Raw genomic sequence first — 141,520 nt, 5'->3', positions numbered from 1 at the left:
GTAGCAGGAGTTAGTGATCATCCAAGTAGGAATTAGAAATTCTTGGTTCAAGATTTTGAAATCGTATGTATGCATCATATATGGGCTTGGTAATTGGAAAATGACTATATGATTAAAAAAAGTGAGTAAAATGAACACAATTTTGAAGCTACATGACAAATGTTTACTTGGATATGAAGCAAATTCTTTGGTCCTTCAGAATGTGAGTGAATGAATTGTAGTTGTGAATCAGATTGTGATGTGAACTTCCGAACATGAGTTTAACTGGTCACGTTTATTTTTTATTTTTTCTTCTTCCCCAGATTGAGGAAATGTACAAAAAGGCTCATGCTTCCATTCGTGAGAATCCAGTCCATGAAAAGAAGCCTCCCAAAGAAGTCAAGAAGAAGAGGTGGGAAACGTGTTCAAATATTATTTGTTTTTATTCTAAGGTATCAAACAAGTCTGTGAACTCTTGACTGTCCAGAGGGAATACTGCAACTAATGCACACGAGTATAGTACCATTTTTCATGCACGTTAGGCCTATATGTACAAAGACTTGAAACACTTAAAAAAAACATTTGCAATTGTGCTTGTTTTGTCGACCTAGGTGGAACCGTGCCAAGCTTTCTCTGGCCCAGAGGAAAGACCGCGTCGCCCAGAAGAAGGCCAGCTTCCTCCGGGCTCAGGAACAGGAGGAGGCAGATTAAGGTGTTGGGCTGCTCCATTCCACATGTGGCAATTTGTTCTAATAAATCTATCGAAAAAGAGTTGAATCCTCTTGTGTGCTTTTTCATAAAAATGTTGCTTTATTAGCAGTTTAGGGCTTTTTGATCCTTTTTGTTTCATAGAGAAGTCTTAATTAAACCACTTAATGGCAGTGTGGTTTATAGGTTTGTTGCCATGAAAATTATTTCTGCAAACAGACATTGACCTTTTAGACATGTCTGAGTGCACTCAAAGGTGAAGTCCTCACAATCTTGACTGCACCACAAAGGGTAAAAGCAAGCACACACAATGTTACGGTTAAGTCAAATTTATTGATTTGCCATAGTCATGATTTCCAAAAATTGGTGATTTGCTCCAGAATATTAAAGTTTACTCATGATGTAATATGAAAGTGAAATCCCTTTTTAGCCTGCTTCAGGAGAAAACTCTGTTCCACATCTCAAGGTGAATATATTCATATGTGAGGAGTCATTCCACTGTGAAAAGACGGTCCATGTTTAAAAAGTGACGGGACTCGACCATTGTGCCTCTGAACTCGTCTCTGTTAAGAGTCTTTAGTATGAGAGATTTTCTTCCATAGTAAAGTCTTGAGATTGTTAAGAATCAGTGAGTGCTCAATTTCCATCTGTTCAGCAGAACCTTTCAGTGCAATGCAAGCATACAGCTGCTTCTCAAGCTCCTCCCTCACATCAGATGGGGCGCCCCTCAGAATGTAGTCCTTCAGGGCCTCGCAGGCCTTGGCTAAATTTGGCCTGGTGACCTCGGGCGTGCAGCGGTGCTTGGTGAGGTCACAGGAAGTGAGGCAGTCTGCCCCGTAGAGACAATCCTCGTCCACATCGCAGCGTTGCTGTCTGATGTTTTCTTGGAAGATTGCTTCGGGAACAATGTACCGTGCGTCCATCACCTTCAGGTCATGGCGATCATTGTAGCCGAAGCTGCCGGCGCTCACGTCACACATTAGGAAGCTGCCGAAAGTGCCGTGGAAAACGTCCTCGACCAGTTCCAGCAGCCCGATGGAGATCTTGGCCTTGTGTGGCCAGGAGGGGGTGAACCACTGGTTCATGCTGCGGCGCAGTCCGGCGGGAATCCACACCTCGATGATCCATGGTAGGCTGATCCCGTACAGGGGAGAATGTGGCACCTTCTCCATCACATACAGGTCTCCACAGAAGCCCAGCAACTTGGGCGTGTGCTCTCTGTCTTGCAGGACTAATGCCAACAGGAACTCGTTGAGCTGCAGCAGAGCCCACGTGGAGCGAGCCTCTGGCAGCGAGATGTGGCCGTCTTTGTTGGCATCTGTAATAGACAATACTTGGGTTGCCAGGTCGGCAAGGTTGGTCTGATCCCCCACTTTGGCCTGGAAAGCAAAACAGTTTTAAGACAAACTAGATCTTTTAAGTCGGATTCAATGCTAGGTTTGATTTCATCAAGTGTTTAAAGCTGCAGTTGATAACTTAAAAATAACATTTGTCATATTTGCTTTAACTGTTGATGTATCTCAATTGTAGTCTGAGAGACATCATAGAGTAGGTCAGAAAAATCAAGTACCACTTCCTGCTCTTAGTGCTCATAATGGCATTTGCGAGATTCCGCCACGCCCCCAAAAAACGATCACAGCCAGGAGGAGTATCGGACGCAGCCAATCAAACTGGCAGCGCTGATCAAATATGAATCAAGATTCGGTTACTCTATTACCTGTTCCTCTATTGCCGCCATGCTGAAAACAATTGGATCAAAATGTATTTTTCCGGTTTACACTAAAATACATTTCTAAAAAGAGAGGAATTTATGCAGTAACATAAGTTTGATTCATATTTGAACATCATTGCCAGTTTGATCGGAGTTTCCCTTCGCGAGCAGTGATTAACAGCTGCGTGAGAGACTCCTCAGCTTTGATTGGTTGTTTTTCTTTGGCTGTGGGGAAGTATTTCAAATGCCTCACAGATTATGTCTCATGTATCGTTGGAATATAGTGACAGTTTGAGCAACTATGACAAAAAGTTATTTTTACACCAATGACGAGGCTGCCTGACCTTTAGGTGGTTGAGGATCATCTCTCTGAACTTTTCCACCGAGGTCCCCTTGGTGGGCTTGTTGAAGGCAGCAGCCTCCTTCCTGGGCTCCATCTCACTTCCCAAATCATAATGAGGAGGCTCCTCCATCTGGCACTTAATGACTCCCTCCAGGTCTCCCCAGCTCCCAGAGTACACCTAAAATCAAACAGCATAGGCCTAAGATCCAGCTGGATTCACTTCAAGCAAACTGGAGAGGAGAATCGAAAGGACTGACCTGGCTTTTGGGCTTGGCAGTGAAGCATTTCCCCAGGTAAAGAGTGTCCTTCTCACAAAGGCTGCTGCAGGCCGAGCCGTCAATGACTCCTTTCCTGTATTTGTCACACTGAAGAACAAAAATGGAAACATTTGGTAAACTGCACAAAGAGAACTGGAATAAAAACACCAGGAGGCAAGAATGTAGGACATACAGTATGTAGTACGCAATGTCTGGTTGGGTATGCATACTCACTATTGAATTCTTGCATTCATGGCCACGGCACAGCTCTGTGTAGGAGGAGTACTCTACATACACAATCCAGCTCCCCACAAACACTGCCAGCCAGGAAAAGAACAGGTACTTCATATGTAGGTAGGAGAATTTGGCCTGTTGGAAACACATTTTAAAGATTATATTAAAGATTAGACACATAAAAAGCTTGAAAATTAATTCAATGAAGTCATCAGCATTCGAAATGGAATACGACATCCCGTTCTTGCTCATTAAATCATCTGCAGTGTGGCTGTTTCAGTGCATTAAACTGGCGGTGATCTGAGGCCAACCTGATAAAATGGATTTTTCAGATGACATACATGGAGATTAATGACAGGATGAGAGACATGCTTGTTGTTCAAGGGCGGTTCATCAGGCCCATCTTTCATGTGGAGAGCACAGTGTGTCCTTATACCATTAAATTAGTCATTTCTTCCCACTAAGCAGTGGTATTAGCCTGAATATTCTTAGAAGCTATGTTAAGTCTGGACAATACAGGACGGGGACATAACAGCAACACTTTTGAGAATATTGACATATAATATCCTTATAAAGTTGACTTATTATTGAGCACACATGAGCACACGTTGTCTTCGGCCACCAATGTAAGCCCTATATTCACTTGTTTTAGCTCCGTTTTTTACGGAGGCCCTTAAGGCAAATGAGAAAATAAAATCGGTCACATCTTTTGAATGTTTTTCTCTCCCGTGTCTATGACTTAGAAAAAGGTGAAAAAAACTGTTTGTCAAGATCATTTTGGAACTTTCTTCATCACGTCGTAGTGTTTATTGCTGTAATACTCATTCTGGCCACAAGAGGCATTTATCGAACATTAAAATGCTAAAAAGACTCATTATTATTTTCTGATATCACAATGCTCATCTGACATCAAAGGACATCCTGACTTTTTGCAAACTGGCTTGGGGTGTGCACGGCCATCGACCACGCATCAGTGACATCGCTGAGGTCAGGTCAGGCGGCAACCTCTGGTGCTGAAAAGTGAAACCAATTCTGAAATGCCTTAAACTTATATTCTCACTGCTGACCATCAGGGGGCGACTCATCTGCTTACAAAAAGATGTGTAATTGCATGCAAGTACTACTTCTCTCTTGATTTATTATCTCAGTAAACATTGTAAACATGAATTTATGGTCTCATCCACACTGCACACAAAAAACAATATTTTTCATAAAAGGACACCAACTTGCATTTCCTGACAAAGTAGAGCACTTTGACTGGCATAACATCCTTATATATGGAATGGAAATGATGTGCTCAGTACGTGCTCTGTCAACCTAACAAAAAAACAGCAATCTTTTCATTTCTGTTTACAATAAAGCAAATTGGCCTGAAAGTTTGGGAATAGACCGGTGAGTGGAATATAAATGAGCTCCAAACTAAGTTGTATCACAGAGTACATCATTAATGCATTTGCCTCTAAAATAGGTGCTCAGTAATTAACAGTAAATGGTGTTTGTGGTCTGGCTCAGCGACAGTGGAACATTTAGCTCGACTCCAGCCTCATTACCTCGCCTTTTGATTTTCATTCTAATCCCCCAGCTGATAAATACAGTCTGCTTAGATCAATACTGGCAGTCCTCCAATTGGAGAACATGAGTTTTTAGCAGTCCTACAAATGAATGATTAATGATTCTTGCACTTGACAGTGATGGACTCCCTCTGCTTCCACCGTCTGCCCCTTTCAGATCCAATTGTCTTTATTGGGATAGCTCTATCTTTGTCCGCCCCCTTCAGCCGTTTCCTCCTGTAACACAGAAAGCTGTGCTTCTTCTTCCTCTGGGATCTTTCTGACCCAACTTTACAGTTTAACAGAAAATAGCTTGCTCTTTTCCCATACACTCACACATTTGGAAAATGGGCACATTTAGAAGTGCAAGATGTGATGTTCATTTCAGTATTGACAAAGAGATTACATTTGTATCTGTCCTTAATGGATCTCCACATCAATTTTCTGCTTTTTGCCCCATGGATTATACAGAAATCAAGCTTTTAGAAAGCCTCTAGTGTCACTATGATCTAATGTCTCTCCATGCAGTGGTTTTTAATCTCATGTTATCCTCCTGTATCGAGGAGAAAGCATGTCAGTATATTTTTCTGCCGATTGCCCCCACCCAGGGCATGCAGTAGTTCCCAGTGGGGACATCAGTTAGGCATGGGATGATTTGACAATTTCATTTTAGGATTATCCTGGCCAAAATAAACCACAAAAATGCTTAAACCTCTAAACATGTCAGCAAAACGTACTGAAATCACATTACATTTAGTTAAGAAACATCACTTTTTTTGTGTGTGAAAATAATAATCAAATAATCTTAAATACAATTACCATAAATCATAAGGTCTCCCTGTATAAATAAAGCATACATTAAAAAATATATTTTTGAATCCTGTATTTAAAAGAATAATCAGACTCTATTTTTCACTTGTCTGCTACAATAATATTATATTGATAATGGAATTTCACCACGATCAACTTATTGTGAGTGTTTTTTTTATTGCAATCCATGATACAATCCTTTATCCTCCAATACCTAATCAAGGTCACATTTTATTTATTATTTCTTTAATATTTCTGATAATTTTACAATGTGAGGGGTTAACAGCCTGTAGTTACACAGGATTGTATTTTTAGGCTTAATCAGATCATTTTAAGATAAAATAACTTCAAACAAGCATTAATTTATTTATATTTGGCCACTTGGGGGCAGCGCCACATGCTGTAAACACAATGACATGTTCTCGCCATATAAAGTTGGTGTACCAATTTCCACATCTAGCAGATGGAACAACATTTGGAGTCATATCATATCAAAATACTCCACAGGCTATTTTGAGATGCACTGGAGTGATTTTAACTCATTTCTATAATCACGAGTACAGTCATAATTACTGCAGACATCTTTGATTCTGCTCACACCTCCTGTGTGTTTTCTAGTTTTAGGTCTTAATTTAATATTTGCACACTTCAAACATACTGCTTTACAGTCTCCTCAATATGTTTGAATTGAATTGTCAATTTTATTTGTTGTTAATAAAATATGTCCAAATGACAGATGCCGATAATGCGCCTACAAACACAAATCATCTCACAAACACAAATTGTAAATGATCAGATTATCAGTGACAAGCTATTTAACTCATGCTATATAAATGTGATTTCTGCTGCTTTATTTATTGATCAGTTTACATACAAAGCAGACCATGCAGGCGGACAGCAAATGTAACAGCAGTGACCACACAAGTGCTGCCAGTACCTCATATTGATTTTCCGTACGTGAAATGCATCAACAGCAAAAGCATTTTGGAAATAACACTCTATGGGGGGAAACAAATGTATGGTTGGCCTTTTTCTAATCGATAATTTTGTGGCTTTCATTTCAACCTGGCCAATGCATTTCTATCTCCGGGATTATGTATTGACCCTTTGTGAAGGGAGAGAGTTACACAAACATGGCTAATGAGGTGATATTGATTGTGGCTGCTGTGACAGCTATTAATTAGAGACTGACTGGGAACTGTGGCCATGTGCTGAGGTGGGTGGAAAGAAACGGTCTGCCTTGATCTGGTTGAACTCCCTCCTGGTCTACCACCCACCCGCAGACCTGTTAGAGAGTCTGAGTGTTCAAAGCATTTTAACCCTTTCACGTTCTCTCACAAATAAAGAAACAAGTTCCGCACCGGATACTGACGTCGAACTGCTGAGGCAGGGAGGAGATTAAAGCTGATCAGGAGTAGCGCACATTTCTGTTCTGACACTTGGTTTTTGCAGCCTGCACACATTCATCCATTATGTATGATTATAAAGCTATTCCTCAGAGGTTGCCGGTTAATGGGCTGCTGTGCAGAGCTGAGAAAGATGTGGAAACAGAGAAGCAAAAGATGGACGGGGCCGAAGGAGTGAATAACACTGTATATCTGCGCCTGATAACACAGACTATATATACATATTTGTATATATGTATATTTCAAACAAGTCATTCAGTATTTGCATAAAATGTTGAAGACAAGGAACGCCTTAGAGTGTTATGCTCCAGTAGCAGTCCAGCATGCCTCTCCACTTGTCACAGACTCTCTAGAGGAAGAAAAGGATGCCATGCTGTACAGACACTACAGACACTACAGAGATCTGACTCATCACAGTGCAGACAGCAGGCAACACACACACACACACACACACACACACACACACACACACACACACACACACACACACACACACCACCTCCTCCACCCACACCCACGCACGCACACACATTTCTATGCTGACTCAATACTGCGACATTAACACATGTGAACATTACTTTATCAGCAGGTGTTCTGTCCGTCATGATGAATGCGATGACTGCACTCCCTGTCTGGGGAGACGGATGGGGAGACCCCCCCCCCCCCCCTCCCATATGCGTACCAACAAGTGGGATATCTGCTCTTCGGCCATTGTCATCTTGGAATTTACACCCTAAAGCATCATGGTCTATTTGACTCTAAATGGAGCTTAATTTACTAAATGAACATCATGTTGTATTGAATAAGACTGGAAATAGATATTGACGCCATTAAAGCATGTTTACAATGTTTACTGAGATAATAAATTAAGGGAGAAGTTGAGTCATTTTCTCATTGACCTCCATGCAATCAGACTTCTTTTGCAACCAGAAGAGTCGCCCCCTAGTGGTGAGCAGACCGTTTGCTCGCTCATCTGGTCTGGTTCAGCATCATCTCAGCGTATAAAGACCGGGATGTATTTCTAAAGCCTCCAAATCATTGCTGAGATTAGCCCATTTGGATTTTGTCCAAATCTTCTGCTTTCTCTCTCTCGTCTCTGCGATGTGGAATTAAAATGCAGAAGAGGTTCTAACAGGGCCAACAAAATGTCAAAATCATGCAGTTTGTGCAACACTCACTCAAAGAGGAGCTTGGCATCATCATAGCTTTTTAAAACATTCAATGATGAAATGCTCTTCTTTGGGGACATTTTTGGGGGATTTGTATTCATATTTTATATGAAATCATATGATGTTGTTAAATATATGTTACTCTAACCCTAATCCTATAAACATGTAAAACATACAAGGAATACTAATTGGTGTAAACAAGAATAATCTAATGCAGGAAACCATCATCAAATCAAAAATATCTTCACAAACATTACTCTCAAAAGGTTCAAAGATCACTTAAAAACATGAACTCACCACCTTCAAGCTCTGTCCTGTAGTTGCAGATTGATGGATGTCATGATAGTATTGGTTGAAATGGGTTGACACTATCTGATGTAAGCATGGTTTTCCAGGAAGAAAACATGTAAAAATACAAAGAAATAGATTTTTTTGGCAGATATTGTTAAATAGCTGCATAATATGACCAGAGAGGTCATCTAAAAGGGTTGAAGAGACATGTTTAGCTTGAATGTAATCTGGAAAAAAACATCTGTCATTTAAAGGGAAGTTACATTTCATTTGCATATTGTGTGAAGCAAAAATAGAGTACTGGAGGAAATGTGTGCCTGCCTCCTTCACAGTGCTCCTCCCCCCAGATAATGTGAGACTGTAATTTAGGACCCCTGGCAAACATGAACTCAATTAGTAGCTCCATCGATTAAAACGGCATCAGCAGATTTGGCAGCTGTTGACTGGGATCCTCCAGAACCCAAATACATTTTTTAAAAAGCATTCATTAAAACAGAAAACAATGATATGAATGAATTAGGAATACATTGATTCACATCTTCATGAAATATTGGAATGATAGAAAAAAAAGCACCAAGATATTACAAGGACTACATCTGGGGTCTGTGGGTTAAACTATAGAAGATTACAATAATATTCAAATAATATCAGGACATCCATCCATCAATCTATCTGCAACTTTGGTTCTGCACAGAGCTGCAGAAGGTCATGAGCTCAGCTTTTCAACGATCAAATCAAACGTTATGTCCCGCCTGTTTCACTGGAAATATGTCACCATAGAAGATAGATAGAAATATCCTTTCAGCTCCACTTCCACGTTACAAAAATCTGTCTCAATAGGTGTCACTACACAGCATCAGATCACGCATTAAACTAAAGCTTCCATTTGGCACTTTTACACACTTTGCCTTAAAACTGTGCATTTGAACTCTGCAGTATGATATGAAGACATAAGAGACACAAATGATCTATGTATCGCCTGTGAAGCATGGAACCTGTGAGCAGGAAACTTTTGCTGTGTGCTTTTGTAATGTCTGTACTTGTAAAATATAAAAATAAAAAAAACAACAAACTGAATCTGAGGACTAAAAAAGACGATAATTTCCAGCCTGCGGGACTATTGTATTACAGTGGAAATAGCTTCTCTCCAAGGATCACTGAGTGACACTGCTTAAGTTGTCACTGGAAGGCTGAGGTGGCCTAGAAAACGGAGCGATGCTGGTGGCTGTCCCTGGAGACTGGCTGTTTCCTCCTCTGTTCACTGCACTTGGCAGTTTTTGTCTCTAACATGCAAAGGGTCAGGAAGCACACGGCAGCAGCTGAGAGGAGGCTGAGCTCAACCGAAATTAGCACATGATATGCAAACGTCCGGAAAGTCTCGAAGACCAATGCAATTGGCAAACAATTCAGTCAGAATAGTCTGGTGGCACAGCCGCGGGGAGACACTTTGAACACTTCAGTCAGCCAAGTTGACTTTCTGTCTGCCAAGTTGACTCTCTGTCAGAGATCTAACTCTGTGGATCATAAATGTGAGACCTCCACATGCCCTTGAGGGCCTTCCCTGGCAGCAGAGTTTAATTTTAGGAATGCCACTGTGGACTTATCTCAAAACGTGTTGCATATTGTTCAACAGCTTCCTATGTGGGGACAACCAGGGCAGCAGCACTGTGTCTCACCCCGGTCTGGGATTTGAAACAGTGAATCCAATGCTGAAGCATCTCTCCCTCACTAAAGAAACTGATTGCTGATTCAATGCAAGGTGATAATAAAGTTTGCAGCCTCGGGAACAGCCTCGTGACTGTGGACTACCAGCTCGCTGTATCATGGACGTGGTTGCTACAGCAACGAGGAGGATCAGGAGGATGGTTGAGCCGTCGAGCATCAAGTGATTTTATGATTCAGTCTGAGATCCACACAGCAATGTCTGCAAATTACCACCAAAACATAAGCAATGTGAAGGTCGAATGATAACAGGCTGTCATAGTAACGAGTCGCATCGACGCGTGCATCCACCGGCGCCGCCAGACAGGCTACAGCTGACACACACGCACACACACACACAGCGTAGAGGTAGATTCCCTGCTGGACGCCGGAGCGAGAAGGGATTTCCCAGAAGCCTACCTGGATGTGCGGAGGCTTTCTGAAGAACCCCCATGGAAACAGACCTCTTGCCATGGCAGATGAAGAACATCTCACAGAAGACGTTGAAGGGAGAAATTCGGCGCAGACTTCACGCGGCAGCAGGCAACGCCTCTCGGACTAACCCTGGCCATTTCCCCCGAATATAACACATCACTAATTCTGTCGGCAGCGCCGTGAACGTGCGTTTGGATGCGGCGACGCGCGGCAGCAGACTGAGCTGCGCCGTCGACTGCAGCGAAGTGAGGCTCATATTGGCCATGATCACTTCTGGGGCGTTTTGACCAATTACAGCTGGATGGTAACAGTAACCATGTAACAGTCATATTATAATACAGCCGATAGCCATATATTATATGGTATGCTTGGGCTTCTCTGATAACTATCTTGAGCCTTTAAGTGAAGTTTGTTTTCTTTGTTTCTTTGTTTAGGTGGAATACACACTTAATTACTTTTATTTCTATTTCTAATTTTCTAATTCTAAAAAGTGTGGGAGAACCACATGGGCTTATCATTTATGTTTAGATATATTTTATTAATTTATTTTCCTACCTCCCTACCATAGATAACCAGAAACCCACATGTACATTAAAATCACATCCTAACATAATAAACCTCTGCACGTTGCTTCACAGGGCGTCTTCGACGTTGGTATTCTATAAAAATGAAGATAATATTTTTTACATTCCTATTCTGACATCCTGCAGTACAACAGGGCAGTTTGTTTCCTGAAGATGTCGCCTATTTGAATTTGTTTCTGCCAGAGCAAAACTGTTTTGACATACGTGACATCCGCTCCAGATGGGTCAATAGAGGCTAAGTCCCGCCTCTTCCGCTGGACAGCCATGGGACCTTATGGTGGAATTAAGCATTATGATGTTGGTCAATTAAAAAGATAATTTTACACATCAAGAAACTCTCATTTTGTAACTGTATAAGACATAAAAATATATAATTAGAAAGACTCCGCACCCAAAAGTCGCATGAGTTATGTCTCTCTCTGAAGCTACAACAACTGTGTTTTTGGTACCAGGATGTAACGTTATTCACACTAACAACAGGTCTCTCTGTGTGTTTGGTACCAGGATGTAACGTTACTCACACTAACAACAGGTCTCTCTGTGTGTTCGGTACCAGGATGTAACGTTATTCACACTAACAACTGTTATGGGAATTTTGGATGTTTGTAATTTATAATCAGAATCTTAGTCAGGTCAAACATTGATCCGCATCTCCTCTTCTCAACTGTTATGCTATGACTAAAATGAATGCCTGTGTGTAGGTGATAAGAGCATGAGTGCCACAGAACATAAGATAATTTAAGAGGACATTATGACATCTGTGTTCTGTACATCTTGCCTTTGTCTGTACATCTTGTCTTTGTAAGATAGGACATGAACCGTCTTTTGTCTACAGTAAGATTCCTCCTCCTTAAAAAGGGAGATTGCTGTTAGACTCAGGGTCGTTCCTGCTGACTCTGAACCTTTGCATCAGAAGGCAGGAGTGAACATTATTTTCCTCTGCAGACGAAAATACTTTGTTGAATAAACCTCGGAGAAAAAGCTGATCCTGGTTGTTGATCTTTATTGGGCAGATTCATTTTTCCACAACACAACAGGTCTCTCTGTGTGTTCGGTACCAGGATGTAACGTTACTATAACAACAGGTCTCTCTGTGTGTTCGGTACCAGGATGTAACGTTACTTTAACAACAGGTCTCTCTGTGTGTTGGGTACCAGGATGTAACGTTACTATAACAACAGGTCTCTCTGTGTGTTGGGTACCAGGATGTAACGTTACTATAACAACAGGTCTCTCTGTGTGTTGGGTACCAGGATGTAACATTACTCACACTAACAACAGGTCTCGTTCCTTCTTTCTCTTCCCGGCTGATGAAAAGAGTTGCTGGATAAAACACATCAGCTAAGATAACATTACATTAGTGATGGGACGTAGCAAAGTTAGCTAGCTAGCTAGCAAACCAAGCCAATGGCTGTGTTGGTGATGTACAGCAAACTGAGACTTTCCTGATTTGATAACATATATTTTAAATTGATACACATCATATGTGTGATGCATAGCATGATTCCAACAGAATCAAAAACATATTTGTACATATATTTGTTCTACAATAAGGTTCCAGGAACATCAAGGGGCACGACTTGCATGGTCTGGGTAAATACTTGAATGACCACAGGGTGGTCACATTGTCACATAAAGCCATCGTCTCTCAGACCATTAGCTCTTCAACTCGCGTGTTCCGTCACTGCTCTGGTGTGTTTTCAGCGTTATTTCTTCACTCATAGAGACAATAGAGAATTATCAGCACCCTGGCAGACAAAGTTAGCAACTGATGGAGCATTTAGTAGCTAAAGAGACAGATATTTCCTTCAGGAGGTGGAGGAGGCCAAAGAAGAGCTTAAAAGTAGAGTGAATATTGGACTTACTTACTTCATGTAGTGGCCAGAAACACAACTTTTAATGGATGCTGATGTTGCTCTTTATCTGCTAATCAGCATATCATTCAGCACCAACTTTATGGTTAAATGCTGTATGCCATACATAAAGAGTTAAGGGTCTTATTAAGTGTGACCACAGTTAGTCTAAGATAAAAATGTAATAAAGCATTATGTAAAGATGTAAGTCAGAGTAGAAAGACGCTGAATTCTGAAGAGATAGTTGCACCGAAAAGCAAGCTTATAGATCTACAGGGAACTTTAACATTTTGCAAATTGCAGAAAAATTGGCCTCCGGGAAGATTTGCAATGCCTTGATGGTTTTAAGCACAGAAAAACAAAACGGAACGTCAGACTGTCTCAGTCTCATTGGGAGATGAGGCAGATCTCCTGAGGCTGGCTTCGGGGAGAAGTCTCACAGCTCAGAGGGAAAGCTTGTTTCAGGAGAAGGATGCAGAATAAGAAGCTGTCAGCTCCGTTAACTCGATGGGATCATGAATCACATCAGCCATGTTTGATTTATATTGTATTATTCATCACATTTTATAGAGTTTAGACTGTACTAAATGCACATGTTTTCATCTGTCATTGACAATAGTGGGGAAGCGGAGAGAACAGGTGCTCTGTGCTCAGATGGAGATTTTTATATTAATGTCACACATGGAAAAGCGTAAATATCACATCTACCAGAAATGTGTTAGCTAAAATTCTTGCCCAATATATTTGATCTGTTGATTCTGCGGGGGGATGTGAGATCTCTTGCTGGCATGAACAGATAAGAGACTGTTAAGACTTCATCTCCTGGGAATGCACCAGCAAAAATGTAATGGGCACTCAGATATACAGCACATTAGTATTTGAGGCATGTGCATTATCATCCATCAAAACAGACAGAAAGTCTAACTTTCCCTGATTGCATGTCATGAAAAATGTGTTGACAGATGCAATGATGTGTCTTTCCAGTTGGATATGACAGGATGGATTTGCAGAGGACTAAAGAATGCAGACGAGCTGGGATAGCTGCATCGCTAAATTCTTTATAGAGAAGACATTAGAAAAGACAGAAACAAAGCTGGCATCAGTGCCTGCTATATTGGATTTGCTGGAAGAGTTTGGAGGAGAGTTATATGAGCCCAGAGGACAGAAACTGGATGCACATACGGTATTTCCTGTGATTATGTAATGTTGATTACCTTGAGGCACTTTGAGTGGGCAGATAAAAAATCTATTTCCATATAAGAACAAACAAACAACAACCTTGCTGATGCCGAGAGGAAGGCAGCAGTGTCACCGCCGGAGCAGTGCACAGGGAAATACTGAGATAGATGGGCTTCACAAGTACAGATGATTATGTACTCTGACTAATATACTGAAGGCCTTCTCCACCAACATAACCTTTCAGATTAATCAACGCTGGAAAACAAGCACAGAGATTTCCCTGCTTTAATTCTGTTTGCCTTTCATTAACAGCAATATTCCCTGTTTAGTTTGCGGCCCACACCTCCTCGTTCCCTGAACATGCATCACAAGACAGGGAAAAGTCGAGGTAATGAATGGCTTTCAACATTCGGAACCATTTGGAACCATTTAGAACCATTTGGAACCATTTGGAACGGTGCTGCGATTAAAGGTGTATTCACAGAGATCAGAGGAGGATTGTGATGTGTGAAGTTAAAAGTGGATGTTAAAACTGAAAATGAACAAGAATGAAATATTGCTATATTGAACCCGCTTTGTTGAGAGACAGGGGGAGGGAGCAGACGAACTCATGCAAAATGACTGTGATGTTAGCCTTCCCCCTCATGGTGACACTCCAGTATTGCAATTTTACAGGTGTATCCAGCTTTCTTAAGTCAGTCTGGATATAGAAGACATGGATGTTCAGAAAGTGTAAGTTCATGAGCTGGAGGGATGCACGAGGCATCGTGCTGCCAGTTCTCACTGGAAGCGAGGCTAGGAGACGTCCTGCCACGCCTTTTAAAGAGTACATCTGGTGACTTTCTATATTTAGATAAGGAGTGTCTGTTTATACAAAGAATTATATTTCTTATTAAGACTCTTGGCTAGAGCTCGATTGTTGTAACAACACATGAATGAGCTGCATTGTTACACTGGCTGTCAGCAGAAATTATATAACATTCATAACCATTTCTATTAGTGTGTAATCGCCTGAAATGATTAACCGTTACTTGCTGTCTGACTTCCATTGATCACATAAGTTTGTGTGATTATAAGGATGGCCTCTGAGTGAGGCGGAGTTGGTTGAAAACTGCAACCACACCGTTTAATGCCACTAAAACCTCCACACTCTCTCTTTAATCCCACATACACTGTCCTGCTGCTGTGAATGATCACTAGCTCATCAAATGTGTATTAATCCACAGGTGAAAATAGTCCCTAATAAATGTACACTTCCTGCTGTTTGAGTAATGTTGCTAAGAAAAACTACATTTGTGTCAGCTATTTTATGAACTTATTGTATTGTTATACACCCTTATATTGTATATATAAATATAAAACCAATTTCTTGGGAAAGGGCTAAATTGGCAATAGGACTTGTGACAGTAAACTAAACATTGTGTTGACAGACTAATTTGCATACACTGACACTGACAGTAAATATGCTGCTCCCAGTCTAACATAACATTGGTGCTTTGGGAAAGCCTTCCTGACAGATGGTTTCAGGCATTCAGTGTTCTGCAGTCTGGGGAAGATTTAATGATTTATAGAGTTCCCATAAAATATTTTACACACATTGCATTTAGTTATGGGACGGTAATATGCCGTCCTCACTAAATGTACGAAACAGATGGCATGCTTGACTTTGAGCGTGTGTTACATAATTGTGATGACTAATGTTTTCATGGTGTGACATTAAAATGTTAGACTGACCCTTTTATGTCCCACTCTCCTCCCTCTAATGTGATGGATTCTGGAGACCACACTTTGTGACAAGTTGAGCTGTTGAGAGAACATTAAAGGTAAACACTAATAATTAATCCTGTCAGCTCCTGACCTTAATGGGTGTGAATGCTGGAAGTATTTACAACATGTGCTCTTCTACACGCAAATATGACATGTATCATTATTCTTCTGTTTGTTTTTCTTTTCCCACATTTTTCAACATAGAAACTACATTCAATCAGGACACATGTGCCATTACTTTCCTCATTTTTATATGATTTATACTGTCAGAAACAAGCACTGAACTTTTCCTCATTCAAATTGTTGGATAATGTTCACACATTTTCACACTAGCCAACAATTGTGTAGATTCAGCTTTTCAACATGTCATCATCCAGCATTAACACTGCAACTTCTTCCAAAATGGCTTAGTTCTTATTCCTGTTTGACATGTGACTAGCTGACATTGTGGTCCTCGTCTCCGCCTGGTGGCCAGATGGATGTACTGGAGGTGCAGGTGAGAACCAGAGATACCTCAGAGCTCCTGAGGGCCTGAAGACTTCACCACACCACGATGCACCGCATCAGCCAGGCTTCTTGTGGACACCGCTGGATCAATGTCAGATATGTGCTCAACACCGCTGTGTGCACTTGTTGGTCATGTGCAACTACAAGGATTTCTGGGACACAATCGGTTCATTGTGGAGAAGCGTATCAAATGTCTGACACGCAGCTTGTTATTGGTCGCTCCTCAGACTGGATTACCCCCCCCAGGAAATAGATCTTATTATAGAAACTCTTCCTCTTTTGTTTTAAAATGACATGGCCTACTTGTTCTTATAACTAAAAATGTGACTAAGCAAAATGCCATCAGCTTCTTACTGATAATGAAATGTTTCATTGTGAATGCTTTAGGACAAATAATCTAGGCTGACTTTTTGAGGGGGTTTACCCAGTGTAGATACTGACCCTGATCCTTCTCAGCTGCTGACTCTACATTGTGTTACATGTGCACGTTTGTTGTGACCTTATTTCGTGTTTTCTGATTTTGGACATTCTACTGTGTCTGAATGTGAGCGTTTGGGTTCAGTGATTTGAGTCGTTGCACATCCTCACTTTCATATGGTTCAAGTTTTAAATAGAAATGTGATTTTTGTTTGTGCATGTGGGCAGCCTGGAGGAAGGAGAAAGAGGAGTGCTAGTCACGCTGCAGGAACAACAAAGGAATCATCATGCAGGGAAATCTGTAATTAGTATTTACAGCACGGGAAGTTCACATTAAACTAGAATATCACGTATCACGGATCAGCTTATGTGTATGTCTATTCATTGCAATCAGTATAGCTATTCCTGACTCTTGAGATGCGTGCATATAAAACAGAGAAGACAGCAGATAGGATGTTTTCAGCCGTCAAGGTGCAGCATGCAAAGGCTCTCTGTTTGTATTTGTGCAGTAAATCTTGACAGTGATTGCAGTGTGGAACGAGACTCTCAGTCTCTCTGACTGGATTGGCACATAAATGGATCAATTGGTTTCATGTTCAGTCATTTTAATTTAATTCAGGCTTCCAGTCTTAATGCTAAGCTAAGCTAACCGTCTCCTGGCTTTACCTATTGAGCAGACAGATATCTTCCCCTCTAACTCTGCAAAAGCAAATGAGCATATTTCATAAAATGTCAAACTGTTGTTTTAAATATGCTATCAGAAATTCACTGAGTAATAAATAAAGGGCTGTTATAAATGACAGCGAAATAATAATACAGTCATTCAGAGCATGCTTGGTTAGTGTCTGCTGATGTCCTAACATGTGCTGCAACTACAGTTGTTCACATACAGCTTCAGGGTCTGAATGACAAATGGACGAGGGATCCCGTGTCTATATTTCTATTTGCTTTGCCAGTGAATCTATAGCTGGTCTTTTACTAACTGAGTCATGAACAACATGACCGTTCCACTATTTTGCCAGTTAGTGGCATCACAGAAAACTACGCTAAGCTGAATTTAATACGACAAACTGGCAGCAGTGTAGAAAATAAATAATGCGCTCCATACGCTACATTTGGCAAATGTGAAGAAATGAAGCAGAGATACGATGGGAACTCATTGAGAACTGTGAGGAAGTACAAAACACTCTGAACCTCGGCTCAAATTGGGCACAACCGAGTCCCCATGGGCATGACGCGCCCACACAAAGCAGAGATGAGGCGAGGGGTCACGAGCCCCTTAAGAACCTGAGAAAGACTGTGAGGGAGTGTCTCAACTGTACCGCCAGTTATTACCGGAAGTATCGCAATCAAACTTTCCATTTTCTCCAAATAAGGATGAATGTTTTTCATTCAGTGTCTTTCACAGGTTTTTGACGTATCGAGGTCAAGCGCCAGGAGCGCTGGTAAGATGTGTGATCATTTTGTGTTTATTGGAATTAATGTGTATGTTATTATTAAGGCGTTAAATACATTTAGCTTTGAGGTCGAAAACATATGACCTGTGGGAATGAGTTTGGTGAATATCAAGCTGCTTCCACATATAATGAGGTATTTACAATGACAGAGTTGCTGTTGTTGCTATGTTTCTCGGGACATGATCAATAACATTCAGTGTGTTTGTGCCTGTCTAATTTGAAATATCAAGTATTCTTTGTGTTTGATGTTTTTGATCGGATTTTCATGTTGCAGACCTATCCTACAATAACAATAAACCACAGTCGCCATGTTGTTCAGCTCGTGTTTTCAAACTGTCTTGAACCTCAATTCAATTTTAATTTGTTCTCAATCTACCAAAAAGGACATGCTTGTGAACTTCTGCTCCTCTTAGGAAATTCGTCACTGTTGAGTAAGTGTAAACAATGTCCATTTTGCTTGAAGCCAGTCTTATGACTTGTCAATTGTAATGGTGTGTACTGAGGACTGGCTGTATTCAGATGACTTCCAGACATGTGCTGAGGTTACAAAAGACTATAAAAAGCCAAAGCCACCAGCAGTACAGTTCATACAAACTGGCATTTCATCAGCTGCAGCAGTGGGAAGAGAAGTCTCTGCGGGACATTATTGGATGTTGAAAGCAGATTCAGAGGCGTCATCCTTGTGTCATCTGCTCACTGGGGTTGTCGGCTGTTGCATCGCAGGGCGCTCAGTGTCGTGGTGTCAAGTCGTACTGTTTTGATTTTCAACACTCGAAATGAGTAAGTTTCACGGTGAGCTGACCCAAAAGGAGCAGGCCTTACTGAAAATGCGTCGTGACAGCGACACTAAGGCAGCCGAACTTGCAAAAATGGAGAAAATGCTGCAGACGACCAAGAACCTAATGGACAAGAAAACCGAGTCTTGTTCAGATAGCATGGGCTTCCAGGAGAATATGGGTCTGTATCACGAACGGAGCATTCTAACTTCACATTTTCATTTGCTGTATTTCAAACGCCTCTCGCTGTCGGTTGTGTCGGTGACTGTTGCTTTCTGGTTGCTTCTTGCATTAGAGGACCTGGAGGAGAAAGTACGCTCCAGCAGGCGCTACCGGAGGAACTCCCTCCATCACACACAGATGCTGGAGAGCCAGATGAAGACGGTGAAAGGCGAGCTGGTGGGCACGCTGGACCACCTCCAGGAGCTGAGGAACGTCCTGCGCCGCTCGCAGCAGAAAGCAGAAGAGCGCAAAGCTGCGATGGAGAAGCTGGCAGCAGGGCTCAGGTGAAGCGTCTGGTTCTCGATTCCAAGCAAGGCTTTGACCGTTTCAAGCTTCATTACACCCGCTGAATGTCGGACTGGATGCCCGTCACCCATGACCCACATGCTTGAAAGAGTCGAAGAAGGAGACTTGAGCTGCTGTGTTGGTCTTCAATCAATGAGGCCATTGTTTGGCATCCAGAGACAAAATTGAGACTTCATTTGTGGTATTTCACAATCTGCCTCTAAAAAGCATTAAAAGTAGCTTCTCCTTCCTTTTGTCCCGCTCTTATTAATCCCGTATTGTGAAGGCTTTAGACACGCTTTTGCCCAGAACCTGCTTCTCCGTGTCTCGGGAAACAATCTGATGATCATACATCACTGCTGCTTATTCCGTACGTATAATACCTCTTCAAGCCTGAAATATGGAGATTGCACTCATATGAGATTGCTCAATATATCCTGTGCTGTCCTCTTCAATTTTCTGGGTTGTTGTATACTCATCAATTTATGAAAAGAAAACATCTCTGTGATTGATGACAGAGATCCAACTGCGGAGATCACCTCCATGTTATTGCTTCATCAACCCGATTTTAATGAATCCCTCCCTCCAAATAATAATATGTAAGTTATCTTTTATAAATGTAAATCTGTAAGTTCACCACCTTAGCCTTTGTGTGGTTATTCAATTATTACACACAATAACAACTATCTTTGTATGCACATCTACAATTTGTATGCAAATCTGCTGGGGATGTGAACATTAAATGTGTATTATGGACAAATCTGAAGAGATTAGTGTAAGAAAACACAGTAGTATGTCTTTTTTTCCGGCCCAGATGACAGAAAAGTGTTTGGCCTCCCTCCGGGATCAATAGCCTGTTGTCTGTTTCCTGCGGTGAGTCATCTGAAAGCTGTTTTTGCCCTTTCCCTGTGGCTGAGATGTGATCACACACATCTTATTTATCACAGCTTGTTTCACACACCTTCACACCATGTGACCCTTTCATTCATTGGCCCTGACATGGACCTTTAGCTGTTATTATAACACCATTATGGGGAGATGACTATACAGTCAGGGGTAAATAGTAAAAATAGTAAATAGTAATCAACAACATACATACGTGTAGGCTTATTCTACTTAAACCATGAGAACTATAAATAAACTATTGAAATTAATCAATTATTAGTTTATTTGTAATTTGACAAATATGCAGTGATGAATTATAATATGAATGTAGACATTGTCTCATTTCAATTCTCTATTTGTTCATGTAACAATGAGAAGACGGTGTGTGTGTGATTCATAACTTGTAGTTAACTAGCATTAGCTTTATGCTAGTGGTTTGATCATTAAGATTTTGTGAAGATATTGATATGAATTGAGGGACAACAACATGGCTGGATAGCTAGTTACACATACCATCAAATTATGTTTAGCCTACTGTTTGTCAACTGAATTCAATGATTTTGATTTTGAATTTTGCTAGCATAACATTAGCTTTCTGGCTCATAGCTGAGCCAAATGGTTCTATGAGCTAAGCCGACTGGAAATATCTTCCGTTATCAAGTCATATCTAAGTACCCTCCTATTAACTGGAGCTGTAAACAATGTTTCCATTGGCTAAAAACCTTATGGGAGGCTAACGATTTTTTCAGGTGAGCAAACCCTCGGGGTTACCAGGGAAACTGAGTGAATGGCTTATGATGATGGATGGATGGAAGTGACCATAGCATGAATTGGATAATGCTCTTCAAGGTGTCCATTATCAGAAATGACTGGTCGATGTGGGACGCTTATGGAGTCCACATTGTCCATTGATTCCTAATATTTGGCACCTTGTGCGGTATTATCCCTTAAGGACTGTTCGTTATTTATTTTAAGACCCACCTGAGGGATTTTTGGACCTCTGATCATTTTATGCATAATCCCCCTGGCAATATAATTTATTTTAACATGACCCTGCAATTGACATGGCAGAATTAATATGACCTCAATATGTCACATCACAAATATTGAGTGACGAATGGTCAGTTTTTAGTATTTCACATCAATAACATCGTGTGATGAACATCTGCTCCAGTTGCAAAAGCTCGCCGACTTTGTTAATGCGTAAGTTAATAGTTGTATAATATGTCTGCCCCATCAAAAGGGCACTACTAGATCTGATGATTAACTAAATCTGATAAGTGCACTCATAGCTCAGTGGTAGAGTTGGCGCCCCATGTATTGAGGCTTGTAGTAGAGGGCTGCATTGGGATTGGGTCCCGCCGCACGGGACCCGACCCAAATCTTGCGGGAGCGGGCAGTTTGAATTTTACTGTGGGCGGGAACGGGCGGCTTAAACAAATCACTGCGGGAGCGACAGGATGACGGAGTCAACAAGTGAAGTTGAGAAAAAGCTAAAACAAGGTGCGGGGAAATCAATGCATCTCTATTATTGTGCTGGCATACATTCTCAGAGTTTTGCGGGCACAGGCGAGAGTGGACATACACATTGCTGGCGCGGGTGGGAGTGTAACACACGGTAATGGTCAGAAATTCAGCGGAAGCGGGCGGGATGAAGAAAACAGTCCCACACAGGGCTCTAGCTTGTAACACCCAATCATTTCCTGAAAACTTAATAACGCCTGAAAATGTAATAAAATTTGCACTTAAATCGATCGAAAATGTAATAACTTCCCCAATAATGTAATAAAATATCCTGACTGATATTGTAATAACATTTTTGCCAATAATGTAATACCTAATAAGTAGGCTTTTAGTAGGCCTTTTTTTTATATATACATACAGTATATCTGTTTATATATATTTGTAGTTTTGGTTTCCTGTTTTATTTTGTAGTCCTTCTGTCTTGTGTTACGTGCTTTGCTTCCTGTCTAGGTTTCCCTCTTTTTTCTGTCTCCCAGCCGTGTCTCATTGTCTCGTCAGCCTTGCCTCTTGTTCTCCCCAATCACCATAGCCTGCCCTTGTGTCTCCACACCTGTATGTCGTTGAAACTGATCAACCCTGGTGTATAAATCTGTGTCTCCGTTCTGTCTTTGCTTGGTCGTCTGTTTTATCCCGGATGTGTGTCTGCCACCTGGTCTGTCCTGCCTGTGTCCCCTGGTCTGGATTATTGTTGTGAGTTCTGTTCACCGTTTGGATTATCTTGTTCTTTGTTTTTTGTTGGTGTTTTTGCCCTTGTGGCCTCCCTGAGTTTTTGGACTTTGATTTTTGTTAGCTTATTATTTAAATAAACATTTTAACTGCATTTGGGTCCATACCTCCTTCAATAGTACACCCATGACACATGCTGAGCTATTCTTCATTTCACTTTTCAATCTTCAGTTCCTCCTCCATTTAGCCTTAAAGGGGCCATATTACTTTTCAACATACTCCTTTTCAACAAGTTAATATAGCTAATTGATGTCGCCAACCCTGGTCTTTCAATTACGCATCATGACTGGAGAAAACAATTAGAATATTTATTTAGGTGTGGCTCAAACCCCCTCATTCCCCCCCCTTCACCATAAATTTGGATTTTGTGGGTGTAGCTTATGCCAATGAGCTGCTCCCTTTTGTGCATACTTTATGTGGCTTACTTTTGTTTACTTTCCATTAACAGGATTTAAAACCTGAGGGCTATTGCACAAAAGCAGAATTCAGATATCCAGGATAAATGACTAAGCTGGGTTCAACATATCCCAGTGAGAGCAGCCTGGCTTAATCGGTTGCACAAAGACCAAACCAGGATGAACAGCAGCGACTAAGTCAAGCCAGATGCAGAATCAAGTATCACTTCTCGTGAAAAACATTTTTTGATTGTGAGTTAATAATTAAAAATGTTTTTGACGGGTCCAAATTTCACATTTTGTTTACCTCTGTGTAGATGTGTGATGTGTTCTAGCAAGGCTTGTGAGCCAATAGAATAACGACGTTGGTATCATGTGGTTATCTCTGCGTAGTCAGGGGTCAAGAGTTTGATAGTAAGCGGGTGGCATTTTAGTACCAGTCCCAAGTCCTAAGTGACAATGTATAGCTTACATGTTGCAAAAGTTACGCGTGCCATCCGCCTTTGATCTGACGTCAGATGTGACGGGACAATCTATATAGATATAAATTCACGTGTTGATTCAATTAGTTGCATTAAATAGTGTTTGTTGTGATTATTTATTGCATTTAAATGTGCCTGGAACTGTGGAAACCTGCCTGTTAGGTCAGCCAAACTTCCACTCCGCCAGCTGTGATTCGCATTGAATGAATGGAGTTTATTTACGCCTTGCGCCTTGTGCCGAAAGTAGACCAGGTTGGAGCTGGCGAGCTTTCAGCGCAGTCTCGGCGAGGCTTTTTGCCACGAAACTTCCGCTGCACCAAGCTGAATCTGTGACGCCTCCCCCTGCTGCCCCGCCACACCCATCTTGGCGCAGCCGATCCACCAAACTGCCAAACTGACGGTGCGCAAGGCTGCGCGGGTCGAAACTTGCATTACGCCGGCTCCGCCACCCTGCGCTGCGCCACGAAACTAGGGCCCTGAGTGTCACTTCACTCGACCATGAAAACGCAGGTTGTGCAACGAACTGGCAAACCCATTGAGGAGTGTGAGTGCGACATCTAGTGGCTGGATGTTATCAATGTTGTCAATAGCACCTTTAAATACAATGCTCTCAGCACCAGAACAACCTGCATCTGCCACATTTACACCTGAGAATAGATATTAGTGAAAAACTGGGTGCACCCCTGATGGAAAATTGCACTTTATACTTTTATTCCTGTCTAGAGTCACAGGCAAAGAGAGAACCTCAGACGAGTTATTCCAGTCACAATTTTCTCAAGGAACCACTTGAAGCCAAAGAGATCAAAAATAATATCCAGTGATTGCATTTATTTGTATGCATTTTAATAGCTCTGTGAGTTGGCAGTCACACCCACTGATGTTTCTGTTGTGCTCACTCATTACTCCCATAATTAGGCAAGCCATTAGAGGGTTTGTCATTGGATCATTAATTAATCTCAGCCACTCTCAGAGCTTGTACACACTTGAAGGAATATTTTGTATCTTGTGAACTATTCCTATTTGCTTTCTTGCAGAGAGTGAGATGAAAACATCAATACAACTCAAATGTCTTCATACACTATTTAGAATCTAAATACTGTATGAAGCTACAGACTGCAAACAGCTGTCCAAACTAAGGTAATGCAATCCTTGGGTGTTATGTGTTGACTATTGGAGACCTCCTGGTGTCTTATATAAAAGACAGACGTGTCATTATGTAATTGTATCACCATTATAGTTTTGCAAGTAGCCTAGGAAACATTATCAAGAGAGCTGGCTAACGTTAGCCTTCCTAAATAACAAAGAAGTTCTATTACCACTAAATACACGTACATGTCGGCTGACACCAATGAGACTTGAATCAGGTTCCCTGCTGACTTGTCACCACTGTGAGGTTGCCAGGCAACTAGCAACAGAGCAGGAAGCCACTGCTCTCAGCGAAGAAGTAGTCAAGGACATAAATCCCCGTAAAACCGAAATTTCTAGTTTTTATTATTTTGTACCGATTAAACATACATTTAACAAATGAATTTGTGAGCTTTAGAGGTGCTGGTAGAGCCTTTGGACAGAGCTAGGCATGCTATTTCCTTCAAATACAGTCATTATGCTAAGCCAAGCTAACCGCCTGCTAGCTCTCTCTTCATATTTATTGTACAGAAGTGAGAGTGAAAGCAAATAAGAGGATTTCCCAATACGTCAAACCTTTCCTTTCCTTTCTGTCAGCTCTAGAAAGCCATGTTGGTATTTTTCTCAGCTGTACTTTGACCTCGGATTCATGGATCCATGCTTTTATGTTGTTTACAACAATTTCTGACCCTGCCATCTGAACATCGCCGGAGAGATCGAGACTAAGAACATGCAACAGCTTCCAATCTGCTATTGTCCAATTTTGGAGAGCTAGTGCCAATTGTAGCCTCAATTTCCTGTTCTGAACGGACCGGAGTGGCACTCGGTGTGGTCTTCTGCTGCTGCAGCCTCGCTGCTTCATGGTTCGACGAGTTGCTCCTTCAGAGTTGCTCTTCTGCAAACTTGGTTGTAACATATTTGAGTTGCTGTTGCATTTATATCAGCTCAAACCAGTCTGACCATTCTCCTCTGACCTAGAGAACTGCTGGATATTTGCTCTTTTTCCTCTGTAAACACTAACAAATTTGTGCATGAAAATCAGAGTAAATCAGATGTTTCTAAAATAACCAGCCAGTCAGGCACCAACACACATTACACATTAAAAGTAATTTAAATCAACTTTCTTCTCCATTCTAATGCCTGCTTTGAACTTCAGCAGCTCATCTCAACCATGTCTACATGCCTAAATGCACTGCGCTGCTGCCATTTGATTCGCTGATTTGATATTAGCATTAATGAGCCGTCGGGTGCACCAGTAATAGTGCTGATGCTGTAAAAGAGACAAAGAGAGGCCTTTGGCTCTTTCATGTTACAGAACAGGTTTTTGAAGGGTTGCTTTTTGTGGCACCACCTACACGTAAGCCACTCAGCGGCATCCTCATACGACTTTTCAGCTGCTCTATTATTCTATTATGTGTATGCATGTGTTACACAATGAAATTGAAACATGTTTGTGACTTGGTGCCAAGCTTACTGCAGAGAGAAAAACATGGTCTACCATGTTATGGCACATTCACTGAAACCAACAAGCCCATGCAGGCCTCATTGCAATGAATGTGGTGATCAAGGCATATTGTTATCCCTAGATAAAGATTCTACAGTTTAATGAGTGTCATTTTCAGTTGGTGTGAGGAGAAATCACTTGTTGCTTCCACAATGGAGGTGAATTTCATTGGTGGTATTAAATTTACAAAAATCTAAATCGACATGTCTTTGCAGAATTCCCCCCGTGGCTCTGAAGAATCCACATAACACCGGTCAACTGTTTTTATTAGCACAGTTTCATTGGTATTTTTGCTAAAAAACTGTTCACAGTGAGGTCTATACTTAGTAGACCTTGGCAGTCCCTTAGCAGGTACATTTTAATTGTTATTTCACATTATGGGCCAACATCACTTGACACATCTTGCTGACGCATCATGCAAGTGATGGCATATTCAAGGTTAGTAGCTGACTTGCACTGTTTCTGCCAAGTGATAAAATATAGTTGCTTTTCTGGAATTGTGACACGTGTTTTTACAGGGCAATAAGACAGTAGCATGGTCTAACATGTTGATCCCCAGGCTAGTTTAAAAAGTCCTTCATGAGCACTTTCCTGCTCGATGGATTGCGTGTCCTGAGAGAACTTTTGTTGTGATATGACACCATAAATAAAATTGTATTTAATTACACAATACTGGACAGTACATCCAGTACCAACGGAATGTAAGAGTGTGAAAGTTAGCTTAGTGGACGTGTAGCGTGCCAGATTTACATGCAACCTGCAATTAGCATTTACCCTTTTTGTTTAACTTTAACCATATTGTTCGTTAATCATAAGCATACCATAAGCAAACTATAATTTATTAGCCATAATCACAATTTACAAACCAAGATTGCCCTGCACAGATATTGTAGAAACTGATGTTGGCATTAGACGTAAAAACAAATAGCAGTCATGGTTTTGCAAGGTTTTCCAATATTGACATTCTTTTCCGGCAATAAGGTTCATTGACCACAATTGTGTGAATTGATCTTTTGTCCTTATGGGTCAATCTCCAAAAACCCCAATCCATCTTTTGCATGGTAAACCCACAAGCCCCATCCCCTTGGTTTGTAAGCTTGGCTTTTATGTTGTAGTGAGATTTCATCCTTATGACAGCCTCAGGGATAACTTTCTCAGACTTGCTTTTTCTCCAGAGCCGCAGAAAGTACACAGAGTACCCAAATCACACCCCATGACTAGTAAACTGTACTTTTGCATCAAACATTTTAACTCACTTAAACATGCCGTTCTGGACTTTTCAGGTAAATTGCTGAATTAATTATTGCATCATTCGTCCACTCAGTCATCCACTCGGTCAGGAAACAGCTGGTACTCGTGTTATTTTATGGATCATGTATTATTATTGTACTGTTTGAGTATAACTCAATTTCCTTTCATTATGTTTTCTAAATGTCTTTGCCTTTGTCAGTAATCCTTTCACAAATATACTGTGCAACACAAATCCACTCAGGAGCAGCAAATGCAGCAATATTCTGTATAAGTCCATCACACACCTGCACACAAGAGAGACCTGCAGCTGCACTCCAGGGTGAACAGTGTTCCAGTCAAGTTATTGCTCAGCTTATTTGTAAATCCCATATACATTGAAAGTAAACCTGGTTAAATGAAGGGCAGGCTGTTATAAGGAGCTTCATGTGTTAATTCATTGATACATTTTTTCTTTTTCCTTACTTTGTATAATCTCTTTTGTTTTTTAAGTCCTTGTGCTTGCATCCGGCTGTTCTGTAATCATTTTTTCACACAATAAAAAAAAGAAGACATCTTTCTTTAAAGAGAAAGTTCAATATGTTGTGATTAATATTGGGATATTGTGTTATTGTGGTGTCTCAATGTTGTTATTTTATTATTGTTGTGCCCCAGATCTTGTTGTTGCTGATGATGTTGCTGTTGTACAGTGAATATGTACTGCCTTGTAATTGTGTTTTTATACAACAATTTTAATATTCTCAACAAAGATGGTATTCTCTGTTTCCTGCCCAGGGACTACAGATGTCAATGAGCTCATAGCTAACTCTGGTACAGCTAAGAAGCTGTGCACTGTCCCTGTTAAATAAACAAACAAAAAAATAAACAACTTGTGTGTATGCTAACTAAAGCTAAGCTAACAATGTCTATATATATATATATATATATATATATATATATATATATATATATATATATATATATATATATATATATATATATATATATATATATATATATATATATATATATATATATATATATATATATATAGACATACATACAGTAGAGAGAGAGACATTGTTAGCTTAGCTTTACTTAGCATACACACAGGAAGCAGGCAGCTTGGCACAGCACGTCAAAACACTTACACATACATATTGTGTTTTTGACTCAAAATGTCATATTTGTCAAGCAAGCCAGGTTTGCTGTTTCCTACTGCTTCTTGTGTTTATGCTAAGGTAAGCCAAACAGATGCTGGCTGTAGCTCATAGACTGTATATAGGAAGTGGACATAATCACTGTGATGTGGATTACTGGTTTGAAGCCTCAAGTTTGACATTCAGCCATTGTCGCCATGATTTTTTCCATCACCATGTTGTTTTTTAGCAACCAAAAGTGACACGAGAGGGTGGAGCTATAACCAAGATAGAATTAGACATTTTTAGGTGTCTGAAATGTTCCAATTAACTTTCACAAACTGAAAACACATTATGAAAAGGTTACATTTGTAAAACTTAAAAACTTGGACAACATAGTGGTAGCGACCTGCCAATCACAAGATAGCCCCGCCCTAAAGCAACCCCTGCTTTATGGTCTATTTGAATCAAAATGGACCATATTTGACTAACTGAACAACATGCTGGATTGAAGAAGACTTAAAAGTAGAGACTGAGATGATAAACTCAAGTTTAGAATGTTGAGATAATAAATCAAGTGAGAAGTAGGGTAATTTTGTCATGGACTTGCATGCAATCAGACTTCTTTTTGTAACCAGAGGAGTTGCCCCCTGGTGGATTATACTACTTTTAAGGCATTCTGCATTGCTTTCTTGCTGTGGCTTCAAATATGCCTGAGAAGAGCACATTAGTATTTTTCACAAAACGTCTTTCTATTCCTCAAATCTGGAAGATCACAGCCTTTCTCACCCATAATTTAACCGTGAAATCCCTTTGAAGCCTGCAAAAGATCTCTTTCGTGAGCTTTTGAACAAGTGCTGCTGCGCGAAATGAAAACTCATGAGATGCATCTTCAGGCAGTTATGATTCAGTGATGTTTGTGTCTGCATGCACCCTCTGCTGAATCAGGAGGAGGCCCCCCTATCAGGCCTGTGATTGGGCCGCATGCTTCAGTAGTGTTCCAGCAAAATACTGTCTTCATTCTCCTTGGTGGTTATGATAGCAGCCAACAACCTATGCTAGGCTATCTGAAGTGTGCTTTAGTCCCACTCAAGTTAGAACAAGTCACCTGAAGTTGGCAGCCTTTGCTTTGCTTGGCAGCAGTTTGGGTTGTGTGTGTGTGTGTGTGTGTGTGTGCACTTGTGTATGGGTTTAGTCTTGTGGAGGCACGTTGGTATGTCCCAGGCAGAGGCGTGTGAGTTGTGTGTACCCTACACACCAGGGCAGAATGTGCTGATGCAGCTCTGCCGTTAGGAGCGATGGACCCAGCCCTAACTAGAGGCGACTGCCGGTACTCGGAGGAAAAGTTTGCGCCTCCCCTTTCTGTCAAGCTGCCACACGGGAGTCAGAGTGGTCACAAATTCCAGCTCTAGGTCAGTGCCAGACAATAACACTGGCTAAAACAACAACAGTGTCGTAGTGTGCTGCAGGAATTACATGTTTTTGTCAGCCAACCGGGAAGTTAGCATCACACTGGTTCCCTCCACAAAAAGTCATTACTATCTATCTATCTATTGTTTTAAATCAGCCCTCATCTTGATGCTCCTTCGTGCTCGGCTCTCTGGCTGCTGACTGTAGCTATACGTCTACCATCAGTCATGTTATGAGTCTTCTCAGAAAGGTTTCAATCCTGTATGGCTGACACAAAGTTTCTTTAATATTTAGGTTCATATCTCCTGTAAAGGTTACTCCGCTATACTTCCAACATTGCTGTGAAAACCCACGAGTTGTATGGTGAAAAAGGGAACTCTTTCCTGCAAATCATAAATAACACCTACTCCTACATGTCTGTGATATGTAAAAAAAGATGTTTAATTGCATGCACAGATTGTTAATAGACAGAATATTTTATTGGAAATATTAAAAGCTGACCCAGATCCAAAATGTTCTTGCAACTTTGCTCTCTGTTTTTATTTTTAATCAGGCATTGTCACAGGAGGTTACATAATGTTACTCAAAGAGGTTTTTTTGCAGGCTGGGTTGGGTCGGGATACAACTGGACACGCCTCTTAGTCTCAACGCGGATGTGTCTCTGCACTATAAAGGAGACCTGAGTGCAGTCAGCCTGTGTGGAAACCTGGAAGATCAGCATTGCAGCAGTCTTCTCCTTCTCACCCAGCATCTTCCTTCTGTCTCAACCAGGTAATATCAACTTCTAAATGACCTGCACCTTTTGGTTTTTATTTTTTTGTGTGTGCAAAATGTTACAGAATGCTTTAAAACTCTCACATGAACTGTTCATCAAAGGAAGCAGAATAGTTGATGCGTCACAGATGCATTATATGTAACATATAACATTACTTATATATTTAAGTATATGTTCTGGTGCACAATAGATGCATATTCTTAAGTCAACTCTATTTTTCACAAAGTTGCACCTAACAATGGGCAGTAATTACTGGGCAGCACAAAGGCCTTTTGCCTCTGGCTGTGGGGAGTGGCTTTCCTTTCACAGCATAGGACATCAACATGTTGCCTTGCAGGTTAACAGACTAAGAACAGATGACACACCCGCCCTGGTACTCCCGGTGTCTTTTCACCACTTTATACCAACACCTGTCACCAATTACACAGCTGCTACCTGTTTTACAGGCTAAGCAACAAATCCTGTTTGGTTAATACAGGACTGTGTTTTCTGATGAAGAGAACTTCAACTTGGATGCAATAAAGCAACAGTATGCACCGTTGATTAACTTTTGAATGCGTTGAAATGTGCACCAGTCCTTCAGTGATGATTAAAAAAAAGTGGGGATGTTTTTATGAGAACGGCTTCCTGAATTCTCAGTGGTGTAAGCTCATCGGATTTCTAGTTTTGTTGGGCCCACAGTCCGAAACCTGAAGATAATCAGAATTACATCACATCAGAAAAAGAACCCCCCCATTAGATAAACTGGAACTGTTTAATGTTTGACATTCATGCTTGAAAACAAATGTCTATTTCCAGTTCTTGTTAAGCTAATCTGTTCAGCCCTATATGTAACTGTTGCCATCTATCAACTCCTCTGGTTTAAGGCTAGTCACTGTCTTTGTCGATACTTGTTAATGATGAAGTGTGCTCCCTCAGACCCTGAGCACTATGGCGTACCACAAGGAGTTTGAGAATGCCGGAAAGAAGCCCGGCCTGCAGGTGTGGCGGATAGAAAAAATGGATTTGGCACCCGTCCCTCCTGCACTCCATGGGGAGTTCTACACCGGAGACTCCTACATATTGCTCCACACCACCGCTGCTCCGTCTTACCGCATCCACACGTGGTTTGGTATTAGACTCTTTCATCCTAACCCTCAAAACAATATCTGACTTATTATAGAATTAAATCCATCTATGCTCTTTTATTTTACAGCCATTGGTTGTCTCTTTATTTTTGTTTAATTGTTTTTTTTTTTTTTTTTACCACAGGCGCAGAGGCTTCAGTGGATGAGAGAGGGGGTGCTGCCATCTTTATGATCCAGCTGGATGACTACCTGAAGGGAGCCCCAATACAGTTCACTGAGAATCAAAACAATGAATCACTCGCCTTTCTGGGCTACTTCAAGCAAGGCCTGAAATACAAGGTGAAACATGATATATACACGTTGTTTTCATGGTATTTTTAAAAAACGGCCTCTGCCTTTAGGAACCAAGAGATTTATTTGTTCCTTTGTTGCAGACTACCATGAACAAAAGTAAGTGTGCTTAAGGAGTTGTTAAGTATTGCATGTGGAAAATACTGAGTTGAAGTACTACTCTCATAAAAGGCCAGACATCTTGGAGGGATTCGTTTGTGATCTCTACATAAGTAGGCCAGCCTTTTAAAATGCCACACAGGTGTAGATTAATGCAATAGGAGGGCACTAATGATTTATTCTTCCTGACTTTACTCCTGTTAAAGAAAGGTGGAGTGGCCTCAGGGTTCAAGCATGTGGAAATCAACGAAGAAAATGTCAAGCGATTGCTGAAGGTTAAAGGTCGTCATGTGATCAGAGCCACCGAGGTGCCCTTTACCTGGAAGAGCTTCAATAAAGGAGACTGCTTCATCATCGATTTGGGATTGGTAATCTAAAAGATGTGCTCGAAGCCCAAATATGTTCCGCCTGAAAAAGCTCAGGATTCAGGTGTTGCAATGATTTCACCGTAACTTTATTCTTTTCCTCTACTTCTCTGTGTGAAATGTTAGCAAATCTACCACTGGTCTGGCAGTGAAATCAACTTCTTTGAGCGCCTGAAAACCACCGAGCTGGCTGTGGGTATCCGCGACAACGAGCGAAACGGCCGTGCTGAGCTTGAAATGATTGACGAAGGATCTGAGCCAGAAGCTGTCATCAATGTGAGGCTTTTTTCCTACTTTAAATTTGAACTGCTTTATTCAGGACACATCTGGACACATCTGGCCACTAGGAAGCGCGTGCGATGTTAAGATCTGTGTTCGTGTACAGGTGCTCGGACCCAAGCCCGACCTGCCTTCAGGAACCTCTGACAGCGATGTACAGGCTGACAGGCAGAACCAAAACGTGGCATCTCTCTATTTGGTAAATATGCGCAAATGTTAAGCTTTTCAATGAATTACTGTGGATAAACCCAAACTACTCAGATGATAATTGTGGATTTTTTGATCATCTCTCTACTTTCTAGATTTCTGATGCTGCTGGCTCCATGAACGTAACCATGGTGGCGAAGAGGAACCCATTCAAACAAGACATGCTCTCCAACAGTGAATGCTACATCCTGGACAATGGAAATAACAGCAAGATATTTGTCTGGAAAGGTATTACAACACAAGGCTTGTCCATTCATGCAACTGCTTCTTATTTGGATACACTCTGTTTCGTGTGTGTATCATGTTTAGATCCCTCATAGCACTCTGTGGTTCCTCTCTAACGGGGAAGATATGACTCATGATTCATAGATTTGATCAGTTTGTACTCTCACCCCAAACCTGCAGGTTCCCAAGCAAACATAAATGAACGCAAAGCAGCACTGAATGCTGCAAACAAGTTCATCAGCGACAAGAATTACCCCAAAAATTCTCAGGTAGTGTGACCATGTAGTGAAAGTCTGCTACCAGAACCTTCTCTTGTGTCGCCCTGTTTCTGAACACGCTCGCTTCTCCGTCCATTTCTGACACGCACAGATCCAGATAATGCCAGCTGGGGGCGAGACCACCCTGTTTAAGCAGTTCTTCTTCAACTGGTTGGACATGGATGAGACCACTGGCCCGACTAAGGCCTTCGTCATCGGCCGCATCGCCAAGGTGGAGCAGATCCCCTTCGACGCCTCCAAACTCCACGGCAACGACATGATGGCTGCCCAGCACGGCATGCTGGACGATGGCACCGGCACAGTCAAGGTACGGTGTATACGTGCATGCGGTGAGTTTGTTCCTTCACATATCAACGTGTAGATGTGACAATGGTGGGTTTCTGCAGATCTATCGCGTGGAAAGTGGTGACAAAGTATCTGTGGACCCATCCACCTATGGCCAGTTCTTTGGAGGCGACTGTTACCTGGTGCTGTACACCTACAATGCTGGAGGCAGAGAAAGACGTATCATCTACACCTGGTGGGTGCAAGCTTTTCAGCTGAGTAATTGTTGCTGGGCAACCATGTCAAAATGCAGGAACCAACCCTCTTATATTTTATAGATGTTTTACTCTCTCCTTTTGTTGTTGTTTTACACCAGTCACAGAATCACAGAAGCATACATTTCTCTAAGTGGCTGGCATATTAATGCAAGATTATAAGATATTATAATAAAATGAGAATTAAAAAATATTCACGGAAAGCAAGTGAAAGGCAAAAAAATATACGAGACATTTTTAAAAATGCAAATCAGTGAATTCATAGAAAGTTGACACTTAAAGTCTGTCTTCATATCTAGTTCATATCGGATCCAAGTGAAAGGATTGGTAGTCCACTGCCGTGCTTTTCAGACGGAAAAAGTGAATATCACCATTGATTTAGCTTGACGCTTGAGTGAGTTATGAAAACCTTTTGCTCTCTTTAGGCAAGGGCAGAAGTGCTCCAAGGATGAACTTGGTGCTTCAGCCATTCTCACCGTCAAAATGGACGACGACATGGGTGGAGTAGCTACCCAGGTAAGATATAAACTGTGAAAACTGATGACGCTAGCAGCCGATTAGCTTAGCATCACGACTGGAAACATGGGGAGACAGCTAACCTGGTGTTCATGAGTGAGTTTTAGAGGTGCTGGCACCGCTTCCAGTCTTCATGCTAAGCTAATCAGCTGCTGGCTGCAGCTTCGTGAGTGAGCTATTCCTTTAATGACTTACTCCTGCCGTTCAAGTAGGGGGTGAACGACTCTGTCCTCCTCATACATGTCAGCTAAGCCGCTGCTGTGTCTTGGCAGGTTCGTGTCACTCAGGGCCAAGAACCGCCTCATCTCGCGAGCATATTTAGGTCCAAGCCTTTGGTCATCCACCTGGGTGGGACGTCCCGCAGTTCTGGCCAGAGCAAGCCTGCCAGCACGCGACTCTTCCACATCCGCCGGAGCTCCAACAATGCAGCGCGCGCCGTTGAGGTCAGCTCCGTTAATCACTCAGCGTTTCGACATCATGACGCTTCATAGCCAGCGATTCACACCATTCCCCGTCTCCTTGTGTCTTCCTCACGCAGGTGGAGCCCACGGCCTCCTCTCTGAACAGCAGTGATGTTTTTGTGCTGAAGTCGCCTGATTCCCTGTTCGTGTGGAAAGGAAGGGGAGCAACTCCGGAGGAGATGGTTGCAGCTAAGTATGTTGCCGACCTGCTTGGAGGAACTGTCACTGAGGTGGCGGAAACCAAGGAGCCAGGTGAGTTAGTGCTAAAAAAAAGTGCTGCTTTGATCTGTGCTGTGCAAAACTGTTTTCAGTGGAAAACTGTTTTTTCCCTCGTTGCCAGCTGCTTTCTGGGCTTCACTGGGTGGGAAGAAGGACTACCAGTCCTCCATGGGTCTGCTGCAGACAATCAGGCCTTCACGACTGTTTAGCTGCTCAAACAGGACTGGCAGGCTGATTGTGAGTATCTACGTTCTCATCGATTGATTCATTGAGAGGAGTTATTTATTTATTATTTAGTTATTGACTGTTTTTCATATAGCCGCTTTGTAAACATGCACTTCTCAATTTTTAGGCCGAGGAGGTCCCTGGCGAGTTCACACAGCTCGATCTGGCCCAAGATGATGTCATGATTCTGGACACCTGGCATCAGGTATGCTGCCCTCACTTTTAATGAAACAATCCAGTGTCCGTCCTCGCAGATATCCCTCAATCCCTTCGGTTATTTCTCCCACCAGATCTTCCTGTGGATCGGTAAGGATGCCAATGAGACAGAGAGAACCGGTTCACTCAAGATCGGTAAGACAAACAGAGCTATTAAAGATGCGGGGAAATGAACATTAGAGAATTTGTTCAACAAACGTATCCTTGTTTTCCTTTCAGCCGAAGAATACGTGAAGACGGACCCCTCTGGCCGTAGCGGTACCCCCATCTCCACCATCAAACAGGGGAACGAACCACCCTCCTTCACCGGCTGGTTCCACGCCTGGGACCAAGACATGTGGGACAAAGATCTTCTGCAGTGCATGCAAGCAGCTAGCCAACAGCGTAGGTTGTAAACCACAAAGCAGTAGCATGTGAAATAAACCTGCAAAGGTTCAGGACTTAAAGAATAATCAACCCTTAAGATATTGTGATCTTGTAATTTCAAAATTCTGTGTTTAGTGGAGTATAACTTCATGCATTGAAGATTTCACATTTCTGATGTACTTAGCACAGAATCTTGAAATTCTATACTCACAGTATGTCAAATAAATCAAATCAGACCTTTGAATGTTTCTGGAATCTTTTATGGAATTCAGCTTGTTTTCATTCTGTCTAAAATGACAACTTGTTTACAATCCAGTGCAACATGATGCACTTTTGCTCCTGAGCTCAGCGTGGCCTTCATGGAATTCTTTTGTTTAACATACATTTTCTCGTGGATGAGATTCTGTCATTTTAAACATCACAAATGTATTTCTGTTTGCAACAAAACAAATGTATATTTGTTGGTAACATTTCCCTTTTTATTACCTCTCTTGCAAAGAGTTCTGATCTTGAATAAAAAAAATTAAACTTTATTTTGAAGGATGTCTTTTCTGACTGCATTTCTTTAAATAAGAGGGTTTTTTCTGCCAAAGTCTTTGAGTCACTGCAACAATAAACTGTTATCTTGAGCCTAAATCCTCACTAGGCATCAGCACCATGTGTAGGCCGGGCTTTAATCTTCTGCCCATGTGCACAAGGCTTCTGCTGAGTTGCAGACCTGTGGATTAAGGAGCGGGCTTTAAAAGTGCCTCAACGTCGCCCGATACCTCCCGCCTTTTGTTCTCCTTCTTTCTCCGCTGCTGGAGCTGCAGGACGAAAACTAACCCGGCACAATGACCCAGAAGGTGGTACTCATCACAGGCTGCTCCTCTGGGATCGGCCTCGCCTTGGCTGCCCGCATCGCAAAAGATGAGAAGAAAAGGTTCATGGGTAAAAAAAAACATTGTATAAACTTGCCGTAACCGAAGACTGTGTGTCTCAAACTGTTCCTCGCTGGGATTCAAATAGACTGAGGAGTTAAAGAATCAAAAGAAATTAAGGAAATTAGTTGTCTGCGTTGCACGGTCATCAGGTGGTAATTACTGAAGAAAATTGATTGTGAGAATAGTAATTTAACAGCAAAGAGACTGTATGAAAATGACTCGGTGGTTAATGCACCATTTTAAATTCTTTATAGGCCCTAGGGTTTTTATTATTAACCGTAGCAATTCAACACTGTTAACTGTTATATCATTTTGGGCTAGTTTGCATTTTTTTTTTAAATTAAGAGGAGGGTCTTTAAAAAAGCTGTCCTCCCCACCTACCAAGTTTCATATAGTTCCTTATTTTAAATTGATTTAGATAAATAATAAAAATTGGTAAATTTTCAAGTCATGCCTATTCAAGAAATGTACTTTTTCACTTTTACTTGAATCAATAATGTTGAGTGAAGAATGTTTCACATTCATTTTGCTGCAGTCTACGCCACCATGAGGAACCTCAGTAAGGGCGAGCTGCTGGTGGAGGCAGCAGGTCGGACTCTGGGCAGGACGATGGAGATCAGACAGTTGGACGTATGCAACGAGGACTCCATCAAAGCCTGTGTGGACAGCCTGCCTGAGCGCAGGGTGGACATTCTTAGTAAGACCTCACAAAAGAGCAAGTCTGCAATTGTGGCCACCATTGTTTTTGCAGCTATTCTGCCATTACTTGCTTTGATCACATGTCTTGCCTTGTCTGACTTCCTCTCACAGTAAGTAATGCTGGGATGGGTCTGATTGGACCCATCGAGTGTCAGTCCATCGATGAGATGAAGACTGTCATGGACACCAACTTCTTTGGGCTTGTGCGGTTGCTGAAGGAAATCCTACCCGACATGAAGAGGAGGAAAAAAGGCCACATCGTGGTCATCAGCAGCGTCATGGGCATTCAGGGTGAGGACGGCGACATCTATTCATCATGACAGGGTTTTGTTCATGGTGACAAATCCTCGCCTTAACATTGTCTTTTTTTTTCAGGAATTTTATTCAATGACATCTACGCCGCGTCCAAGTTTGCAGTGGAAGGCTTTTGCGAAAGCTTAGCGGTACAAGCCCTGAGATTTAATCTCAAGTAAGATGCTGCATCTGCAGAACACACAGGCTGCACACTGCACACCATTTTATACATGCGTTGCTGTCTCAGTGAGATTCAACTTGTGCTCACAATTATGGACACAACATTCCCCTTCAGAACCAACATGTAAATACCTGCAAACGCTCATCTTGCACAACCAGACACACCATTGCCTTTCCATCGAGAGGATCATTATCAAGTCAAAGTATGTCATAGCAATAAAAACAACAACAGACCAGAGCACACCCTGGTCTGGGGCGGGCAAGTGCTAACACAGCATCATTCAGTAACCCAATGTTGAAGGAAATAGCTCTGCAGGGCGGTTTCAAATAAATGTGGTATATTGAGAGGAACATTATCTCTGTAGCATTCAATTACTTTTTGACTTAGCATACTGCTCTTCGGCTTCCTATTGGGAGCGATCTGATTAAGTTTGTGTACTTCTTTCCTCAGTATCAGCCTGATAGAGCCAGGTCCAGTGATAACAGAGTTTGAGCGTAAAGTCTATGATGAGGGCTTGAAGACTGATCTCAGCAAAGCCGACAAAGTTACTGCTGACATGTTCATCAACATCTACTTGAAGAACTACAATCAAATCTTTGAGACCTTCGGGCAGACTGCCGACGACATAGCAGAGGTAAGGAGTTGTTTGTCAACAAACATGATTCCCCTCATCATTTTTAGCGTGCTGTAACTGAGATGGATTATTTTCTGTTTTTCCTCCTATAGCATACGCTCAAGATCATCACCATGGACGATCCCCCTTTCCGTCATCAGACAAACATGCTCTACACCCCCATGACCACACTTAAATACGCCGACCCCAACGGCGACCTCCCGATCGACACTTTTTACAAAATGGTGTTTGAACACGACAAGGTCTTCAACGCCAGTCTGAACTTCATCAAACTTCTGCGTTGGAGAAGCCGAAAGAGCTTTACCCTGGAAAAGGACAAGAGCAACTAACTAACTCATGTTGTCCTCAGGAAGAGATGTGTAGGTTTCCTGTAATTTTCCTTTGTTTAATTTGAATTACATTTTTAGTTGTACAAAATACTAAAACAATGATAACTGTGAACAAATAAAAGTATGCCAGCCATAACTAATTGTTTCAATGCAATCTCTTTTTTTTTTTACGTGTCTATGAGCTTCTAATGCAGGTTTAAACCACACCTTGGCACATTCAACCGACTACCACAACTCTCTCAACTTCTTAAGCCTCCGAGCCCTTTATTACACAATGTGTAGTAAGCATGACTATGAAGGTCAGTGCATGAAGTCAGTGCATCAGATTACGTTTAGAGATAGTTCAGATTACACTGCCTTGTTGCAGGTGATCCTTATATTTTAGGAGACTTTCTAATCACTAAGGACCCAAATATGTGTATTACTTTGTGAATTAGTCATGTTGTGTTTCTTGATTATGTAAAATGCTTATACCCGGCCTAATCTGCGATTCAGCTGTTTGCTCTGAGCCTCACACCACCTGGACATGTAGACAGACACCTTTTGTGAATATATTAATTAAGTCTACATTTACATTTGGGGCATTTAGCAGACCAAAACGACTTACAATAAGTACATATTCAGTACAATTTCTAAGGCAGATAACACAAATAGCCCAATATAATATCGTGAAATCGAATACAATACAAAATGTGTAGCGGTAATTCTCTAACTGAACAGTAGATGGCGGTAACACTCGCTGCGGGGCTTCAAACGCCCCTTTGTTACACCACATCCGGCTCTCTGACGTCGTATCCGGACAAACACAAGTTAATGTTACCCAGAATACAAAAATTATAAATGGACTCATCGTAACTTTACGGTTTTTTGACATGTTTGCCTCATTTTGTCGATGCAAGAACGTTTGACTTGTATCGTTGTGGCGACGTCTTTCTGCTCGCCGTCTCTACCAAGCCGGCTAGTTGGTCGCTCATGGCAGCGGCTCTTCATTGTTAGCTTAGCTTTAGCCATGCTTGCACACTCCGCTTTCACTTGTCTTCTAGGTTGCGGCTTCCTTACGACAGGGACCACAGCTAACAGCTAGCGCGGTAGCTAGCTCCGCCTATCCCCTTTCCCAGTATTAACGTGTTTATTGCTCTTAACTGTTGTGTTTTGGGACCTTTCATTTTCTGTCACATTCCGTGTAACGACGGCGGTTTGCAGAAACGCCGCCTCGTTTGTTTTAAAACGCAAAAGTCGTTGTTAGCGTAGTTAGCAAGCTAGCCAACCGGCTCACTTTGAGGAAACGTCTTTTTTCTTGATGCCATTTAAATGTATGTGGAGCCGGGCAGTAAACTCCACTAACTCGAGGGGGGCTGTCCGCGTCTGATCCCATCACGTTTTTTCACCGTCCGGTCAAGAGCCTGGGCTTTCGTTTTTGTGTGGGTTGTGGTCATTTCGCCTGCCACGATGGCTTCTTCCTCTGGAAACGACGACGACCTCACCATCCCCAGAGCGGCTATCAACAAGATGATTAAAGAAACGCTCCCTAACGTGCGAGTGGCCAACGACGCCAGGGAGCTCGTGGTCAACTGTTGCACGGAGTTCATACACCTCATATCCTCGGAAGCCAACGAAATATGCAACAAGTCCGACAAGAAGACCATATCTCCGGAGCATGTCATCAACGGTGAGTCCTGGTCTGTCTTTGCGCAACAGCTGTTGAGGGGATACCACGGGAGGGGGTGTGCCCATCTACCCGCCGTGCATGATCGGACACAGAGAGGAACTTAATAATGTCACTCTGGCTCTCTCGTTTCTCACACCGCAGCCCTAGAGAGCCTCGGTTTCGCCTCGTACATCACGGAGGTGAAAGACGTCCTGCAGGAGTGTAAAACTGTAGCTCTGAAGAGGAGGAAGGCCAGCTCTCGACTGGAAAACTTGGGCATCCCAGAGGAAGAGCTCCTCAGGCAACAACAGGAATTGTTTGCCAAGGTATGATGCATCGAATGTAGAGCTTGGAGTTGGACATCTCTGTATGGTTTAAAGCAACATGATTGGGATTTAATTACATAATATACATGACAATTAGGATTGTAGTCCTGGTGTGTTTGCATGGTCACCCCTAGCACAATAGATAGATGTAGAATAGGAGAAATATGGCAACAAGTTACAAGAGATGCTGTCATAAACAGTTAATACGCTGACTCCATTGTTCATACTCGATTTTCTGATCATTATTATTGCACACTCTCTTAAATGTCTCGGACATATGGAGAAAAATAGTATGTGACAAATAAACCCTTGGTTCTTGTTCTGATTTAAATGTAAAGCAACCGTAAAATAACAGAAGAGTGCTGTTTAAACACCCGTGTTATTAAGGATACACTGCTGTGTTATTAAGGAAACACCACTGTTTTATTGTCGTAAGAAATACTCAATGCTTTTTAAGAAATGCTTCTCTGATATGCATGTCAAGTAAATCTATTTCAATACAAACTGTTTCCTTGCTTGGCAGTTGCCCTCTAAGGAAATGGGAGAATATAAACATAAAAGTATCTATAGCTAATGCACAACAATGTGATGTTGGACAACACTTGCATCTAATGAACTTGCAACACTACTATCATAATCAATATATGAATCTCCTTGCCGTGTCTAATGTATTATAATTCAGCCTCAGTAATGTTTTGCTGAAAACCTTTATCGTGGTCATTTTCTCATGGCAAAAGTATTTGAGTTGCTCGGCTCAAATGTCAGTTGTCACCATGGCGATAGACTGGCGTCATGTCCAGGGTGTACCCCGCCTTCGCCCAATGACAGCTGGGAGACGATGGATGGACCATGGCGGTCCTCTGTAGTAATAAGCACTTTCTCCTCCCCTCGTCTAATGTCTGCTTTGGTCTGACCGTGTTCCTGCAGGCGCGGCAGCAGCAGGCAGAACTCGCCCAGCAAGAGTGGTTACAGATGCAGCAGGCCGCCCAACAGGCACAGATGGCAGCAGCGTCTGCCAGCGCCGCCCAGCAGGCCGGTTCATCTCAGGATGAAGATGAAGAGGAAGACATGTGATCCCAGGACGCCACTCCACTTGTCCGATTCCCTTCCTGGGAAACTGCTGGCACACAAATCTCCCAGTGCCGTCGTCGGCAGAGACATGAGGCATGTTTGACTGCCGGTATACGTCAGTGTAACATGGATAATCCACATTGGAATGGACATGGAATAAAAGATGAAGGGGATTTCAAGATATCAACACATTAAGACATGAGTACCTGAAAAATGATTTGGATTGAGAGGCTGTTGAGTTTTTGATCTCATTTCCCCCTCCCCCCAGATGCTTCTGTTTAAATACGTCTTGATATTATGTTGTGAGTTGTGTTGTACATTTCTGGATGTGTTGTGGACACTGAAGGCAGACATTGCCTGGGATATGTCAGTGGATTTTGGTGATATTGCAGCAAGTGTTCGCTCCTTCAGGTACTGCACCAGATAGCTTAGTTCTGTTGTTCCGTTGTACTAGATCACTTTGGGGGCTGAGGAGAGATGCTTTAGAATCATTTCAGAGAAGTCAAGTTCTCCTTCCTTGTGGTTTGATGGTCACTTTTACAGAAAGGGTTTTTCTCTACCCCCCCCCCCCCCCCCCCGGTATATTTGTTTAACAGAGGATCATTTGAGGGGTTGTGAATATAGCTATTTTTTTTTTTTTTTTTTGTCAAGTAGAGAAGTAAATGGACGTTTTGGTTAATTTTAGCTCATTCATCATTCATTATGTTGCATCTCCTTACTGCCTTGAACCACCCACAGTATTGCTAATTAACTACACGTTTCAGAAACTGTATATTTTTGTCTCATAGAACCAAAGATAGAGGACAGACTAACAACCCAAGAGTTAGTGTTTCTTAAAGGTGTAGGTGCTACGGTGATTCATGTTGCTGACTAGAGGTCAGTGTAAATAATGTTAAAGATTATTAATCTATGACTTTGTAAGACGCTTTGATATCAGGCTGAAGTTGTTATTTTCCTTCTCTTCGGGTGCAGTATCAAACATTTGCATTGTGACTGTGGTCAATCCTCAGTGTAAGGACAAGTAACCTAGTTGTGATACACATTCACTCGCCTATGCTACAAAGTTGTATTCTTTAAGCAATAAAGGAATCATGTTTTATAGACGATTGTTTTGTATGTTTTTAATCATACAAAACCACATTTTTGTTTGGGTTTTGTTCTGAATATAAACACATGATGGTGACGCCCCCCCCCCCCTGCACTCGGACATGACTCCTGGGGGAGGTAGATGTGTGTGAGCAGGTCGACGGCAGCAGCAGTGGAGCACTTAGCCTATTGGGACCACACGGTGCTGGTGCTTCACTTTCCCTTGTTCTCTTAAAAATGGCAGGTGCAATCATCGAGAACATGAGCACAAAGAAATTAGTGTTCTTGGGGGGGTTTATTCTTTTTTTCCAGCTTCTTTCCATCATGGTAGGAGCACTAATTGGTAAGTAGTTTTATTATTGATGTATTTAATTGTTGTACTAAGAAATAGTGTTTTCTAAAAATAGAAACCTAGTGCATCAAAAATCTGTGTATTTGATCCGGCTTCCACCAATGTTGCTAAGTACATGAGATACATCTTTGTTCTGTCTTTCATATGTAAGTCAAACCACACGTCTGTGACGGAGTATCCCCCTTTGCCATAGCTCCCAGTCCTACCAGTGCCATTCGCTACTTGGCTACCAAATGCATCAACCGCCACAGGGCCCGCAACTGGCTCGCACCGTGGGGATCAAACCGGTGCCAGCAGATCCACAGTTTCGATGAGCCTCTGGCAAAAACTCTGGATGCCAACGACATTGTTTTTGCTGTGCACGTCCCTCTTCCCAACAAGGAGATGAGTCCCTGGTTTCAGTACATGCTGGCTGTTCTACAGTTTGACATCGCATTCAAAATGATCAATCAGATTGGTGAGAGCTGTGTCCTGAATGTTAACTCCTCTGTCGTTGTGCCGGATCTCTAATGAAGTGTGTCTGGTCCCTGTCTGTGCAGAAGATGATGTGACCATCACGATTGATGCCGGCCTGGCGTACAGGGATGATGTGATGTCTGAATGGATCACCATATTTCACTCAGTGGAGCGAAGGCCACTCCGGTGCATATTTGCAGTCCCAAAGGTAAACCTGCATGAGTGCATTAAATACATGCATATAAGTTATAATACCTCTGCGTGGTTATATGTAACAGACGCTAACAGACTGCTTTTGCAGACGCATGAAAACGAAGGCCGCTTCTATGACTGTGACCCCATACCATTCATGGAACTGGGAAGTGTAGCCCACAAGTATTTTTTGATTAACCTGCGACTGCCGGTGAATGACACCGTTAATGTTGGTGTTGGAGAAATAAAAGACATTCATGTAGTGGTGAGTTATATTATATATATTATATGTTTTGATTTAAATAAAATGGGGAAGCGTGCATTTAATGTCGCTCTTCTCTAAGGGAATTCACCAGAATGGAGGCTTCACTAAAGTGTGGATCAGCATGAAGACTCTGTTCAGTCCCTGGATATTTGTGGCAACAGTGTGGTTCTCACACAGGATCAGCCTCATGGAGAGACCGCCGGTCCTTTTGGAAAAGTATGAGCCAAAAAGGAAGAATGGCTACATGTATTATCAACTAAGTATCAGTAAGGCAGAGCCACATCAACAATATTGCTAAACTTGAGCATTAAAGTTAAAAACAAATGGAATCCTAAATGGTTGAATATTAAGTTAAATAGATGAGTTACTAAATATGATAAATGTATAATAAATATATACATAATCAGAGTGAATATGATTGGTTGAAAGGTGTGGGGGTGGGAGTTAGTGACAGAACTGCTATGAAGAGGGTGGGGAAATTACATTATTAGGTATGATTATTAAATGAAATGTGGAATAAAAATACCATTATTGGATTATTTTGGAAATAAAAATGAATATGAACTAGAATAAAATGTCCTATTGAGTTTTGGTCATTTCTAAAATGTCACGTTTGCCCTTGTGTTGCTTTATTTATAATTCCATAATGAGTGATTTAAGTTGATGTTGAACACCTTGGGCCTCCTTACGTCTATACAGGCTTCAGATACAGAATGAATACAACATCATCTTTTTCAGAAAGACAGAGTGAAGTTACACAACACAGTTCTTAAGTTGAAAGTCTAAAGAGCCTGTGGTTGCACTGAGTGCTTTAGTCACTCTGCCTTCAAACCACAGGTGAACCTGTTCTCCATCAGCAGGTATGAGTGCTTCAGGATGGCATGTCGAGAGCAGGAGGAATGAAAATCCTTCATCTTAAGTGCATGATTGGTTTAGAACCAGGTCAAACTGCCTGCAGCAGACGTTTACTTGTCTTTTTTTAAGAGCAAAAGTGAGCCATTAAAGTGTGTATTTGCTGCACAGGGTGATCTTTGCTCTGGGCATCTCCATGACGTTCCTGAACGTGCCGGTGGAGTGGCTCTGCCTGGGCTTTGAGTGGACCTGGATGCTGCTGTTTGAAGATGCTCAACAGGGCGTCTTCTACTCCACGCTCTTCTGTTTCTGGATCATCTTCTGTGGCGAACACCTCATGGTTAGCACGTTTTACTTCTTCTCTGCTGTACCCTTCTCCACGCTTTCATGGCAGTCTTTTTCAACAACAAATCCCGTAGGACCAAACTCGGAGGAATCGGCTCTCGGCGTACTGGTGGCAGGTTGGGCTGGTGACGTTCGGCTCATCTATTCTCCTCATATTTGACCTGAGTGAAAGGTAACGACGTGGCTGTTTTTGATGCAGTCTATTGTGTTGTGGCTATAACTTTCTTTTAAATACTGATGTGCTTTTTTTTTTTTTTATTAAGGGGGGCTCATCTGACCAACCCTTTCTACAGTGTTTGGTCTTCAGAAATTGGGACGAAGGTGGCAGTATCCTTCAGGTATTTATACTGGATCACAAAGCGTCTGCCTCATGAGAAGCTACTTTGTGTCATCGAGGACTTTTCCTTGACCACCATCACAGATTACCTTCATTATTGTGGCAGGGGTTTCTGTTAGTCTGTATTTCCTGTCCCTGTGTGGCGTGGTGCGTTGTGTGTTCACGAACATTAGCAGGAAAATACAACAACTTCCTGCCCTGCCAAAGGCTAGGAGACTGCGTTATGAGGTTTGATTTGTTCCATTTATTGTAATTTAATATCTGAATCACAACATATACATCATAAGCTGGCTGTTTTTGTTGATGTTGCTGGTTTTTGCAGGGTATAATCTTCAGATTCAAGTTTTTAATGGTGGTAACTCTAGCGTGTGCAGCCATGACGGTCATCTTCTTCATCTTAAATCAAGTAAGTTTGCCCCTCTAATGATGGCACATGGATGTCTATAGCTATGTTATTATTTACTGGTATTCCATGGTTGGACTCTTAACAACATAAAGAGATGTTATTTATGTTTCACCAGGTCAGTGAGGGTCACTGGCACTGGGGCGACCACACGTTCCAAGTCCACAGTGCTTTTCTCACTGGGATCTATGGCATGTGGAACCTGTATGTCTTCACCATTATCTTCCTGTATGCGCCGTCCCACAAGCACAGCAGGAAAAAGTCAGGAGATAGTCAACAAACTGGTCTGTAACATTTCATTTCATTTAGTCATCATTCTACGGAGGCCCTGACAATCAAGTGAGAAAAAAGCATTCTGGTAATCCATTTCAATCTATTTCAAATCTATCTATAAATCCAATCTTAATAGTTTTGAGTCCATAACTGGTGAATATAACTGTTAGCCAGGATAATGTTCCCAGTATTTGTTGTGTTAATACTCATTTTGGTGACCCAAGAGACTGAAGAACACCCTACCCCATGTTCCAAATAGGACTAAGGCCTTTAATGTCTCCCCTAATGGCAGATTATCAGCAGTAAAATATATTTTCAGCCCAAAGAAAGACATGACAGAACTTCAATTCAATAAATGTTATAAACCTAAAACCACATCTTTGCCTCAGAGGGTGTAACAATCTGTACAACATAAGACATCCTCTGTCCGGTGACCTTCTCAGCAGATAAGGAAAAACTCCCTAAAAACTTTCACCAGAGTGAAAAAGTCCTAAATGTTACATAAGATATGAACACAGAATATGTGTGTTCAGTGTTCTTGGAGAAATGAAAACATTAAAAGTCCTGTTTAGAACATGGGGTAGTGGTGCAATCTGCCTCTTGTGGCCAAAATGCGTATTTCAACAACAGACACGAGAGAAAACCACTAAGGTCAGACTGAAAATGGATCTCCAGAATGTATTTTCTCGCGTGCCTCTCTTCTGTAGCATCCAGTTCTAAAAAAAATAAATAAAAAAATTAATAGGAGACATTTACATTTTTTAGCAGATAAAAGGTTTCACTAAGATTATGTTCACTATTGACAGATGTCCTGGAGAAGCCAGGAAGCCAAGAGACGCTGACATGTGGAGGTCAGGGGCCGACAGAGACCTACAGCATCACTGGGAAGGTGGCGGAGGAATAACTGACACCTGATCTGTTTTGTTATTTCATTATAGTATTGTTGTTGTTGAATAATGTAGCTTTCAAATAGCAGTGGATTGTTTATGACTTGAAATGATAGGGAACATGACACATAGGAAGGATATGAGAAAAATAGAAGCTTTAATACACCAGGCTAGATGAAGGATTTCAAGGATCATTTGTTATCACTATGCAACCCAGGGTGGCACATTAACACATAACACTTGACCAAAAAAATATATATAAAAACAGTAGTGCATTTCTGCAGGGCATTTTTTAAATTTGCATCAGGAGAAATGTGAACAGCAGCAACAGAAATCAATTCTCTGGGCAGAATTGTCCATCAGGGAAACATTGTCCATCAACGTTGACTATATTTGAGCACCAAGCATATTTAATGGAAACACACGAGGCCCCAGAAGCCCCATATTCACTAAGTGGAGATGGAGGTGTGGTAATTTGGTTAATTCTAGCTTTGTTTAGGGGGGTTAATAGGGCCCACAAACTAAATCTGTGCCCTGGACCCCCCTAAACCAGACTATGCTAAAGCAACCTTCTACAGTTAATAATGCAGATTTGTTTCATGAAGCATTTAGGTGAAAAGTAATATTGTATGAGTTAGCACTGCTTAATGTCCAAATAAACATTAAGATTCACCCCTTTGTCATTTATGATGTCATCAGTGATGTCCTCAACGATGTGATTGTGAACATTACAACGTGGTTAAATGTTTCAGGGTAATAATAGTAATAATAATAATAATGGTTGATTTTTACAACCAGAAGTGACCACATCTGGACACAAGCGGCTGAGCGACACCCCAAGCAGAAACCTTACTGGATCTGGATCCATCTGGATTCTGGTTGGGAGCTGTTAGCAACGTTACCTTCATAATTCAATGTAAACTTCACAGCGAAGAATTAAAGTCATCTTAGTGGCTAACTAATTGGTAGCGACCTGTCAATCACAAGGCAAAGCATTATGGTCTATTTGACTCTACATGGACCATGATTTACTAAATGAACATCATGCTGGATTGAAGAAGACTTAAAACTAGAAATAGATTTTCTCTTAGACTTCAATGCAATCAGACTTCTTTTTGTAACCAGAGAAGTCGCTCCCTGGTGGCCAGTAGAGAGAATGTAAGTTTAAAGCACTTTAGAGGTTGTCGCCTGGTTAAAAGTAACTCCGATAAGAGCAGTTACTAGAGTAAAGTGCACATACATGCATCGGTATTAGCACTTAAATAATACCACTTAATAATAACATATACTAACAGTGATATCTTAACTACACAGCTGATACTTCCAGTATTTCGATGTTGATGTTTTGCTACTTGTATGACTTGAACCTCATCCACCACTGCAGTGAATTGAAAAAATAATCAGCAGATCAATGGGTAATAGCCGTCAGCTCTGCGTGTAGGCCTGTGATAACTACCGCCGCCAGAGGGCGCTGTTGTCTCTTCCAAACAGGAGAGTCAAACACGTCCCAGTCCGACAGCCCAGCAGCAGATCTTCGTGTCTGCTGTCGCTGCAACGGGGCTCAGTGTTTATTTCCTGCGTCGGGGAACTTTTCAGTCGACACAGCTTGAGGGCATATTTCTAATGAAAGGAGCACCACTCGCTCTATTTTATGGTTCGACTTTGAAAAAAAAAAAACAAGCAAACAAACCCGAAAAACTCGTCGAGACGCCAACAGGTGAGTATGAGCACCGAGACTGTATAATACCAGCTGGTAGACTACGACAAGTTATGAGAACGCAACACATGGATGTAATGTTTCTCAGCACCTTTATATGATTTGCAATATATCCGGATGTGTAAGGTTATATTCTGTTTGGTGTTTCAAGCAGAATAAGTGACAAATTAATGAGGAACAAAAGAGGAGGTTGGGCAGTTTTTACAAATAGGTATGCTGCTAGATAAATGGGGACATTTCTCCATGCGCATCGGTTGTTATGTTGCTTCACAGCTTTCTTTGAACTACAAAGTCCCAATAAGAACTCAAACGTTAGGGTCATACATGGAAACACCAGTCTGTATCTCATGTTGATGTAAATGGAGCATGTGGAGGTTTGGACTCGTGGTTGGTCCCATAGACGACATAAGGATGGACGACATCGCCACCCCACCATGGACTAAAGTAAAAAGTCAAAATAAAAAACATTTTCTGTCATTTTAGGTAGTTTCTTATTACGCTGATGAATGTCCAAATGTTCATTTTTGTCATAAGTTTGTTTTAATTAGTAAATTGATAGCCTACTACAAGACAGCTGCTCTGAATGAAGGGAATTGTTAGAGGGAGAAACTTTGATTTTGTTTAACCGTCACGAGTCTGTAAGACGTGTTCGTTTGAACAAAATTTGGAATTTGGGAGATAGTTTGGTAATGTTTGTGTCTTTCTTGCCAAACAGTTAGCTTGGTGCTAATGTAGCAGTTAGGTGGCTCTCAGCTGACGAGTTGCGGTCCTACTCGGCTCCTATTGGCTCGCGCGGGTTTATGGGCGGGACCTCCGTCTCTTCTGCGCAGACTGGTGTCAAATAAGGCTAAATGCAAAGATGTCAGCTCTCGTGTAGCTGGGATATTTTGGCTTTTATTTTACAATTGGGGGAAATGGAGACGTGTCGTTATACAGTTTATGGTTGGACCTGCAATATCAATACGTTAACCGCCATATGAGTGCAGCGGTCCCCTAGCTAGCCAGTGGGGCTAACATGCGCCAACACTTAAAGGCACCGGCTACAAATACAAAGCAGAGAGAAGCTCGCATTACAACAACACACACAGAGGGAGAGCGACATCATGCTCTACTCAGCAAACATTATCCACTACATCTTTACATAGCAAATAGCTGTTTGCTGCTACATCAATTCTTCGAATGTCATAGAGAACTTATAAGAAAATAAAATATGGGATGTAGCCTCTGAAACACGTTGGTAAACATTCTCTGGTCATTGTGACACAGATAGGACTCGCCTGGGTCCAGACCTTTGGTGGTCACTAAACCAAGTTTGAGTTGACAGTTCTGTCTGATATCAGGCCAATGTAGGCAGTTTGGAGGAGGACAATATCCACTGTATTTTTGTTATCTAGTCCATGAAGCATTTAACTGCCCATTCAGGTTTACATAAAATAATGAAAGGTCAGATTAATCTTGCATGCAGTTAAGTACTTCTCTTTCTGAACAAAGCAACCCGTTATTTGAGTCACTTTGGCTATTAAACATTGGTCTCAACTGTGTGTTCATACCTTGACCTTGTTTTGTTAATTTGACAATAGTGCAGTTAATTTAAAACCTAACCAAAACCGAGGGCTGCTAAAAGACCATATTATACATCTAGACACTATTATATTTTTACACCTGCTGCATTTACAGCCGTTGCTGTTGTTGATGAAACTATTTTTGGAGACGGTTTTTCATAGAGCAGGTGGTAAAAACAGAAATGCATACCAGATTTTTTTCTCTGCCTGATTTGTTCAGCTTTAGGGGGATTTGTTTTTTCAGCGACATTCATTCTGACAGTTGAGTGTTTTTTTTTTGAGCTGACGTGGGGTTTGGCTGTGTTGCCTGGTTACAGGTGCAGACCTGAGAGAGAGAGAGAGAGAGACAGAGAAAGAGAGAGAGAAAGAGAGAGCCCCCCCCCCCTCCCCAAAAGAAACACACGTTCACTTTAATCTCTCGACTCAAATTCCATGCTCGGCCTTTGGGGAGCTGGTCTGTGCGTCACTGATCACAAAGACCTCCAGAGAATCCTGAGAATGGACCGGCCCGTCGTCGTCCAGTTACTCCACAGCAATATGTACAATATGTTGTGCTGCTTTGTTACACCAGAGCTGCCCAGCGTCTCACAGTGATGACGGTGTCATAGTGGACGTGTCACACAGGTGATGCTTCTTAGCACACAAAGCATCCCCTGCTCATCAACAGGTGGTGAAGGCGGGACTTTTCCTCACAGATACCACTTTGCGTTTCAAAATTGAAAGTATTAGGTTAACGTTTAAGTATTTAATCGTATTCAGGATGGAAGGACAAGCTACATCTCGTTTAGCTTGCATCATCGGTGACCAACCATGTTATGTTTGTTTGTTTTTTTATTGAAAAGTTGCTGGATGGAGCAATGCCATATACGTTTTGATGTGTGATAGTAGTGTTTCTTTAAACCGTTAAACCAGTTAAATCCTCCCCCTTTAGTTATTAGTGAATAAACAAAAAAAGAATCAAGAAGAGTTTTGATAGTTTAAGTATCTGTTCACACTCACAATTTGAGGGAGTCCCTGGGGGTCCTTGGAAAAATGTTACATGGTTTTTTTCACAGTTTAATTCACATATTTAATTTATAGACGTGAGCCCAATGTGAGTGAGAGTTATCTCCAATTGACACATTTTCATCTAATAACCAACATCCTTTTTAGCTGGACGTGCCAGAAGTTAAATCTTATCAAATAAAACTTAATGTATATTGATTTAGGGGCTGCTTGGTGTGGGAACCACTGACAGGGGTCTGTCAGGTGGGCTGAGTACAATACGAGGAATAGCTGCTTTAAGAAAAAACCTGTCAGAGGCAAAGAAGGAGTAAAACATTCACCTATGTTAGCAGACTTCCATAGATAGACACACTAGCTGCTATTGATGCTTTACTCCTGCTGTCAGTCCCTTGGGGCGGTCCGTAGAGATGTACCAGGTGTAAAGCACCCCGGGGTTTAGCAGAGAATCGTTGACAGTCGTTGATCTGTCGTTGCTTTCTGAGTTAAGGGCACTTGGTTTGCTCATAAATTCTCAATTTTCTGAATAACTTTCAAAGTGGGGTCGAGCAGAAAGAGCCGTTGCTCCACCTGCATGTCCCGTCTGTACCATCCCACTGACACCATGGGAATTGTCATATTGCTGCAGCAGGATATTTATAGACCCATGCTTTATGCAGTCCCATGATATGGCACTCAACTGACACAATTACACAAAGCAGCTCCAGGTCTCTGTGCATCTGCACAGCATCAGGGGAATGAGTCCCATAAAGCCACTATCATTATATTTAATTATCCTCTCTTTATGTCCTCCCTCAGTCAGCTGGTTCCTGTGGGTGAGCTATGCACTCATGTAGAATTGGCTGGCGGGGTTATGTGTGTGCCTCAGTGGGTGTGTGAAGTTATTTTATTTCTGTGCCGTATATTTGGGTCTGGGCTGCACGGTGGTGTAGGGTGTAGCACTGTCGCCTCACAGCGAGAGGGTCGAGGGTTCAATTCCCAGTTCGGGCTCCTTTTGTGTGGAGTTTGCATGTTCTCTCCATGTAAGTGTGGGTTCTCTCCGGGTTCTACGGCTTCCTCCCACAGTCCAAAGACATGCAGGATGGACCTGTCTGTCTCTACATGTCAGCCCTGTGATAGACTGGATACCTGTCTGTCTCTACATGTCAGCCCTGTGATAGACTGGTTACCTGTCTGTCTCTACATGTCAGCCCTGTGATAGACTGGTTACCTGTCTGTCTCTGTCAGCCCTGTGATAGACTGGTTACCTGTCTGTCTCTACATGTCAGCCCTGTGATAGACTGGTTACCTGTCTGGCTCTACATGTCAGCCCTGTCATAGACTGGTTACCTGTCTGTCTCTACATGTCAGCCCTGTGATAGACTGGTTACCTGTCTGTCTCTACATGTCTCCCTGTGATAGACTGGTTACCTGTCTGTCTCTGCATGTCAGCCCTGTGATAGACTGGTTACCTGTCTGTCTCTACATGTCAGCCCTGTGATAGACTGGTTACCTGTCTGTCTCTACATGTCAGCCCCATTTGACAGAACTTGCTAATTTCAAAAATTGAAATTTTCTTGTTTTTTTATTACTTAAGTCTACTTTCAACACATTAAACAATTATTAATATTTTTATTAACATGTCCTATATTACATTCTGATATCATTGTGACAGAAATGTCTTTTATCACAAGATAATGAAAATAAGATGCTCAATTAATTTAGCTGATTAAATTATTTTGCATTCAAATGTGAAGCAAATGTGTGGGTTCTAATGGGTTAAAACGATGCCATATTCTTTCTTTCTCTCCGCCCCCCTGCACTGACACTGGACGGTAAATCATAAACTAGACGAGGAAGTAAGAGGTTGCTTAGCAACTGGAAACACAGCTGATAATAAAACATCTTTGATTTCAGCACTGTACAATAACAGACCTTGCTTTAACAGATCAACAGTTGCTCTCAGATCATTCTAGTTATATTACAGCCCTAATATACTCTGGGATTAAAATTAATTTAATTTGCAAAGCTCCAGTTCTGTTAACATACACAGCTTTGCTTTAGATTGAAATGGCATAGTTTTTTCTTTAAAAAAAAGGAATTATAATATTAATTCAGCCGGGTTAGTTGCTGACCAGCATGGCTTTCACAGTAACAGCTCTTGTTAAAGACCCATTCAGTATGTTCAGGTATAACCATCCCCTCAATTTGAATGTGTTTCAGCTCCACATATTTATTAATAGGTTAGTCATTTCAGTATTCTTCTTTTTCTTCAGGTTTCTGCTGGCGGTGCAGACTGGGACCCTGATACATGCTCCTTGAGATCTTCTTTCCACACAGGTCAGTGTCTCTGTCAGCAGACCGGCTCCTGTTGGAGTCAACAGTTGTCACCAGCTGCCTTAACTGTAGTTGAGAGAAAGATCAGGTTGCAAACATTGTTTCACCACTCTATCCATTATTAATCAGCCCCACTCCCCACAAGTCTTTCATATCTCCAGTCAGGCTGTATTCACTGTCTGGAAAGTACTGCCCCCTGCTGATGAATACAGAGTTTACACTACTGTTGCAAGTGGCAGCAAGCAGGCTTTTACCTTTTGGCATTGCTAGTCGATTTTTAATTCCTACTGGCAGGTAACTAAACCACCAACAAGTTTCTTCTCTTGTTCTGAAAGATACATCTCTTATATTGGAAAAAATGTTTTCATTACATGTCAAGTTGTATTTATAGACCAACATTAAACATTAAAAAAAATTTGCCTCAAAGGGCTTTACAATCTGTACAGCATATGATGCCATCTCTCTTTAGACACTCACTTTGGATAAGAAAATACAACTTTTAGGACAGGACAAACAGATGACATGTGCAATAGATGCTGTGTTTGCAGAATAGACCAACATCATACAATTACAGTAAAGACCAGGGCTATTCAACTATATTCTTCAGGGGACACATTTTCAGACATTTTCCATGAACCACTTGACCCCCATCTGGCCACATGAATTAACACGCTTTTGTTTTGTATATCAAAACATATATGATAAAAATGTATGCTCCGCATGTTTGTATTGTTCTGATAATTATAACCTGCTTATAACATTGAGCCTTATATACAGATAGTGAACATTATGTTTACTGAGGAAGGAACCTCTTCACCTGAAAGCATTTATTTGATCTTGTTTATGACGTAATTCACATGTGTATATGTTTTCAATAGCATGCATGAAACAAAGTTGTGATTTATCAAATATATATCTTCAAAACTGCTGGTTTACCTATTCAGGATAAAACAAAGGATATGTAGGAATGGCATTAAAAGATGAATTTGGAGTTTGAATTTAAAGGCCTCGACAGAATCAATGTGATGTCCATAAGGAGGTTTTTTCAAGAGGAACGGGACGATATGAAAGGCCCTCCTATAGACAGGTTTCTGAGAATCCTATTGTCCCATGTGTCCGGATTAATTAGCCATGAGAAGAACCACCCACGTGTAGAGATTTAAGATGTGGGCTAGAGGTTGACCGATATTTACATACAGGGTTGCCCATAAAGTTGGTCAAATGTGATTACTGATGCATTTAAACAGGAATAAACAGAGGATTGTGTCTGAAAACAAAATATTCCAACTTTATGGGCAACAGTGTATAATAATATTAGGTTTGAACAGGAAAAAGCCAATATCCATCAGATTAATCAGCCAATATGTGGAGTGATAGAATGCACACGGATAGTTTCAGCAAAAGTGGCCCTTAAATGGTGTGATAGGATACGGCTAGCTGTGCTAAGCTAATGCTTGGCAACTAAGCAGAGACGGCATGCTTTCAGCAGAGCAACAGTCTAATGCATTAATTACGCCATACTATAAACAACAACCGTATCATGCTAATCATGTATGAAGAAAAGTTAACCTTTATTAAACTATGCTAAGATGCACATTAACTTCATGTTTGAAGCCTCCGTTCAAAAATGTGAAGTATAACCCTTTGTGACGGGTGGAGGCTGTCAGAGTCCAGCTCCACCGGTAACAGTTCATCCATCGGCTGCTTTATGAGAAATGTATGTTTTAGCATGGATTTCCATGAACTGGCTTTATTATCGTTTGATGCATTCATGATTGATCTTCTAAACGGAAGTCGACAGGACTGTGTTCATTAGGCATGAAAGGGATGTCAGCTGGGTTGCACTGCAACTGAAGTGACTCACTCTCCTGTTCTCTGTTATAACACACTTCATCCACATGATGGCAGTATCAGGCAGTTTAAATATAACCCTTCATCATAGCGCAGTCTGCCCTTCTGTGCTAAATGGTTGGTCAAATATCTGACTTTGATATATTATCCATTGATCTTCTGTCTTTGTCCCTATGTGGTCACAGCATTGGTGAACAGTGAGTTAAGGAGTAATCTCTTTCTTGATTGTATTGTACTGTACGCTTCTTTTTGCACAGCGGCTCGTCACCACATCGAAGTGTCTTAAACAACTTCACATGTGCTAATTAAGAGCACATGCAGTTGTTCATGCAGGTGATATTAGGCTGCACATACCCGTGTATGTGTGCAACACAATAAAACTTCTTTCCATGGGGGAGATTGGGTGTGGCAGATTTATAAGGGCATCAGGATCGTACCACTATGCGATAGCTGAATAGCATCAAATATAATGTCTTTAGTTGTAGGTCAGTCACAACATGGCAGGAACAGCAGATTATTCATCAAATACATTTTAGTAGCTTCCTGGAGACCGCTTTTAGAGAGAACAAGGTATGATTGATTGCATGAACATTACTCTATGATTATCCAGATCATATGCAGGTGTTAAACAAAGGCTCTTTTTGCCAGCGTGCAGGTGTGTTGCTAATTAGCCGCAGGACATCGACTTTTTCTGCACAGCTGGAAGAGACAGAAACCTGCTCTGTGTACAAAGGTCAGTAACATGTGTTTGGTGGCACACAATTCATTTCCCTGACACCGAATTGTCGAGATCCTCACAGTTTCAGGTTTTCAGGATGTTTACTGAGGTTGAATTAAAGATTGGGCTTGGTGCAACCGGAGCCCTTTGTATGCCAGGGTGTGTGTTGATACGTGTAGGAGGAGGTTTTACACATTTACTGCATCACTGTTGCACCCGAGGGAGATCCCAGGCCTCTTCAGGCATGCACTCCATCCTGTTTCATAAGCATCTGCTCATATATGGGCATCTTCCTCCCTTCTGCTCGGTTGCACTACGTCCGCTTCCTGAGCACCCCCCTTATCACGCTCTATACACACTCCTACTCATATTGGTTAGCTATGGGCAGAAGCAGGACTGGCTCTTCCCTGTGCAGGAAGTAATGTGGTTAATACTCATTTGATCACCCGTTCTGATGACTTGCACCCGTGACCAGCAAGCCAGCTGGTGTACTGTGTACCGGCGGCTGGAAATAGCTCATAAGTCTGCATGTGAAACTGATTGTTTCCCTCATGCCACACATGTCCCGCCTCGATTCTTTGAGGGAAGTGGAAGAAAAAAAAACCTCTTTGATCTGTAAGAAATAGCCCTGAATGTGTTCCAAGACCTTTTGTTCTGATCAGTGATATCCTAGGCAGCTTTATTCTGTTCTCAGGGACTGCAATGTCTTTGTTGCTTTTAAAAATAAATCTTCGACTCCCAGAGAATTACGTTCTTAATGTTATTTATGCACATGCACCTCTAATATGAGGAGATGGAGCCAGGATCAGTGTGCACTGGGTGGCCTCATAGAGCCCTGGATGCATGCAGATTCCACTTGAGATTACATGTCCTATCTGCACAGCTGTAATGTAGACACATGTTGGCTTTGAAGTAGGACCAACAGCCTCATCAACTTTTTGCCACAGGGCACAGAAAGTATCACTCGTGTGCAGCTGTGAATTCTACTTTAATCAGCCAATGAATTCTACTTTCTTGTTCACCTGGGAACATATGTACAATGTAAACCATAAAACATATGCTTTAGATTAATATAAAATATGCAGCTTATTAGCAAAGGAACCGTTTCCGGTGCGAAGAAAACAGAATGTCCAACCCTGCCAACATTGTACCTACGCAAAACCATTAGCGTGGTGAATTATTACTGCAGTTTCGGATCGTTTTTGCCTCCTTGTGACATACTATGGGCCCACTCAACAACTAGGTCACTGTAGATCATGTTTCCACGGCTCGGATTCTCACACAACTGCCACAACCAGGTGCTTATTTCAGCTCTGTCTGTGAAGGGAATTGCAAGGAGGGTTTGCAGGTATTGTTTTTAGCTATGCTAGCATCATGTCTGGCCACTCCACAGCTTCGGTCCTTTGGATGAAGTTCTGACCAAAGACATTCCCATCAGCCTCGGCTGGAGATTATTGCTAATATGCAAACATATTGAACATGGTCTGGTTGTTCTTGTACACTGACCGCAGCTATACCTAGGAAAGAGTAACGCACTATGATTAGTATATAACCCACGTAAATTATTGTTATGTAATCCATGTAATCGTGAGCCACGACAGGAAGAGTCTCCATAGGGAGGTCAGGTTTGATTTCGTGGTCCTAACAACACTGCACTTTCACCCAGGAGACCGCTGTTCATGTCCAGTGTGAAACCATACATTTCATTGACTTATTTGTCACGTCCAAATTTATTTTAACCCTAACAACAATATTGTCCTTAACCTAACCATGTTTGTTGCATAAACATTGCTAGGAAAACAACAAAATATAACCTTTCTTAAGACGTCATGCCAACCGTTTAATGGGGATTTGTTGACAAAGTAAACATTACACCAACTAAAGATCAGCATGTTGGCGTTGTCTTTGTGAGCGTGTTAGCTTGCTGATATTACTAATTGCTATTTTGGCTTCAGACTTTAAATCTGGTTTCAGTTCTGCATTTGTCAGTGTACGTGCTGATGTCTACGGAGGAAAGGGCTTCTGCACAGCAACAGTATGTCTGCCACTGTCTGCTCTCATGGCAGCCGGGTCCCGACAGTAAACACTGCTTGCTTTATCTGCCGCTGTGTCCACTTTGAGACGCTCCTGTGCCGCGGCCCACGTGTCTGCCAGACAAGAATTCCAGCCACCCTGATCTTTGCTGCAGGAGCCGTCCAGGGAATGTCGGCTTCCAGTTAACAAACATACGGGTCTGGCAGTTAGAGAGGAAGACCACGCAGCAGTCCAGGATGTCACCCTGTCTGCCCAGTCTCTGTTTGCATGCCTGGGATTCTTTTCTACAAGCTGCTCTTTCCTGCTTTGATTTTTTTTTCTCTCCCAAAACATTTTCCTCCACCAGACAGTGGCAAAGGAAATATTTTCCAGTCCAGAAATAAGTTGCTTTTAATTGCATTGCCTCGCAAGTATACACTTGGAGGTCTGTGCCGCTGTAAGAATGTGCCTTTGATTGATGTTCATTAGGGGCAAAACAGGGCGGTACGCTGCTCGGCATCGCAGCCGCGTTCCATTGGAGTTACACTGTTCTGAAAACAAACCGCTGCAACCGGCACTCACATACTTTCCCTGTGAGATCCTGGCCGCCGATTTGAATGAATACAGCATTATCATGCTCCAAAATGCACAACTGAAAAAGGCCCAGACATCATTTGAACTGCACCAGACTAGGTTTGAATATCATGTCGCATGGATCATTGCTGACTGAGTTAATTTTAGCAACTTTGGTTTGGGAAGAGGAGGTCCTTATTTTGGCTAATAAGCAGGTTAAAATTACAAATAAACGACACGTGTCCGCACCTTTAAGGAGCGGATTGTCTCGGTCTTTGTGACCTCATGGCGGTATAAATGCTCCCACTCACGTAAAGGCTTTACTGCAACGTGATCGTGTGTATTCAAAAGCATTCTTTCATTATGACACAGCAGATCAGAAAACGTGGCTCTTGCAAAATGTTGACATTACAGTCTTGCAAGAAATCCTGTTACTGTATTTCCCACATTGTGGTAGTTCATATGCATCAGAAATGCATTCATACGCTGCAGAATTCCTTTTTTCATGTAAACAGTATCACATGTTGGCACTCACACTGCAGAGCATTCTGCATACCTGAGGTAAACATGTGCTTTTGTGCAGTGTCTGCTGAAAGGACATCACTTAGCTTTTGTACAACAACGCCACACCCTGGTAATGGTGAATCAGTCTTTGCACACACTGAATACATGCATACACACTAGTCCCTCAAGAAAGGCAGATTCTCCATCTGGTCCTATATTTTGAAGAGCTTCACCATGATGCATTGTGAATGACGCCTTATTCCTAATGATTAAAGTACTCAAATATTTTACATAAAGGAGTTATAATCAGTATTTTTTTAAATAACAACGTATCAAATCACAATGCACAAGATATTGTGGCGACCTTCGGCTACAGAGCTTTACAACGGGGTTCAGCACATTGTGAAGCAACCCAGCAACAACTGTACTGTTTTGGTTTCCCCTCGCCGCTCTCACAGCTGTTTTCAGCAACAGCACAACATAGTTAGCAACTAGCTGGTGAACATAGTGGAGCATCTAGCAGCCAAAGAGAGAGATATTTGCACTAAGAAAATTTTGTAAGCATTGGTAAATAGAGGCAGAGAGGACATATGGGTAGATGTTATCACCCTTCATTGACTATTTCTTACATTTATTGTCAGTAGTTTTTGGGTGCACCAACTTCCACTAAGGTAGGATTACCTACCTGTTGAAACCAAACCAGTTGAATGTGCATTTCCAGCAAAATTCTGAAACTAAATCCACAGTGATGCCCCTAAAAAGAAAGCAATTATGAAATGCATGCACTGTCCAAATATCTGAAATTAATGATTCAATTCAGCAGAAGAACACATGAACCTGTTTCCGTGTGCTCACTCTAAAAACGGGAAGTCTCCCTGCAGTGACCTTTGTTCCGACCTGGGTGAGGTGCATGCTTGGGATTCTTTCTCGGTTAATATGTTTCATTGCCCTGAATCACACTATGTATGCACACTCTCTGGTAATATGGCGTAGGTACGAAAGGGCAGATCACTCATGCGTCATGACTGCAGGCTTTGTAAACAGGTGGCTCCAGAAAGGGAGACGTTGCAGTGACTTGCAGAGCCTCCCTAAAAGGACACTCTGGACTTGGTGTCCACCCCAGCGGCTCTTCCGTCGAAGCCCTCCACTTTGCCTCCCCCCACGGCTGCTCATTATGTGCAGTTTAGTGCTCACTCAGCTCTGGGGTGCTCCAAAGTTCACAGGAAGGAGAAGGGATGGTGGGGGGGGGGAGTCATTCTGTTACTGAGGTCAGGAGGCTGTGTTTTTTTTCCCAGCCCTCCCCTTATTCTCTCTCTCTCTCTCTCTCTCTCTCTCTCTCTCTCTCTCTCTCTCTCTCTCTCTCTCTCTCTCTCTCTCTCTCTCTCTCTGTCTTTTGTTTGTCATGATAAGCAGTCAGGTGGTGCCGTAAAGAAGCCTCACTATCACCTACCACCACCTTCCCTCAGTGCTGATTAGCCACTGTTACTTGGCAAACTGCAAGGCTACTTTCTTTTTCCAACTAGCATTTCTGTTGTTGTAGTCAGTATTTGCATCCTGCAAGTTTACCACCCTAGATACTTTTTAATTTGTTTAATTTATATTTGCTATATCAGTGTCTTGCATGCATCCATCTTATCTAAATATAGAAACTGGAACACATTGCCTCATGTTGCCTTTTGACATTGAAGTGTCAATAAGTTAATTAATTTATCCACCAGCCAAATTTTGGATGTCTCCATTTTCTTCAAGCAATAATGATAAAAAAAGGCAGTGACCACTCATATCTATGCAAAGATGAGATCTTGTAAGGTTTGAACTTTACCTCAAGTGTGTAGTAGTACTAGGATGGGTAGGATGATAAGCATTAAAATGCCTTTAAACCCTAAGTTGTTTATATTGGGAATTTATTCAACCAATCCTTTCATCCCCCAAAATTAGAAAGTTTGAATTAATGTGTGCTTCCTCCATGATAACTGTCCCATGGCTTAATTATGGAAAACCATAAGGAGGCACTGCTTTGGTCAGTGGCTCAGGGAGATGTCTTCAAGAGTAAAAGGGAACCTTTCATTTACTTACTGGAAAATGAAGATATGTCTAAAGCACTATGAGAGGCTGAAGAAAGGGCTAATGTTTGAGTGATGAATGGCTGACTATATGAAGAGTGAGAGGAAGTAACCTTTTATATATATTTATGTAACAGTACTAGTATGTGTAGGAAAACCTTACACCCAGCAGTCGGTATGATGCTGAATAAACCTTCCCATGAGACAGAATCAACAAAAGAGTGAACACAAAGAAGCGTTAGCATGCATGTAAAATGATGCCTGTGTGTTTGTTACTTAGGCATGTTGGAGTGGGGAAAAGGTGAAAGGGCTTGGTGATAGTAACCTATCTTTCTATGTAACTGTAAGGCCTGGGAGGAAGTTTCTGCTGTTTATACTTATGCAATGGTCCGTGTAAAAAAAGAAAAAGAAAAGGCTTCTTGGAATGACATGTCATTCAGTTCTCCCTGCCCTTCACGCAGCACTCTTTGCATCCCATATTACCCGTTTTGAAGCCTGACATGAAGCAGGCAGAACGTGATCAGCTCGTTTTGCAGTTAAAGCCTGTTTCTGCAGCCTGTTTTTATATTTGCATGTAGTTAGAAGTTAAAAAAAGAGAAGAAAAAAGGCTGATTCTCATGCACAAGGGTGCACGTTGTTTAGCAAAATGCACTATTTTCAGTTATTTTCATGAATGACGGGGGTGGTCGGAGTGTAACACTGCTGGATTATGGTAACAATGAGAGCTGTGACTTGGTTGTTTGGTGCCATGTGAGAGCGGCAGGCTAAAGGTGGTGTGAGAATGAGGGACTGTGGGTTTACTGAATTCCTATCCGCTGAGTGGAGCATTGGTTTCTGTCTAGACAAAGCTCAGTTGTCGGGGAGACCTGTGCAGATCCAGGACTGCCCCGGGCTCCAGGAAGTATTGGTGGGAGAGAGTGGGCTCTTTTTTTCTTCCTGCTCACTTTTCCCTCCTTGGGGGATTTCGGCGAATGCAGAAAGCGAGCCTGAGAGCGTGTGTTTTTTTTTTTTTTTTGGTGGTGGGAGTTTTTCTCCCATGATAGGGTGGAGACAGCCCAGTGCATTTGTGCAGATATATCAATGGTATAAAAATCTCTCTCCCACTCAGCAGGAAATAGCAGCCTGGCCCACCTTGCACACAAAGCATTTGCAGCTGTACTCAACACACACACACACACACACCCACACACACACTCACTCACTCAAGAGAGGATACAATGCAGGATTCATCAAATTTGCGACTTTTTACCTGACACCAAAACACAAAGGCGGTTCTTGAGCTCTCTGTTCACGCAGCCGCTCTGTGTGACTCTATTGTCTTTGAGTGACTGTGTACAGCAAGATAAGGCAAAGACAGGCGGCGCGCCGGCTCACACAGCGCCAGATCAGCGGGCAGACAGGGCTGAGTAAGGGTTCATTAACTGCTACACTCGGCTGGGCCCTGAGGGCTCTTTCTCGGAGCCTTGTGCACCATTCCACTGGAGCCGAGGCAGTTTCTTGTCTTCAGAGGATTTGTAGCGATGACAGCAGAGTTATAAGTGAAGATAATACAGTCTGGAAAAAGACAGTAATAACACCACAGCCCCCCTCCCCCCAAGCAAGTTACCATATTTTGAACAAGCGTCAAGAAGGGTAAAATATAGGGTGCATGCCAACATCCATTTGAAATTAGCCAAAGTTGAGTTTGATCCTATTTTCTCATATTTCTTTTTTTAAATAGCAGCCCACAAAACCACACCATGGTGAGTTAACAAGTAGTGCAATCATCTGTTGGGAAAAGGATCCAACGAGACACACTGTTTTTGTGCCGGGGGAAGATGATGTCACGGCATTTCCGTGTGGTGTTGCTATGACGGTCAGTTAAGAATCTCGGGTTCAATGTTTCATCAATCATGGCTGACATAACCACTGTTGCTGCTTGGAACATGTTGTGGAAGTCCCAGATACACCGGGTAATCGAACGCGTGACCCAGAGGTGCTCATCAATTTTACCAAGCTGTATTCACTGTGAATAGCAAGGCACACATCGGCTGGTTTACTACAGCGGTATGAACCCAAAACCAACTATTTTGTTCTGATTTAATTGAAGTAAACAGATAAAAAGGATCATGAAAAGTCATGAAATCCCCAAAGTTACAACAGTTAACCGTGAGGGGCGACCTGGATCTGTGCAATGCGTTTCGTGGCAATGCATCGCAATATTTGTTGAGACATTTAAAGTGAGTGTTGCATGATCACCCCCTACCACATTCATCTGTACGGCAGCACTTCTTCATTAATACAAGCAGCTGAATGGTGGCTATTGCGGTGCATCCATCCTTCCAGATTTAGCTCCAGCAGCAGTGTTTTCTTTGTGCGTCAGCTTTTTTATTTCTCCTCTGTGTGTGAATCAGATCAAATCAAAGCGAAGCAACACCTACAGGTCTTTCTTTATTTGGAAAACAATCAAAGCGGATCAGGGAAGAAACTCATGAACGCACGCATGATGATGTGCCGTCCAAGAGAGAAGCACCTGGTTCGGGGCTTTTTAGCTGCTTGTCTCTATTGACTTCCAGGCACATTAAAGAAAAGTTCAAAGAGAGCCCTAATCCATGGATGTTATTCACTGCACCTCTGCTGGCTGTGTGTGAAGATAGAGGACGTTATTTCTCAGGGAATCACAAGCACATTACTCAAAGCTTTGAACTTTTTAAACGACTGCAACTGTCTGCAGGTTGTGTGACCAGACATGCACACAAACACACACACACACACACACACACACACACACACACACACACACAAACACACACTCAAAGGAACCTGCTTTTCTGCACATGGGGCCCAGGTGGGAAGAAAGGACAGGATGACAGAAACTGGAGTGAGAATCTGTTGTCCCGCGGCTGACCTCACCCTTGGCAAAGGTGTTGCATGCCGCTGCAGAGCTCAGGCGAAGGTGTACAGCAGAGAGAAACTCGCGAGCCGTGACTCAACAGCTTGGAACCTTCGCCTCCTTTTTCATTCTGTGGCACAAACAGCAACGCCTCCTGGGTTTCTTTTAATGTCTGCTGACTTCACACGCGAGATCTTCAAAGCTTTTGTGACGGCACCCACGACGCCTTTCACTACCAATAATCGATGGTGTTTATGCAGATTGGAATGCTACAGCGTTAGTCATACGGTTTGTCTCGACCAAACTCAGAAGATACTGTGTGTTTTGTTTCTCTTTTGGGAGGCCTCTGTCTTTTTCCTCTGCACGCCTGACTGGGCTGTCTGGCTCCCAGATAGCATCAAGCCGTCTGAGATTAGCACTCATGAGGGCGCAGTTAAACTTGTAAAAGCCCTGGACTCTCGTCCCGGTGCCTCTGTTCTACACAATGCCAAGCAGCAATCATGAGCGTGGCACAACGCTGATAGCCCGTCTGCATTGTCACCGTGCCTCTCAAATGGGCTTCAGCCTCAGAGCTTATTGCGGAGGCAGCCACAGATCCCAGCCCCGTGCGGGAACGAGCTCTGGAGCCTGTCGGTGTTGTTGCCAGGCAGTTTAGTAGTGTAACTGCTCAGATAGTAGAGCTGCTTGGTGTCCCATGGGCCAACATTTTTGGAACAGCTGATAACTAATCATTGAGGCCGCAGCGTCCCTCCTGCCTTCTGTTTATCAGACACCGAGTAACACCTCTGTAATCTGTGAGCAAATTACACCATGATGGCTATTGTCTTTTATTACACGGAAAATGAGATAAATGCAGGGGATTAGTTCTCAAAGTTTATGTTTTCATTGATGAGGAGATATATTAGATAATAATAGTGGAACATGGTCATTGCATTTGTTTTCCAACTCTGTTTTATATCTATATCTTTATATCACTTTTACAATGGAGACCTGGCCAAGAGCAGCAGCAACACACAGGTTCAACAATTAGCACAAAATATGTACATAAAACGTTACTCAAATGCCAACGTTTACATCATTTTCTGTATTGGTTGTAAAGGGTTTTCTAAGTTTCAACAACAGCTAAACTGAAGGTTGCTAAAATCACAAGGCTTTGGCCAGAGTTTATTATGCATTTTTGTCCTCCAAAGGATCTCTTCAGGACCAGTATGGACCAGGTGGCACCCTCTGGGTATGAAAAGTGCCTTCAGACTGAATTATTTCCAATGGCCAGCAGGGGGTGAAGTCTACGACATTGTAATTTTAATACATTTTTCCGTCTATCAACTTTATCAGTTAAACATTTCAGTTTCAATCATATTTTGCATGATTTGATATGTTTCTTTACAAATATATGTAATGTTCTCATGTATATCGCAATGAGAAAAATCTTGGCAATATCACCTAGTAAACAATACACTAATACACTTTGCATTAGTTTGAGTCTTGTCCCACAGTGCGGATTTAGCCCTGTTCTGGTGCTGCCCATGTGAGTCACCTATTTGTGTATTTGTTGGGGCAACAGATCAGAGCAGTTGCAACACAATCTGACTCACAGGGCAAAAGCTGCTGTCATAAACTCTGCAGAACCTCTCTGTCGGCTCAGTGGGAGCCCACCTGTGTAAAGCCCCACAGCCACATCAAAGAAGTCACTCTGCTGCAACTTCAAATATCCTTCTGTCGATGCTTTGAGTGTGCCACATCATTACATTTACCACACATAAGTACACATGCTGGATGCAGACGGGCGCACCACAGCTGAAGGCATTGCAGACATTCTTTTGGCTAGAGGGATTTGAAAGGCTCAGCATACAGAGTTGTACACGCCCTGAAGTCGCACATTTCCCTGTTTGTTGATGTTTGTTTTACTGGAATCAAGACTCTTTTCACACATGCATTTGTTTGACTGAGGTCTTGGTTCCAAAATAAAATTAAATGGAAATTAGGCGACAGTTTAAAATGTGCTTTCCTTATGCAGCTTCACATTTTGCATGTGTGTTCTGCTACAAGCTAAAGTGTTCACTGAAGAGTTTGTTTGTGGTTTTTCAGGAATGAAACGAAAGCTTGGGAAATTTGATTTCTTGCTGAGAGTTTGAGGAAAAGATTGACACCACCTTAGCTTAGCTTCGAAACAGCTAGCCTGACTCATCACTTTAAGTTTCATTGTAAGGATGTAAAGACATCTTAAAGATATAACATGTTAATTAGTGAGCGTTAGAGCTGCTGGTAGGCAGATTTATTTATTTCACCTTTGTGAAAAGCCAGGTCAGCTGTTTCCACCTGCTTCCAGTCTTTATGCTAAGCTAAGCTAACTGGACGTTGACTCAAATTTAGGTTACAGACATGAGAGTGGTATAAATCTCCTCATTGTACTGTCAGCAATAAGCCACTAAGCATCTTACTCAAAACATTCCTTTTAATTCGTAACCAATTATTCCACAGCACAGGAAGATATTTTTCAATTAAGGGTGTCACAATTTACTGGTATTAACAACAACTGTGATATTTAACAATTAAATATTGAGATCATGTTAACTATTCACATATGTAAAAAAAAAAAATGGTATCTGATTTTTTTTAATGTAACGGTTTGCTTTACAGAATGAGCAAAGTTACTAATTTATATATATATATATAAATTCAGCAGCTGAAAGTTCACAGGCCCGTTAGATCTAGAAAGTCTGTGTGCACACTCTTAAGATCCCTGTAAACCAGCAGGGTTGCTGTAAAGGCTGCACATTTGAGGTTCACTTGATCAGACCGCTGCTTCAGAAGAGCTGCACAGCAGATCCTGTGTGTGGCTACAGGGGATGAGCCATCCTGATGCAAGTCTTGTGACATGCCACATCTGGTGACTCCGGCCTGAGGAGAAGAGTCTCCTCTAGAACTAGTTCCCAGTTTCTTTGACTCCTGCTGGTGTGGCAACTTTCTATCAATAAACTTTTTTACTTATCTGACAACTAAAGTTGCAACATGAACATATAAACGTGCATATTTATGACAACCTGACACCAGTGTTACAGGGCTATACTTGCACAAAGCCAAATGGGTTGTTTCACTGCAACTTGTATCATCCAGTTACCAAACAGCAGGTGTAGATGAATGCACAAGTCTTCGCTCACATTGCATTGTGATTACATTTTTGGAGAAGACGAGTACACAATTATTTTGAAGAGTTCAAAGGGAGGACACAGAGATCAAAGGCAAAAAATGATTCAAATTGATAACATGAATTTCATCTCTGCACTGTTGAAAACATAAAATTGGAGCGTATGTCAGCCATGATCACGTGCTGCCAGGTTAGTCTACATTAGTGCCACTTTCAAGGCAAAAGTACAACCACACAATAATGGAGCAGTAAAACAGAAAACACTTGTTTATGTCTTTTACAGCAAATTAGGGAAAGTATAGAGCCCTATAATAGACGCTGGCGTCACACAGAGTCCTGCAGACGTTGGGGTGGTTAGGACCAGCCCCCCTGTGACGCAGCTCTGCCTGTTCCTGTGTTCACTCACGTCAAGCTGGTGCAGCTGAGGGCTTAGACACTACAGCTGTGTCGACAAGAAAGCCTCCGCATAGAGTGTGAGGCCTCCTGGAACAATGAGTGCACAGGTCAAGAAAGGTTGTTTAGACTGACAGTAAAAAAAAAAGTACAATTGAGGTTTTGATGTCATGCATTCTATAGGAAAGCTGCAATAGTCACTCAGCAGCTATGGTTTCTGTTTCCTTGGGTACTGGCCCATGTGTGCAGCGTCTATTTTGATAGCCTGCTTCCCATATTTAATCATTTATGCTTTAGAGGGTATCTGGCGATACTGCTTCCTGTGTAGGAAGCGGAAGGCAGTGGGTGGGGGGGATTTGAGGGATGCATGGTCTTGTCTCGCGTCTGTAGTCCATGTTTCATCCGCCTTCAATTTCAGCGTGTCCCCCTCTGCTTTATATCCTGCACAAAAGCACAAAAGCACAGAGCAAACATTTACCACAACACATATCAGATATGATGTTCCCACACACTCACTTTCTGCTGTGCCTTTTTTGTTCCAGGAACAAGTTATCATTGCTGAACAGTCGTTGGGCACACAGAGAAATTGTCATGTAGTGATCGACGGCATTATGTACTGTAAATTCAACACATGGTGATCCTTATTTTTAGAAGAAGACATTTTATTTCTGCAGAAAGCACTTCAGGAAATAATGAGTCGGCTTCCCCTTCGAGCTCTGAGCCACAATGAGGTAGAAAACTGCAACTGCACAGCATTTCCTTCAAGTATTTTAGGGAGTGACGTAATGAGCCAGTAAAAGCAAACTTGTCTCCTGGAAGTGGAAATTGTGAAACAGTAGCCCGTTAGGTTGGGCCACACAGTTTCTACGCACATTGAGCCAATTCCAGATTATGTCAACTGTCTTTCAGTTCTGGGAAGTTGCTCGCAGCTATAGATGTTGTGCAGGAACAAGTTGGTCATTCATTAAAATGAGTGCTGTAACCTAAGAAGCAGCTTCTCAGCTATTTTGATCAAAACTGAAATGTCTAACAAACATTAGATGTTTGCCATGAAATGTTGTAAAGTAATTCAAGGTACCCAGTGGATAGTCCTATTGGGGGGGGAAAGGATCCCCTGACTTTTCCTCTATCATCGCCAGCTGGTCAACGTTTTCACTTACACTGTGAAATTATTAGATTATAGATAATCGGCACTAACTGTCCCCCACAGAATGATTAATTCGGTGATGCTCTAACTTTTGATGTTATACCATCATCTTGTCAGATGTTTGTTTTATCCAATACTCTAATACCCATCAGCTATTCTGTCAGCTGTACTTTACCTATTAATTAGCTAATGATAGAATGCTGACACACATGATGAAGCAGTGACAATAGTAAACATTTCTGCTAAACATCACCATGCTAGAATTGTCACTGTGAACATGTTAGCATGCTGATGCTAACATGAGCATTAAGCTCAAATCACCACTGTGCCAAAATGCTTCAGAGCTGCATTGAGGGCTGTATAGACTCTTAAGGCTTGATTATGCTTCCGCGTAGTGATAACGCAACGGCAACGCAACGGCCACGCAGTTGCTTGGAGACCGTGATGGTTCTGCGTTGGGTTTACGTGTCGAAATGCAATTCAATGCCACACCGGGAAAGGGCGCTATGTTTTTTGTAAAGACTGACCGACCGACCGAGACTCTTGGCGTATATCATCGTAAGCTTCGTTATAGCGTATTTGTTTACTTTCCGGCTTTAAACATCCACAATTTTTCAGAACTTAGTGTTTTATTTCTTTGTGCAAAAGCGAGAAGGTGCAAACAATAAAACGAGGTGAAAACAATAAAAGTAGCCTTTTAAAAGTTTAAATGGCGGTGTTTATGAGTGGAAACCGGATAGCGGTCTCCAGCGGATGTAGTTAGCGGACCAATCACAGCCGATGCCGCTGCGTTGGTGTTGCGTTGCTGTTGCGTCGCCTCGACGCGCGTCGAGGATTTTTGGGAGGTACACGTCAGGCCCTTGCGTTGACGTAAGGGGGGTCCGCAAGGACGCAAGGGGTCCGCAAGCCCCCTTGCGTTGTGTCGACGCGGAAGCATAATCCAGCCTTTAGTCTTGTTGAAGTTACACATGGAAATACACTGCCATGGTTCTACCAATACAGATGTTGATGACTGTTGTGGTTAGTGGTGCCAAATCAAGCCCCATTGGAATTAGTTATGGGATGCCACAGGGGTTTATCCTTGGGCCCACAACTATTTACATTATACTTAAATAACACTATTCTTCCCGATCAGTACTTTAACATCCAGTTTAATGTCAATTTTGTATTCCTAGGCTCTCATTCAAGCAGTTCACAAGGCATTAAGCTTCATTGCCAACAACACATTTACTCATGAATGGACATCTTCAGCGACGAGAAGAAATAATCTTCTCATGACATTCAGGTTCATGTAAAGCTCTACCTTTAAAGCTTCCAAACTAGCTCACATCTCTTCTCTCATAAATATTGAATAACTGCTATATACAGTATGTTTAAATATTTACTTAACATTAGATATCCTGTATGTACCACTAACCTTGGCAGAACTGGTACGATGCATTATTCAAATTGGAGGAATTACAGCTTTCGAACTGGATAAAAACAGGTTGGTTGATATAATAGATACAGTTTCTAGTAACCAATATGACACCAATAAGAACATCAATGCTATGTAAAGTTGCTGATAAGATCAAATTAATCCCACAGGAACATCTTGTTGCCAGGTTTAATTTGAAAAGATGTATTACACTGCTGGTTTTCCTTTGTGCTAATACCAACTGCATCTCCGCACACTAATTAATGTATGTCCACTAAGCATATTCTTTTGTTTTTTTATACTCAGGCTTGAGTACAGCTGTCCAAAGACTGCAATGTCATCAAAAATGCACAGCTCCAGCAGCGTGGCTCAGGCCAGGCGGACGGTGCAGCAGCTGAGGATGGAGGCCAGCATCGAGAGGATAAAGGTGCCTTTATATTCACACCACTCTGAGTGCCCTGCTTTTACTTTCTTTATGTCACGGTAGATGAGTGTGTGGACTGATTCCTTTGCAGGTGTCCAAGGCTTCGTCAGACCTGATGCGATACTGTGGAGAACACGCCAAGCATGACCCGTTGCTCATGGGCATTGCCGCATCAGAAAACCCTTTCAAGGACAAGAAGCCTTGCACTGTTTTGTAGGAGAACACCTGAAGTCTTGCTTTTTGATTCTCATGTGGAAAAGAAGACAAGTTATCTTAAGACCACTGGACCTCCCTTTACCTTTATACATGCCTGCTGCAGTTCAAGGAATGTGTTCCTCTCTGCCGTGCAGTCAGATAGCAGTTATCAACACATTCGACTTGAAACATGTTGGCATTGCACATTTCAGCAAACCATGAGAAACAAAATTAAGTTTTGTTAATGCGTTACATGTCAATCTCATATCACGCTTGTGGAAATGTACAATGCCACATGGTTAACATAGTGAAACGATTGGTTAGATTTAGGGCGCACTCACACTACACCAACAGGTACGCTTGAGCCTAAAGTCCGGATTGTTGGCCAGTGCGATGCTCCGTTCCGTACTTAAGAACGGTACGTTGCCTTGGCCCGGCACGCTTGGAAGAGGTGGATTTGAGTATGGTACGTTCCATCCACGAGCACATGCACAGGGACCAAATATGGACATGACATAGGCTTTAGTCGATAGGCAGTCCCACTCATTATCACTCACTACCGCTATCGAGACGATATATGACTGAACATACTGTTGATGACTGTGTAGGACACCGCGGGATTCTGGGTCGGGCTTGGTGCCTCAGACTCATGGTGTGAGCGGGACCGGAGCGGAACCAGACCAGTACTTTTATAATAAAAATGCCGCTGTGTGTTTCCGTCCAAAATCTGCTCCGCTTGCGCTGTCGCTTGTGCTCACATGCTCTGATGCAGGCCGAGTGTTTACTCCTGTATGTGCAGACGGACGTGTCAGTAAAGTTTCATCTTCTCCGTGTTGTTCTCTCTTGTGATGACTTAAGAGGGCGCTCCTTGAAAACAACATCAAGCCATGCGTGTCGTATGATGACGTATGCACAAAAAGCGATCTGGTCGAGGCCCGTTTGGGCTGGGGCAGTGTGAGTGCAAACCGGTGGGGGGGGCAATCGTGCCGAGGCACGGTACGGATCAAATGGCCCTGGTGTGAGTGCGCCCTTAGGCAATAGAACTACTTGATTATGGCCATGAAAAAAAAGATTGTGATTTGATTTGATTAAAATAATGTAACAACGTAATGTAACTACTGTCAATAAATAACAACCACCCATCGCAGATTTAATACAAGCTTTACAACTTTAAATGAAGTCAATGTTGAGTTTTTGTTTCACACTTGGGCTTAGTTTTTGTGAAAGACCCATGTTTGTTTAACCTTCCCATACTTAGAGATTAGATAACAATGTAACTTTCAATAATCATCTCTCTATACAGTATACTCCTTGCTCTAACCAAAGGCAAAAATATCTACATCCCGTGTTTACAATCATAGCAACTTTTTTTCTTGGCGACGGGGCTGTAGTTACACCAAAGACCAAACAGACGTCTGGGACTGTGGCCTGAGAGGAGCTTGGAGGGCACAGTTCCTGACTCTCTAATTATCATAGTGCACATAAACAAACTCCCCCCAATTATTGGTCCAATCAGATTTAGGGTTTCACCTTTTACTTTCATCAGGCTTGCTTCAGGAAACGGTTGTTGTAGGTTGTGTGCTACTGATAATGAACCCCCGATATAATGATATCCCGTCACCGGACGTGCAAACTGTCCATCACGTGACAACAAAGAGAAGTCATTTAGTCACAATCATAATAGCTTTAAGAGTTGGCCATTCAATTATTCCCAACTCTGTTTTAGCATGGACAGAGCAATCAAATTGTCCTGACACGTATAATTAAACCATCCCAGAGACAAACAATTCCCTCGAATGTTGATTGGATTTTTATTTTTAAGAGATTGAGAAATGCTTTTGCCAATGCTAAGATGAAGTATAGTTCATTCACAGTGCAGATCCACACTTTGGGGATTCATTGTCATTTTTTTTTTTAATGGACACAGATTTTTTTCTGTTCTTGTTCCCTGAGATGGTTATATTCTTGTTACCAGGCCGACTTCTAATTTGCAAAGCTATTATATATGATGATTGTGAAATCTTAATTGTGAAGTTTTAATACCAGAGGTGGATTTTCTCTCTCTCTCTCTCTCTCTCTCTCTCTCTCTCTCTCTCTCTCTCTCTCTCTCTCTCTCTCTCTCCACAATTCAAGTGTCTTTTGCAAAAAAAATGCAAAACTCTGAATCCAACTATCTCTAAAAATCCTATGTAAAGATACAAGTACCGCTAGTAACTTTTGACATCACTGTACATTGTGCATGATCCCTTTGCATAAGATATAACTTAATGTATATATTTTAGTATGAGGCCATCATTGCTGAAAATAAGATTCAAGACCAATCTGTGCCATCTTATCAGATCTAACTATTTAATGTAACTACATTCTGTCTGCAGAGCCGAGGATTGCTATTGTACTATTCAAGCCCTTAGAAACCTGCTAGCACCAGATGACTGTTATACTACTTTGAAATGTTCCTTGTTTACAGCTTCAAGCTTTGTTTCGGATTTTATGATGAAAATCTATAGCCGGCATTGTATAGCTGTGACTTTGTTTTTGTGTGTTGGCGCTCAGGCAAAATATATGAAACTAATTTTGCAATTTTCCCAGTCAGGGCCTTAATAATGAAGTGATCCGGCTTCAACCTCTCGACTACCTTTTAGTCACATAAGTGCTGTTGTCTTATACTGTGAATGAGAATGGCCCGTAAGTGAAGGGAGATTATCTTACTATAGGCTGTTATGTGTATGATGTCATATTCCAAATTACTCGTGTTCAATAATGAATAAAGGAACAGTGTGTAGCATATTTGGCAGTCAGGTGTCCCCCATGGGACGACGGTCAATGGCGAGAGACAAGTACTTTTTAAACCCTGTTTGAATTGTATCATTAATTACACAGATGATGTCAAGAGACTGGTCCACCAGAAGGGGCGTGACTTAGTCTGTCTACATAATTAATGAGTATATTTTATTACTAAAAAATAAGTATTGTTATGTCCCATCATTAACATTTACATACAGGGTTGGCTGCCATGTTTCAACAGTAGCCCACCATCAGCCACCATATAGTTCTCTTATATTTTGGGACACGGGAGAAGTTTCAGTTGGTTGCAATCTCACCACTTGATGCTGCCAAATACTACACACTGCACCTTTAAGATATTTCCCATGTGTCCATAAATATTGTAGCACAGTATGTCCTTTCTTTTAACCGTTTAATGTATTAATAGGATTGTATCGATATCGTCAAACCTAAGCCTTGCCTTGCTGTTTTTTGCGATGTTAATTTTTTTAATTCAAATTGAATGTGTTGTTCTGGCTATTGGTGTATTTGGTTGATTTTTAATTGTGAATATGAATTTTTGTTAGTTGAAAATCAATTACAATGTGTGTTGTTTCTCACACCTGGTGAGTGTAGGTAACTTTCTGCATGTTATGCCTTTTCCTGTTTCGGGTAATTGCAAATAAACATATGAAAACAACTCTTTTATATTTGTGTATTATTTGTCAATGAAAGAAAAAGACTAAACCTTCCAGGAAAAGCAGGTATTTTGATCTATCTTGGTTGCTAAATATATATAGGATATAGTATATAGTATATAATTTAAGTATTTGTTTAAGTACATGTTAGATGCTTCAGTTCACGTACTTCATATGTGAAATAGCCATCATTATGAAGCAACACTAATCAATATGTTTTAATATTTAACAATATGTCAAATGGCATTTCAGATTTACAGCACACTACTTTACTCATTCACGCCAAGCACTTTCAACACCCATTTCTAGCACCAGCAGACAAACTTGACCAGCTGGTGAACACAGCAGAGAAGTTAGCAGCTAAATGCATTGGTGGAGACCAAAAAGAGAGCTCAAAGGAGAGTGAAAATGTAATATTTATCCATCGGGAGTACGGAAACACGTCTCCAGTTCAACGACTTCAATTCTTTGCTAACATGTTAGCCATGCCAACCTCATATAATGGTAATATGTTGTGTTTATGGCTTGTTCTGCTGCCAAATTGCCGATGCAATTAAATAAATCCTGTTTAAAATTAAACTTATTGCCACTTGGTGCAGTTCAGAGGTCAGGGGTTTCATCCTGTTGTTCGCGGCTAAATGAACCTTCACTGGAGTCCCTGTGACTTGACTTCCTGTGGGTGTTCACACAGGAAAAACAAGATACTCGACCTTAGTAACCAGCTATTACACACAGCATGCTTTGTGCTAGTATTCATGACTTGCAGTGTGTATTTCGCAGATAGTACTGCAGGTACTTCCCTGCCCAAAGTGAGTAATACCTATTTAGCCAAAACTACTACAATGTACTCATTTGTGCAATTAGTTGTTTAATAGTCCTGTCATTGAGCAATTTTCATCACGTTGTTGGATTCACCGGTCGCCATGTTCAAACAAGAACATAAGTGTCTGCTAACAGGTCAGAAGCACGTAAACAACCTTCTTTGCTCTAATTTGTCTCTTCTGTGCCCCTGAGTCCTGACTCATCTGTTATGCAATTACATCTCCCAGCAGCCCTTTCTCCCCTTTCCCAGTCCCCCTCAGGTGTGATGTTACACCCACAATCAGGTCAGATCATATTTGTTGACCCACATTGATGTAAACCCCACTGGAGTCAGATGATGGATCGCACTGGCTTTGTAGCAGCGATTGTATTACCTGTCAGTGCAGCGGAGAAGCTCCGGGATAAGCCATTAAAATCCATTATCTCCAATATCTCACCTACTTTTCGTGGCCCCTCCTCGTGCGGCGGGACGGCTTTAGTCGAGAGAGAAACACAACGGTCTTTTAATGATGAATTGGGCTTCGGGTGTCCTTTTACACTCATCTGGTATTTTTTGGTGTTTTTGTCAACCTTTCCAAGGAAAAATAAAACCTCAGACTTGATTTTTGGACATTTTTTTTGGTGTGTCATCAGTGTGCACTTGGTTGTAAAATGTTTCACTTCTGCTGATTGCCAACTTCCCGAAAGTAAGACAGCAGCAAAACCTCAGTGTCGCCAAAAAAATGCAATTAGTTTTTGCCATAGTCAGTGGAACTGAAGGTAGACCTGTGTGTTTCTACTCTGCATGCATTTTTCACATTTGCAAACTGCAGCCTTTGACTTTCAGTCAATTAAACAGGTACCCTCAGTACGGCCACTCGGCCCCACCCTCCTCCTTCCAGTCAGTCCTGTATTTTGACCCCCTTTTTCCTGCCACCCATCTGCTATCCACCACCAGAGTGGGTTGTTGTTCCTGGCTGACTCTGCAGCAGGTCAGCCTCTGTGCGTACGGCGCCCGCTAATTAAAAGCCCTGCTATTGTCAGTGTGTCAGTGGTCATGGGGAACGCCTCTATTCACCAGGCTATTTTTGCCATGAAGCTAAAGTACTGTACAGCTCTAGCATTGGAGACCTGAATAGCCCTGACTCATGCATCCATTGTCTTGTGGCCCTCTGTGTGGAAGGCTTTGTCCCTCCCCATTCTATGCAAGCACCAATCATTTCTGGTTTTCTCTTTTGCTAAAATGGATCTCGCATATATATATTTTTTTTGTCTTCTCTGCTATTTTTAATCCACTCGAGTACATTTGGCTCAGATTATGTAGCTGCAGGAGGCTGTGAAGAAGAAGCTGTCACGACGAGCCCCACATTTACACGGAAATGGGAACTCTCCTCCCCTCAATGTAACTACATTCTCAATATTGGCAACATTTTATGAGTTCCCATGCAGGAGCGAAGCTGATTTCTTAGAATCTCATGCCTGCAGCCTGTTGTGGAAAGCATACTTTTAATCAAGTACGATTTTAAGGGACTTGTTTTTGAACATTTTTAAATGTTCACTCCACTATATAAAGTTAGTTTGCAGATTCAGATTAATAATACAAAATGTAAGCAGCAAATAAAATATGATGCGATGTTCAGACTAAAATAAAACGAGTCAGCTGCAACACTTTGAAGTCAATCTGAAACGACATTTGAAGAGCGTCTTTCTTCCAAACCGTGACGTGTTTCAGAGCGAAACTGCAGGCAGGACAAAACGTTGGCAGGATTTGATTTGATGGTTGAAAAGATTAGCTCATAACATTCTGCGGCTTGCTGCAGAGCATTAATTAATGGATGGATGTCATGATATTATTGGTTTGTACTAGCTGATGTAAGCACGCATCATATTTTGTTTTTCAGGAAGAAAACATATTTTATTATAAAAATATGTGGAAAATGTATTTAATTGTAATTGTTTAGGCACCTATTGTTAGGCACGTGAACAATATGACCGGGGATGTGATCTAAAATGGTTAAAGTTTGACTTTAATATATGCACACATCTATAATGTATACATAACCTGAATCCACTGATAGAATATATATACACACACTTTAAAAGTATGTTTTGTGGCTTATTCTTTTGTTCTTATTCTTTTATTTAAGTAAAACTTTGAATGCAGGACTTTTACTTGGAACAAAGTTTTTTTTTTACGCTGTTATTATAAGCACGATCAGTTAGCAAAAGTAAGATCTGAGTAATTCTTCCACCACTGGCTGTGGCAGATTTAGCCCAGAGCAGATGTCAACTTGTAAATTACGATATTATATATTTTTTTATAAAATATGTAATAATAGTTTAAAGGCAATATTATCGACTGTCAAAACATGATGTTGCTTTTGGTCCAAGAGTTGCAAGCTGCAGACGAGGTCAGTAACGTGTGAAGAAAATCCTTGAACCCGCCCAGAGAGTGACATTTCAGGGAAAAATCCAAACCCGTAGGGCAACGTGTTGAGCTTGGCTCGTGCCAGCTGTGGGCGCCATGCGTTGTTCCTCGGGGCGCCACGTGACTTCTGTCTAGCACGCCAAACCTGTAGTGCTTGGAAATCATCAAGGCAAAGCCACCATGTAAACTGTTGTTTGTTTATTGCATTAAACGTAACAAGGCAGAATTCCATGAACTATGCACAATAAATATATCTCATTAAATTAACAACACATAAAAACATGTTAGTGGACAAGTTGAAACATTGCATTGCCCTTAAAATAATAACAAACTGAGGAAACTTTCCCTTTTGAGTTCTCAAGTCTTAAATACTATTAAATAAATGTGCTGTTAAAGAAATGCTTGGATTTGGTCAAATTTTCACGAGGAATTCTTCCAGCTGAGAGCTCTGACTGGTCCACTTCTTGGAGTCTTGTCTACTGAGGCTCTCTGCCTGCTCCTCCCCAGTCCAGCGTGTGTGCTCACCACCACGTGTGCTCGTCCCCTCACGTAGTTCAGTTTCCTGGAAAGGCTTCTTTCTCGGTAGAGAAAGGCGCAGTCATTCACTGGAAATCCTGGAACCCTGACTGCTGAGTCACTCTTCCTAGGCTCACGAGTTCCCCCTGACTCAGTAAATTTGATGGAACTTTTCACTTCCGCGCATTCTTTTTTTTCCAGACCCTCGTGTCTGTCTCTTTCTGGGGCACTTTCACAGACATTAACACAGTCCTTGTGTAGTTACTTTTTCCCCAATGCACACAATACATTGATATTCCAAGCAGGTTCATCGGTCGGGCAGGTTGATAACAGGCACCCACTGATCCAAACAGCGACTTTCTCTGCAGAATCTGGTCACTTTGCTCAGTGCGGGGTCCTTCCACAGTGACGACTGGGGGGTCTGCAGAAGGAGGGACAAAGCATTAACATTAGCTGCTGATTCATTAAATGTACAAACAAATGATCATGATTGCAACACCACTGCCAGCAACAGTTTCCCTGCAAGTATCGACAATAACCTTGGTGTTAAAAGTGACACCAACTCAGTGAGGGCAAAACAACGCTCTTCCTGGGAAATGAGCAACACACAGACGTGAGTAACGCCACTTACAGTAACAAGAACACAGTGCAGGTCCATGGGCTCCCCTCCAGGTTTCACTCCTCCCAGTATCTCCGCCAGGCGGCTCATGTTGCTCAGACGCAGGATGTTGATGTCATTCTCGCAGCAAAACGCCTGGATCAAGGTGAAGTGGATCTGGAGAGCCACATCCTCCTCGTCGTCTGTGGCCAGCAAACACAACACCACATTGTCTGGATCCCTGGAAGCGAAGACAAAGAAGAGTCGTAAGGGAAGGGAAACGCGTCTCACGGTTCTCAGTATTCACCAGGTTAGAGACACAGCAGTTATCGTGTTGTTAACTTACGCATTGAGGGACTTTGCTGCCTCGTAGACTCCCACTGTGGTGCAACCCTGAGGCAACGCAGCGCTCAGGACCTCCTCTAATGCTTTAGCCACTGATTCCATCCTGAGAGAAAACAGACAGTTTGATTAAACATCAGCCGGAAGAAGAAAAACACACTGGTACTTCACACGTGTACGTCGGTGTTACCCAATGAAACACGCTGAAACGTGATAGGACAATATGAGCAGTTCTGCATCATTCATATGCAGACTTGACTCTGAAATAATGAACAATAGCGTTCATGCAGCTAGCTAAAACAACTTCCGTTAGCACAACCGAAGAAGTTATGTTGGCGTGAACGCGAAAGGTTAATGTAAGCAGGGCGACGTGACGTTGCTCCGACCGTTGCTCTTGTGTTAACGAGCTAACGTTACAGTAACGTTATATGAGACCAGATATCGCTAAAACTGAGAGGTATGAAAATAAACCTAATTTGACAAAGACGATACAATAAAAATGTCCAAGTTAGGAAATTTGCAAAAATCTTAAAAAACGTTGCCAGTCCAAAGTTCGCATAAAAAAAGAAGAAAAAGGGAAGTTAAACAAGAAAAGCTAACCTTTCTGAAGAGTTATCTCCACTGGTTTCTTCAAAAGTCATATTGCACATCCGAGCAGGTAGGTGTAGAGTTGTAATATCCACAGCGGTAGGTGAGTCCGTCTGGGTGCTGAGATCCTCCCGGTATGCCCGCGAGCTGAGCCGCTCCAACGTTTCTAGGAGCTGTCCCCACAGCTCATTTGCATAATCCAGTCCCATTGGTCACGTGGTAACAAGACAGCCTTTCTTTGTGATAGCGACACCCTACGGCTGCGCCTGGGAATTACTACTGGCGGGAACGAACTGCTCACCGTTAATCACAAAATAATAGCTCTCATTTGAACTTGATTTATAAGTGAATCATTGCAGCTTTAGAGTGGCTCCAATGTACCAGCACACACGGAGGGGAGCCAATAGTAGCTAATTTAATTTTTAGTATATTGCAGTTTCATATGAAATAGTAAAAAACGTGATGTTTTGTGGTCATCGTTCCTTGTGTCCAAATATGTTGTGACTGTGCAATATGAGTTTTAGTTATCTGTCCATTTTTATTACATAGATTAAGAATATAGAAGTACTAACTAAGCAGTATGGACATTAGATACGTTGCATGCCAGTATGACAATATAACGTATATTATCATTATAATTAGCCTACATGCAATATTATATCATTACACTGTATGATAGATTGTTTAAAGGGACAGATTAAGAACAAATTTAGGCAAAAGAAAACACCACATACACACGCTAACCACACATTAAGTAGTAGTTGATAAATAAGTACTTTTGAAGGGTGAACGTGACTTTGAAACACGTGGGTTGCTGAACTCCTTTGGGCTCCCTGTCCTGCCCATGTTGACTCACTAGGCTATTACATTGTGATGGTTTACCAGGACACGTGTACACAACAGAAGCATCATTACTGTTATTAACACTTGTGCGTTGCCCACTGAGTCAGAACGCCCGTAAAGGATAAAGAGAATACAAAAGTAATGCATTGTGTATTAAGTGATTACTCACATTCTATTCATGATACAAAGATGACTAACATTAACAAAAGTACAGCGTGTATTGCAATTTGAGTGACAGCAATACGATTTAATATAATGACTTAGAGCGCCTCTGGTGGGGATGTAACATTATTATCATCCGCTTCGAAGTTGTCAGAGCTGACTAGGAATCAGTTTCATTGGGCCCACGTTCCCGGAAAACACCACCGAAACCGACCGGAGACCAGCTCAACCCCGACTCTAACTGACGCCGGTGCATCTTCTCTACCGGCAACGTGGCAACACCCAACACCTCAAAGTTGTCCTCTTCTCCCTCCACATGTAACCTACAGTCTGACGACACGGTCAGTCACGTGGGCACAGGAAGGACCGGCAGGGTTACTTTTGGTTCGGATTAGAAGATGGACGTGATTTCCTCTTTTCCAGCCCTGAGGGACTCCAGCTGTCACACTCGTCGTCAGGGCGGGCTGCACTGTTTACCCGCAGCTCCCTGACGTTACTCAGGCTGGGATTCACTATGCAAACAGACGGGAGATGAAGGTCCATCCACACCCTGAATGGTGTGATTTCTATTTTAAAAGTATCCTATGGTAAGTTTCGTCTCTCTCTCTCTCTCTCTCTCTCTCTCTCTCTCTCTCTCTCTCTCTCTCTCTCTCTCTCTCCCTCCCAGCAGTAGGTTTATGGGTGAACTTTACCCTCTGGTTATCACGCTGACTTGTTTATCAGCTCATGTTGTGAGTTTCCTGCTAAATGATGTGGCAGTCGTGGATGTACTTTGGCTGCACCTGGCATGTGTGTGAGCAGGAAGAACCTAAACAATAACACATATGTCCGTGTGGATTTTACCCTGAAATAAGGATTTCCAACTCTCACTTCCCGTCATTCTCGTCAGGTGATAAGGAAGGCTGATCTTGTCCTCATGGATCACAGAGGTCACCCCCGGCCCGACCCTGGCCGCCACTCCTACAGAACCAAAGACAGAGAGGACTCCTGCAGGTATCCTCAGCAGAACAGGGACCAGAGCTACCCACCACCGAACCCCAGGGAGTGGGACAGGCACTGGGCTCCGGTGGATCCCCACTACAGTCACTTCACCAGTCCTCCTTCCAGACCAGAGCAGTACCCTCACAGCACTCAGCAGTATCCTCATGGCTATGGCCAGCCAGACCTCCAAAGACCCCAGTCCAGGTGTGTACAGTAATAGGTACAGTCCTCTAAAATGGTTTAAATTGAAGTTGAGTTTTTGCATAAACGACCCACAGTGTTAACGCACACTTGGAATAAATGAATGATCATGTTGTAATCATGCAGAACAAGACAAACTCAAAAAACTAAACACTTTGTAGGTTGTTGCACTGATTCAGGGGCAGCATGGTGGTGCAAACACTCAGGTTCATGCTGGGATACAAACCTGTCGCCATGAGAACGGTTACAGGAAGTCATTCTGTTCTGCTTTTTTCAGGGGCAAAATGAATAAATATACTGATGGAACTAGAGGTTGTTTGTTTCCAGGCATGGGTATGACTATCCAGCACAGAGCCACTGGGACTACAGAGACCACTATGGCTACTATGAGCAGGACTACTACAGAGGACAGCATGGAAGACAAGGTACAGCGATGCAGGAGATCTCTGTGAGACGATAACACTCTTACTAGCAATGCTACACTCTGTGTCTTCTTCATAACAAATTCAATGGTACTTATGTGTTGCTTTTATCATTAAGATCCCGGTGTGTGGGGCCCCCAGGACTCTTTGAGAGCGGCCCCTTACCACGACAGATCATACAAGCAGGAGCCTTCAGGGAGCTCCTACACCGACGAGTACAGGTGAGCCGCCATGTTACACTTTTATGAAGTCAAACCCTTTTATTGATAACTGATACATTTTCATGTCATTTTGGAAACATTGTTGGTGATGTGCAGCCAGTGTTATGGTGTTTTTGCTCCACAAAGTAGACTTTTTCAATCATATGGACACATTTGTACATTCCTTTGTCATAATGTTACGTATAGAAATAATAAAAAATATCTTTATTTGTATTATTATTATTATTATTATTATTATTTTCTTTACAAAGTTACAAATGTTTTTTTAAAACAAAATAAGAAGAAATCACAAGGGAGCACAAAATCTAAAAATGTAATATTAATACAAAATGTAGGCCAACAGTTAATATATATGTTTTGAAGAGTTAAAGGGCCAGTGTTTAGCATTCAGGGGGGTCTATGCTGGAAATGATGTGTTTACGTAACCGTAGTATTTTATATTTTCATACAGAATGTATCGGCCACCATGTTTCTACAGTAGCCAAGAACGGACAAACACTGGCTCTTGATACGGTCACATTTGCATTTTGTAGTTCTCCTACAGGTTTTGTACTTTGGAGACGTTTCAGTTGGTTGTAATGTGCAACCTCGCAGCCAAATCCTACACACTGTACCTTTAAGATAAGTTAAAAATGAAAGTGTTTCATAAGCTGCAGAGGGATGTCACAAAATGTCAACAAATCATCAATTTATTTGAGCTGATTAATTCCTTAAAATCCATGAGTGCGATTTTAAAATCAATGCAAACCCAACAGGAAGCTGGTGTTAGTTGGCTAATGTGGAGATAATAGGATTTTTATGTGCCAGTTATTTAGACAGCACTGTTCTGCACCAATCAAAGCAGTTGAAGGGGGCTCTGACAAATGTCAAGGTTAATAATGTTACGTTTGTCCAGGAGAGAGAAGTTAAAAGCAGCTACAGCTTTATGTAAATCTGCAGAAAACAAAATCACCCAGAGCTTTCTGTGTGACGGCCCTTTGTGTGTTTGGTCAGACCAGGTGGCAACATCTGTCTCTGAAAAGTGAAAAGGGGGCGACTCCTCTGATTGTATAGAAGTCTATGAGAAAATGATTGATAATTGATTTATTATCTCAGTAAATATTGTAAAAGAGTTTATGTATTCAAATAGACCATAAACATGGTATGCTTTAGGGCGGGGCTACCTTGTAATTGACAGGTCGCTACCACGCTACCAATATAATTAACTACTAAGATACTTCAACACTCAACTGTAAAGTTGACCTTATACTATGAAGCTAACTTTGTTAACAGCTTCACACCAGAATCCAGATGGATCCAGATCCAGTAAGGTTGCTGGTCTGCTGCTTGTGTTCATCAGATCCACCCGTTGCTCCTCCACAGTCCAAATATGGACATTTCCATTCACTGGATGCAAATATTCCAAGATGCTAATGGCCAAAATACTGAACTTGAGGTTTCAAACTGTAGTCCACAAACTAATGAGTGATGTCACCATGACAACATCCACTTCTTGTATGAAGTACCGTCTATGGGTCAGGCATAAACCGCTTGATTCCGCTTCCTGCATTGTAAAATGTATCCGTGTGCAAGAGAGGTTTTATCCTGGAAACGCAGAGCTGCTACTGAGTTGTTGATAAGTTGACTTCAAGTGTTGTAGCAGCAATAGAAAGTAGCAAACTGAATATGTATTTCTGTGAAAATGCTTTTATTCTCTCAGGTACGACCAAGGCAGAGATAACTCCCTGCATCATCTCAACGACTGCGAGGATGCTCCTTCCAGAGACAACGAAGAGCTGTCCTCTTATTACCTGGGGACACTGGAAAGTGCCAAAAACTCGGGGCTGTCCTCCAGCAGCTATGAACTGAGTCAGTACATCAATGGAGCCGAGCACAGCGAGCCCGTCCCACAACCCGCCCACACGTCCGACGCAGGTGAGTGTAAAGCTGTTTTCTGTCACTTCTCTCACAGTTTATCATGACGCGTGTTCTTCTGTGCTTCACGTCTCCTCAGACCATGGAGCGATGCATCAGACGTCAGCTCCTCTGAAGTACTCCGTCTCTCATGCGGTCGTCAGCTTCGGGCCAGCAGGCCAGCTGATACGCGTCACTCCGGGCTTGTCCATGCGGGACAACATCAGCCAGCTGGAAATCCACAGTCTGGAAGTAGGTTCAACACCAGACTGTTGATAACATGATTGGATTTTCTTCCACTTAACCGCTAGAAGTGTATTCTTGATGTGATAAGATAAGCCTGTGGTACTCTCATGGCATGGAAATATATAACAGCAGCAGTGAAGATGCAACCACAGGAGGCAAAACAGAACACATTGTAAAAAGTGAACAGTCACAAATACTAAATATAAAAATAGAATCATGTACCGAGTGTTTGAGTTTTTTGCACATATAAAATGTTACTATTGCATAGAATATTGAGATTGCACAGAATAAGTTTGTTATTCTGTTATTATTATGTTATTTTATTCTGTTTGTCTGCACAGGTCATTCTGGCTGAGACGAAGGAACAGCAGGAGATGAGGAACTTTCCGGGGCCCTTAACCAGGTTTGCTGTGCTATTCTGAAACTGAAAATGCTTTCCACTAAATCATCTTCACTGAACCTTAGAGGAATTCTGTTTAAACATTTTTTTTGAATGTTGTGTTATATGTGTCATGTTTTTGAAGGGAAGATCTGCACAAAGTAGATGCTATAGAGTTTGCCCACCAGAGGGCGTGCGCCTGCATGGACGGTGACAAGGTGCATGATAAGAGCTCTGCTGCCCTCTTGTGGAATCTACTGGTCCTGCTCTGCAGACAGAATGGAGTACGTGGATCCTGTTTTGTTGTTACATGTGGGAAATACTTGACTTGACATCAAACAACCATCATAGTAATTATCATAGTTTTCTTTGTGAACTAAATGTCTGTTTGTTTCAGCAAATCGTTGGCTCAGATGTTGCAGAGCTGCTGATGCAGGGCTCACATCAGGACGGAAGCTGGGAGTCAGATGCTCCCACACTCATTGACTTCAGCGAGGGCTCTGCTGCTGCCGAAGCACCACCTCACACAGGAGACGACCTGCTCACAGGAAACACGAACAGCTCCGGCTCTCCGGCCTCGAAGGAGGCCCTGCAGAGCTACACCCAGCTGCTGCTGGCTGGGAGAAAGAAGGTTTCAACCTTTTTAACTCTCTATTCATAAGAGGTTTATTATCTATTATACCTCCTTTACTGAAGTAAAAGTACCAATAACACATTTCAAATATGATATTCCAGTAAAAGTACAGCTTTTAAAATCCCATTTAGGTAAAAGTAAAGATTAGGAGCATTGTTAAATGTGTTAATTGTTTCTAAAGTATCAAAATTAAAACTACACATTCTACAGATTATTTATTTATTTAGGTTAAATTTACTGCAAATTGTATTGACAGTATAGTACATAACTAAGTGAGAGAACCAGTGGTGGAAAAACTAAGAACAGTGTTACTCCAAATACCATAATATGAATGACTTACCATCCAGGGCAGGACATACGTACAGTATATAGTCAAATAATAATCCACACATGATTCATTTTCATTTGAATTATTATTTTTTTAATTATACTTCCACATCTTATCATCTATAACTGCCATGAAGTGCAGTTTGTTAGCAATGAGCTAGCCAGCCATTCACACACATGAACATGCACTAAAAGGCACTGCTGACCCGCCTATCTAAACGAAGCAGAGAAGCTTAACAACACACACAGAGGGCAGAACAACTTCAGTCTCTGCTCAAGAACATATTACCGCACTATATATTTTCATAGCGAATAGTTGTCGCTGTTATTTGAATGCTCTGAATGTCAAATAGGGAAGTCGTTTATCAGGATACCCTTCATCTGCGTGGTGGAGCTTTGCGTTGCATCTTCATCGTAGTTGCCGTGGATGTCACACTGTGTTGGGATCTGAGTGTTCGCCCCCTCACACCTTTCCTCCTGGTTTCTAGGAGGCGTTGGAGTCAGCCATGAGCAGTGGCCTGTGGGGGCATGCACTCTTTCTGGCCAGCAAAATGGACAACAGGTCCTACACCACCGTGCTGAACAGGTGAGACAAGCAAATACATCTGAGACGCGGCAGCTGCAAGAAACCACACAACTCTGCATTTGAGCGCTAATTAGTGAAGAAACGATCCCCTCAACACATTTAGCTACTAATGATCTGAACTTGGGCTGCAGCTACAAGGGAATGTGGGCACTATTTCTGTCACTTGTATTAGTACATCCTCAGTGTGTTTTAGCCAAGCCGACAGGAACGCAGCCGGGCTGTGAAGCATTTTGACCAAGGGCTCGCAACTTCCTGGTTCGTCACATGATGCACGCTCAACCAAAGAGCATTTACACATCCAGTATGTTAATATAGAAAACATTGATGCAGAGATTCATGTTCGCCTGAGGATAAACTGAAATAACTAACAAAATCCAAAACTTGGGTTTCAAAACTGACATTACAAATTAGCATAAACTAACATTCTAAACTAAAATGGTGACCATAGTAAACACAACAGCATGTTAGCATGCTGATATTAGCATGTACCCCAAAGCTGCAGTGTGGCTGTAGACTCGTAGTATTGAAGAACTTTATCATGATATTTATTTGTTTGTCTTATTTTTAAAAATGTAGTTGATGTTTTTTTATGGGAGTAATTGCACCTTCAAACAATATTCCCTGTACTGAACAGATGTTGAGACATTTCTGTGAAGAACAAAAATCAACGTATTGATTCGCAGTCAGAATTAAGATGAAATTTAAATTAAATGAAATACTTGTGACTTGTGTAGCACATGGCCAGAAAGAAAGGACCCGTGGCTTCTCACCCCCGCGTCCAAAAATAATTCCCCGTATTAAGAACCTGTAGAAGGTAATTCAAGTTATGGAAACAGTTATAAAACACCATTAATAAGGTAATAACGATTTATTCATGATTTTTGTGAGCTCAGAGTGACATTCAGCCAGACATTATTGCACTTTGTCACTACAATATAGTATCCTTGAGCTATTTCTTATGTAACCCAATCCACTTTTACAGACTATTTTGGCATCAGCAGTCTGTCCCACAGCAGCAGCACATGGCCTGGGGGTCGCCTGGGGGGAGGGGAGGCAGCCAGGACCAGTTTTATTTGTGATCGACATCAGCCTGGTGTGTCACTTCTGTAATGAGAAGCAGCAGGAATGCTCTTTAACTGTGATTTTGTTTTAGTACAGTAGTTCTGCTTCTAGTGTGTAGTAATGCCTTGGTTAAAATAAGATGTGCATTGAGACAAACAGCTCTTTTTGCAGGTTTACAGGCCAGCTAACGGCCAGCGATCCCCTCCAGACACTCTTCCACCTGCTGACTGGGAGAATCCCCGTTGTAGCGTTGGTAAAACATCCCAATCCTCACCATTGAAGCTTTTGTATTGCAAACACGTCGGTCTGTATCGTATTAGCTGGTCGGAGCCCTGATAGTGATGCTCTGTGTCCAGTGCTGCGGAAATGAAAAGTGGGGGGACTGGAGGCCCCACCTGGCCGTTATGCTCTCCAATGAGACGGGAGATCCCGCCGTCCAACAGAAGGCCATCGTCACCATGGGAGACACGCTCGGTATGCACGCCGTGCTGGCTGACAGGTTGTAGTGTTGCTTCTGCGCGTTGATACGAGCTGGCTGTTTGGTGTCCCCCCTCTCACGCAGCCTCCAAAGGCCTCCTGCATGCCGCCCATGTGTGCTACCTGGCGGCCAGCGTTCCCTTCGGGGGGTTCACACAGAAGGCAGAGAGACTGGTGCTTCTAGGCAGCAGCCACAGGTGAGCTGTGCTTCCTCCTCGAAACCATTCACCTGCCATTTCTATCAGAGAAATTTAAGAAATGACCGCTTGGCAAGGCAGACCATCTTCCTTTCCTTTCCTTCAGGCAATCCTTTGAATACTTTGCCACAAACCTTGCCATCCAGTGCACTGAACTGTACGAGTACTGCCGGACACTTGGGGGGAAAAGCCCTTCAATACCATCCTTTCAGGTAGCTCATTTACACTTGTATAAATAAGGTTATTCTCATTTGCAGTCATATTTGTGTAAATGTGCTCCTCCACACTGCTGCGTTGTGATCAGGTGTATAAGCTCCTGTATGCCAGTCGCCTGCTGGACTGTGGGCTTGCATCTCAGGCCTTTCATTACTGCGAGGTGGTGGGACAGGCCATCGTCAGACAGACGGAGCCTTTCTTTGTGTTGACTGGAGAGGTCATTAAGGTACTCACACGTGCTCCTAGACACACAGACCCATAATGTCTTATACATCGACTGTAATCAGAGTGATTCAGTGTGTCAGTACTCCGTCGTGTGTCCTTTCTGCTGCAGCTGTCAGACAGGCTGAGACACTCGGAGGGCCAGTTCAGTGACGCAGGTGTCAGCGGAGTCGTGGAGGAACCCGACTGGCTGAAACAGCTCCGTGTTCGGCACCACAGTTTCCAAGTGAGCTGCTCCAGGCCTCTCATCTCAGAAAAGTGCCTAATCTTTAGGAAAAAATAGGAAAATAAGACATAACTTCTTATTTTAGCTGACCAGAAATTGTATTTTGTATTTTGCATCTGCTACTGATGCTTTTGTTATTTGCACTAACACCTTTTTATTGGTCCCTGTGGGACAAATAAAGGATTTTCTTATCTTGAATTGAGTTTAAACAGGAATCTTGTCACGCAAAGTTGCTTTATTCCAACAGCACTTAAATACAATATAAGCAGGGTTCATTGTGAGCATGTTAGCATGCTGACGTTAGCATTTTGCCCTGTTATGATGCCGAAAGCAAAGCCTCACTGAGCTGCTGTAGACTCTTGTTTTATTTACAGTAAATCTCTTCTTCTTTTACTCAGACGGGGAGTTTCCACAGCACTGAACCATTCCTGCCCCCTCCTGAGAGAGGTGCTTTGGTCCACGAGGACAGCAAAGTGTTCTTGGGTAATTTTAAATCCTCTCATTACTTCAGTGTGTGGCCTGTTTCCTGCTGGAGAGCAGCCTCTGCTTTCTTGTAAAACTGCAAAACAATGCTTTGGCATGTGGCTTTCATTTGTAATTGTATACAGAATCGGACGTGGGTGACCTAAACCGTGACATCCTGAGTCCGGAGCCAGAACTCCTTTATTACAGAGGCACTGGGGATCAAGAGAACCTCGAGCAGCAAGTTGAAGGAATCACTGAGGAAATGAAGGTGCTGCCGTGGGACGGTGGAGCTCAGGAATGGTACAAAATGTGCAGCAACATGCTTCCATTCATGTCGGTTTACCACGCAGAGGGAAAGTGTTCCTGCACTTGTGCTAAGAGAACATTGTGTCACTGTCCTCTCCCTGTTGCTTGTCTAGGCCTCACGCCAATACCCCGATGCCAGTAACGCTGCTTTATGCTCCCCAAGTGGCGACAAGTCAAGACTTCAGTTATCATAACACAGATAGTGCTGAAGTCAGTACTGCCTCGCCACATTGTCCTCAGAGTGATCTGTCGTCAGCAGCAGTGGGTGAGGATGAAATGTTAGATCATTCCCGTCTCTATTCACATGTGTACTATGGGGAGTCTGTCTGAACGTCATGTTTTGATTTCATTGCTTCTGCAGATGCCGGTTCATCCTCTGGAGCAGCCACAGTGAGTCTTTGAATCTTTGTAATATTCTTACTTATGAAAACATGGCGTACCTGTTTGATGATACTAGTCATATTTTTTCTTGATTTATATATCAAGTTAAATTTATTTGCTAGAAATGTCCAAAAAGTGACCTTGTGTCTGTATTTGCCTGAAGATGGGGGTTCAGATGCAAGAAGTCAACTTCAATCAGCAGGTGCAATGGCAGCAGGGCGTCCCACCAGGCTTAGAGGCCTCTGTGCAGAACAACGAACATCTCAAACAGGTGGGTGTCACCTGTTAAACCACTGGCATCAGGGGGCCATTAGTTTGACACGGCTCTCATTTTCTGTGTTGAATGCAGAGCACCAATGCCGGATGGTTTAGTGGTTGGTTCAAGTCAAAACCCAAAGATGTTCAAAATGAGATTCCAGAGCAGAGAAGCGCAGCTCAGATGGTAAGAGTCAAGTAAATGTGCATCATACTGTTCAGATTAAATTTGGTGATATTGGTATGATATATATGTTGTGCATGTTTTCTCAGGAGCGACCACCGACCTCTGGCTTCAGTCCTCCTCCCCCGCCGGCCATGTTTCCATCTCAGCCTTCTTCTGCTGGGATCAACCCCTTTTCAAGGAAAGCAGGTGAATTATTAGAGCCCGAGCAACCGTCAACGTCGGGTCGGTGAAGGCCCTATTGTAAAGATTTTTATTTTTTGTGACTATTCATAAATGTTTCCAGCACATTCCTCATATGTTATGTGGGATTTCTAAGGTCAATGACCTTTCAAGGGACGCTGTGTTTCTAACAGAGTTACTGACCAGCATGTCTAATTTCATATTAGCAGCTTACACTGTCACTAATGACATTTTAACGACATTAAGCACCCTAAATGTGATCGTTTTCTATTAATACCCCTGTTTCCTTCATAGGCCAGCAGCTGGGGTAGAAGCCGAGACCACTAGCCTGTATCGCAGGTAAATTAACTTACTGAAAGATAAATATATCTGTACCAAATTTGAAAAAATAGCAGTTACCTTGAAATCTTTTGTGTTCATAGGATCACTGACACCACTAGTGCCAAAGTGGGGAAATCACACTTTCTACTACTAACGGTGCCTTTATGTCTAATGAGAGCTTCACCTGAGCTTGGATGAACCCCCCCACATACACACACACATTTCTTTTTAAAGGTTGTCCTTGCAAACCCCCACAGCCATGTTGCATATTAGATACAGAAATACTCCGGACGGACTGGCATAGTAACTCATATTGCAGCGAGGGAAACAGCTGAGATGTGCTTTCCTTAAAGCTGACAGCAGGGAAATGATCAGGGCGTATTTGGGGGAAGGGATATCTTAATTGACCCCGATAAGCATTTATGTAGAAGAGCTTTCACCAGGACCATCGTTGCCAGGGACACTGAGGACTACTTAAATACAATCCAACGCTGTGATCATTTATTGGCGTCTTTAATCGTCCAAGCTGAGCAGGCTGAATTTGTAGCCTGACTTTTAGCACAATTTGATCATAGTCTGATCATTTTCTGTTTACCTTCTATAAAGTGGAATAGTTTGAGTTATACTGTATATAAGATATTTACAGATGGAAATAGAGTTTTCATGCTGCCCAAATGGACGATACCACCTGGTGTGAGGGGGGGGGGGGGGGGGGGGGGAGAGACCTCTGCCAGGCAAACATTCCCCACACCTCCTACACAACCAGCCCGTACTCCCTTACAGCATGAAGCCGTTGTGGACTAAGTACACTGAGACTTGCAATGCCTTCATCTGAGAACAAGCTCTACTAAAAGCCACATTATATACATATCTGTGTGATAACGAGGCCAGTGTAAGCTCTGTAAAACATGCAATAATATATGCTCTTTAGATACATTTTAGAACAAACTTTTTATTCCTGTCACCTTGCAAACTTGTTTTCATGTAATTTGTTGTTTTTTATACTTCTGTCATATGGCTTTGTGCTTAATTTATTACAGTATATGAAAATGTGTACCTCTGTACCAGCACATGCAATAGATTAATTAAGTTTATCACAGCAATTTTGCGTGCCACTTTGAATAAAAATATCTTGCTTTTAAATATCTGGGATTCCAGGCGAGGCCTCTCACTTAATGTTCGGCAAGTGACAACATGGCAGGTGCCGTCTCCTTTTACGATTAGTCGGCAGTAGCCAAGTGTAACTGGACACACTGGCTGCTCGACGCTTAGCGCCTGCCAATAATGTGTCGGGCATAAATGCATTCACAATGGATTGCTCTATGACAGACAGTTACAAGTGGCATCCAAAAAATCTCTCTGAAAATTGGAAACCTGACTAGAGATAGGACTACTCATTCATATCTTCTTGTCAAGTCATTCACCAATTTCTTTTCTTCGTCTCTTCTTGTATAAGTGATGTGTTGTCGTTTTAAAATGATAGAGAGAGAAAATTAGTATAGAGAGAGTTTATTTTGAAATTACCATTTGGTTAACAAAAATATTTATTGAGATTAATCTCCAGACATATTTTTTTTAACACTGCAGGTGTGCAATGTTGTTTCCCTCTTATCCACCAGAGGAGAAGTTTAATAGACCCTGTTACAAACCAAACATGCGCTTAGCAATATGATCGAAGAGATTTACACCTGGCTCAACATGCAACCCGCAATTCATACATAACACATTTGAAGATTATGCTGCATGGAAATAGCTGCACCGCCAAACACATGAATGAATAGACACCATGAAGATGAGCCAGGAAAGCAATGGCCGAGGATTAGCTAGCTTCTCTGCTGGTTCATTAATGGAGGTACGACTGGCTCATGGCATGTTAGAGTACTACTTTTGCAGTCACTGCTGCTTGTGTGTCAAGAAAAAAGTACAACATTCAGAAGTGCTCGCAACTCACTGGACAATAAAATCCGCCTGCACTGCTGAAAATAAGTGAGTAATGATGTAGCTGTTATTTTTATGTGTATGGCAGCGACTGATGAGTTGGGAACATTAAGCTGCCCTCCATCTGTCAGGACAATATAATGTACCAGCTCCTTGTCATCAATACTGCTTATCAAAGCTGTCGGCTAATCCTGTTTGGCTAACGTCACTGAGGCTGAAGTTGGGTAAATAAATCTCTGTGGATCTATAAAATCAGCACAAGGAAGTGATGGGCCTTCACGATAAATTCTGTCTGCGTTTCCTACATGCAGAGTCCCGATGTTAACGTGAAATTATTATTAAAGGGTTTGATGCTTTTGTAACCATCACACCGTTCAAATCGGGATGAAATGAAAAATGCCTTTTTAACCCTTTTAAAATCACATTCCCAGTCATAACGTGCACGTATTTGACAATAAATGCAAACCATTTACAAAAATGTACAATTCCAGTCATCTTTTCTTCCTGTAAAACAAAATATGACGTGTGCTTACATGAGCTAGTTCCAACCAATAATATCATCCATCCGTCAATCAATCTGCATCTTTTAGAGAAAATTGTGGAGCCACAGTGCTCTGTAGCTCCATGCTACATTCTAGGACCGCCCACTTTTTAGTGGTCCAATCAAATACCAAGGATTTGATTCAATTCGCTCTTGTAAGAATACACTGTTAAACATATTTGGATCTGCTGGGATACTCACAGTACCGAATAAAGATGCTCTAACTTCCGTTTCACTGGGGCTTGAAGCTGTCATCTCGTTGTCATGGAAACCCAGCGTGATGGGGGACAGAGGGTTTGTGAGTCACACGTTTATCATAGATATAATAACATGACGTTTACTCGTGCCCTATGGAGCCGATGTGTCTGGAGCTGATGATGTGAACATACTGCATTAGGATACGCAGTCGCACATGTGAGTGAATGGTACCAGCACAGTGTACGGTACCTCTTTGAACCTCATCTAGATGCTCTTGTCCCCGTGGTCCAGCGTATGCTGTGCAAGCTTTGCGGCACACTGGAAAGACTTGTCACACGCCACACAGACAAAGATCCTCCCGGCACAGGTCTGCTCCTGGTGAAGCTTCAATGTGGCCAGGTGGCTGAAGTTCTTGCTGCAGCCCGGGCAGTTGTGCGGTTTCTGTTTACTGTGGACGTACTGGTGACGAACGAGGCGGGAAGCCATGGCGAACGCCACGCCGCACTCTGTGCACTTGTGGGGCCGCGATCCGCTGTGAATGGCCTCGTGCTCGGTCAAGTTGGACGACTTCGTGAAACACTTGGCGCACACCGAGCACACGTACGGACGCACTCCCGTGTGGATCTTCTGGTGCTCTGCCATACGACTAGCCAGAGCGAAGGCTTTCCCACAGTCGGGGCAGGAGAACGGCCTTTCTCCCAGGTGCTTACGCTCATGGCGCTTCAAGGAGAGGGGTTTATTGAAGGTCTTGCCGCAGTGCGTGCACGGGAAGGGCTTATCGTTGGTATGCATGTTCCGCTCGTGCTTCCGCAGGTCAGAGGAGCGAATGAAATCCTTCCCGCAGGAGTCACAGACGTAGGGCTTTTCACCTGTGTGTGTGCGGATGTGCTTGCGGTAATCCGATGACCAGATATATGTCTTGACACAGAACGGGCAGTGATATGGTCTTTCACCCGTGTGGAGACGCTTGTGCTGCTGCAGGGTGCCCTGATGGGAGTAAGCCTTGCCACATATATCACACACGTGTGGCTTGAGGCCGGTGTGTGTTTGCAAGTGACTCTGTAGGTTGCAGAGCTTCTTAAAAGCCCAGCTGCAGTGTGTGCACTTGAAGGGACGGGGCTCTTTGTCGACTCCGCTGCGTTTTTTCATCGCCACCAAAAGTCGAGGGATCTTGTCATCGTCATGCTTTTTTAGTAATTTCTTAACAGGAGGACTATTTACATCCTTCTTTTTGGTCTTATTCCCACCTCCACCTGGATAATATTCCTCCACATTTAGCTCTTTGAGCTTAGATGCCCTCTGTTTTGCTGAAGCATTACTTTGCATGTTATGGCTCTTGAGGTACTGAGAGCAGTTGCTTTCCTTCTTTTGCACAGCATCCACAAGCACTTCATTAGATCCGTGTACTTTATTGTTCTCAATATGTTCAGTGCGTTGTAACAATCCTTGATCTCTGCCATCTTTAAATCCAGTTTCTCCTCCCGGTGAAAGCTCTGCAAACTTCTCCACGAGAGACCACTTGGGTGTTTGAGGGTTCAGATAAAGGATTCCAGTGTCACTGCTCTCCGAGAGTGAGTTCATACCACAAATGCCGCCGCATGCAGAGTCAGTCTTTACACGCCGAGTGTTCATTAAGATCTGTCCGTCTGGGAGAGACGGAGTGCCACAGTGCTTTTCTTGGTGTTTCCTATTGCTTCTCCTTTCAACGCCTACGCTGTCAGACATCAGTGGGGAGACTTCCTCAGCCATGGTCCTCTGTGGAGCACGGCATGAAATCATCTACATGCTTTGGGAATTCCAGGTACTCTGCCTCCTAAAAAGACCTGAAACATAAAACACAGCATGCTATTACCATCCCAAGCAAAGCCTAGTGGGTCTTTATCATAACTTCTATACCTTTCTGAATATAAATGATCATATAAAATGTGGGTTTAATTTCTAACTTTTACCACGCAGGCCTGCTAATAACTTACTGTGCTGTTGCATTCAGCAGCACCTCTTCCTTCACATAACCATGCTTACATTTCCATAAGTCGACCTCATGAATGACAAAGTGGAAGCGTTTCACAGAGCCACTTACTTATGGAGCTTGTTATGGAGTGCCGGTCCAGGAGATGTCACAGAGACCTCCCCGCCCCGGTCTAGTGTAACATACGGGAGATGTGCTGTCGGTGGTGTTAACGGGCGGAGTTTGGCAGCAGCCGTCTGTGGGACTTGGTCAGCATCTATCCTGCTAGTCAGCAACAGCAACGACATCTTAACGGCCTGGCTCGTCTTACCTTGAACTGACTGAGCTCACGGGCCGTTTCCCGGGAGCCCGTTGAGCAGATGGTCACTATCAGAGAACTACAAACGACCGTTAGCATGTAGAGGTCAAAGATTATTTAGCTTAAGTTGCATAAGCTTGTATTGTGTTAAAGCCTTAATGCTAACTTGTATGTGACTTAAAGTTGTAGTAGGTTAGGTTGGCAGCGCATTGATATTTTAATGGAACTATTAGGTTATGAGGCCTTAACTAAATCACCCAATTAAAACACGTCAGTAATACCCCGTATGTGACCTACATTACTAAACAGGCTACTAAGTATTTGCCTTTTTTCCATCGACACGGCACATTTCCGGTGATTTATTAGGGACAAATCACAACCTGATACTGTTTGAGATCGCAGCCAGGGTCTAACTGCTTTTATTGCCATTCTAAGTACCTGTGTTCTCACGATGGCCTCAGCGTGTCGCTGTTTACTCACTATTTTAATGGTCTCTGGAGTCACGGAACTGTGGAAAATCACCGGGTCCTTCAAAAAAAAAACCCTCTAATTTAGGATAGCCTGTATCCAGTTGTGAACATGTGCAGGCCTACTGTTAAAAAATAGCAGAGTGTTCTGAATTTGAATGCTTTAAAATTAGAGGAGAACGATCCGTATCTGTTCCGTTTCTCTCTGGAAAAAGATGGTCTTTCAGAAAAATAAGTCTTTCTTTTATATGTCCTGTTTTTGAAGGAGGCCTAGAAATAAATATATATTTTTATTGGGGAATGGCTTTGATCTGGCATAACTAGGTTAGAGAACATAGCCACAGCTCTTGCATAAATAGTTGCAATATCTTTTTTTTTTTTTGACTATAGGTGACCCAAATCATTTCCCTAAGGGATTTTAATTTTGGAACAACTTTAATGTTTTTTCCTGAATTTCTCCAAAAACGTTTATCACTTATTGAACAGAATGCTTCTTTTTCTTTTCTTCCGACCAGACAGAATGTGTAACCAAGGAGTTCTCATGAGACTCACAAAGTGATTTAATGGACAGTGCCAGTCTGCACGTTCCCAGGAGAGCAGATTGAAATTGGACACTTACCAAATCACCTTCACAAAGCAGTGTTTTAAACCCGGATGCGCCTTGTTTGTCGACCCGTATCAAGTTTTCATCCCAGTGCGTTCCTCCTGCGTCATTTCCCACACAGGGACACCACATATATAATGCTATTCCCTCATGTAAGCTTTCAGAAAACTTGAACAATGGTATGTGTTAGCTGATGCCTGATTATATCATGCAAGTAAACAATGAATATAATCATCAAAACCAGAGAAAAAACAGCAAATTGAGTGGTTTGGTGTAATTGAACCTGAGCTCTAGTTAAGACCTTTATAATTGTTGGCCAACAATTAAATTCATATTTCTGTTACAGTAATATGACATGTGCACATGTAGGCTATGAGTACATCAAGTTTTCAGCCTAAAATAGAAATTAAGCTAATGTGAACTAAAACTGAAGCCATTCACATGGAGGTGAAGTGTTTATGACTCTTGCGTCTTTGTGTTCGTGCACTGGAAGCTGTCACAACAAAGCTGTGGTGGACGTTACGCAAGCAGTGATGCAATAAATGAACATGGATGCTGAAGCTGTAATAACAGCTAGTTGAAGGAGCATCACCCAGGACCTCCTTGTTGTGATTAAAAAAGACTGGGTGGTTTGTCAGTTCACTGGATGTTTGTGTTTGTTCTCGACCCAGAGGAAAGTGTTTTCCCCCATGATCACAGAATTAAAGGAGAGGACAAATACATGCTGCATTTGAGAAGTCAGAGCTTCAAACAAATGTGGGCCATTCATTTAGAAATATCACTCACATCATCACAGCATTTGTATTCATCCTGAATTAGCAGATTTCATGTCATCTGTTTGGACCATTTGTCCCTGGCATTTTAAATAAATCAAAGTGTTCTTTATATTGTATGCATTGTTTACTGTTTGCTTGATGGTTAGACTGCTGGCTGTACAACAAACATTAGTCCCTCAGGGATAAAACGACCCCATGAACTAACATATAAGAGGTCTAAAAAGGAAAGAAAGCTGGACATGAATGAATATTTAACTCAGAGGCTACATACGTAAATTACTGCCATACTACAAAAGTGCTGAGTCATTCTGACGAAGTGGTTTTTGGATTTCATGCTGGAGTCGACCTCCTTAATTGAGACCATACCAGATCTTCGAATTTTCCACAGAACAAGTCCTCCAGCTGTGAGAATGGTTTTATTATATCCAGTTGCATAACCTATACATCGACCCACATTGCACCTCTTAATGCAAACTTGATATGGTTTTACAATATATTTACAATATATTCTTTCTGTACAATTTTGGCTTTCAGTTGTTTTTTTGTTTTTTTTTCATTTATTGTGGCTTAACAGCCTGATTTCAATGGAGAAATATCCAGCTCTTTATAGCTTCACATTTGTGGCCAAATAAACACTTTACAATAGAAAAAAAATAAAAAAAAATATATCTTTATTGCAGGCAAGATAGTAAGTTACAGTGAAATGAGGGAGGGGCAACTCTATTAAAATGTAAATGTCTTAATTATCAGATGTAATCTTAATCTGACTCCAAGCGTTAGGACGCACCCCACTTTCTTATCACTTTGCCTCAAAAGAGAGAGTAAGTGCACCGTTTGTGTAAGTGATTTCATCCTGCAGACACATTGTTCCTGATGATGCCCATAATGACTTGTTCAATATGTTCATGTCATATCTAGCAGAACGTTTACAAGCGTGGTGCAGTCAGGGGTGTGCAGACAGACAAATCGAATGCACAGCCTACATATAGTATAAGGAACTGTTGGACCAAAGCAATGCAAGAAAAGTATCATATCAGCAATGTTATACAGCCTTCTGCTCTCCAAGGAGCAGAGTGTCAAAGTGCTGAGAGGGGTTCACAGAAGTAGGAAGTGTTTGCAAATCTGCAGTAGCCAGTCGATGGGTGGCTTCCCTGCTCAAAGTGCCACATTGCTGATCTCTCTTCCACCGTCATAAATTGTCACAGCTGTGGAAGGGAGTTAGAGGAATGATGGGACTCACAGCTTATAGTCCCGAAAATGCGTCATCACGGTGCCAATTCACAATGCAGCATTAACCCCCATATGGTCCGTGGTCTTTTAAAAAGACAGTTGGACTGGTTGTAGTTACAGCCACTATCACACCTGTAGGATTTCAACACATGAGCTTGGGGGAGGATTTGATGGAGCCGCTGGGCTCCATAACACCCAACAACTAAAATTAGCAAGTCTATCGTTAAAGGAACACTTTGGTAACTGCTCATATTCACTTTCTTGTCAAGTCAGATGAGAAAATGAGAACCATGAGATATGAGTAGTGAGCAAGAGGTGCTGGAAGGTGGAATTTGATATATTTGGACAGAGCCAGGGTAACTTGTAGCTTATTTGTAGCTTGCATATTTAAAGTTTGCTTTTACATTTTGGGGAAATATGCTTATTCTCTTTCTTGCCGAGGTTCAGATAACACTCTCATGTCTTTCTGTTAAATATGATGCGACAAGTAGGAGACGTTAGCTTAGCTTAGCTTAGCAGGGGGAAATGACCAGTATGGCTCTGTCCCAAGGGAGAAAACACAGCTACCAGTGGCATTAAAGCTAGCCAATTATCACATTATAGGCTACTGTATATTGTTTGTATAATCAGAACAAAAGCCAGTGTAACCTTTACAGGGGTTTATGTTTTGTGCTTGACTATTTCTTGGCTGGCTGCAGTGATTTGAGATTTGCTTTGCTAAGCATCCAGTAACATAAGTTATTAATAGGGAGAATTATTTTATTATTATAGATTTTGTACAGAGGCCAGCTATCTGGTTCATGCTAAGCAAAGCTAACAGCTCACTGGTTATAGCTTTATTAGTGGAAACAAAGGAAGATGGTATCAAACTTCTCATCCAACACTCAGCAAGAAAGCACATTCATATATTTTCCAAAAGGCTTCTTTTATAAATGGAGATGGGGAATCTGAATGTTGCTTTGCATCTGTGGCCACTGATCTATGTAGCTCTTTACTAAGAACAACGAAGGAACTGGAGAGAGAACCGACGGTGCTGCTCGGTTGGGGGGCATGAATAGATCCAGCAAAAATCTTATCCCTGTGATAATAAAGTGCCTTTATTTAAAAAATCCTTTCTTAAAATCTGTGAAGAATCTGTTGACTTTTAAATTGCACTGTTCTCGTTATCACATCTCACCTGCCAGTTCATTAATTTTCTCTTTTTGTTTAATTTTTGACCAGTTGTTTGTTATTTTAATATATCTCACTTCTTCTAAAATGCACTTTGGCCTTTGAAACAAAAATGAGTGTTGTTTAGTAGGATAACAAATATACACTTTTATCAGGTATCAAAACTTGCAAACATTTGCAAAACCAGAGGAAGCATTAAGTCACCACTGTCTGTCCTCAGTGGACCTCATGCTTGAACGCAAACAGGAATGTCCTTTGTCCATTTGTCCGGGGTTTGTTTTTTTGGGGGGTAGCAGAGAGACTCCATGTGTAGAGCTTGACACTAACATCCACATAGTTAAGACTTTGGTTGGACACTATGAAGACATTCGAAAGGTGTGACTGTAGCTTTTCTGCAGATTGATGTGTCACCCTCTGTCAGGCCCAGGGCTGTGACTAGGTTTTACTCACCCTGATGCTGACTCGCGTGACCTTTGAGAAATACCATTATCTTTGTGCCTGGAGGATGGGGGTTGTGTTGCCTTTGCAGTTCCTGAAGGTCAGGGATTGTAAACTGCATGATGGGATACGGCAGAGGGGGAGGGGAACACACAAACAAGAGGACTGGTGAAAGAAGCAGTCCAGAAAGAACGTCCAAGTGAACAAATCAATTGTGAAAATAACTGACGTGGCCTTACTTTTGCTTGTAATCCTCATGATTGATTAATATTGTGTCATTCCATTCAGATAAACTGTGCAAAAAACAACGATAGTTTCAAGAGTTTACTACTGATTAAATGGTCCTGCAGGGCAAAGGCTTGTTTGTTGTGTTAAGTATACAAAAGGCTCCTTCAAACCAGTTTGACTAAGAACAACATGCACTCAAGTAGCAGTCACATGAACAAAAAGAACTTAATGTCCAAGCTGTGTGCTAGTAACCCGACACCAGGGAGGAGAGAAAACAGGATGAGACGGGGAGAAAAACCTTTGAGGGAAGAAGTGTCTAGCCTGATCTTGTCAACACGGAACAGAAAAACAGGTGAAGCTCTCACCCGTGTTTACAACCTCTCGTGTTTGCGAAGCTATTTAATGCAGGTCACCTTTCTGTATATAATATTTGAGCATGTAGCGAACACATGTGATGAGCTGATATGGATACAACACAAAACTCTGTGGCACGTGGCGAAGCATATTTAAAATTCCTGATATGTTTGTATGTGTCAGCAATATATTGGGGGCAGCCTGATTGGCTGTAAAGCACTCGGGCCTTTCTCGTTAACTTTAAAACCTTCTCCCCGGCAACCCAGTACCCGCCTCCTCCTCTTTGTTGTGTTAACACCACAGTGAGTATTTTCACAGAGGGAGTTAGCAACAATGACACAGAAACCGTTTAAAAGAGACTGTCCATTTTGCGTACACTTAGTACAAAATGAACCAAGTGTAGTGATTGTAATGAATGGAGGCGAGGTGAAAGCCTGGCTCTGTTCAGATGTAACCAAATCCACCTACCAGGGCCTGAGGCTCACTAATTAACATGCTACATAACGTTTGTTGTTGTGAAACTGGATAAATCTGCACCACAGACATTCCTGTCACATTAGACATGCTGTTAGGCAGATTTTTTCCCCCTTTGGACAGAGCCAGGCAGCTTTTCCCCCTGTCTCTGCTGTTTATGCTAAGCTAATTCACTGCTGTTAGCTGTAGCTTGATGTTGAACAAACATATTTGAGGGATAAACTACTCATATATCTCTTTGTAAGAAAGCAAATTAGTGTATTTCCAAAATCCTATAAACAATTCCTCTAAATTCCTTAAAGCTTTAACCAAGTGTCAGTTAGCTTAGCTTAAAGACTGCAATATATTGCAATATATATTCAGACTTCATAGTGATAACAAGAATAGAAGATATAAATCTATATTCACTCTCAACGAGCCAGCTTACCTCGTCATGCTATAAGCTAAGCTAACTGCCTGTAACTGACTGTAGCTTCTTATCCTTTATCCTACAGACATGAAAGTGGTATCGATCTTCTTATCTAACGCTCAGTAAGAAAGCCGATGTGTGTATTGTTGTATAATGTGTGTGCCTGTTGTTTGCATGTTAACATTGAGCTTATTACCGTCACTGACACTCATGTTTCCTATCACTGGGTCAGCTGGGATGCATGTGTAGAGCCGCCATAATAGGTCATGCATATAAGCACACAAGGAAGCTCCTTGTCCTGACCGTAGAGTTTTCTTCTGCTAAATTTGGATATGACCTGAATTGAACCATGTTGTGTCTAGTTATCTAGTCAGTCTACTAGTCACAGGTAAGACGTGAGGTTTAAGGTCAGATTTAACGAGGTCAGTCAGGACAGTCCCGATCACACCACGGCCATGTGCTTCTTTGACATGTTGATGACGGTTACTGGTGGTCTGATGGTCTTGCTCCTCCTCCAGGGTTCTCTAACCTCTCCGTCTCACTATGCAGCTCTGCTTTCACAGCTGCTCATGTTTCCGACCAGCAGGCCAGCAAGGCTGCGACAGTTTTCAATTCATGCCCTTAAACCCACCGCCGCAGAGGTAGGAGGCTCTGTGGGGGGTTTAGGATGAGGGACAGGGTTGCGACAGAAAACAGCAAATCCGCTGTAGCCAGTGATAGCAACAGATATATAGAAGACTGTACTCGTGTAATGAGATTAGAACTAATCCAGCCAAGGATGGTGCTTCATTTGCGGTTTTATCTCAAGATATCTAATTCAGTCTCGAGCCCTTGATTGAGTTGCAATTTGGATGCTTCTTCATTAACGATGATGTGTCTGAAAAGGGCAAAGTGAGATTATGTAACGCTAACTGATACTGGCTTTTTCGACTAAGAAAGAAGTTTCGGTTTGTGTTGTTTGTTCTGTGCAATACACATATTCTCAACCTGCCTGCTGTTATGTAATAGCCTGGTATGGAGCCCCACCCCCGCCTCTCTTCCGCACACCAGATTGCCCGAGTTTAGACTCCGGCTGCCATGGAAACGAGGCTCAGGACATAATGGTTTTTCTGTATGAGGCCTCCTCTTTGTGCAGTTTATCTTCCCAGGTTATCATATCCGAATTATCCATGTTTATCCTCATATTGTTGTCAAAGTGGTGCGTTCACACACTTTTAGATCCCGCTGTACACAGACTGTATAATGGTGTGAGATAACACAGGAGAAACTGGAGGAGGGGCTCCACTTCTAATGGAATGGGAACACTCAATAGGTTGTGCAACAGTAAATATGCGGTGCAAGAAAAGGCATTCAGATAGGAGGTCGACCCCCTCCTTCACTACAGCATGTTCTCACTACATATGACTCTCCTTGTGTTTTGGGATTTTGTACTCTAAAATGACTCTAAGCTGTGGACTGAATGTCCAATACATCTCTTTCCAAGTGGCACACACGTGCAGTCACATTTACTGAGCGCTGGTGGACTTGAGTTAAGAAGATCCGTGTAATGTGATTTGATTATCTTCGTTGGCAATCAATTCCGAGCCCAAATTGAATTTGGTGTGTTCTCAGACTGCCGTCAAATACGCTCCTGCGTGCAAATGCCACGACATGTGGTTTAACCCCAGTTAACATAAGGACATCCACGCTAACTCAAGAAGAAGAAAATTTAGAGCTATTATTCATATATCGTATTTTTAAAGAAATCAACTGAAGTGACTGAAGCTTGAGTGCAGACTTTGCACATGACTGGACTCAAAGCCAAATAACAGAAGATTGTAGAAGATTTACGGTGCCGTTTATGCCCCAGGTGTTTACTTCATGAGCTCCAGAGTGTTTTACACCAGGTGTAGCCCTGAAGCCACAGAACCACAGTTTCCACAAAACACTTTAAATATCCTGGGAAGTTCCTTCCACAGCCTCATGCTTGACTCATGAAGTCCCAAAGTGACACATACATGCACATGTGTCTGATTCCAAAAAGTTAAGTTTCAACACATTAAACAATTCTTATTATTTTTTTTTTAACGTGGCCTGTATTACATTCAAACTGTTTGAACCACAATTAATGAACAATATAATAAAACAAGTTTTTGAATAAATTGTTGTAACAGAAATGTCTTTTATCACCAAAAAAATAGTTATGAGCTGCTCAATTAATTGAGCTGATTCAACTGGATTCAAATATTTTCTGTTGAATTCAAAGCCCATTTTAACATGTAAACATGGTGATGGTATAATTTTGTACAGATCAATGATGAAACACTGTTTTCCGATGTTTTCCCTAAGAACACTATGTACTTTTTATAGATAGGAATTCCTTTTGTTTGCTGATTAACATCAGATCACAGTTGATTTTCAGAAACCAGCGGCTGATGGAAGGGAGAATAAATATATTCAAATATCTAAAATGCTAGAGCATGGATTGAGAAATAATTAGCAGAAGCACTATTGAATTAACAGTGAAATAGATACAGGCAGAACAAAAAGTTGTGGTATTCTTTTTAAGTCAAGCCAACCAAAACATGACCCATGATACATTTTTCCTTGAACCTTTAAGAAACGAGATGGACCGTATGATACTGATCACCGACATCATGGTGAACGATCCAGTCTAACCGGAGCCGCTCGCCACACTGAATCACACAACAGTTTTAAAGAAGTATACAGTGTCTATGTGCCTTTTCATGTTGAATCTTGCATGGAGATTTAAAAATCCTTTTTTTCTTTTGTAACTGTGAACTCTAGCCACTTTATTAAATGACTTACCTAAACTTTAATATGTTAAATAGGACAGCACACTGCAATGTACAACTCACTGCTGGAAAGAAAACATTCCAATCCAGTTTTATTTTTACTTTCCTTGTGTACTTTAAGGTCCAATCCAGACGTTATCCAGGTCATACGTTAGCAAAACAACATACCAGACAGACAATGACCCACTTGTTTTTGCACTGAACTACGATATAGGAGAGCAAGTCAGCAAAGTCTGAGCGCTCACGTTCACGCTGCTTCAGGGCAAGTGAAACATCTGTCGAAACTCTTTTCAACGTTTAATGTCACGTTGACTTTCAGTTGAAGGCGGCCACTTTGCCCCTTCAGCTGATAATTGGGAGGATGTGGATGTTCCCGTGTCTTAACTATCCACCATTTGTTGAGCGTTATAGTGCATCTTGCCCTTAATGCCGGTCACATTTCAGACTCGTATCAGCTGACAGTCTGCATGTGACAAACAGACATGTCACGATTTAACTTGAGGCAAAACAGGATACATGCTCGAGTAAAGAGTCAGATATAAAAATGTTAGCTCTTTATTTTGTTTATTTTTTACAATTACAAATGAAGACATTGATTATTAAAAAAACATACAAAAGTACATTGGTTTACATATGACCTTTTCCACACACATCATGATGAAAACACCATTGTGACAGAGGTCAAGTCTGCTGGACACATTCAAATGCCTTTGGGTTAGACATGTTACATTAACATCTACAGGAAAACCCCGCTGCACTTATAGAACATTTTCATTAGTACAAGTTAAACACATAATAGTCTTTCTACACCAGTAATCAGCCGTGGCACCATGACAAACTGTGTTGGCAGTGTTTGTGCCACAGGTAAAACATGCTGCACATGGAAGAATGCAACACCTCAATCATTGTTCCACCTGTCAAGTAAACTGAGAAGGGTAAAGGTCACTGCGCCAAGTCTGGGATTTAGACGTGGCGGAGTACAGTACTGGCAATGGCGCGCTGTCTGAAGACTCGATCAGTTGCTGTAGTCTGTGCAGTCCTCTCCCTCTTCTTTGAGTAAGCATGTGCGCACCAGAGCCTCCGTGACGATGTAAGGGTCGCAGTTGGCGGACGGACGGCGGTCCTCGAAATAGCCCTTCTTGTCCTTCCCCACCGAGCGAGGGATACGGATGCTGGCGCCGCGGTTGGCCACGCCGGCCGAGAACTCGTCGATGTTTGAGGTTTCGTGGCGGCCGGTGAGGCGCCTGGCGTTGTCGAGCCCGCCTTTAGGGTCGTAGGCCCGGATGTGATACATGTGTCTCTTCGCCAGCCTGTCGATCGACTCCTCGATGATTCTGTAAAGAAAAAGAGAGTTAGGAACAAAACCCCCAGAATTCATACCACAAGTTATTTATTGCACTGAAACAAACTCAGCCTTACTTCAGTCCGCCGTCCTCTCGCATCTCCTTGGTGCTGAAGTTGGTGTGGCAGCCGGCGCCGTTCCAGTTCCCTGTGATGGGCTTGGGGTCGAAGGAGACCACCACACCGAAATCCTCACACACTCTGTGGAGGATGAAGCGAGCGACCCACAGATGGTCCCCCATGTTGATCCCTTCGCAAGGCCCAACCTGGAACTCCCACTGAAACATGACAGATGGTGTTTTTAACATTATTAATGATTAATGACTGGTATTACACAACAAAAACTGCATTTTTCACATAAAAGAGAAATATAAATAGACAAAGGGACATCACCTGAGCTGGCATGACTTCAGCATTCGTCCCACAGATGTCGACCCCAGCGTAAAGACAGGCTCTGTAGTGTGCCTCCACCACGTCTCGTCCATACGCCTTATCTGCTCCCACTCCACAGTAATAAGGCCCTAATCAGGTGGAAGGAAACCAAATATTAACACTCAGCGCGTCTTTAAGATCGCATCATATTTCAATAAAGACCAGCTAGAGACCCGATACTCGCCTTGTGGACCCGGGAAGCCGTTGGAGGGCCAGCCGTAGGGATGTCCATCCATGGCCAGGAGAGTGTACTCCTGCTCCATGCCGAACCACGGGTGGTTGTTCTCCACCATGCTCATGATCCGTTTACACGTGTGCCGCAGATTGGTCTCTGTTGGAGCGACTAGATTAGCCGAAAATACCAAACAGCTTGAACTGCGGCCGCTTTCGGGCCCGTCCAGATCTGCTTTTACCTGCCGGCGTGTGGTTGTACTTGAGCACCTCACACAGCACCAGTTTGTTGGGGTCTTTTCTGAACGGGTCCCGGAACATGGCGGCCGGGATCAGGAACATGTCGCTGTTGGAGCCCTCCGACTGGTACGTGCTGGAGCCGTCAAAGTTCCACTCTGGAAGATCTGTAAATGTAAATGTAAATGTAAATGAAATTGAATGCAAAGTCTGAAACATTTCATGTCTCAGTGCACCCTGCAGATATTTTGCAGATATCTTACCCTCAATCGTCTTGGGTTCAGAATCCAAAGTTCTGGTCTTGCAGCGCAGCCCCTCTCCAGAACCGTCTATCCAGATGTACATGGCTTGGACCTTGTCTCCCTGAGGCAGGTCCATGAACTGCTGCTTCACAGCTTTGTTCAGCTGGGAACTTGCTGAGGTGGCCATTTTCTTGACCCAAACCTACAGAGTGAAGACCGGAAACCTCAGACGGTGGAGCCACTAAATCTGAAGGCACATGCAACATGTAGACAACCAGAGAGGATGACGTCACAAAGCACACAGGAGAGGTTCAACTGGATGAGAATCACAAAACAACACCAGCACCGTCAGTGTGACTCTCAGTCTGATGGTCGGTGTCTTTGATTTATAGGCTAAATGCTGACGTGAGGCAGAAGCTGATATTAACGTTATACTGCATTTATGTTTACAGTCCACACGCAAATACTGACATAACAGGTTGAAACAAAGGGGAAGTTTCAGCAGAGGAGGAAAAAAAGCTCAGGAATAAATCCATCAGCAGATGTTTAGAAATGTGGAGACAGAAATCCCTTACCTTGTGTGTTAAGTGTAGGAAAATATCAGAAGACTATCAGAGCCTCTAGATGCGTGGTCTTTGTGTAGGTCTCTATTGTGTTTCATTCCTTCTTCTTGAGCGCTTTCACGTTGGATTTATAGTGCTGCTGCTGCTGCTGCGCTTCTCCGACGCCTCTGATTGGCCGAAGGGGGCACGTGATCAGTCCGTGACGTTGGAGTCTCGGATGCTGCGGAGAAAAACAATAATGGGATAAACCGCAGAGCGGAGCTCTGATCTTTCACCAACAATGTTGTGGCAGTTTATAAATCAAGACAACAACGACAAAACAACAACCACACTCGGCCAGCGTGGACAACTCGACCAGGATTCACACTGTGAAACACAAAGAGACAGTCATTGGTGGTAATTCACAAGTGGTGCGCCCCCTAGTGACGCCAAGCCATTCATATAAACAGAACAATTTGTTCTCATAAGTTCAGATCAAGAGAATAGAGGACCCAGTTATACAGTATATATATATATACATATACCACAGGTGTATAAAAAGCAAGCACCTGTTTTTTTTCTTCTTGCACATATAAATGTACCAATACCAATGTTAAAACCAAACCTACACCTTTGCTGTACTATATGTGTTATCATATTTTACTTTCATACCAGTGGTGGATGAAGAAGTTCTCATATTCTTTTCTTGAGTAAATGCAGCAATAATGCAGTTAAAAAAACTCCATTTACAGTATGTACTAAACATACTAAATCTGACTCAAGTATACTGGCGTATTGTCAGCAAAAAATATCAGTTAACTTGTGAGTACAATTACCTTCAAATTATAATTAAGTACAGTGATTGAATTCGCATCTGAGTAAAAATATATTTAAAAGATTGTCAGGAAAATACATTTAAAGCACCAAAAGTAAAAGTTCTGATGATGCAGCTGAATAGCTACTGCCAGTGATTGATTATTGTTCGGTCCACTTTATAACTGGATGATTATTACTGATTCATTAATGTGTAATCAGCATTTTAAGGTTTTGTCTCTTTGAGGTTGAGTTTATTTAAGTTCTTTATAATAGCAACTGATTATATCCATGTTAAAAAATAACCAAAGTAAATATAATTGTCAAATAAATGCAGTGAAGAAAAAACTGAATTAGAAGTATAAAGAAGCATAAAATGAAAAATACTTCAGCAAAGTACATTACATCAAAAAGTATGTACTTTTCACCATTCTATTATTTAATTATATTGAAAGTATACAGTATGCGTGGGCTGCACGGTGGTGTAGTGGGTAGCACTCTCGAGTTTGCATGTTCTCCCCATGTAAGCGTGGGTTCTCTCCGGGTTCTCCGGCTTCCTCCCACAGTCCAAAGACATGCAGGATGGGGATAGGTTAATTGGTGACTCTAAATTGCCCGTAGGTGTGAATGTGAGTGTGAATGGTTGTTTGTCTCTACATGTTGGCCCTGTGATAGACTGGCGTCCTGTCCAGGGTGAACCCTGCCTTCGCCCAATGACAGCTGGGATCGACTCCAGCCCCCCGCGACCCTGAATACAGGAGAAGCGGTAGACAATGGATGGATGGGTATACAGTATGCTGTTTGCAGGTCATTTGTAAATGAACTTGTGGTTCCTAGAGATTAAGAGATTAAAGCTGGTTGAACAGGAAACTGGAGGGAAGATGCACTGATGTTGAACACAATAGGCTAAATTGTAAATGTTGCATGGCAGCAGTGAGAGATCATGAAAGGATGACATATGGAGGGAAAGATATGGTTGTCACCCTCAACAACAGGATGATTGATCAGTTGCCCATAGATGTTTGTGCAGAAATGTTGAAATCACAGTTTCTATGTAAGACAACAATAAGACACGAGGCCATGGAGAGGTCATTATCAGTCGTATTGTCACGTTTAACCACGACTGAATACTAAACGTGGAAATGAGTTCAGAGCATGGAAATAGTTAGAATGACTTCATTAACCATCAATCATAGTAATGAATAAATTTACATGTTTTCAGAGTCAAATATTCCAATCCACCTGGGGTGCTGAAACAACACAATCTATATTTCATCATTGGGTTATATGTTGCTTGTAAAATTAAAACAACTGCAGCTCTTTGCTTCGATACAAGGCCAACCTGAGAAAGGTCTTCATTTCTCTCAGGATTTTAGCATCAGATAGCTCCCGAATAATCAACCAACACATTAACCAAACACTGTGCAGTAGGAGGAAACATGCACCAAATTAAACACACTGCAGGGAAGGAAAGCAAGACACAATAATATAATACTTTCTCAAAGTGGTGGCCAAAGCTCAAAGTAGAAGGAAAGACTGCAGTGGTTTTAAGTTGTCAAAGAATAAGAGGCCAAAAGTGTTGGATGTGTTTGTGTGAATAGATAATCAATTCATATAATTATAAATAAAACGTGTGTTCCACATTACACAGTGATGTTTGCAGAGAATATTTCCAATCAAAACCGTAAGAAGTGTTTCACTACAACCATCTCCTAAAGGCTCCTCACAGCTCATCATAAGAGGTCTGTGGTCAGACGGCGACATCTAGTGGCTGAAATGAGGAAGAGATTTGAAACATTCATGTCAGATCTGATGTTCAGTCAAACAGCAGGAGTGCAGAATGATACAGGCCAGACACGTGGAAAATGATTCTTGAAAGAACGTACTTAAAAACTAGATGTTTCATTTCAAGACTTTAGAACATTGGAATTTTGAATGAAGAATTGTCACACAAAAAAAAGAGAAAGAAACCATGTCACATAACTTTAACCTACAGTATATAAAGGCCTGGCAGACGGATGAACACATTGATTTCATTCATCGTATATAAGAAAGTTCATTCTCCTTCTATTGAACCTGTTAGATGGACAGTGGATGAATTCTTTGCACGTTCTCATGTAGTCAATAATGTCACTAATAGGTAGGATTTAAATGTCTGTGCACAATCTCAACCAAGCTGAAGTGTTTCTGCCTCTTCTCTTTAGCGTTTATCAATATTAAATCAAGTATTTGGGCATTAAATGGAATTACACAGCAGATTTGAATTTAATTATGAAATAAAATGAACCTTTTGTCTCTGTGGATGTGGAGAAGATGTGTATGTGTTTTGTGATGTTTATCAATCTATCTATCCCTCCAAGGTGTGATCAATAAGTGATCAATAATATTTGCTGTTACGATCAGAACATAAAATGTCATTACAGTCTCATCTTTTGAAAGGTGAAGTCAACATTTTCAGTTGTTAGTCAAAAATATACACATCATTGAACAAGCATCATTTCACAAACTACCGACCTGTTTCTTTACTCCCTCAATTCTCCAAAATACTCGAAAAACTGTTCAACAATAGACTAGCCATATTTGTAGAAAAGCATAAATTAATTACTGAAAGTCAATATGGATTCCGATCAAACAGATCAACTTCACTTGCAATAATAGAATCAATTGAAAAGATCACAAACGCTATTGATAATAAACTATGTGCAGCTGGGATATTTATTGATATTAAGAAAGCATTTGATACGATCAACCATGAGATTCTATTTAATAAATTAGAAAGATATGGCATAAGAGGTCTAGTACTGGACTGGATAAAAAGCTATTTAAATAACAGGCAACAGTTTGTGAAATTGGGAAGCTATAGTTCTACATGTTTGGACATTGCTTGTGGTGTCCCCCAGGGGTCAGTGTTGGGTCCTAAATTATTCATTATGTATATAAATGACATTTGTAATGTGTCCAATGTCTTGAGACTGGTCCTGTTTGCAGACGACACAAATATTTTTTGTTCTGGGGAGAATTTAAAACAACTACTGGACAAAATAACAAAAGAAATGGGCAAACTGAAAAAAGGGTTTGACAAGAACAAAATATCATTAAACTTGAGCAAAACCAAAATAATGTTATTTGGTAATTGCAGAACAAATACACAAGCAATTATAAAGATAAATGGGGTCGAAATTGAACAAGTTCATGAAAATAAATTTCTTGGGGTTATAATGGATGATAGAATCAGCTGGAAATCACACATTAAACATGTACAATCCAAACTGTCAAAAAGCATTTCTGTATTGTACAAAGTTAAGCAGGTACTGGATCACAAATCACTCCGCATTCTCTACTGTTCACTAATCTTACCCTATTTAAATTACTGTGCAGAAGTCTGGGGCAATAACTATAAAACTTCGCTACATTCATTAATTATTCTGCAAAAAAGAGCAATACGCATTATTCACAATGTCAGGTACCTGGATCACACTAATCCATTATTCTTACAGTCAAAATGATTAAAAATAACAGATCTGGTTGCATTTAAAACAGCACAGATAATGTTTAGGGCCAAAAATAAAAACGTACCTGGAAATATACAAAAATTATTCAATGAGCGAGTGGAGGGTTACAATTTAAGAAGAAAATTTCATTTTAAGGTACAGAGAGTCCGCACAACCAGAAACACTTTTTGTATTTTGGTCTGTGGAGTAGGATTGTGGAACAGTTTGAATGTGGAGTTAAAGCAATGTCCAAATATGAACCAATTCAAAATGACATACAAAAAACTTTTTTTCACAAGGTACAGGGATGAAGGGGATGGTTGACAAACAGGGGTTAATGTTTACTTATTATATATTTATTTATTTATTTTGGTTACTTCCTACATATGACTTGTATGTGTATATCAGTTGTATGTATATATGTCTGTATGCATGTCTAAAATGTCTAGGGTACGTCTATGGTTACATGTGGGTCTAATACATATAGTATGTAATTGATAATACACTGAATTATTATTGACACATTATCATCATTGTTATTATTGTTATTATAAGCAATGACACTGACAGTAATAATAATGATAATAATTATTATTAATCAATCAATTATTAAATATGGAAGAAGGGTTATGGATAAGGGGTGAGAGTAAATAAGTTATTCTTCTTCTCACTCCTTTCCGAGCTGTAAAGGAAAAAAAAAAAATTGTTGGACATTCAAATTTTGCTTTATTATTTTTATTGCTCTGCAAATATTACCTGGAATGTCTAATTGTTTGACTTTCGATTTAGTTGTGTTTTCATTCCTATTTTTATGTCTTTACTTGTTTGGAACAAATAAATAAACTAAACTAAACTAAACTATCACATTGTATCACCAAGTGTGGACCTGTACGATGCTACATAGACATTTTGACACCACTTTTAGAAAGACTCTGGGTGACGAAGTAAAGAACGTAGTAAAGAAGAAGTGTCTTCTTAAGATTCTCCATTGAAGTGCCAAGAAAAGCTTCAGTGCTTGTTGTCATAAATCCCCCAAATGTGTCTGAATTCATTTATTTTAAGTCCCCCCCCCCCTAAACGTGTCCACATACAGTATACAGCAGATAGCATGGACATTGCATTAGACCTCATAGTGTTTAGTGCAGAAACTGACATGATGTCTGACTTTAAAGGATTTAAAAAAAGTTTTAAGTTGAAAAATCTTTAAAATACTTTTCCAAGATTATACCCTTTAAAAACCTTAATTTTAAAAGTTTACCTGATGGACACAAGAAGACTGAGAAGACCACTTGCATCCTGGAACATGATTGGCTCCAAACTAGTTGATGATGTCACCAGATTCTGCTCGTACGGTGTTAAACGGGGATTCAAGGTGAACGACCTTCTGGTGTCTCTGCACACAGCCTCCAACGTTGGACTCAAACATCCATCTGATATAGTGATGAGGAAGACAAACCTCTGGAGGAGGAAGAGAGCAGAGTTATTGATGATGTTACCAGTTCTTCACACAAAGTTTTGGATAAGGTTTCCTTCACATGTTGTCATAATTTCCACCACAGGGTGGCGCAATCACTCCACCTACAGTCCTCACGTGCTGTGAGGGATGATAAAATGCAATGAATAAGAGGATGGATTTTATTTCCTTTATAACATACAGAGAAACAAGAAGAAATGTTTTGTGAACTTGTGTTTGACAGTAATTCATGTTGGAGGGCAGATATATTGGTTTGGTAATTTGCTCTCTGATTCTCTCTTCTGGCTTGGAATACTAAATATTTTGGAGGGTATTTAAAAACCATTAAGTGGGCCACATAAAAGAGAGCCAAGCACAGTGATGGTCATTTCACCCCTCAAACAGAAATGGTAATTGGCTAATTTCTGTTCTAACATGTGCCATAAAAGCCTCGCCAGCCCTTTTAATTATCCCTCCGTGAAAAGCCTTGCTTTGCACAATAAAAAATGGTGTCAATTAGTATGCAGAACAATGTTTAACATATCAGAAAATTAATCTACACAGCACTTTGAATTAAAAGTTTCTTCCTGGAATAACTAGGGCAGGCCAGCTGAGAATGCTATTGTATGTGGTCTAAATGACTCTTTTGTTACCACTGTTGAAAAAGCAATTAAAACAGGGATTCAAGTGTGGTCATATTCTTCACAACCCTGTCACTGTTGTATCCTGGAAATAAAAAATAAAAAAACGCTCTATGTCGACTATCTGTTCAACTCGGGCTCATTTATGTTGAGCCTTGAATGAATTGGATTCTGAAAGGATAAAAGTCTGGAGAAATTGGAAGCCATAACAGAGAGTGGGGTGTACGCTTCTAGCCAAAGGAAGTCCTGTTTACTCATGTTATTGTTACGGAAGAGATGAGCTTATCTGATACCTCGCTCTTATTAATGATGAAGGGCTGCGTGGCTTGAATTTAAAAGCTGCCTCGGGCCACGTTTTTATGCGGCTGGACAATTTCTCCTCCACACATCCTCCTGTTACTCCATGGCTATTTTACAGCCTCATGTTTTCATGTTAAATATGTGTTTTACTGTAAAAAAAAAAAAAAAAATTGAATGAGCAAACTTACTGTTTTTTTTTGGTATTGTATATTTGATATTTATGCATGTATATTTATATATTTGGTATAAGTATTGGTATTGATATAGCGTTGTCTACTAGCCTACTACTACTGTGTAAGATTCAGTCATGAACAGGGTGCGAGTTAAGGGGGAGCAGGGGGAGCCATGGCTCCCCTGGTGGCCACCTGAGCTCCCCTGGAAACATGATTTGTGAAATTTGGGGGGAGCTCTAAAATATTGATATGATTGCCGAATTAATTATATTTTGGCCATGGTTTTCCCTCAAAGGTGTAAAATAAGAGAAATAAAATTGTATTTTTAGTTCGTGATTCATGAAAAAAGTGTTGCCTGCTTGCACGTCGGAGGCGCTTGAAGCGTGGTGCCGCTGGCTGCTCTTATCGCGTGTTTGGCTCTGTGTACAGATATAGCCTATAGCCTTATAGGCTATAGCCCATGTGATGTATGATGTGATGATGATCGATCGGGGTGTTTCATGTAAATATTGTACATAGACCTATGGTGTGCGTGCAACGGATTTTCTCTTTATAATAGGCATATGCTGTTGCTATTAATGACAGGATCAGCATTTAAACTTTGCCCCCCTCCAAAAAAAAAAAAAAAAAAAAGATCGCCCGCCCCCAGCCCCGGCTCCCCCGGACACCGTGGTATAACTCGCACACTGGTCATGAAACTTAACAGGTTTGTAGTTGAGATCAAAATGAAGATCGAGTTTGAGAGGCAGGCGTGGTCCGAGCCTCGAGAAAAAAAGGCATTTCATTTCTAAGATTTGCCCAAAGTAACAATTGTTTGCATCAACCCAAAACAAAAGGTTACTAAAAAAAGAGATATTAAACTCACATTACACTGCGGAGGACCTTGTAACCTTATAATAAACTTGAAATATTCATGTTTTTCCCTGGGTGGCTGTGATGTGGTGTTCATATCCACAATCATACTCACTGTGAGGTGCGGCTTGAAATTCACTAGTAATATTTTTGTGAATGTGTGAGGAATCTGGAAACAGAGGCGGACCACAACTGCTGCTGAAAAACAACGCGTGCAAGCGTATGGAAACCTAAATTAGTTTAGCAATGATGGAACACAGAAAGGGCCAAAACGTCTACCAGCTGGGACGTAACACCGTAACCACTGATAAATGTCACCAAACTGTTGACGTATGTTGTACATACAAAGTTACGTCCACAGTTATGAGGCTGAGTAGGCTAATTTAGCCTACAGCTATGGCTTAATGGCTGTAACTTGTTGTTTCCCTTTATAGAGTTTGACTAGATCGCCTTTTAATGACCCGTACGTTACATATTGTAGTTTTTCAAATTTGGTACGAACGTCCACCTGAACTCAAGGATGAGCTGATGAGATTTTAGAGGTCAAAGGTCAAGGCTACTGTGATTTGACACAAATGCACAAATGCCCACTTGCAATCAAGGTTGAATTGATTAAAAATTGGTGGTCAATGTTGTCAATTGTTTTTGAATGGATATGATAATTACGACAATGCCACACAAATGTTCAATAGGATAGAATGATGAAGTAATGAGATTTGTTATGTTATGTTATTTACCTCTTCCCTTAACACGTTCATGACGTTTTTGGTATTTTTATTTTGAAAATCATGTGTTGTGTGTAACTCAGCAGGAACAGCTGACCCGTCCTTGAGGAACCGGTTTCATGAAGACGTTTGGAGACAAATGTAAAAGAAGAAAGGCTGGAGGAAAACAGCAGAAAGAACTGGAGCTTCTTATGAGTTATGAAGTTGGTCAGAGGCTGAACAGCCACACAAATAAACAAAAACTCATGGTTGCTGCATCCGTTGCTCACAAACGTACAGCTAACTGATGCTAACATTGTTGAATGTTTGACGTTAACAAATAAGCCAGCAGTCAAATTCATTCAATTGATTGGCCACGACTGGTCAGTGTTAATTAAAAAAAATAGGCCTATATATGTTGGTCACATTTAGAAACACGTGCCGCTGCTGCATGATAGTTTCACATTAGCTATAGGCAGCATCGTTACGGTCACACACAACATGTGGTCGGCGTGGGTGAAGAAGACATAAATCTCGCAATTTGTCACAGCTGCAAGTCCAACACAAGCCACGGAGGAACAACGCAAAAAACTTTAGGAACAACTAACGTGAACAGACACTTATGACATTATAATTAATTCCCATGCATGCTGCTCAGAGTAATTGCAGTGACCGACTCATCCACAGACAGCATGGGGTCTCTCCCTAGCACAGTCTTTTCTAACAGAGCTAACAGCTAACGTTGACAGTTTGCATTGACTTTCATTGATGCGTTCATGCTTAGCTCAGTATAAAAAGAAGTATTGGGGGAAGTCAAATTATGAAGCTACTGTGATGTGTTTCTTCTAAAATGTACTTTACAAAAATGTAAAATGTCATAGCATATTATACCAACAATGTTTTCAGTATCTTGTATGTAGTATGTGTATAGAATGTGATAAGTCTAGTATAATTTGCTTTAAATAAAACTAATATAGTACATCATGAAGAAAAAAAGTGATAATATGGGTATGCCCATAGAAAGACTTTATGTTTGTTGTTATGGCGACAATCAGCAAAAAGTGCTCCAAAAATGCATAATAATCTCAGCGTAAAGCTTGCCATAAAAAGTCATGACATATAAAAATGTCACAGTGAGTATGCTATAAAAGTGAGTTTATGTAATTCAACCTTGTTAAAATAATTCCTTTGTTTATTGCATCTAAAATGACTGTAATAAGCGGGGAAAAAAACGTCATTACATTTATCAAATCAAGTCTGCGTCCAAAGCTGGAAAGCAGGTTCCCGGTGCGCTTGTTGTTAACGTCCGCTGCTACCAGTTTGCGTAAGTAGCCTGGATGGAGCTGGTCAGTAATATGAAGTTCAAGAGAGTCTCCTTTCGGCGTACACTGACTTCAATAACAAGCACGCCCTTCTCGGCAAAAGAACCACATGTTCCCTTGGCTGCATCCCATTGGTCAAAAGTTCTCTGTCTGGGTTTGATTGGACCATGTAACCAGGAAGCAGTGAGGTAAACAAGCTTGTACGAGATACGTTCAACAATCCGCAATTCAGTGTAGAGAAGAAGATACTGGTCAGAGAACAACTTCCCAACATGTTCCAGTTCGAGTATGAGGAAGACATACTGGGAGAAGCTGAAAATCATTAATGAATGGTGCGACTCGTGTGTCAGTACGAGCCTGCATTTCACACAAGCCTGAATCTAACTTTCAGCCAATCGTTGACCTTCTTTATACTTTGGTTCCGCCCTCTGAGCTGTCAATCACAACAGAGCCAAGACAGCCGTTGGGCTGAATGTTATTACGCCTGGAAAAATAGTTCCTTACAAGAACTGAGTTTCTAACTGGAATTGGAGCTCGAAGGAGGATTTTAACGACGAGGTGAATTTTATCTTGACAAACATTCAAGCAATTCAGCTACATTCGGATACGTTTATTATTATTTACAAAACGTAAACAAACAGTCTATAAAACCAACAACTTGCTTAACACTGTAGAGGTTTATGTCAGCTAGCTGGACAATGCCATTTGATAACATTGGTATGGTCCTTTTATTGGCTGCAGTCACATATAATTAGTTTAGCAAAACTTGTGGTCAGCAAAGATGGGAAATAGCCTACTATCAAGTTATTTATTTAAACCAGCATGAACATTACTTTCATAAAGATTAGGCCATTCGACAATTCTGAATAATTTGATCTTGCTACTTTGATGGTAGCTGACTAGGGCTGTAACGATACATGTATCGAAGCTGAAATCGCGACACTCAGATCCACGAACCTGTCTCGCGCCACGAGAAGGCAGAATCGCGACACAACTTCCGGTCTAGATCAGCACTATGAGCTGTAAGTAACACCACATTAACACCGCAGCGGTCGTTCGCTAATTCTCCGCCGTTGTTCGTTCACACGGAGCGAAGCACCGCTGGAGTAAAGACGAACCGCTGTGTAATTCACAGAAAGCAGCGCAAAGAGACGTCCCGGTACACGTCATGATGATGACGTGTGTGCGTTTTCAAGGGGTTTCCCTGGAGTCTCCCTGTCACTCAAAACCCGACGGAGGCTAAAGTTCACTGAAGTCTCGGTTCGGAGGGCTGACCGTCGCAGAGATTTTTTTTCATCATAAACACTCGGTGAGTTAAAGTTTTTTTTGCCGGTGACAGACGCTGTTTATCGGGCAGAAATGTGAGGAGGAGTCGGTAGGACGGGCGGGAGGAAGGACGCTTCTCCACGTACAGCTGCGGTATTTGTTTCCCCGTTGCCAAAGACAGTTACAGTTACTACGTTACCTTAGTTTGGTTCTGCAACGTTGCTTTGTGGGACATTTCTCTGTAGTAAGTTGAGTGAGGGACCTGTGCAGTTAACAGACCATCAGATAGACACGCCCTCCACGCCAAATCTGCATCTTACATAAATCAAATGTTTAATTAAAAAAAAAAAATAATATCGAAATTTGTATCGAACCGTGGGTCAAAAATCGTGATACAGGTGCGCCGTTTAGCTCAGTTGGTAGAGCGGGCGTCCCATGTGCAGAGGCTTTGTCCTCGCTGCGGCGGCCCCAGGTTCGATTCCCGGCCTGGGCGCCCTTTGCCGCGTGTCACTCCCCCTCTCTCTCAACCTGTTTCCTATCATATCTTCAGCTGTTCTATGAATAAAGCCAATAAAAGGCCAAACAAAAAAAAAACAAAAAAAATCGTGATACAAACCGAATCGTGAGTTTGGTGTATCGTTACAGCCCTATAGCTGACATACCGACACAGCAAACACATTGTTGACTGTTTATTTATCACTTCATCACTTTTGGTATTCTACTGTCACTTTACCTTTTTTAGTTGTTTTTAGCTGTTTTTAATTGTTAATTTGTTTTATACCATGTACATAATGTATTTAGCATCTGCTGCTTTTGTTATTTACACTATCCCCTTTTGCTGCCGTAACCCTGTACATTTCCACTGTGGGACTAATCAAGGATTATCTTATCTCATCATAGCACCTCTCGTGTTCTTCTTAAATCAGCTTCAAGCTTATTTGACACACTGAAAAGGAAAAGGGATGAAAACAGTGAACTTTTATTTTTAAGCCAGCACGTTAATGAAAGCAAGCCAACAACACCGTATAAGAAGAAGAAGAGAGACTTGTCTATGAGCAGTCTTTGTTTGACAAAGTTATGAGTTAGTGAGCAATGGACTTCATATGATAATATTCCCAACTTAACACATTTTATGAAAAGCATTTTGATTCCTTTGATCAGTGCAACCTTACTTGAATAATGGACACATATTTGGACTTCATGACCACTTCAAAGGTAGGGAGTCACCACTTTCATCTCTCTTTTCACCATTACTGTACCGAATAGTAAAGCTTCAAAGCTTAACTCTGGACACTTACTTAAAATTAGTATTATAAATAACTGACAGAAACATTGGTTTGAATAGTTCTGTCTCTCTCTCGCACACACAAAAATACACACACACACACACAAACGCACACACAGCGAGCAACGCAGCATGCAGGCTTTGCCTCTGTAATTGTCTCATTCCAAATGTCGTATTAATTTTGGAAATTCACAACATGATTTATCCAAATAAATATTCAGCTTAAATCCATAAAAAAACATTTTAACTGCAGACAAAAACTGTAGCTTTCTGGTTTGTTGCACCCAAAGGGAGGTATTAACGGGACGGTCTAGCAGAAAACCTAAAAGAAATTGAACCTTTGAATGTACAAAAAAAAAAATAGGCTGTGTACAGATGCTGTTTTTTTTCAATCCACCTTCCCTCACCTTGGTGTCCTTATGTCCATTCATTCTGCTGCTCCTCCCCCAACACCCGTCTTTTTTCTGAGAACCAACAAAGAAGACAAAGAAGCTCCTTAAATGCAGTGTAATTTCAGCTTCAGGTATTCTGAAGTTCTCGACATTAGAGACCAGGATATTCTCTGGAAGTGTAAAACACACTGAATGATGAATGTCTTTTACAGACTGTATCCTATAATTGAATGAATTATAAAGTTCATAACGAAGGCAAAGAGACCACTGAATTCATTAAAATATGCATTTAATAGTAGTAGTAGTAGTAGTAGTAGTTGTAGTAGCAACATTAAACAGCACATTTATTTGATTGATTTCCATTTATTTTTGTTGTTAATTCATTAATACACTTAATACAATTACGCTTGTATGAAAGAGTCTTTTTTAGTGCGAGCTGAAAGCTTTATAATGCAGAATGGAACAACTGGGTATTTTGAAAGACTTTATCGTATCTGTGTTGAAAAGAGCTGCTGGTTGTTAGTGTCTCGATGAAGCCTACTGGGGGAAAGATGTATACCATGACGCACGGAGTCCATCAATGACGAGCTGTGTTGCTGACTGGGCATGTGTGCGTAACAGTCAGGATTTCAGAGGCCACGCACAATGGAAAATATCCAATATATATATATATATATATATATATCTATATATATATATATATAGATATATATATATATTTAAAAAAACAGTATATTTTTGCATATATTTTTTCATAATCTATGTGATTGCCTGATCTGTGCAAATATAGAGACCGCCCGCTTTTCAACTGTCAACCACCTTAGATTTTTAAAATGCTGAGAATCCAGGTGTGTACGTAGATGCACCTTAAGATTATGCTGGCTGGACCAGCATCTGAAGAGCAGGGCTATCTAAAAAAGTAGCCTGGCTTGGAATTTTACTCTTTGGTTAATCTTGCCATCATTTTTAAAGCCATTTCTTTAAAAACAATGTATTTTTTAACCGGGTCTCAGGTCTAATCAATGTCATGCAGCTTCTCCATCGAAATGCGAGCAGCCCACTTCCTGGTGGGAACCACCCCAGAGGCGGTCGACAGCAGCTCATTTCCCTAAAACACACTCTTTTTAATTAAACAAACGAGCATAATAAAGGAGAGAAAAGGAAAAGGAGATGCTCCTGCTATTCCCATGTGAGGAGAAGTTCATTAATATTAAGAGACCCTGCAGGCTTCCAGACATTTTCTTCGCTCTACTCGGCCTTTGCCAGTTAGGAGGCAGCATGCTGCTACTGCAGTGCTTTAATGGCCGTACACTTAGCTCTGCTTATAGGCAGAATTACTGTCCGCATTACGAAGATACTCCGGATCAGCCGGACTGCACTTGGTACGAGTAGTTTCTGGGTTTTTTGCCTATAGTTGGATGGGAACATGAATACAACTCATATCTGTCATATTTGAAAATCTACAGAGGAATTGATTAGCTTTAGCTTCGCATTAAAACTGGAAGGGGGGGGGGGCATCTACATGTTGACAAGAAATTGGCCAATGCAGCAACCCCTTCGAAATTTGTAGAAAAATTGACTTGTAGTTATTTACCTTTGGACAGAGCCAGGCCAGCTGTTTCCCCCTGCCTCCAGTGCTTTTGTTGGCTCCAGCAACATGTACAACGGACAGATACAAGTTTAATTTACCATTGAAAAAGTTTTTTGCCGATGAATTCATCTTGTAATTGTATGCTCAAATGAAGGTCATTAAAATTTTTAAATAATGTTCAGAAATAACCTCAAAGCCTGTAATTGTATATCCTTTGAAACCTTTTTCTCAGGGGCTAAAAGAGAATGAATGTGTCCTGAAGAGGCTTAAATTCATGCAGGAGAACAGAAACATGATTCCTAACGAATGCTAATTTTGCTCTGTGTATGCTGGATGTGGAAATAGGCAACTGTTGGCTAACAAGCAAGTTAGTCACGTCAGATGGTCAATGACGTGTTTACAGGTTACGCAATTTAGGGAACAAAAATGTGCCGTTTGGAGATAAGTTTGTGTATTAAATGTAGCATTTATCTGCTTTGAAGTTATTTTGGTAGATTTAGCTCAACTTAAGCAAGTTCACAGAGTTTAGCGATACATCACACTCATTTTTGTGTCATCCCTGAAGTATTTTAAGTACATAATAGTGCAAGATTCAGGGACGGTTTCTCAAAATAACACTGCCATTTCAGTTTCTGGAGAATACATTTGATACCTGTTTTATTCCTCCTTCGGGGCTCAATGCAACTTTGGAAAGGCTCTGCAGTAAACCTGACTGTGATATCAAAGAAAAGCACTGGTTGTGTTGGACGAGCGTTCCATAAGGAAGGCTTGTCGGTTGCCTTTGTAGTCGTGTTGCTGGTTGTCTCTTAATTGACAGAGAAAGTAGACCAAAATGTCCGGGATTGTGGGTGTTATCTCGAGTCTAGCATCCCCTCAGTGCACCGCACAACTCATTTCTCACTTTGGTTGCAGGGGTTTGGAGCGCGTCTCTTTCTTACAGCCCTCAGAAGTCAGGTGGCCCTCAGCCATTCCAGCTGTCTGTCGGGTGTCATCGCGAATCAGCATCACGCAAGGGTGTAAAAGACAATCACACAGTTTTGCATGCTACATTTGCCTTTAATCGAGGGGAAATCGTGCGCAGAGCCGAGCCCCAAATAGAAATCTCCTGCAACACTTCTATGCATGTGTAATTAGCACAGTAAATCTCCTAATTAGCTTGTTGCGTTGTCAGTGGTTTTCACAGCATCCTGATGGGGTGGTGGGTGGAGGGTCCGTGGTGTGGTGGTGATGATGGGGGGGGGATCCAGCAGATGGCTGCGTGCTGTCTTGCAGGCACACAGTCATGGAGCAGAGATGCCGAGGCTGTGTCAGACGATCCTCCATCGGGCCATTGGCAGGAACGGGCGACCCCCCGCGACCCAACCCCCATGCCTTAACCCTGCTCTGCTCCACCCCCCAGCATCCACAGAAGCAGAAGTTAAGAATAGAGGAAGTCTTGTCACATTGCATGTAAAGGCATTCTGTGTTCTGAGGGGTGATACACACAGGAAACAAACAATTGGCGCTCGGCTGTGCGACCCCGATGCTTGTTTTTGTTCCCTAGTTATTAGTGCCTTTTGGTCAGATGCTGTCACAGATCTGCACTGCTTACAGTTGAGTTTCGGCCTCAAGTTGACATAATCCAGTGTGGGTCCTGCTGTTGCGTCTTTTTTATTGAGAGACTGAATTCGCCGCTGGATTACAGTACCTATGTTGATATCATTAAGAATTCTATGCTGTCAAATCTCCTCTTTTTAGCTTTTTATACGACTGTATTTGTCAGGGGAGTGTGGACGAGAATGTTTTAATGAGATGACAAAGATGCTTTGTGTCGGATTGTGTGACTTATAAAACCGAATACACCAAAAGGCTTGGAATAAGATTTGGATGTAGGAATCCTAATTCTGTAAATGGAGACGGAGACAGAAGCTGTAAAAGTCCTCCTTAGTTGGTCACTGCCACTAAAATGCCCCCTATTTAGGACGAATCAATGCAGCTGCCCTACGTTGTGCCTCAGCCTGTCTGGAATCTGTTCTGACGCAGAGAACAAAAGCAGTTTCGGGGACTTCTTCCTCCTCCAGATGTTGAACTTGATTCGAAAAGAAAAGGTGATTTTGAGGGGGTTGGGAAAAAGGGAGGAGGAGGAAAGGGGAGGGTTGGGGGGAGGGGGGAGCACAACGCAGCTGCTGGAAGAAAGACAGCAGACAGGGACGTAGCATCACAGTGCACCGCCGAAAGGTGAGACAAAAACACAAAAACATTTCAGGGCGACTGCAGCATCAGGCAAAGTGTGCACTTTGTTTGTCAGATGTTGTTGTGTATGATGGATTTCTCACTGCGCCTTCTTGTTTTTCTCTCTTAAAATCATATATACTTACATAGAGGGCAGACCACACAAATATTGCCATGTGGAAACACAGGTTGTTGGTGAAGTATTAGGTGATTATACAGGTACAACGTTTTAGAAAATACATAATTTAAATGTAATTCCTGAACAACAGTAGTATTTGTGAAATGTTCTAAATCTGCTTTTTCTTCCCTTTCAAAGCCCCAAAACCACAACAATGAAAGACAAGACCATTTATTTAATGCTTTTCCACATCTGCCATCCCTCACCTTTGGTGTCCCTCAGGGATCAGATTTCGGTCCTCTTTTATTTTCCATTTACATTCTCCTAATTGCATTGTTGATTAATTCCTTATCCAGTACATCTTCAAAGTACATCTTTCTCACTTTTATTGGAAAGCCTTTCTCAAATTCTTCTGTTTATTTAAAAAAAAAAAAAAATGTATGCTATGTTTTATCTGTGCTCTACTTTCAAATGTATCTGACAGCTTGATCATTTGATCATTTTAATGGTTTGCTCTATTTGCTATTATTAAAATTATCCATTGGTATTGCTGTTATTATTATTATTCCTTCAGATCTTCAGATTCATTAGGGATGGTTTTCCCCATCTTCATATCTCCAAGCAAAATCATTTAATTCCTCTTTTAATCTTTTGATAAAGTCTACACTTAAGACAAAATAGTATTTATGTATGACTATGTTACTGGAGATTTACTGTAACATCCCTATTTAAGTGAAATGAATAATTTAATGACAGTTTGATGTGAATATTATTTTGTCAGATGTCAGTTGCCAAAGGCACAAATATTCCAAAAGTGCGAAGTGTCAAAAAAAATGAATACAATTTGAGGAGCAGAGTGTCCTATATATATCTCATATAGTTTAATTAAATGGCATCCAGTGATTGAAAAAGATATAGTTTCAATTAAAGGGCTTTAATTGAAAAAGGTCATTTCAAAAACTAAATGTTCTATTAGAAATTCAATTACCTCCCAGAGAAAAGGAATATAATATAATTCTTCATAATGGACTCTGGAATGTAATAAGTCGGCCAATTAACTATTTTTTATTTGATTTAGGTAGATTTTATGATCTTTGTTCACAATATCAATTACATAGAGAGCTTTGTGTAGGCAATGTTCATAATGGCTGCAAATGGCAGAGGAGGAAAGAACCCTTGACTAATTAATGCATCCCTAACCAGCTTTCAATTATAACACAAATCATGCACTAACACACATCTAGGTCAGGATTCTCAGCCTTTGTTCAACGTGGAGTTTTAATAGGGAAAAGTTGCCTTATTCAAAGTTAAGCTGACATTAATGTAAAAAAAAGCAACATTACAACAAAATACAGGATTTAAAGTTAGAACCGCATTAGTACTTTTGTTGTGTTGAGTTAGTTTTCAGAGGCTTGAGTGGCGCTTTAAACATTGTCAGGTGAATCTTTGCTCCGTCTGGCTGCTTTTACACGTTTGACAGATATCAATCAATCCAACAGATGAGGTCAGCTGTTTAAATTTGCTCACGCTGCGTCCTGGGAAATGAATATTCAGCACTTTGATGATAAAGCTTTGCTGTTTATGCACACTGATGACATTAATTTGCTAGCACCATTACCCCCCCTCTCAGAACATACACTGCAGCATAGTGTACAGGCCATAATAGGCAAGCTTGAGCTGGGGAAATTTCATATAAAACCGAACATAGGAATGTTTAGTACTGCCTTGCGAGCTGTTTTCCTTATTTACCCGGGTGGTCTGGGCTTTTTCAGCAACGCTCCAGTCTAGTGCAAAATGAAAAGCTAGTAAAGAGAAACAACCCTAACAACAGCTTCGCTGTCTTTTGACCAAAATATTTGCTGAAAATATGTGCATCAAATGCTACATTTACAAGTAAGCACGCTATTTTGCATTTCTACTCCACTACATTTCACATTTCAGACAAACATATCGTATACAGCTATAGTTACTCGTTACGTTTCAGAATACACAAATACAATTTTTATTATTGTGTCAATGTGTCATGCATGCAATTATCCCCTGCGTGTGCTATAAGACACCATAAATTCAAATTAGCCAGAACAGGTTCAGATGAGTCCATCCTACAACCTTAACCTATACAACGCATCTGCAAAGGTAATCCAAAAACACTGTATAGACCTATATATAATAGAACTATGTATAATAGATCCACAGTGTAATTGTCAGTGTTGCAACCAGGGTTGTATTCACTGAGTTCAAATCCCCTCAGACGCTTCCCTCAAGTCTATAATGCTTTATTGTATATATACAAATCTGCTGGAGAAAATATTTTTATTTTCTATTCATCATTTATTGATTGATCTAAAGGTATAAATATACTCCTAAAATACTGGATGCTGTGAAGTTAGTAGAGTTTGTAAAGCATGTGTAAGATTACATTTATAAAATGTATACCTTCCCTATATCTCACTAACACCTCCAGAAATGGCAACAAAACATCACGAGGACATCATGACCTCAGTGTTTTATGGCACCATTTATTTTTGATAATAGAAGTACATTTTGCTTATATACTTTGGTTTTACTTACATTGTGAATGAAGGATTCTACATGTAATGAAGTATTTTTTCAGTGTTGTATTTATACTTTAACTTCAGTAAAATGATCTTCTGATGTTGCACGATGAAAATCCAATTTCACCTTGAAAAACAGGCTTTGTAAAAAAAAGAAAACATCCTTTGTGGCTAAGTTTGAGTAAATGTGACAACTACATATCAACTGAAACATAGATCTCACCATGAAATAAGTAATTACAAGGATGACAGACGAAAAATAGTTTGATTTTAAAAATGTGATCAGATGCTGGCCCTCACTTTCCTTTGTGTCTCCTCACTTCAATCTTCACCCAAAAACAGTCAGTCAGTTATATGAAGCTGAAACATTTAATAAACTGTGATTTACAATAACATTATTTATGTTTGAGTTTAAATGATCACATGATGAGTTGATCATCAGAAAATAACTCCACAGTCATGTTTAACCGTTAAATGTTGTTAAAGGTGTGAAGTTTACTGATTTTCTCTGTTTATGTGATTATAAACTGAGGTTTTTGGACAAAACAAGAAGCTCCAAGTCAAATAGCAATGGGCATTCAGCAGATGGACTGATAATGAAATTGTTCGTTGCAGCCCTTCTTTGACCTTGTTTGCTGGAGATGAAACCACAGTATTTGTGGGTCCAGAGCCAAACGATGACAGTAGCAGTTATTTTCCAGCAGGGGGCAATATTAACCAGGGAGGGAGGAGAAACGAGGAATTACAGAGAAGATTTGTGACTACAAACCAAAACAGACCAAACCAAAACCAAATGATATGTTCCATAACAATTAAACTCTATTCTGGAAAACCAAAGCGGTGAACTACAATGTGGTAAGTTGACAAATAGTCCACAAGCGTCACAATACTTGATTACAACATTTCCAAAATGACACACAGACTGCAATAAACTGTCCCTGTAATGTTGAGGATCCACCTGAAATGCCCGGCTGCTGCCGCAGGGCGTAGAGAGCTGGAAATGATCACATCTTCTTTGTGAAATGCTCACAGTAAACAAACACCTGATTCCCAGGCAACGTGCACTTTGATACGAGATCAACTGAGTGATGCTGCTCACAAACCAGCTTCATTACACGTTCAGTCTCAAATCCCCACTGAGAGAATGGGTGTTGTTTGGAAAAAAAGTGTTCACACACACACACACACACACACACACACACACACACACACACACACACACACACACACACACACACACACACGTTGACACTGTAACACTGCAAGCTGAGTCGCCCTTCCTGAGGCAAACAGGAGTGAGACTACCACATGAGCAGCAGTGGATTATTATCACTGCATAATGTAGTTTTCACCTTGGTAGGTGAAGTGAAAGTGTCGCGCAATTATTCTGAATTGTTACAGAAGACAGAGCTGAAACAAAACATTAGCAGATACTGCTTACATGGAAAATAGGAAATCATACATTTATTTATTGATGTTATACTTTTGCCTCTGATATGTTGTAACTGCTCTCTAGACAGTTTTGGAAATGTTACATTTACTCAACTCAAGCGTATTTTTGGGCTACTTTATACTTCTACTAAGGATTCAAATGTATATAAAACACACATCATCAATACAATTAGCATCAATACAGCTCGACCAGCTACAAGATACAAATGTTACCACGTTCATGCATAAGAATAATCATAATTTAATATCGCTCTCTGAGCGTTCAACACACTCTGCAGACAGGCCCTAAAGACCCGAGCATGTTGGATGTTTGCTGGATATGGAAGAAATCTGTAGTGTGGTTTTACATAAGAAGCGTCTCTCTTTGCTCCTGGGTCATCTGAGTTAAGATGCCGTTGTTGGTGCCAGTTCTGGCAGACTGTCTGATGTTCTTTGTGCCGCAAGGAAGACTATCTTCATGTCACGGATAAATGACAAACCTCCCACTGGAGCGAGCAGGCATCACATAATCATGCCGGGTTTTCCTCTGGAATACTTGACCTTCCCGCTTCACTCCTAAAGCGGATAGAAGAGGTGGGCTCCGTATCTTCATTTGACTAATTATGGACCCCATCTGTACCTTGTTATTGTAATGCCCTCTTGTCATCTGACCTTTTATTAATATATCATGTCTTTTATTTTCATTTAAAATTTCTAACTGTCACTATTATTCATGCTGATATATTACCTTGACAAAAAAAAAAAAAAAGCCAGTGAACATACCGAAGGGGGAAAAAACTAATTGCATGACGTATCACATCATATGATTAATGAAATTAGGAATTCTTCTAAAACCTGTCATCAAATTCTTTTTATTTATTTTTTTTGTACTATGTATTTATTGTTGTTTTTTTGTTTCTTTGTTCAGCCTCTGAAGCATCGGTGTCTCAGCGAGGCCACGGGGTGTCTATCAGAGTTAAGTTGTGGAGGGAGATTGGATAAGACTGTGTGTGTGTGTGTACACTCTGTGTTTACGTATGCTTGTGCGTGTGTGTGTGTGTGTGTGTGTGTGTGTGTGTGTGTGTGTGTGTGTGTGTGTGTGTGTGTGTGTGTGTGCGTGTGTGTGTGTGTGTGTGTGTGTGTGTGTGAGTGAAGGGTTGGGGCGGCAGCTGGCTGAGGCTTTTTTCCAGCGCGCCCGCCTTGGGGAGCCCCCACTCCAGCTGTGATTGATGCGCTCCTGTTGCTGACCGTGCAGAGGCCAGAGCACAGAGACCCGCTGAGGCTGATGTTTATTTGTGGTCAGAAACCGCCTCGGTCAGGGGGCCCTGGTCGTCAAACATCTTAATCCTCACGAACACAGCTCTGGGTCTGATTTGCTCCTCAGAAAGGACACATCTTATGCCTGTTGACTGAAGCACGTCAAGCTAAATCTCTGCTGATTGTGAAATATCTATAAGAAAGGCTTAGACCATTAGCACAACAGGGTTTTTGTGTGTATTTTGAAGAAACAAAATATTTGCTTGCACACAAAAAAAAGATCTGTTTTGAGAAACCTTGTGTGTTTTGCTGTGCTGCAGCCGAATATAGCCGACAGTGGAGTCTAAACACACTTCTGTGGGAGAGCGCCAGATCCACTAATGTCTCTTTGATCACACTGGACGTTGGCTCCTCGGCACCGAATGAAGAATGCTTTTTGTATGTGACATTCTGGAGCACTTAAAGGAAATGATCGGTCAAAGTGCAATCAACAGGCGAAGCCAGAGCTTCATAGCGAACTCCCAGTGGGGCCATAGAGGTAAATCCACCCAGGTCTGAACTCACTGACTGAGGGGAGACGAGCTCGGCCGGATGAGCTCTGTTGTTGTGTGAGTCGAGTTGTGTTCAGGTGCAGCCGGAGAGCCTTTAACGCTTATTATTGTATTTACAAAAAAAAAGCTGGTAATTAATGAGCCGGTTGCATGTGGCTCATAATGCAAAATGAATTAATTTGTGGTCTCTTGATAATGAGAAAGCAGACTTTATAGTCGCAGCACAGCTCACTGCTTATCAGGAACAAGTGTAAATCTCATGCAGTGAAAACAATCTCCCACTCCCGAAGCTAAATCAACCAATCAGACAGCAAATATTTGTAACAGATATAGGATAGTGCATGAGGGGCTACTTTGTCTGTCTGCGTCAGTGGTGCAAGGGCGTAGGTTTCCTTCGAACATTGGTGGGGGGGGGGGGGGGGTCGTCTTGGGTTTCTCCCCCAGGAAAGTTTGAGTGTCAAACATTCATTTCCTGCATTCTGGGGAATACGTACGCACCAATTTATGGTGCAAATGTTTTCGTTCATGTAAAAGAAAACACAAAATTCAGGCTTTGGTGACAATTCCAGATATAATGAAATATAATGCAGGAAGGCTCTCAGTCTCTCTGTTTCAAACATTTATTTTCCTGGAGATCAACTTTTCTCACTTAATGTTATCTGCTGAGACACACGGCCAGATCAACGCCTCCCTTCACTTTGGTGTCTTGTGTTGAACTCTTAATAAGTGACATCATTCATATCAATAATACATCAATTAATCTGAATCAATCTATAACCTCTGGATTTAAACAGCTCACATGTGTTTCAGCTGAAGCAAAACTTTCTGCAAATTCAGAACATTTCCCACACATCTGTGTCCTCTGAGGAGTTGAGTATCAAGTCAGGATTTTATGATAATAGAGTCAGAATATAAAATAACAAAAGCAATCTGCCCGAGAGTCTGGCAGAGTCGAGCAACAGCTTCTGCTGGGATGCGGCAACACACTTGGGACAAACCACATGGAGAACTGCAGCACACTATAATAATAATAATAATAATAATAATAATAATGGCAATAACTTAAGTTTATTTATGATTGTGTTTACATTTGCTTATGATTAAGCAAATGCTGGTGCATGGTCGCCTGTTGTAGCATAGCAATTATTAACTAAAATGCACTTAATTCCTATGATATACTTACTTAATAATATAATATAATAATATAATTTCATATTGTAATATACTTTATGACTCAGCTCTACTTGCTTTTGTCGAGAAATATAGGGCTTTTTACTCAATGATCCTGATTTGACAGCTGTAGTTGGAGGAAGTATTCAGAGCCTTCTGTAAAAGTATAAAACTAGAACATAATATATGGTCCTCACTTAAACGTCACTAAAAGCATGCGATTGTTAGCAAAACGTACTTAAAGTAGGAGCAAGCGTTGAAGTACTCGTAGAAACATGCCCCTGGGAGTGTTACGTTATTGTATCGCTGGATTAATATTACTGATGCATTAATGTGGAAGCAGCATTTAAGAGTTGGAGCTGGTTAAGGTGGAGCTCATTCTAAATATTTGATATAAGATACTGTCGTTTAATCTAACACAACGCAAAAGGTTTTAAACCCATCGTATGTTTGGTTTAATTTTATATTTAATAAAGCTGTCAAATAAATGTACACTTCTACTGGAGTTTGTTAAAGCAGTGGAAATTGGAAATACTCAAGCAAAGTACCTCAACTGTACGTAAGTGCAGCTCATTTGATTCATTCAATTACTTATATGCAAAATCAGTTGTTAGAGATTAAACTAGCAGTACATTAAGTAGTTGCTCCATTAGGAGCAGCTACACTAAAATGCTCTGTATACTTTAAGGGCACTTTGATAAGATAATAATTGCTGCAAATTAATTAGGATTGAAGGAGTTTCACTGACTGAGTATTTTTATTTTCATCACATGCGAGCAGCATGTCTTCAGCTCTGCTGGTATGCAGCGTCCCTGTCTGTCTGCACCGGTGTTTGTTTTTATAGAGACCTGTCTTACCTCTCTCATTGCACATTATACTGCAGGTTAATGGTTGACTTTAAAATTAACGACCCCTAAAGATATACAAGCTCCCGAGGTTAAAGGCTTGATGTATAATTTCATGTCATCATTACCGCTGGCTACGATTTCTAATCTAATCTCAAAGCCGAAGAGGAAAAAAAAAAGGCTTTTCTTTTTGTGTTGAAGTGCAACACGGAGGCTACGCTAACAAAGCATGTGGTTAAAAGTGAAGCTGCGTTTGCCTTTGATTCCCGCGTTGTTAACTTAATTGACTAAATTCTTTAGATATCAGGAGCCGGCGTGGTGGTGAAAATGAATGCAAAGTGATTTATTGATTAAGATCCCAGCGGGGCCTCGGTGCTGCGTGGTGACAGCAGATGCTATACATCCTTCCAGGTTGAAATTAAGCCTCCTCCTCTCGGCTTGCCAGAGTGTGACAGTGATGCTCTCGCTCCTGTGTCCAAAACATTCAGTGGATTACCAAGAATAATAAAACCAACAGCCAGTACTTTAAACGGGATGTGCCTATCTGATGCAAGGGGGGAGATTGATCTCCCATAATGCTTTGTCTTGATGAGACAATGAAAAATGGCCCTAGCCGGCGACATGTCAATATCAGGGCTGGAGATGCACCGACGGCCCTAGGTTCTTATTTAATCAGTTTTTTCTTTAAGATGATAGCTCTTGTTACATTTTCACTGCCTGTCTGTCAGCTTGACATCGCAATATTCCCCCTCTCTTCACTTTCCTGCTCGGTTTCATTTATTTTAAAACGCCATTTCACACACGGCTGACTTTAACAAGGCATTATACAGCACTGAGGGAAGGTCTGGGAGATAGAATTGTGACAGATACAACATTTTTTATGGTGAAAATAGGGAATATTGTAAACAGCAGAGTGTATAAATGTGCCAGAGTTCAGAGGGAAAGCTGCTCATGTATGTGTAGATGTCATTCAGCCTCCTCTTCCCCCGCTGGAATGATGTCCACTGTCAACACGCCGTTCTTTCACACCAGCGATTCTTCAGGCTTCATTTATTAAAACGCTAACATTAGAATTCAGAGATCATTGATTACTGAGTATTGATTCTGTCATTTAGTCACAAGGTGATATTGTAAAAACGCAAACTATGTAACAAAGGCAAATATAGGACATTTTACCAGCAAATACCCTGTGACATGAAGTATTATTTTCCTGCCATAATGCAGCCCATGTGTGCATAAATGTAATACTTACATAATTTGTTAAGTGTTTTGCATTACATACATAATTAAAATATTTTGGTAATGATGTGAATCCCCAGTTGATGAAAGCTCCTCCCTGATATTAACGGTTCAGTGTCTTCCCCCCGTCTGGTCTGGAGGTAACCACTATGGCGTTTCACTGTGAGAGTGCAGTGACAGTAGGGGTGTAGTCGCTCGCTGCACCCTCCACGATGCTGCTGTGGGTGAAACATGCCGTGGCTGACATATCAGTGATGTTTATTAAGAGACGAGTCTATCAGGTCTCATAAGCCAGTTCTCGCAGGCGGCAGATCTTTTGTTTCTTCCGGAGGGTGTCATCAATCTTGCGTGGCTGCGCTCTCCTGAGCACTTGATGGGAGATCACGGATTCCTCCCTCCCATTGCAATGGGTTCAGTGGTGGAGGCAGGTAGATAGCACGCACGCTCAAACACACACACACACACACACACACACACACACACACACACAGTGGAGCCTCCATGCTCTGCAGAGCACCTCCATTCTGGGATGGAAACACCGAGGAGGGAGGCTCCATTGCAGACATGACACTGTAATTCACTCTGTGCTACTAAGAGGGATGACCTCGCTGATAACAAACAGTACAACTATACAGTATTCACATGTTTGTTTTGATGCACACTCTTTAATATGAAAGGTATTTAGTATATCTTTAATTTCCATTGCTGTATCCTTTACTAGAGACATTACACTAAATATGTCATTCATCATTTCTTTGGTTGGTTGTGTTTTATTCATGCTAGTTATAGTTTTACATTGGAGACGTGACGTTGTTACTTGACGTTTTTAACGTGACGTTTTTAATGTTTTATTTTCACACAAATCATTGTTTTTTTCTAACCAGAATTAAGTAGTTCTGCTGCCATGGTACGTGGCATTGTGTGTTTCTGCAAGCGTGATTCGACCAATAGGAAGCAGATTTATGAAATGTTGTTTTTTTCCCGGTGACTGGGTTGGTCGATTACTAATTAATCTGACTCCTAGTATTGTTTTTAATGGCTGCCAGTCTGGGCTACCATCCTCAACTGATCTTTATCTCTAGACCCAGAATGAATTTACCAGCACGTATTATTGGACTGTCCTTATTGAGAAATAAAAAAAAGAAGAAAAGCTTCAAAATTCATTCATCACCTGAGAAACTCAATAAACTCAATGTCTATTGAGTAGCTCTTCTGGAGCGTTTGACCAAGATCTTTATCAACAGACCGGTTGAAATCCTCCGAAGAACGTGGAAGCTTTTAAAATCTATAATTTGCATGACAGCTCCCGGCCCAAAACTGCACACAAACAAATCACCTTTTTTCAGCATTATTCAGGAAGGCTCGTTGCTGTGAGCCTCCGGATCGGACTCCCCTATATTTACTTGCGAGTCTAGTTGTAATTTTTGATCTTGAGCCATTTTTGAGATCATCCTAAGTAACTACATCATAAATTATATAGTTAATAGCTCCAGTAATTATTAATGGTTTCATATTTTTTTCAAACCTAAGAGCTCTGACACAAATATAAATGGATGAAAACCTACAGCAGAAAACATTATATATAACATTATACTATTATATATAAATGTCACACATTATTCCGTGAACATTACACCAGTGGTGGCAGGACAAGTAAAAGAGAAGTTAATCCAAGGAAGGTAAGTAGCCATTAAAATGTGTGGCCTTGCAACGAGTGTCTCCTTCCTGTAATATGAAATTGATATACTTGGCGTGTAGAGACTAGAGAAAAAGTGCCCTCTGCACCAGCTAAAACCAAATGAAAGTAGATAACGGCATCGACTCGGAGCCTTCTGCGGTGTCATAACTTGTATGTAAATCTCTGTGGCTGGGATCGTAGACCTTCATTAAGTGCGCTTTAGTAGATTTATGAAGTGATCTGTGCAGAAGTCGTTTGTAGATGCTGTTCGCTTTAGACCTGGACATGATGAATATACTCCTCTTGGCTCCGGCTGGACTGCTGAATCTGAAATGGGTGCCGTCCAGAGAAAGCTGCTAGTTTCCAGGGCTGGATGGAGCGCTCCTGTTTATTCTCTGACGCAACCACGGTGACCTTTAACAAAATATGCCACCACTCTCGCAAAGGGCATTCATTCCTTTAAGTATTTCTTGCCATTATGATTCCTTCAGAGTTTCTGCTGCTACAACATGGTTACCTTTGTCAAGAATATTAACTGTGTAACATTAAGCGGCACCCAGTGCTTCAGCTCGTCCTACAAATGGTATTCAGACCACATAGAAGGGTTCGCGTGTTCGGCCCTGATTCCTCATCGCTTTCCCAATGCTAATAAACCTGAAGGGATCATTTCATGCTAATTGCTTTTTAAGGATGATAATCCCAGCAATAAACCTGCAAAGAGGTGTTGCTCGTCTGCAGGGAAATACACCCGAATGAAATAAACAGCCGTTCACTTTTGATTTGAATCTGTTCAGCTGAACAGAATACGCGCCGTCCTGGACAGAAAGCAGGCGAGGAAGGAAGTTTGAATCAATATTTCCTATTAGAGACGCGGATGCCTAAACCAACAATGACCCGTGCTGAATGAGGGCCAAAGCATTGTGTGTTCAGGTGTGTGGAGTAATTGCATTCTCCGTTGAAAAGGCTCCTCTGATTAAACTGAAGAATAAAAGGAAAACGCAATCAGAGAGACGGTTGCTTGGGACAAAAAGTTACCTTCTAGTTTGTCATCAAAGTTACTTTGATTAATGTGGAACTGGGAGAGGAACATACTGGAACATATTATTTTTGCATGCATGGCTTTTCTCATATTAAACTATTCCTTTTTTGTTGGCAAGTTGTTTCCTCAAGTACATTTTACACAACATGCGTGCGTGCCCCATGTTCTAATTCATGTGTGTTTATAGCTGCCAGGTGGGGTATTGTGTTAATAGACGGATAAAAATCAGCGAGGAAATGGCCCTCCCAGCGCTGACCCCTCCACCACCCCGGCTCTATCTGTCAAGTTGTCCTCCCTCTGACTTTTCACCCTCTGATCCCCATCTCCTGCTTTTTGAGTAAGAGAAAACAGACCAGCACTCCCCGAGCACATTGCAAGCCAGTGTAAGAATGCTGCAGAAATGCCTTGAAACAAAGGTCCAACCTGGTCGGGCCAACGCAGAGAAATACTTTAATTCACAAGCAGATGAAAGACAACAGAAATATTAAAGGGACTGGTCATGCTAAAACCAAAAACACATATTTTCCTCTTACCTGTAGTGCTGCTATTTCTCAGTCTAGATTGTTTTGGTGTGAGCTGCCTAGCTTTTGAGATACTGGCTGCAGAAATGTGTCTTTTCTCCACTACAATGGAACTATATGGCTTTGAAGCTCAAAAAACTAAACAGCAAGGTCCCTTTCCAGAAATCATGAGATCATCAGAGCTTATTGTGAGCAGTTTCATGAAGGAACTATATGAACAATCTAGATTGATAAATAACACTACAGGAAGGAAAGCCATTGGCCTATTTCGGGGTGAATTGTCCCTTTAAGTAAGGTCATTCATGAATTGTTAGATGTGTTCTTATTTTTAAAGAAACACAATCCTCACACTTTTGTGAAAAGGAAATATACACTATATCAATACTGCAGCTATTGTGCATATTCTTTCCATCTTTGGAAATAAGGCAAAGCTGTTTTTGTGTAAACTGAAACTTGAGAATTCCAGTGATTGACTGATATTTGAGACGTGGCTTTGCTAGAGGTCAACTTCTGTGGTACGCCACTGAGTGAAAAATGTCACAGCCCCTTTACAGCACACCAAAGTTAATTGACTTTCATGGCATTTTCAACTTTTTCAAACAAGCCCACATTGTGTTGGTTTAGGCTGACTGTCGCGTTACATTAAACATGAGAACGGACTGACTTCACTTTAGCGGGTCGGGCTAACGAGTATCCACCCGCAACGTGACAAGTCAGCAATGATTCGGTACTTTTCGGTCGTATTACATCAACACATCGACAGCTCCTGCACGCTTGTATCCGCCCCTCATTATAGCGAGGTGCATGTGAAGCTAGCATTAGCTGCCTCTCTTTCACGGGTTGCATCAAATATATAGCACCAATTATAAAAATGAAAAACGTGTCCAGTTTACTTCCTGTTGCAGTAATAGCTGTGTCCGAATTCAGCAGATCCTTCGGAGGCTGCATTTGAAGACCGAATGCGACCGAAAACCTTCAAATGCAATTGACAAATGTTGACTCCTTTTCTCAGATTTGTCGGATCCAACTGATGGATCCTTCACATCGTGACGTATCCCAAGATTCATTGCGGATTGGATTTCGATCCAATTTTAGTTATATAACGCTAGTTCCCTCTTTTAGGCTCTTTCTTGACAACCGTGGCTGGTTGCTAGGCAACGGGAGTAGCAAAGGGTGGGGGTGGGAACAGGAAGTCCTCCTGTAGACCAGACCTTCTCATTCAGCTCAGTCGGAAACCGACACATGTAAATGACTTTGGCCGACAGGAAGTAAACATGGATCCAAGCTGTTGCCATAGCAATACGGTCTCTAACCCCAGCACTCAGGACACAGAAAGCACAGAGAAGACTACAGGGGGAGAACAGACAAGCATAAAACTAATTTCAGTTTGACTTGAAATGAGCTGTTGGAATTGGAGTCTGAGGAGAAAACAGTATATAGCATGTAGTTGTTATTCATACAGTGCATAATGCACAGGTGGAATCTGATTTGATCCCGGCTGTATATTTTTGGTAATCTCTCCCGTGTCCTCCGCTCCCTGGATATCTCTGTATCAGTTGCAGATACCATTTGCGGTGATAAAATGCTGCTGCAGGAGAAAAGTAAGAATTGGTGCTGTGCTGATTGCTTTCCCCTGTCAGATAGTGGTCAGCAAGAAACTCTTTAGAACGCTTCATCCCGTCTCCACCTGCCTGCTGCTGTCCGTCTATCTGTCTGCAGCCTCTCATTCTGTTGGCCTGGCAGAGCAGAGCGGAGAGCAGCGGGACTCAATAGATGCCTTGAAGGCTGAGGGAGACCTCTCTTTTTAAGCTGCCATCTGATAGGACGGGCACAAAGGAGCCAATCACAGTTCTGCTGAAGTCGCTGTATCGGAGGCTCATACATTACAGGGTTACGGGGTGAGAGAAAGTAAAGGTGAGTAACAGAGGAATTAGACAGGCCACTTTGTAACCTTTTCTGGTGATTTTGCCTCTGCAGTTCCTCTAAACTCAAACCGATAGGCAGTTAAAATGTGATTATCTTCTTCCTATCAGCTTCTGGTCTTGAAGAGGCAGCGACAGCAAAAAACAATTTGGAGTCTCTTTGCCCGGATGAAAAAGTACTGACATCTTCATTCACCGTCTCACGGATTCTTTTTGCAACACTGTTAGTTAATGTCTGACCTTGTTTGTTCCATTTGTCTCTAGTGGCTCGTGGGGAATACTGTGTGGCCAGCTGGATCAGCTGCTATATTATTGATTTAATATTCTCTCTCTCCTCTCTCTTAAAAGCACAAATTAACTTATTATTTTTATTAAGTGAAGTATAGTGTTATTCACCCCACTGCCTATATACAAATATTAATTTTGAACAATTCCGTTTTTAATCAGGTAAGTCCACGTCGGCAGGAGGTCGGGGTGAAAGGATGAATCAAACATGACGCTTTGGAGACCTTTGTTGTTGTCCAGCGTGAAACCACTTACTTAACTTAACCAAGTAGTTTTGTTTTAATCACATTGAGACTCGATTGAGAATTCAGTTTGGTTGCATGGGAATGTAATTTTCAGGGAGCAGAGTTGTGTTCAGGGCACTTTTATTTTGATGTGAAGGAGGAATTTTATTATGGGAATACTTTTCTGTATAATCTCTGCTTGTGAGTCCTTGAAGGAGAAGGCTGGTGTTACTGAATATGTAAATCTAATTCCAAAATGATTTAACTTTTTAAAAGTATCAGTACTTTCTTAAAACGGCCAGGAACTGTGGTTTTCAGCCAACTTTATTCAAACAGGAGGAAATCCTGTTTGTGTATTTTCATTGGCGCGTTAATTCACACAGGATGCTTCAGTATTTACAATGGCAGGACGGTGTATGTAGGGTTGATTAAAAATAATCTACAGCGCCCATGTTCATCATAATACACATGTCATGTCACCCAGGGCAACGGTGCGACTCATTGATGTGGTTTTATTAGTTTTGGGACAATAACGGCACAGAGGAAGAAGATATATCAGGCTTTGATACACAGACAGTACTTGTTAGTGGGATACATTTATGGTTGGTTTTGGTACTTTCATGGGATTTGTTGATATAAAGAAAAGTAAATATATAAATAATATCAGACTTAGTCATTAATAAAGCCAGCAGCAAAAGAAATACAGTTGATATCAAAACAAGAATTACTTTGATTTTAATTGACTGCTCTTTGTAATATTAATCAATCCATCCATCCATCCATCGTCTACCGCTTATCCTGTATTCAGGGTCACGGGGTGGCTGGAGCCAATCCCAGCTGTCATTGGGCGAAGGCAGGGTTCACCCTGGACAGGTCGCCAGTCCTGTAATATTAATGTACAGGTTATTTTCTAGAATTAAAGGTTGCGTTATGTTAAAGGTTGGCTTCACTCCTTGCCATCAGCATGTGAATGTGTGTGAATGTGTGTGAATGGGTAATTGCAGACTGTATGGCTGAATGTAGTGTAAATTGCCTTGAGTGGTCGAAAGACTAGAAAAGCAGTATGGAAATGCAGTTCCATTTACCATTTACTGCTAGCACCACAAATGCAATTCCATTTCTTTTTATTGTACTGAGATGGAGGCAGAATTACCATAATGGATGTATCAAAACCTACTAAAATAAAACCATAAGTATCTGCACAGCTTGATCCCTCTAGAGGTCTCCAACAAGCTCCCAACCGTACTTCCTGTTTCTGAGTGACATCAAAAATATTCACAACAATTTGATGACAAAAAGTACATTTGTAAGCATGTATGAATTTGTGACGCCGTAACATTTGGCAACATTAGCACACTAGCAAGCGCCTGAGGCCAATTAAAGGCAAAAGAAACAACTATTTTCATGAGGAAGACACATTTTGTGTGTCTTTTTTGTGTGTCAGTAGGCAAAAGATGCAACGTCCGGAGGCCAGCATCCACAGCAACTTCTCATGGGAC

General features: G+C 41.6%; 12 protein-coding genes across 16 annotated transcripts in view; 8 read left to right on the top strand and 4 right to left on the bottom strand.

The window, feature by feature from the left end:
- LOC311014949 (large ribosomal subunit protein uL18) overlaps positions 1-750 on the top strand; it is a 4,527-nt gene extending 3,777 nt beyond the window's left edge. The window contains exons 7-8 of the mRNA XM_084011912.1: positions 303-391; positions 591-750. Of these exons, the coding sequence (XP_083868038.1) occupies positions 303-391; positions 591-690 (189 nt within the window). The 3' untranslated portion in view covers positions 691-750. The remainder of the gene's footprint in view (positions 1-302; positions 392-590) is intronic.
- A 140-nt stretch (positions 751-890) lies between these two features.
- Positions 891-10,815, bottom strand: LOC311014948 (divergent protein kinase domain 1A-like). Of its 2 annotated transcripts, none has more exons than XM_084011911.1 (5): positions 10,580-10,815; positions 3,233-3,367; positions 2,999-3,106; positions 2,743-2,919; positions 891-2,066 (listed from the first exon to the last, which is right to left on the bottom strand). In XM_084011911.1, exons 1-5 carry the CDS (start codon positions 10,631-10,633, stop codon positions 1,254-1,256), a joined length of 1,287 nt encoding a protein of 428 aa, XP_083868037.1. In that variant the 5' UTR covers positions 10,634-10,815; the 3' UTR covers positions 891-1,253. The 2 variants fall into 2 exon arrangements, with proteins under 2 accessions (XP_083868037.1, XP_083868036.1); XM_084011910.1 differs by lacking the exon at positions 10,580-10,815 and adding an exon at positions 8,465-8,639.
- Positions 10,816-18,972: 8,157 nt separating this feature from the next.
- Positions 18,973-20,395, top strand: LOC311014210 (uncharacterized protein). Its single transcript, XM_084010660.1, has one exon. It carries the CDS (start codon positions 19,135-19,137, stop codon positions 19,642-19,644), a length of 510 nt encoding a protein of 169 aa, XP_083866786.1. The 5' UTR covers positions 18,973-19,134; the 3' UTR covers positions 19,645-20,395.
- A 10,337-nt stretch (positions 20,396-30,732) lies between these two features.
- Positions 30,733-36,789, top strand: scinla (scinderin like a). Its single transcript, XM_084010657.1, has 17 exons — positions 30,733-30,829; positions 31,752-31,944; positions 32,085-32,239; positions 32,557-32,718; positions 32,842-32,991; positions 33,101-33,193; positions 33,297-33,429; positions 33,607-33,695; positions 33,796-34,011; positions 34,091-34,224; positions 34,669-34,759; positions 35,032-35,202; positions 35,298-35,472; positions 35,561-35,676; positions 35,792-35,869; positions 35,955-36,015; positions 36,100-36,789. The coding sequence occupies exons 2-17, from the start codon at positions 31,764-31,766 to the stop codon at positions 36,273-36,275; spliced, it is 2,181 nt and encodes a 726-aa protein (XP_083866783.1). The 5' UTR covers positions 30,733-30,829; positions 31,752-31,763; the 3' UTR covers positions 36,276-36,789.
- Positions 36,790-37,010: 221 nt separating this feature from the next.
- On the top strand, positions 37,011-39,444 carry LOC311014208 (retinol dehydrogenase 8). The gene is made up of 6 exons (XM_084010658.1): positions 37,011-37,176; positions 37,705-37,866; positions 37,980-38,159; positions 38,244-38,337; positions 38,794-38,977; positions 39,070-39,444. Exons 1-6 carry the CDS (start codon positions 37,080-37,082, stop codon positions 39,304-39,306), a joined length of 954 nt encoding a protein of 317 aa, XP_083866784.1. The 5' UTR covers positions 37,011-37,079; the 3' UTR covers positions 39,307-39,444.
- Positions 39,445-39,899: 455 nt separating this feature from the next.
- Positions 39,900-43,452, top strand: dr1 (down-regulator of transcription 1). The gene is made up of 3 exons (XM_084010659.1): positions 39,900-40,975; positions 41,117-41,280; positions 42,208-43,452. The coding sequence occupies exons 1-3, from the start codon at positions 40,756-40,758 to the stop codon at positions 42,352-42,354; spliced, it is 531 nt and encodes a 176-aa protein (XP_083866785.1). The 5' UTR covers positions 39,900-40,755; the 3' UTR covers positions 42,355-43,452.
- Positions 43,453-43,624: 172 nt separating this feature from the next.
- Positions 43,625-48,392, top strand: LOC311014313 (protein wntless homolog). Its single transcript, XM_084010858.1, has 12 exons — positions 43,625-43,780; positions 43,983-44,246; positions 44,329-44,453; positions 44,547-44,702; positions 44,782-44,918; positions 45,726-45,894; positions 45,974-46,071; positions 46,163-46,226; positions 46,321-46,464; positions 46,559-46,642; positions 46,758-46,923; positions 47,719-48,392. Exons 1-12 carry the CDS (start codon positions 43,675-43,677, stop codon positions 47,814-47,816), a joined length of 1,611 nt encoding a protein of 536 aa, XP_083866984.1. The 5' UTR covers positions 43,625-43,674; the 3' UTR covers positions 47,817-48,392.
- Positions 48,393-49,356: 964 nt separating this feature from the next.
- gng12b (guanine nucleotide binding protein (G protein), gamma 12b) lies at positions 49,357-73,807 on the top strand. Its single transcript, XM_084010656.1, has 4 exons — positions 49,357-49,516; positions 54,336-54,399; positions 71,409-71,522; positions 71,611-73,807. Exons 3-4 carry the CDS (start codon positions 71,430-71,432, stop codon positions 71,734-71,736), a joined length of 219 nt encoding a protein of 72 aa, XP_083866782.1. The 5' UTR covers positions 49,357-49,516; positions 54,336-54,399; positions 71,409-71,429; the 3' UTR covers positions 71,737-73,807.
- Positions 73,808-78,587: 4,780 nt separating this feature from the next.
- Positions 78,588-80,672, bottom strand: gadd45ab (growth arrest and DNA-damage-inducible, alpha, b). Its single transcript, XM_084011350.1, has 4 exons — positions 80,461-80,672; positions 79,865-79,966; positions 79,552-79,759; positions 78,588-79,341 (listed from the first exon to the last, which is right to left on the bottom strand). Exons 1-4 carry the CDS (start codon positions 80,655-80,657, stop codon positions 79,228-79,230), a joined length of 621 nt encoding a protein of 206 aa, XP_083867476.1. The 5' UTR covers positions 80,658-80,672; the 3' UTR covers positions 78,588-79,227.
- Positions 80,673-81,662: 990 nt separating this feature from the next.
- sec16b (SEC16 homolog B, endoplasmic reticulum export factor) lies at positions 81,663-93,297 on the top strand. 3 transcript variants are annotated; one of them, XM_084010706.1, is made up of 25 exons: positions 81,663-82,040; positions 82,343-82,638; positions 82,963-83,060; positions 83,176-83,278; positions 84,978-85,192; positions 85,281-85,423; positions 85,759-85,820; positions 85,942-86,080; positions 86,194-86,427; positions 87,246-87,343; positions 88,577-88,658; positions 88,762-88,879; positions 88,968-89,079; positions 89,186-89,291; positions 89,384-89,521; positions 89,630-89,743; positions 90,142-90,226; positions 90,352-90,508; positions 90,628-90,779; positions 90,876-90,904; positions 91,059-91,166; positions 91,245-91,337; positions 91,424-91,523; positions 91,812-91,856; positions 91,940-93,297. In XM_084010706.1, the coding sequence occupies exons 1-24, from the start codon at positions 82,038-82,040 to the stop codon at positions 91,826-91,828; spliced, it is 2,802 nt and encodes a 933-aa protein (XP_083866832.1). In that variant the 5' UTR covers positions 81,663-82,037; the 3' UTR covers positions 91,829-91,856; positions 91,940-93,297. The 3 variants fall into 3 exon arrangements, with proteins under 3 accessions (XP_083866832.1, XP_083866831.1, XP_083866833.1); XM_084010705.1 differs by having other exon boundaries at positions 85,272-85,423; XM_084010707.1 differs by lacking the exon at positions 81,663-82,040 and having other exon boundaries at positions 82,226-82,638; positions 85,272-85,423.
- Positions 93,298-93,440: 143 nt separating this feature from the next.
- znf648 (zinc finger protein 648) lies at positions 93,441-96,598 on the bottom strand. Its single transcript, XM_084010970.1, has 2 exons — positions 96,489-96,598; positions 93,441-96,338 (listed from the first exon to the last, which is right to left on the bottom strand). The coding sequence occupies exon 2, from the start codon at positions 96,292-96,294 to the stop codon at positions 94,780-94,782; it is 1,515 nt and encodes a 504-aa protein (XP_083867096.1). The 5' UTR covers positions 96,295-96,338; positions 96,489-96,598; the 3' UTR covers positions 93,441-94,779.
- A 9,668-nt stretch (positions 96,599-106,266) lies between these two features.
- On the bottom strand, positions 106,267-108,859 carry glulb (glutamate-ammonia ligase (glutamine synthase) b). 2 transcript variants are annotated; one of them, XM_084012347.1, is made up of 7 exons: positions 108,726-108,859; positions 108,172-108,352; positions 107,914-108,075; positions 107,685-107,831; positions 107,462-107,589; positions 107,147-107,346; positions 106,267-107,061 (listed from the first exon to the last, which is right to left on the bottom strand). In XM_084012347.1, exons 2-7 carry the CDS (start codon positions 108,335-108,337, stop codon positions 106,743-106,745), a joined length of 1,122 nt encoding a protein of 373 aa, XP_083868473.1. In that variant the 5' UTR covers positions 108,338-108,352; positions 108,726-108,859; the 3' UTR covers positions 106,267-106,742. The 2 variants fall into 2 exon arrangements, with proteins under 2 accessions (XP_083868473.1, XP_083868474.1); XM_084012348.1 differs by having other exon boundaries at positions 108,172-108,354; positions 108,729-108,819.
- Positions 108,860-141,520: the final 32,661 nt, after the last annotated feature.

Source organism: Eutrigla gurnardus (assembly GCF_963514095.1).
Source record: "Eutrigla gurnardus genome assembly, chromosome: 6".
Lineage (NCBI taxonomy): Eukaryota > Metazoa > Chordata > Actinopteri > Perciformes > Triglidae > Eutrigla > Eutrigla gurnardus.
Note: the sequence above shows the minus strand (reverse complement) of the source record. Positions and strands in the feature narration are given on the sequence as shown.

Coding starts and splice junctions, on each gene's coding strand:
- znf648 (XM_084010970.1), bottom strand. CDS start 96,294: ATGATTTCATGCCGTGCTCCACAGAGGACCATGGCTGAGGAAGTCTCC.
- LOC311014210 (XM_084010660.1), top strand. CDS start 19,135: ATGAGTAAGTTTCACGGTGAGCTGACCCAAAAGGAGCAGGCCTTACTG.
- LOC311014313 (XM_084010858.1), top strand. CDS start 43,675: ATGGCAGGTGCAATCATCGAGAACATGAGCACAAAGAAATTAGTGTTC. Junction 45,895..45,973: donor TCTGTGGCGAACACCTCATG/GTTAGCACGTTT, acceptor CAAATCCCGTAG/GACCAAACTCGGAGGAATCG. Junction 46,643..46,757: donor TCTTCTTCATCTTAAATCAA/GTAAGTTTGCCC, acceptor ATGTTTCACCAG/GTCAGTGAGGGTCACTGGCA.
- gng12b (XM_084010656.1), top strand. CDS start 71,430: ATGTCATCAAAAATGCACAGCTCCAGCAGCGTGGCTCAGGCCAGGCGG. Junction 71,523..71,610: donor CCAGCATCGAGAGGATAAAG/GTGCCTTTATAT, acceptor ATTCCTTTGCAG/GTGTCCAAGGCTTCGTCAGA.
- dr1 (XM_084010659.1), top strand. CDS start 40,756: ATGGCTTCTTCCTCTGGAAACGACGACGACCTCACCATCCCCAGAGCG. Junction 40,976..41,116: donor TCCGGAGCATGTCATCAACG/GTGAGTCCTGGT, acceptor CTCACACCGCAG/CCCTAGAGAGCCTCGGTTTC. Junction 41,281..42,207: donor AACAGGAATTGTTTGCCAAG/GTATGATGCATC, acceptor GTGTTCCTGCAG/GCGCGGCAGCAGCAGGCAGA.
- glulb (XM_084012347.1), bottom strand. CDS start 108,337: ATGGCCACCTCAGCAAGTTCCCAGCTGAACAAAGCTGTGAAGCAGCAG. Junction 107,832..107,913: donor GTACAACCACACGCCGGCAG/GTAAAAGCAGAT, acceptor TCGCTCCAACAG/AGACCAATCTGCGGCACACG. Junction 107,347..107,461: donor CTGAAGTCATGCCAGCTCAG/GTGATGTCCCTT, acceptor GTCATGTTTCAG/TGGGAGTTCCAGGTTGGGCC.
- gadd45ab (XM_084011350.1), bottom strand. CDS start 80,657: ATGGGACTGGATTATGCAAATGAGCTGTGGGGACAGCTCCTAGAAACG. Junction 79,967..80,460: donor GGAGATAACTCTTCAGAAAG/GTTAGCTTTTCT, acceptor GTTTTCTCTCAG/GATGGAATCAGTGGCTAAAG. Junction 79,342..79,551: donor TGCACTGTGTTCTTGTTACT/GTAAGTGGCGTT, acceptor CTCCTTCTGCAG/ACCCCCCAGTCGTCACTGTG.
- LOC311014208 (XM_084010658.1), top strand. CDS start 37,080: ATGACCCAGAAGGTGGTACTCATCACAGGCTGCTCCTCTGGGATCGGC. Junction 37,177..37,704: donor TGAGAAGAAAAGGTTCATGG/GTAAAAAAAAAC, acceptor ATTTTGCTGCAG/TCTACGCCACCATGAGGAAC. Junction 38,978..39,069: donor CTGCCGACGACATAGCAGAG/GTAAGGAGTTGT, acceptor TTCCTCCTATAG/CATACGCTCAAGATCATCAC.
- LOC311014948 (XM_084011910.1), bottom strand. CDS start 8,626: ATGCAGCTATTTAACAATATCTGCCAAAAAAATCTATTTCTTTGTATT. Junction 3,107..3,232: donor ATGAATGCAAGAATTCAATA/GTGAGTATGCAT, acceptor TTTGTTCTTCAG/TGTGACAAATACAGGAAAGG. Junction 2,920..2,998: donor CTGCCAAGCCCAAAAGCCAG/GTCAGTCCTTTC, acceptor GTTTGATTTTAG/GTGTACTCTGGGAGCTGGGG.
- scinla (XM_084010657.1), top strand. CDS start 31,764: ATGGCGTACCACAAGGAGTTTGAGAATGCCGGAAAGAAGCCCGGCCTG. Junction 32,992..33,100: donor AGCCAGAAGCTGTCATCAAT/GTGAGGCTTTTT, acceptor GTTCGTGTACAG/GTGCTCGGACCCAAGCCCGA. Junction 33,194..33,296: donor ACGTGGCATCTCTCTATTTG/GTAAATATGCGC, acceptor TCTACTTTCTAG/ATTTCTGATGCTGCTGGCTC.
- sec16b (XM_084010705.1), top strand. Junction 85,193..85,271: donor CGCCCACACGTCCGACGCAG/GTGAGTGTAAAG, acceptor ACGTCTCCTCAG/ACCATGGAGCGATGCATCAG. Junction 91,338..91,423: donor AGAGAAGCGCAGCTCAGATG/GTAAGAGTCAAG, acceptor ATGTTTTCTCAG/GAGCGACCACCGACCTCTGG.